General features: G+C 39.9%; 6 protein-coding genes across 11 annotated transcripts; 3 read left to right on the forward strand and 3 right to left on the reverse strand.

Moving 5' to 3' along the window:
* Window positions 1-261: 261 nt before the first annotated feature.
* lonrf4 (LON peptidase N-terminal domain and ring finger 4) lies at window positions 262-14309 on the reverse strand. 3 transcript variants are annotated; one of them, XM_088293113.1, is made up of 12 exons: window positions 14225-14309; window positions 9523-9641; window positions 7966-8088; window positions 7412-7594; window positions 7193-7319; window positions 6990-7065; window positions 5476-5590; window positions 5237-5358; window positions 4961-5119; window positions 3469-3631; window positions 3252-3401; window positions 262-2820 (listed from the first exon to the last, which is right to left on the reverse strand). In XM_088293113.1, exons 1-12 carry the CDS (start codon window positions 14238-14240, stop codon window positions 2671-2673), a joined length of 1503 nt encoding a protein of 500 aa, XP_088149239.1. In that variant the 5' UTR covers window positions 14241-14309; the 3' UTR covers window positions 262-2670. The 3 variants fall into 3 exon arrangements, with proteins under 3 accessions (XP_088149239.1, XP_088149236.1, XP_088149237.1); XM_088293110.1 differs by lacking the exon at window positions 14225-14309 and adding an exon at window positions 11458-12259; XM_088293111.1 differs by lacking the exon at window positions 14225-14309 and adding an exon at window positions 11458-12258 and having other exon boundaries at window positions 7484-7594.
* A 396-nt stretch (window positions 14310-14705) lies between these two features.
* med7 (mediator complex subunit 7) lies at window positions 14706-17866 on the reverse strand. 2 transcript variants are annotated; one of them, XM_088293115.1, is made up of 2 exons: window positions 17701-17866; window positions 14706-15726 (listed from the first exon to the last, which is right to left on the reverse strand). In XM_088293115.1, exon 2 carries the CDS (start codon window positions 15715-15717, stop codon window positions 14956-14958), a length of 762 nt encoding a protein of 253 aa, XP_088149241.1. In that variant the 5' UTR covers window positions 15718-15726; window positions 17701-17866; the 3' UTR covers window positions 14706-14955. The 2 variants fall into 2 exon arrangements, with proteins under 2 accessions (XP_088149241.1, XP_088149240.1); XM_088293114.1 differs by having other exon boundaries at window positions 17664-17866.
* Window positions 17867-19876: 2010 nt separating this feature from the next.
* itk (IL2 inducible T cell kinase) lies at window positions 19877-29721 on the forward strand. 2 transcript variants are annotated; one of them, XM_088293624.1, is made up of 17 exons: window positions 19877-20044; window positions 20161-20265; window positions 20359-20440; window positions 20544-20669; window positions 20940-20977; window positions 21265-21416; window positions 21512-21577; window positions 21977-22031; window positions 23673-23752; window positions 23865-24007; window positions 24198-24272; window positions 25233-25401; window positions 25478-25694; window positions 25761-25825; window positions 25899-26017; window positions 27198-27355; window positions 27437-29721. In XM_088293624.1, exons 1-17 carry the CDS (start codon window positions 19907-19909, stop codon window positions 27527-27529), a joined length of 1881 nt encoding a protein of 626 aa, XP_088149750.1. In that variant the 5' UTR covers window positions 19877-19906; the 3' UTR covers window positions 27530-29721. The 2 variants fall into 2 exon arrangements, 1 of the variants encoding a protein (XP_088149750.1); XR_015842856.1 differs by having other exon boundaries at window positions 19901-20044; window positions 25942-26017.
* A 1534-nt stretch (window positions 29722-31255) lies between these two features.
* cyfip2 (cytoplasmic FMR1 interacting protein 2) lies at window positions 31256-59585 on the forward strand. Of its 2 annotated transcripts, XM_088293292.1 has the most exons (30): window positions 31257-31429; window positions 41554-41703; window positions 41787-41876; window positions 44834-44911; window positions 45275-45376; window positions 45507-45688; window positions 45777-45873; window positions 46198-46326; window positions 46427-46531; window positions 46611-46699; window positions 46791-47028; window positions 47698-47850; window positions 48008-48147; window positions 48239-48386; window positions 48766-48919; window positions 49541-49697; window positions 49777-49873; window positions 49959-50035; window positions 50124-50232; window positions 50302-50421; window positions 50509-50708; window positions 50786-50873; window positions 50995-51138; window positions 51243-51333; window positions 53011-53141; window positions 54473-54545; window positions 54625-54719; window positions 54795-55033; window positions 57597-57744; window positions 57860-59585. In XM_088293292.1, the coding sequence occupies exons 2-30, from the start codon at window positions 41587-41589 to the stop codon at window positions 58025-58027; spliced, it is 3759 nt and encodes a 1252-aa protein (XP_088149418.1). In that variant the 5' UTR covers window positions 31257-31429; window positions 41554-41586; the 3' UTR covers window positions 58028-59585. The 2 variants fall into 2 exon arrangements, with proteins under 2 accessions (XP_088149419.1, XP_088149418.1); XM_088293293.1 differs by lacking the exons at window positions 54473-54545; window positions 54625-54719; window positions 54795-55033; window positions 57597-57744; window positions 57860-59585 and adding an exon at window positions 53384-54465 and having other exon boundaries at window positions 31256-31429.
* Window positions 59586-59882: 297 nt separating this feature from the next.
* hmmr (hyaluronan-mediated motility receptor (RHAMM)) lies at window positions 59883-76312 on the forward strand. The gene is given in 19 exon segments (XM_088294147.1): window positions 59883-60093; window positions 61540-61638; window positions 61718-61800; window positions 61896-61973; window positions 62132-62320; window positions 62631-62717; window positions 62883-62994; window positions 63080-63145; window positions 64939-65012; window positions 65080-65150; window positions 65236-65603; window positions 65686-65834; window positions 65960-66174; window positions 73181-73288; window positions 73367-74236; window positions 74315-74387; window positions 74629-74814; window positions 75750-75912; window positions 76013-76312. Coding segments are annotated over 19 exon segments (3066 nt in total). The 5' UTR covers window positions 59883-60047; the 3' UTR covers window positions 76042-76312.
* A 6-nt stretch (window positions 76313-76318) lies between these two features.
* On the reverse strand, window positions 76319-86200 carry LOC148337865 (insulin-like). The gene is made up of 4 exons (XM_088294146.1): window positions 86099-86200; window positions 81906-81966; window positions 78321-78521; window positions 76319-76754 (listed from the first exon to the last, which is right to left on the reverse strand). Exons 3-4 carry the CDS (start codon window positions 78508-78510, stop codon window positions 76609-76611), a joined length of 336 nt encoding a protein of 111 aa, XP_088150272.1. The 5' UTR covers window positions 78511-78521; window positions 81906-81966; window positions 86099-86200; the 3' UTR covers window positions 76319-76608.
* Between the last annotated feature and the right edge of the window lie 57979 nt (window positions 86201-144179).

Here is a 144179-nt window from a genome sequence, read left to right on the forward strand (position 1 = left end):
CTTCAGTACTTTTAACTCGTTTTGCATCAACGAGACCAATGTCATAGATGGCTTCAAAAAGAAAAGGGTACTATTGTTGCTATACCTGAAAGTCAGTTACGCAATTGTGTCATCCGCCCTATTCATTGTATTGGTCCTTCGTTTAGTGGAATATGCAATATTAGCGCGAATCAAGTCTTGCTTTGCGGCAAAACTACACACTTGCAGAATTGTTGCTATGTCAAGAGTGAGCCAGCAAGTGTGAGTCACTATACAAAAAGGCAGCATTTAAAGTCATTTTAATTTAAACTTGAATGTTACAAAACACACATGAACTCAGAAAGGTTCTAAACATCACACAATGTATGGCACACTTGAGGTTTAAAAAGTATAGTTAGAATAGTCATACCCAATTAACAACGTATAACATGCAGCTTTGGCAATCCATGGAATGTAGCACTTAATTCATACAAAATGATGACAGAAAACCACTGTATGTTGTTCTTATTTTACATCCAACTTGTAAGACTTGCAAAATGTTCACACTTCAAAGGCACTCAAAGCAATATGAATGACGGCAGATGGGCCACCGCTAAAGTGCTGGGACACCATTTGGACCAAAGTTAGATGTTATTGTAGATTACACATGTGGAGATTTCCCCCTATATAGAGCATGGCCATTCCATTTAGCAATTTTCCCTCAGTAAATGACGGTGAGCGACCGAGATGGAGCTGACATGTTGACCTCCAATGTGGCCATTCCATCATCGGGAAACAAAAAGATTTACAGACAATGAAAACATACAAACATGAATCCTTATTACAGACGACAGATGATGTTAACAATGCCACCTGTAGTTGATTACCCACTGGCAAAGCATGCACACAATTAAAGGTTGTCAAATTCAGCTGTTGAAACAATATCCTATTTGTCCACCATGAAGTGATCAACATCAGTCAGCAACCTGGTTGTTGGCTTTCATTAAAAAATATCCTTCAAATTGGTGCAAGTGTACACAGAACACACATTATTATTTCAACAATCACTAATACGAAACATGAGCATTTTTATATTCAAAAGTATGAAACCATCCATACCAAATGGGTGCAATGGATAACACAAAAAGAGCAAGAGATAAACTTGAGCATAGGACAATTAGTCAAGAAATTAAATATTTATTAATTTTTTAGATAGCTTTTTTTAATTTAAAGTTGTCCAAATGCTCACAATTTTAGCTTCTCAACATTAATTATGACCCAATTTCTGTAGTACTCCCAAATAAAACATTTCTTTTTAATTTGGAAAGCAACGATCAACAGTGCTTTTTTTTTTGTTCAATTCATCAATCGACAAAGTAATCAACAAATTAATCGGTTATTGAAATCAATGCTAGTTGCAGCCCTAAAGTGAGAATTGATTTTCTAAATGTCAATTTGCATAGTCCCAAAGAAATTTGTCATCATGCATATCTTTGCATTTTAATGTCACTTCAAGTGCAATTTGAAACTGTAATTCATGATTTTTTAACTTTCTCCGCTTGCTGCTGGAAGTCGTCCGTGTCAACACTTGAGAATAAACGACATCTAGTGTTCTCTTTCTCCAACTTTCTAACGTGTTACATGGTTAATTCAATTGGTGTCTACATTAGTTCAGTTTAAACCCGGGATTATTCACACCATGGACACCATTTTTGAGTTAGCATTCAATTTCATTTGTTGAATGGCTATTTTAGCTGTAAACGACTCAAGACTGTAGCAAATGACTCTACAGGACTACAAGTGTGTGTTGATATCTATGTATTAGAGCTGGGTTTAAAACATAAATATTAAAAAAATAATAATAATTTGAATAGATTTTCCTTTTCATAGCCCAACACCAATTCATAAATTCAAATATAATCGCCATTTTTAATAACGTCTGTTTTGCCACAAATTTACATAACTTCACGCGTGACGCAAAAGTAGCGTATCAAAACAAAATGGCGGAATCAGTGAAGTCAGCGTCAATGAGCATGAAGGCAGATGTATTTATTGTTTTGATCAGATCATGTGAAATAAAACATACATGATTAATGTAACTGCATTGGCTTCACTTCTTAATGTAAATATTAATGTTTACAAATGCACCTAGTCACAGCAAACAGTTTGTACCAATTGCAGCATTGGTTCTTCTGAGAATGCCTTCCATATGAAAGTAAAATTGGTACTGAGCGAAATCCTTGATTGAAACAAAAATCAATCGAAATGGATTGAAAATTGAATCAGGCCCTTGGGTATCAAATCTAATAGATTTTGGAAATTTGAATCCATACCCAGCCCTTATATATATATATATATATATATATATATATATATATATATATATATATATATATATATATATATATATATATATATAAATAAAAAGATTGACTCACGCACACCAACACATCTACAAAGATAAACAGAATTAGCAAAATTGAGCTTTAAATAACTTCTTAGGATTTTGTTAGAAATGAGTATTTATGTTTTTGATGATTTGGCCTTGTGACATATAACAGTCCCTTTGTATTTCGAGTAGTTTAGCCCAAAAACTGTGACGTAATTGAACTCAGTACTTTTGAGCTTCACTCAAGTATGATGTATCCATGTAATATATAAAAGGGTCAACCCTTAGCCTTTTATCTCAGAAATTCCACCAGGATGCTGCGTTTAGCTCTGAGAGAAGTACTCAAGGATGAGGCGTAGGTGACCGAGCCGGTCTTTAAGCGAAGATAGGGAGAGGACTGTGGTTTCATAAGCGGGGTCCAGCTGGAGGACAGACAGCAGCCACCAGCACCAAGCTGGACCATTGGATGATGCCTGGAAAAAAAGGAACAAATACATCAGCTGTCATTTAAGATAAATGCACAGAAAAGATACAAGCACTCCAACATCAACTACGATTTTGAATTTGTTTTTCCAAATTATTCATAGCCTACTTCCTTTAGGAAACATCGGCAGTGCTAATGCAAGCATGATATTTCAAGTGATATTGTAAATTGAGCATTGGTAGTTGAATAAATCCCACGTTTTGAAATCAATGAATAATCATGGTTATCACTTGTGATTTTGCCATCCATAAAAAAATAATCACACAGCCCCCAGCATACACATGAATTCAATAACAATAATTGTCAACACAATATTTGACCATGGGTATGAATAATTTGTTGAAGCAACTGATATTGGATGAATCGTACTTTAAGAAATGTTCAGTGAATGTAGATTTGCGTTGATGTCAAAAAGCCGACCTGAATGTTCTCCTCCATATTAGGCATGATGCCGTACTGCCGGTTGATCTGCTCTCTCATGCGGCTGCCAAGGCGCTGATACCAGTCCTGAGCCTGTTGATAGACACTGTCATGGAGACGCTGCAGGAGTTCCAATTCGCTCCCTTCGACCTGCACAAAAAAGGGGAAAGTCATTTAGTTGATCCAAATACACGGGAACTTCTTGAGCATGCCATACCTTGATGTCCTCCAGATATTCAACATCAGCAGTGTGGTAGCCATCCCGTAGGCCTCTTTTTAACACTCTGAACCGTTTGCTACCCACACTGTCCACATAGGACCGTCCATCGGGCAGTAGCTCCAGGCTCAGGATCTCTAGCATGCAGCCATAGTCTGCAAATCTTGGGAAAAGCAAATGGCGAATTGAGGAACTACACTGATTCCATTATACAGCACGAAAAAATGTGTCACCTTCCTGTGACAAAGTGTAACATCAACAAAATTGAGCGATGGAAAAAAAAAAAGAAAGGTTTGTAAACCACTTTTTAAACTTCTCAATACAAGCAACAGATACTATGTGATAAAATGACCAAAAAATGTATAAAAGGTATGATGATGATGTGGTGATGAGACGCTTTCAGGGAAAAAACTGTTTAATTCAAGTTCAACTATATAGCAGAAGGTTCTGGGTTGGAATCATGGTTCTCTTGCTCTTTTGCTACTAAGCTTATGCTGATGTTGGTTCAGAGGACAGCGAAAGCAAAAGTGCCAGACTAGCATCCGCTTTGAGCTGTTCCGGCGAGGAACCTTCTGTTACATCAGGGGCTAAAGAATGGGGACCACAGTTTCCCATCTCTCCTTATTCCAGCATTTCAGCATCTCTTTCAGTCTGCAGAAGCTGTCTGCAGGTGTGTTGCAGCAGGGAGAGATGGAAAAAGGCTGGACAGCGGACCTCGGGGAACAGGATTAAGGACCTTTGGCATACAATATGGACCAGAGTCAGCAACATGTATCAATCTGTGAGCTACTACTTTGGTACTGATGAATGCACATGGCTACCAGTTTCAGACACTTTTCTGTAAGACCAAATTTTCTAAAATGACCTTTAGTCATGTCCTTATTACTAACTAATTTTATTGATCTATATGTGAAGACACTGATCATGTTAATGATTTCTCACAATAGCGTTGCCCAACTTGAACCAAACCGAGCACCGGCACGTACACCCGTTCCAAAGCAGCAGCGGAATCAGATTAGTTGGAAAGGGGTAACTTGTGTGCTATGCATAGACACCTCTTGCTGGTGTTCGTTTCCTCCCACAATCTAAAATTAAACAGGTTTGAAATTGACTCTTTAATTGTCTGTAGGTGTGAATATATGTTTGTTTAAAAGGACCCAGTGAAATATTGGCAACCAGCACATTCGAGTTTCACACATATAAGGTTTCCTATTCCATTTTTGTGAACAAAGTGAAACATTTGTGGGGAATGCAAAAGCATGGCAGATCTCCTAGCAGACTGGTTAGCCTGCTGTTATTTTCCACCCCCTCAGGGTCACATATGACGGGTTTAAATGTTGCTTACTGCGCTGTCTGCTTGTATATGACTGCCAAGCATCAATTAAGCCTCTATCGCCAACTCTTGTGCTTTCATGTGAGGGAAAAGTAGACAGAAATTTTGCAGACTGTTATGCTTGCAAAATCTTGACGACAGAATATGTGTTTGGCATACCCTTTGCCGTGTTCGTAGCTGCACATGCCAAACTTCTTAGTTCCGGTCTCCATACAGCGACGCATCATCAGTCGGTATCGAGGTTCAAAGATGTGCAAAGGGCACGGCACACCGGGGTAGGCCACAGTGCAAACGAATATAGGGATGTCCTTTGTGAGGCTGCAGATGACAACAATAACGTCACAAGTGGGGGGAAATGTGTTAAGAATTGAAGTGGCATTTGCAGTCAATCCAAAATACATTTTTTAATGAGAGTTTTCATTCCATGGCACCCACTTTGACAGTTCTGCCATCTCTGCCTCATGGATTTGTTTCCTCTCAGCCAATTGTGATGGGAAAAGGCAGTCCATGATATCCAGAATCACAACTGTGACATTGTACTTCCTATTTTTCAAGTACTGCAAATATGCAAAGAAAAAAGAAGGATATTTGTACCCATGTTTAGGTCTGAAGTGCTATTAAAAATGAAAGTAAAGTCGTATGAAACAGGGACGTATGTGGCACACGTTGTTTACCTCTTGTAGCGGCTGCTTGCATAGTGGACAGCGAAGGTTGTGGTCCAGACTCCTCTCAATGCAATTTTTACAGAAAGTGTGACCACATGGAGTGGTAACTGGCTCATGAAACAACCTGTAAAAAGTAAATGTGAACACATCAAAACACATCGTTGTTGCCACAGTCCTTCTCAAAGGCATGCTTTTCAAATCTTTTCTGTAAAGATTAAAAATCGGTGTTATTTATTGTAAGTTGATCTATATTTCTCTCTTTTTCGTTTCTTTCATGTTAATACCTACTGTATGTTCCAATATAAATGTCATGCAGAGTTGTACTTAACAATCCTATACCCAAATGATACTGTTTGTAAGGTGTGTAACGGTAAACATTTCGGTATGGAATGTTCGGTTCGGTCCACTTGCGTACCGTCAATCAATCAATTTTTATAATGAATGGGAGCTTACGCGCCAGTCGGCGAGTTTTCACACGGAAGAGTGTCGTACCCGTACAAGAGTGAGGCAACACAAAAGAGGAGATGGTACTCCAGAAGCCGTGAGGAATAATAAAAGTTTGGAAAAATGCCTTTATTAAGACATGCAAACAAGCCATAGCTCAGTTCTTGAAAAGAACTAAAGGCGTTGAGTGTGTCTGCTGTGTCACTTGCCACGGATGGGTGGACATTGAGGGCTAGAGAGCTACAACAGTCACAGAATTCAGTGTTTCAATCGTTTACAAAATTCTAAAAAATCTTTATTTTTAGTGATTTTTTATTACAGTGAAATTAACCCAAAAGTGTAGCTATTATTCATTTATTTGAAAAAAAATTGTGAAAAAAATTTGTTTTTTCCGTTTTCTTTTTTTTTTTGTGTGTGCCGTAAATGTACCAAACCGAAGACTCCAAGAACCGAACTGAAATGTGAGTTTAGCATACCGTTACACACCAACTATTTAAAGCAGCGCTTCTCAAATAGTGGGGCGAGCCTCTTTTTTTTTTAGGGGGGGGGGTGATGCTGAGGGGGGGCGCGTGTGACCTTGGGGAACATGCTTTTTTTCCGCCGTACTACAATAAAGTGTAATTGCACACCCACTCCAGTAGATGGCAGTGTTGTTTTTTTTTCAGCAGCAAATGTCAAAAATGTTTACAGCATAAACAAAGATATATATATTTTTTTTAATTTCAAGCAAATAGATCAGCTTAAACTCTTCTTTTACAGACTAATAAACAATGTTAATAAGGTTATTCTTGTAAATTGAACAATATCTCTGTTTTTGTTTTGTTTGTTAACAAGGATACGATGTTATGCAGAGGTGTACCTATAACTATTTTATAGACAAATGCTATTATTTATAGTTGCAGCGGCGAGTCGGTGGTGGGGTGGGGGTGTGAATTGTTTACTTTTTGCTAGGGGGGCGTAACAGAAAATAATTGAGAAGCACTGATTTATAGTCACGTCGAAGAGTGGGGTGCGGGGTTCAGTTAGGAAGAGTATCCAACCATGGAGACATATACTGTTTGAGTGAACAGGATGCTGACCTGATGCAAAGAGGGCACTCGAAGTCTGACACAGTGAGTACGCTCAGAGTTTTGTCTCCGCAGTGTAAACTGGCACCTGAGATGAAAGCAAATTTAAGCATTAAGAAACATGACGTGTTTTGAGGTGAATTTGAGCCAAAAATGGACAATATCTGAATATTCGAGTGTCGTAAGAGAATGATTATTTTAATTTGTCACTGTACCCCGACCATTCACATCCTCCTTTCTTGTCATTATCTTCTCATCATCTTCACTGGCATGCAGGAAGGAGACAGCTTGGCAGAGGCTGAGGCAGCATTCAGCGCTAGTGTCGTGATTCACTTTGGAGCTCTAAAAGAACACAATTTTACAACTTCAGGATTTTAAGCAAACACCTCCCACCATGCAATAAATCTTCTCCTCAACCCATCCGGAGACCACACCTTGTATGCGTCTCTCCTCTCTTTGCCCTCTGCATCGTCATGTGGATATTTGAGGCTATCAGGGTGTGTTACCTGGGTGCCACTGTGGCCTGTAATGGGGTAGGATGACTTCAAGTAATCAGCCAACAAACGCATAATGCAGGAGACTTCCTCTGGCACTGAGATGCCCTCTGCCTCCAGGATCTGCAATTTGAACCCATGTACTATTAACAATACATGAATATTTGGGAACATGAAAATCCCCAAAAAAGGGTATGATAAGACACAAAATATTGTATGTCTATAACATTATGTATAACTGCAAAAAACTAATGTTTATGTACGTGCTTGGCTACAAACCAGAGAGTGGAAGATGTCAATTTAATACTTAGAATTGAATTTAATTATCAAACACTAAGTGAAATTTGGACTGAAATACTCTTCAAACAGGTGCATTTAGTAGTTTAAATATGAAAAGTTCAACGTTATGTATATTGTGAATTACCATTTGGCAAAGCAAATATTCTTATGTTTGTACTACTTTTCATTACATAGTCAGGGGTGATGTGAACAACCTTCTTGATTTGATTCTTAGCAGGAACAAAGTCCGCTTGAAGTTCGAGGCAATGGTGGAAGTGGATGAGGGATTCTGTCTGTTGCGCCATTTCCAACAGTATGTTCCCTTTACGAAAGAAGCCCTGCATACACAAAGGATCATGAAAATCACACCTGCCAAAATAACTAGTATCGTATCAAAGGTTCACTGCGGTGGTTGACGGAAAATAGTTTGGTATGTGATTGTAAGGAAGTTACAAAATACATCTAACAGGAAAAAAATGATTACACAAAACAATTATTTAAAGACTAAATATGTGGTGATTACATGAGGTACGAGTAGCTACTTGCATGCTGATAGCCAGTAGCAAATAACAGCATCAAAAGAAAAATGTGACTTGTGCAACCAGAGTTACTGTAAATAAGCGCGACAAAGAGCTCTATTTGGGTTGACTGGCGACCGTGCGCTCAACGTAAAAATGAGCATAAGTTAATTTTCTTGCCAGCGCATGTTTAGCGTGTTTGGGGCCTTGTTGCGCTCATTTGGGCGGGCTGGCGCACAAAGCAGCCCCGCTCCAAACGCACCAGATAATTTGATGAAAGAAAGTTTTCACCGCTTGGGTGTGAAAGCGGGCGCATTGTCATTTTCGTGCCGGGACAATGGTTTAGTTTGCGAATTTGCCTCACAGGGTAATTCTGCCTCTGCCCCCCAGCACGTCTGCAAGTTACAAAAGGTAGACTAGATTTTACTCTCGTAAAAAGCAGGCCTAATATGAGGCGCAGGTGGTCTAACGCAATTTTGGTGTATTTCATTGAGACATGGGAAGACAAATCGGCACTCCGTGGATGTGAGTGGTGGACGTCATGTATTTCATTCAGAAATATGATGCCAGCTGCGACAATCCCTTTCAAACATTAATTGAATGGATTATAATCATCATCTTCAAAAATATGGGCCAACTGTCAGTACGTCACGCTGTAAAAAGCGAAAATACACCGCAACTGACCATTAAAAACCTTCTGCACATGCATGAGATGTAATATCCCTCCATACCATCTACGACGGTAGTCACTATTCCTCATGGTTAGAAAACGCTAACCGGAAAGCTGTTTGCGGAGGTGTGTTAGTGATGTTCATTGTGAAGTTTGTTGAGTTCATGTCCACAATATGAGCAAATCTCAAGTCTGTGCTCAAAAGTTGAAACAAAATAAAAAAAAACATTTGCTGAATGGCTCTGATCTGCGAAACCGTGAGTTGAGTCAGTCATCAAATTTATATGGCACTGACTCATATCTCAAGACACCACTGGATACACATTTTTCATTCAATGTAACATTATTATTGAGGGGGCAGTTTTTGCAAATGTACTTCCTAATACTGAGAGGTTATATTTATTTGGATATTTCGGCTACCTCGAAATCTAGCGACAGGAACATTAACCTGTTGTAAAAGTAGGCGTCAAACAAAACTAAGCATTAACAATTTTGTTTTCGGAATTCTATTTTTCATCAAATTCCGCCAGACGGGTAACATCCGTGTCTGTAAAAGAACATTTTGACTGTTGCATCTACCTTACCTCAGTCCAGAAAGGCCGAAGACAGCAGAGGTAGTCAAGGTCTGCCAGTGCATCAGAAAAACGCAGCAGGCCACAGTTTGCTTCAGCTCGGTACAACTTCAGACTTGGGTCTTCTGGGACTAAAGATGAAACAAGAGAAAAATGAAAGCAAGGAAAAAAACTGTATGGGTACATCTCATTTTTTTTCCATAGAATATGATGAGCAAACCTGCAATAATGACATGGTTTGAGCCATAGTAAAGAGCTAAAGCCACGTAGTATTGCTTCATTCTTATCAGGTTACAATTTTTCTTTTAAACATGATACTGGATTGCTAACATTTTACACATGAACTAAAACGGGTATTTTCGCTTGATGTATTCACCACTCGGTTTGCACTATATGATTTTGTATTGAGTCCATAATGAGCTGGTGATATAACAAGCGCCCTTTAAAATGCCAAACAAGTGATGACCACTGTTATAAAAAAATAATAATTTACACAACAAGAAATGGTTATGCATCAACTGAAAACTCTAGTACGTCTGCCCCAGCAATATAAAACTAATAGAGCAGTACTGCATCACTGTTACTTAAGGGCTGCCATACCAGTCATATGAGTTTTATTTCACATAATATAGTTGCGAAGGTCCCACCCAGACTTTGAAATTATGCAAACAGGGAACGCTTGCTTATGAAAATGAAGTCAGCATTACAAAAGAAAAAAAATGCATTTCAGAGTCCAAACCTGTATTCATACCGGAGCAAAGAGGGCAATTATTATTTTTAACTAGACTTACAAAACTTTTCATTCAATCATTGGAATGCCGAGGCCTTAAGAGTAGGCATAAATAATGAGGGAAGTTGCCTGTAGATACTTCATCACTGGTGCATGAAATACATTGACTGTGAACATGAAGAAGTTGTGAAAGACTTTCCTCCACCCAAAATGTTGTCCGAAAGATGTCAGCTTGCGAAGTCCAGAAACTTTGACACAAGCCAATATTTTGGAATGGCGTGTTTCTGTTTTAGGTGAATTTATTTTGCACCTCCACTCTTTGACACTAATCTCACAATAATAATTTAAAAAAAAAAACTTTTCTGACAATTTCATAAAAAATGGTGCATTTTGTAAAATCTGAATTTTTGATGCAGCCTTCTAACCTGACACTTGTCCTGCTTAAACAGAAATCACAACAACATCTTGGTAGCAGTTACTGAATTTGGCTTTTATAGGGCCATTGATGCCATTGAAAGATTTGTGATGCATTGAGTTTCTTTTAAAAGTCCGTTTCTTGGACACGCAACACCACAGCAGTGGTAAAGAAGGTCCACCAGCGTCTGCACTTCCTGAGAGTCTTCAGGAAATTCAACCTGGACAGGAAGCTGCTGCTGACCTTTTACCACTCGTCCATCGAGAGCCTGATGACGTACTGTGTCTCCACCTGGTCAAAGACAATACCCACCCAAACTCACACCTGTTCGACCTGATGCCCTCTGGCAGGCGTTACAGGTGCATCAAATCAAGGACTAATAGACTGAGGAACAGTTTCTTTCCAAGAGCCATCTCCATTCTAAACTCTCACACACACACACGACCACCCTTACCTTGCAGAACAGCAACGTGATGTGTTTCTATAGATCCTATCCAGTATTATTTTCCATTGCACTAACTATTCTCTTATTTATCTAATTTATATATCTATCTGAATTATTGTTGTATTGCACTGGAGAGGGGAGCTCTCTAATCTCGTTGCACACTTGAGTACAATGACAAAGGGATTTCTGATTCTGATTCTAATTTCCATCAAAAAAGAAAAACACAATTGTTTAAATATTTGCAATGTTCTTTGCAGTCAGTATTAAGCCTTTGGAAAGCTCTACCTAGTTAAAGGCAGGTCATAATGAAAAAACGAACAAAGACCCAAAAGGTTACAGGTTTTAAATGTGCCTTACCTTGCTGTATTCCATCGTTGGCGACGCGTAAAGCTTCCAGATACTGTTTGGCGCGGAGCTTCTCTTGCAAGTTGCACTTAATCTTTGCGTCCTCGGGGCAGCACTTTTCAATGACACGGATGAGCAAAACATTGTTCTTCGCGTTTTTCGTGTCTCTCTGTTTTAACCTCTCTTTACAAGTCGGGCATTTAGACGGGAGGTAGGTCACCGCGCACCTCCTGCAGAAGGTGTGACCGCAGCATATCGTCACCGGCACCCACATCGGGAAGCGGCAAAGTTGGCATTCCAACAACTCCATGCTGCTGCTGGTGGTGTTGTGTCAGACTCAATACAGTTTCCCGCAACAAGAATAGGTGTGCTCCTGAAAGCCGAGCATACGAGAGGGGTTTCCTCCTCGACGGTGTGTCATTTACCGTACGAATAACACCACCAAAGGTGAATGCGTCCCCACTTAAACCCGTTAGCTGTCCTGCTAAATAGAGCCGCTGTTTATCTCCACTGCCCACATGTTCTTTGCTTATCTAATGTAAGCGCTCTGAAACAACTCCTCCACATTAAAAATGATACAAGTATTTAACAACCATTACGCGTTTCCCTCGCCACCAGGTAAAGTAAAAATAAAAAACCTCAGCCTCTTTAGAGTTGTCCGCTCCTCTCATCGATCCAAACGCGAGCAACGACTCGACAAACCCAACAAGAAAATGTTAAATAATATTTTCGTGGGCCCGCGGATTACCAGTTTCTGCTGCATACGACGCACACGGGTGCATTTCCAGGTTACTGTGTTACAACATTACGTTACATAAATAAAGACCACGTGACGTAAAAGCGAAGCTGCTGATTGGCTACGCTGCGTGCCGTCAGCCCTGTTGTGAAACCCACAGTCGGCCAGTTTCATAACATAATTCTTAGGTAGATTTTGGTGGAATACCGAGCTCCTGGAGCCGAATGTGATCACAGTCTGTTGCTCTCTGGTGAAATGTAATTAATTTTAAATTAATACATATAATGTGTGCAACAGGGTGGACGGGATTCCCAAATCAAGTTATCCGCGAGGGGGCGGAATGGCAGACTCAATATGAAAACCATATTACCAGATAGGTTTGACCTCCTGTTCACGCGGTGCGCCGTGAACTTCAATAACATCTACTTTAAGGTCAAGCTTGACGAAGTCGAGAATACTGCATTACTAAAACGATGAAGTTGTTGCGTATGAGGCAAAACTTGTTTCATTGACAAGCTGTGTGAATATTACTCGATCAACACTACATAATAGGTACACTTATATAAAAGGGGGGTGCTGTATCAAAAAAGATTTACACTGACTGATTACACATTACGCGACCTGACATTGTGATTGATTTGAGTAGGCTACTGTTCACATTCAATAGCATCTGGCACTTCAGAGAGGCGTTGTCTTCATTGATTAAACCCTGATGTTAACTGCACTAGGCAGATGTGTGTGTATAACGTCGCGTCATTTGACGACATCACTGTTACGCATCAAGTAGCCCATGTTATCCATGTGATTATAGTATGGGTAGGCCTGTTATGTCACAATGAGCACAGATATTTATATGACAGCATTTTATACACTCTGAGATGACAACCTGAGGTCCAATTATGTGCCATTCATCCACGAGCATCACCTCATGTTGGAACCCAATACGGTATGGCCCCACATTCCAATATGTGTACACAATTCCTAGATGAAAACCTGAAAATAAATTCAACTTTTATTGCAGAAGCTCATATGTAGGAATTGTTCACCAGGCACAGAATCACATTCCTTCCACAGCCATCTCAGTCCCCAACCTCAAACCCATTGAGAAACTGTGTGGTGAGCTAAACTGGAGAGTGCAGAGCAGAGGACCCAGGTTACCGGATTATAGTGATCGTGCAGAGGAATGGTCGGTTGTGAAACATAGATGAGGTGCCATTATGCAGGCAAAAGGAAGTTGTACAAAATATTTACATTAGGTGTGCCACTAGAGTTAGTGGTCAGATTTTGGTCCTAAATTATTTAGGAAAAAGAAAAAAAGAATTTATTAGACGCTAAAGAAAACATCTTAACCTCATGTGCCAATAATTATGGAGGGCAGTGTATACAGTATATGATGTAACTCATAGTTGTCTCAGCAGAATTAATTCTGAAGTCTACAAAACCATTTTGTCCGGTAATTTGCAGATAAAACGCATGCAAAGTTAGAGGTTTCATCATGCAACAATTACTCAAAACACACTGCCAATGCAAACAAGGATTTCATCAGGGGTGAAAAGTAGAACATCTTAAATTGGCCAAGTCAATAACCAGACCTTAACTAAAGAGAGCCTGCAATTTACCTCTCAAAGAGGAGAATTGAGAGAGAAACTCCTGAAAAAAAAAAAAAAAAGATCAGAGAGAGGCTGCAGTAAAAGCCCAGAAAACCATTTCAAACGAAGAATGCAACAGACTGGTGATTTCAATGGCTTGCAGGCCATAATTGCAAATATTAAATTAAAACTTTAAATTAGTAACATCCAGTCTAATAATTTTCACATTTGTAAAGTGGGTTTCTTCAAACAAAAGGTACTTTGTTCTGAGTTGCTTAACACATCTAGATGCAAATACCATGAAATAAAAGCTGGAATTCTGAATGTTTGTCTTTTTGATCTCAAACCCAAATGTCATCAGCGTACAACAAAAACAAATTGACCTTGCCGTTCCAGTACTTTTGGAGGGGACTGTGTATGCACTTTCAACTTGAAAAAGGAAATCAAGTCAAACCTTTTCTTTCCACCATCGAACTCCAGTCCTGGAGGGCCGCTTTCCAGGATACTTTAAATCCCTCCCAGCTGCAACACACCTGATTCAAATAATCAGCTCATCAGCAAGCTCGGAAGAAGCCTGATAAGTATCCTGCTCATTTGAAACAGGTGTGTTGCAGCCGGGAGAGATGGGAAACATGCAGGAAAGCGGCCCTCCAGGACCGGAGTTTTACACCTGTGCTTTACACTGTTTCCCGTGCACCCCCACAAGTCAAATCAACATTCTGATATCATTTGCTGCTTAATTCCTGTTCCACAAACACTATCTTAAATCAGAATACTTTTCAGAGACAAGTGGGGGCCCCATAGAACATAATATTGGAACAAACAGTTTTTTACTTGACTTCCCCATTAACCACAGTCAGTCAATGACTTTTCCATTACTGTAGACCGCAGTCTGCAAAAACATTACCGTATCATAATGACTGTTCAGACAACTGTTCTCTTTTAGCTGAAAATATCTTTATTCTTTTTTTTATTTTAAAGGAAGTAGACCACCCTACTCGTGTTTAATTTTCAGTTTACTTTCTCCACAGTCCCGCACACGATCACTTGCGAAACCAGGTAGGCATGGTCTTTCCTGAAGCCGTAAAAACAAAGATTTTTAAAAACTCAATTATTTTAAATAAACTCAACTTAAACCAAGTGGGTTTTTCAGCACAATGACAAGTACAGAAAAGTGAGCGAATACTAGGCAATTTTGTCAATGATACTGCACATGGCCGCATCTTTGTCCCACATTTTGTCCTTTTTTAAGGTAGGTGTAATTTTTTTCTGGTGACCTGCTGCCATGCAGCTCACTCCTGCTTCCTCAACATCCACGGGCTCCGTTTTGAGCCAAGGAGCCTGCCCGGAAGGCCCGACACTGCTCCCAGAAGGCAGAGTCCTTGTTCCATCACCAGCACTGTCAGTGCCCTCCAACTGCGGTAAGTCATCAGGAAGGGAGGCAAGGCATCCCTGGATCAACTCCACTACCCGCTCCAGATGCTTTTGGAACCTCTCCGCTGTATCTAGTCTTTGTCGTTTCTGAACCTCCATCATTACCCGCAATGTCTCCCGGGCTTGATGCGGCCTATACTCATTTATCAGGTGGTGCATGTGAACAAACAGTAGTTTCAAGTCCTCCAACTTTTCTTCTCGCTTTATACTGCCAGGGCTCTTGATGAGAATGTCTAGAAGGTCCAGAAAGTTTACCAGGATAGACATGTTAAGCTTCTTGAGCTCACGTTTATGGTCAAATTGCACAGGATGGAGCCTCTCGATGCCTTGGCTCTCCAGAGGCCGGATAATTAGGTCGTCACATTGGAACTGGTTGCCAAACATCATGTAGCTGTCTCGGATGGGTGGCGGTGGTTTGGGAGCAAAACCCTTGCTGATGTTTTCATCCGTGTACTCTTTGATGTACTGCATAGGTGGAGGAGGCAGGGCGCTAACCTGCTGTGGTTCACCCATGGTGGCGCTCTGAAATGATAAGAATGGCTCTTATTAGAGAAGAGGTGTTGTCATGTAGTTGAAAATGTACTATTAAGAGGAATAAATTAGCAGATCAACCTTGACAACATCACTATTCACAGATGTTTTTCATGAATATAACATTTGGATTTTCAATTAATAATGCAAATGTGTTCAACAATTGTGGATTTATTTTTGTATTTGTGACTAAGCACATGATTTCTCAGTAGGCCTGCCAAGATTAATCAACTAGGTTTGACTATGCCTTTGAACAAAACTGTCAACCGCAACGGGCATGGGTAGTGGAGCAGCTGATGCTACTCCACTGTAAATGTCAAACTTAGAAACAACTTCACCGATGCAAAACGACCAGAAGATGACATCAATGTCGCATTTTAGATATGAGATCAGTACAGTTTCTGAGTTCACTGGGAGAAATTGTTGCATTTCATGCATCTAACCTCCTTTCTACTGCTGATTATAACAAAAGGCAGAATCAACCTTTTTTTCCTGGTGAAGCGAGAGTCTATTACTTCCTAGTTTGGTGGAATCGTTGACCACAATATTGTGCGGGTCTTGGTCTTGGAAATGTCAAAATGCTCTAAAATGTCTGGCTTGAATTTATAGTCATCATCAATATCATTCATGCAGTTTTGTTTTTTTCCCCCTTGAAAATGCCTCTTCTCCCACTATTCCCGCTGGCCGTCCGCCTGTTTGTGAAGCACATGCGCAGTCGTGGTAAACCAGGTCTTCCATGATGTAAACATCATCGCTGTGGCAGTGTCATGGCTTTCTGGTTTTAGCAACAGAGTCATACAGTTAAGGTGTATTTCACAAAAAATACTCATGTGATGCAAACCTGCCTTTCGTGACAGTGAAAGAAAGGGAAAAGCACAGGACTGATCCCAGATTATTTTAGCACGAACAGGTCATTGTGTCTGTTTGATGTAACATTGTAACTCAATGTCATGTTTGGTATAGCTAATATATTGTGGTATCCGCTTTGGATCACGGAAGTACGTTAAACACCAAAACGGAACTATTTTAAGGCCGTTGTGACGCCAAAATGAACAATGCATACACTGGCGCGCTCCCTCTCTCATTCCCAAACATAGTGATAAATTTGAGAATACTGAAACAGAACCTGACAAGTTTGCCACACACCCTCAACGGCAACACGCAACAATAAAACCCAAAAACTCAATTAAATACAATTCACGACATTACAGTGCTCAAAAATATATTTCTCCTAATCTTTCTTTTTTTTTTTTTTACCCGCAATGCACACCTTACACCTATTAGGCTTTTCAGAGATGACTAGTGAAATAAAGGAGGGGGGTTCAAGGCAAACCAGGGACAAGTAAAACGAATAATAAAAAAAATAAAAAATCAGAAAGTACTTGTTTGAACCAATGGGGCGACGTGAGAGTTGGTGGAATTGATTGGATTGGATTTTGGAACAATGAGGATATTCGGGTGAATCATAGAGCATGAACACGAGAAAGTCGGGAATTGTGCATTATTGAATTCAGATAGAATATTTCTAAAAATGTATTATTGCTGTACTTTCACTGCAATTAAAACATCGGTAAATATCAATTCTAAACGTTAAGCTTTCTTAGGCATTCCCTTTACGTAATAAAACCATCGTGTAACTAGAGATAGTGTGAAGTCAGGTATGGACTTATACAGTATATTATTGAAGGTTTTTTTTTTTTTTTTAAAGGATAACTTGTAGTTGATTTTAAAAATGGTTGTACGATGCAATTATACTGTCAAGTGAGCAAGCAAGTTACGCCGAGCTAAGTCATCATCGCTTCCTATTATTTATCCAACCGCCACACTATTTGAACGTAACGAGTTACGCAAACGCAGCTACCTTTTAGCAGCCAGATGCACGCAATTGTTTGTACATAATATTGACCATACATTTAAGAATAACTTACAAAGTAGAAACGATGAGTTTGCGATTGCTGCACTTGCCTCCCAGGCTGCTCTTCGACTCCGACAACTGTTACGCTATGAAGGAAATTTAAAGACAGGATATACAAGATAGCACTTCCGCTACTCTACGCTATCACGGATATGTCGAAATGATTGCGTTACGATACAATTGGCTGACAATCTCACGTGATGCAGTTTTGGCGTTGGGATTGGTCAGCTTTTCCGGGACGTTCTGAAGACTTAATTTGTTGATGCCATTGACACGTGACCATGATTTTTTTTTCTAATCTTTATTTAATACATCTTAATTACGGTAACAAATAGAATATGTTTAACCAGTTTAGAACAAAAATAATTTAACGCTGGGGGGAAAAACACAGAAAATAGAGAGCATAGAAAATAAAACCATTAGACACATTTAAACAATATTTATAAAAAAAATATTAGATATCGGATTCAACAAAAGCATGAATAGTTGCAATTCCTTTCTGTTTCAAAGAATACCCCATTGTAGAACTATATTTGAACTTGTAAATGAAAACAGAAAAGATGAGATTTCTTCCCCTGAATTGACATTTGATAAACGTGAACTGTTGAGTTTCCAGTATGTTGACCTTGGATTTGTATAATTGGAGGAGGATCGATTTATTTTGAGGTCCGTAAGAGGAGTAGATAATATATCTACTTTAACATTAGCTGTGTCAAACTGCTCAGAAATCAACCAAAAGTTCATCCATGACTGACTTGGAACCCTTTTTATTAGTCCAAGTGAAAGATCTGCTATTAGGGTATTTCATTCTCCATAAATCCACAAAGCCTAAACCTATCCATAAAAGCTTTGGGATTGTCATTAGCTCTTTAAGTTGGCAAGGGAGGCCCTTTATCAATATTGGCATCCAGAAAACAGTTAAAATCTCCTCCTAAAATCAAGTAAGCATTTGGAAATTTGAGTGGCCATTTTGACAAGCTGCCCTTGGTCGTTCGTAAAAGGTTAATATTTTCTTGGTTCTAGAGTTATAGCCATAAATATTACCCATAAGGATAATAATGTCTATCCATCCATCCGTTATCTGTACCGCTTCTCCTCACAAGGGTGTGCTGGAGCCTATCCCAGCAGTTTTCAGGCAGTAGGTGGGGTAGACCCTGAATTCAGCTCTGTGGACGGAAGAAGTGAACTGCACAATGATTCCTCTCAAGCTACTCAGTTTCTTCACTCCAACGCGATGCACAGTATTGATGACTTTCGGGAGACGCTGAGCATCAGACGGCAGCACCATTTTGCAGCCACAAATCACTTAATCTCCTCACATCTTTATGCTTCACTTGCTTATTAACTCCGTGCAACTTCAGGATCCATTGTCTCAAGTACCTTTCCATGTCAATCATACGTGCCACTGACTTGTTGCTATGCTCCGTTTCGCCACTGAGGGTACTTTTCAGCTGGGACATTTTTAACTTCATTTCACTCATTTGCTTGCACGCAGCCTCCATTTCTCCTTTTAAACTTGCAATTTGAGTGGTATTATTCTGAGTCAAACCTTTCAGTTCATCTGACTTTACACTAATCAACACTGACAATGTAGCCATGATATCGTTATCAAGCCCTGCATTTTTACCTCTCTTTGCTGGAAGCTGCTTGTCAGGGGTGGTAGGCACAGATAGGGGCAGCGAAAGGAATTCTTGCTCGCTCATCAGTGAAATGTTCAATTTGTCTCCAACGTAGTCATGACACGAATCCACCAACATGTTAACCCGTTTTCACAGCACACTAGATGATCGCCAACAGCACAGGGGGTTGGAATCATGGCGTTACAGCATTTGTAAAAATGTTGTCATATAGGATGAGTGCTCCACATTTGATTTGATTTATTTATTGATCATATATACATATTGAACATATTACTCTACTATAAATGTATTTTAAGAAATATTTTTCAGCCAATGCCCCTATTTCAATTACTTCAAATAGCATGGCAACACAGCCACGAACAAGACAACTTAGTGTGGGTTAACATAAAGGTTTAAATTGAATGTTATGCAATGACCTATTAAAGTGTACGCAATAAACGTGACTGTGCCTGTATGTGATGATTTCATGTAGTTGAAGTCCACGTGGGTATGTGTAGTCTGCATCTTTTGGAGTCAGGATGTGGTTTACTAAACTCATCTACCGGAAACTTCATGCTATATTTTTTGGTGTGACACAGTCTCACTCAGTGTTTCTTAGATTGTTGTTAATAGTACCATGTTTTCCAGAGTGATTCTCGATGGTACCATGATCAAAAAATCGCAGCAAAAAAAAAGAACATCTCCATGCAACTACAAGGAGAGATTTTTTGTGCTGGATACCCAGGAACTGAAATATTCCGAGCGTAGTCCTGGTGTAAGTATTTATACGGAGTAACTATTTCTTTTCAATTGTACTTTTGATCAGTTGAGTCATTTCAAGCTTTATTTAATATTTTGACGGCATAGAGAGTAAAGTGATTTTTGTTTCAGAGAAAGCCCATACTGAAAGGTTGCATCAAGTTATGCAGCATTAAGTGTGTGGAGACAGTCTTTACAGATCTCCCCATTCCGTGTGACTACAAGTACCCCTTCCAGGTAAGTTTCGCATTTGTCAAAACACCACTTAAACAGCAGAATTCATTTAAAAGCAATGTATGACATTTCATTTCCAAACACAAACATCTACAGGTTTTTCATGGCAACCATTTCCTCTACATTTTTGCCCCAGACAATGATTGTCGCCTGAGGTGGGTGCAAGCTCTTAAAGAAGGTGAGCACGTTTTGAAATAGATTTTCAGCCTTCTAAATCAGACTTTTAGGCAATGCAAATCATATTGGTCTCTTTTAAACTATTTTGTTGGTTTGTGATATAGAGACAAAAAATAACAATTTGGTTGAAAAATATCACCCACAATTTTGGATGGATGGAAAATGGAAATGCTGCCAGCAGTCAAAGAAACTAGCAATGGGCTGTCATGTGTATGATCCAATGGCTTGCGGTAAGTATGACCCTTTTCTTTTATACTACAAGTTAATGGCTAATGTGGGGTTAATAGGTGTTTGATTATTATGGACGCATCTTTAAAGTTAATAAGCAATGCAAAATATTGTCAAAACCTTCGAATTGTCTGAATGCTGCTAATGTTTAAACATTAATTTCACAAACAGCTTGCCAAACGGACAATATTTTGGTATCTAGTATGTATTTGCAAAGTATCCTACAACTTGTTTTGCAAAAATTAAATGTCATGTTTCGGATTTTTCCACAGGTTCTAAAAAAACACTTCCTGACATCCCAGATTCTGAGGTGACTGTTTCTTCCAAATTTAATTATTTAATTATGAGGGTTGAAGTTTTTTGGGGGGGAATAGTGCAAAAAGAATGACAGCCCAAAAAACACTCATATTTTGTATTATCTTTGCATGTGTTGTTGATCCTTGTATACTAGTGACCTGCTCACCAGATTCACTTTAATTTTTTTTTGCAATTGTGTGCAACGGTTGCTGACCTGTATCAATAAAAAAAAAATACAGTGAGTTATAGAGTACCAAAATGAAGCTGAAAAAAAAATTGTGTGACAATTTCTTTCATTAGGTAGAAATGCCGGATACAGTGCATAGGGTGGTTGTTGCATTGCAGAACTACACCCCATTTGGAGACAGAGAATTGGCACTAAAGAAAGACAAAGAGTACACCCTGAAGGACAGCTCCCACCCTGTCTGGTGTTATGTTCAAGATGAAAGGGGGTAAACGCAACTTTTCCCATATTGTTTTGCGATTGAGCTTATGGCGTAAATTATTTCTACGGTAAAAAGAAACTTTTACCTTCTTGTCATCACAGGAACGACGGGTTTGTGCCAAGGACACACATAGCTGAAATATCAGAGAACAACTTTGAGAGATTTGAGTAAATTGGCATTTAATCCACTTAAATTATATCTCTTTATTTATTCATCTCAGCGTGTGTGTGTGGGGTGTGTGTGTGTGTGTGTGTATCAACTGTATTGTACACAGTAAATTTTGTAGAGTACACGTTACTCAAAAGAGACTACGTTTGGTCCCTGTAAAAAAAAAAAAGTCAAATTTGAGAGTAACGTATTCAAGCTTAAAATTCTATGTAAAATTTACTGACAATTTTGCGTTGAATATTTGACTTTGAAATTTTACTCTGTTTACTTTGACCAAATACAGTCTTTTTACAGTAAAAGGTACTCTACGAAATCTTGTGTGTGGCTGTGTGTTTCTGGACTGTATTTTACTAAATGCTTCTGCAAACGTATTTATCTTCATTTGTGTTCTCTCAAAGATGGTACAACAAGAACATTGCCAGAGGGGAAGCAGAGGATGTGTTGATCCAAGAGGTAAAAACATCAGCATTGCCATTTATTTACACTTGCATGGTTCACACATCTGCCTCACAGTTGAGTTTCTTTTTAAGACTACTCACAATCACACCAGCATCTCAAACTTGTCAAGAGGAATAGAGTCCATCATATTTGACTATAATTTAAGCCTACACACATAAAGCAGAAAGTGTAGGGATGGCGCTACAGCCCTGTCAGAAATACGTGTCGCCCCAGTTTAGCCCATCGTCATTTTATCTGATATTCTAAAGTACATTTTTTAACCAATTCAGCGCAGAGTTTTCCTTGATAAAGTGATATTGTTTAACCACGAAGACAATTGATTTGACTCACGCTAATCATGGCATGGCATCATATTTAGTCGTCATCTCCTTGAAATGACGTTCCTGAGGAAAATCCTCAAAATCCTCCCACACTCCTCTGTCATTTTTTTCGTCTTCATGATGGGATTCCTGGTGGGAGGTGTTAACATGTAACTAGAGGAATGAGGAGCAAGGAAGTTGCAAACAGAGAAATTAGAATAGCTTACTCTCGTCCCGCCATTGTTGTTGCCGCTTGGCTGAAAACGTGAGTTGGCTTATTTATGCAGCTTTACTCCCTGTCTTATGTTTCAGCATGTTTTAGTGCCGGGAAGCAGGGAGGTAAGACAGGAAGGCTATATGCATTAAAAAAAACAATATATTTATTCTCCAAAAATAATCCAAAAAGGCAAGTGAAGTGAGTGTAATCATGAATAATGAAAACAAGTCCAAAAGGGAAGCTACAAAGTGAAAAATCAAACATAGCAACGGACTAAACATGTAAGGCAACAAGAGGTGACAAAAACAAATCCGACGAAGACTCAACGGAAGCAGGGCATTAAATACAAAAAAAATTGACGAGACGACGAACACCTAGTTGGAAAACACAAGTGGCTGAGGGAGCTGATTGGAAGACACAGGGGACCAGGTTGACGAGCACAGGTGGAAACAGTAGACCGAACTAACAGGTCAAGATATGAACCAAAAGACAACGAGACTTAACATGAAACAAAACCAAATACAAACCGAAAAATAAACACACACATCATGAGAGCGAGGGACAAATCCCAGATCCCTGAGACCAGACGAAAACGAGGCGTAAGTGGAAAACAAATACAGTGGGTCTTTTTACGAGGGCAAATTACAAAATTAGTAAGGCACAGTTTAATGGATAAGTAAACTTTAATTTGATTACTGGTCCGGAAATAGTGTTTTTCAGGTTCTTTGCAAACACATGATCATATTTAAGTAACGCAATTCGAAGTAGCACGTTATTGACATGAATAAATAAATTATTATCAGGTTAGTGCTGTAAAAGTTAGATTTAGATGCAACACCTTCAGCAAGTGTTGCATGAGAAAAATGCACCTGCACCGTGAGAATTAGTCTTGTAAGTCAGCGGATAACGCTTTCACAACCACACTGCGGAATTTCCTGCTGTGAAGTTCCGTATGACTATGTATCTATTATTTGCTAATTGCTGGTTTAGACGATTATGAAGTAAAGACTGACATGGCATAACAATGCCTACCCGCAGTGTTTCCTGCCAAAGTATTTGGCTAGACCGGTATGATATAATTTGATTGTTTTTTTCTTTTTTTGTGTGGTAAATATTTAGGGAAAAGAAGGAGCATTCATGGTTCGAAACTCAAGACAGCCTGGCCTTTACACGGTGTCAGTATTCGCAAAAGCACCAGGGTAATTTCACCTTTAATGTAAAAAATTATTGTAATTGTTATTGTCACAACATCACTGCACTGTAATACTGTTTGGCTAAATTCAATTGATCTCTTGAACATATCACCTGCAGATCTAATGGCGAAAAACAACCATGTGTCAAACATTATCAAATCAGGCGGACAGAAACTGAAGAGCCTTCTTTTTACTTGGCAGAGAAGTATCTGTTTTGCACCATTCCAGAACTTATTCATTACCACCAACACAATGCTGCAGGTAAGTGTGCGGCTCATTTTTTTCCCCCACAAGCAACTGTATTAAAATGAATTGTTGGACAAGTTATGCAGAGAGGTGAATGCTGCAGTTTCATGCATTCAAACACATCAAATAGTATTGTGTGTGCATGCGTGTGCGTGTGTGTGGGGGTGTGGGGGTGTGTATGCGTGTGTGTGCATGTATTTGGCAGGTCTTATAACACGTCTTAGACACCCGGTCACCCAAACAGGCGGCTGCTCCCAAGAAATTGCTGGTCCGTCCAAAGGTAATTCGATACAGTTCAATAAATTCTCGGATAACATTATCTTCATCCAAGTTTTGCATTTGCTGCTTGTGCTGCTTGCAGCCTCCAACTGGGTCATGCAGATGTCGACGTTGACGCATCGGTGTGCAAAATACTCAGTGGCTCAAATACTATACACATCAAGACACATTTTACTTTTGAAAATTCCATCGGGGCTGCATTATCCTTCACAGAATCATAATCTTTGATATATATTGCTTACATATGAGCCATTGAGTGCATTAACATTAAATTATCGCTTGATATATTTAAACATCTCACAATATTAGAATCACTTTGAATAATCAAGCCTTTCTCCACTACATATCAAAACCACAATACTAAGTGTAATGTTAGATTAATTGCTGTGTAACAATTTGAATCGAGTTAAGCATTTATATCTTTGCAAGGGCAGGATGTTTGATATAGATCATTATTTATTGGATGTTATTAAATTACGCAGGCGTACCTAATGTTGTGGCTGGTTTGTATGGGAAAAAGAGAACTTTGGTTCTGAGGATGACACTCCATTGACTGCATATGACTCATGCTCTGCAAAGTGATGGTGCTTATTTGAAATCAATTGCCACTTGTGCAATGTCTAAATAGGTTTATTGTCTACACTCGTCTATGAAAACGGGATGAAGCCTATGTTATTATTTCTAAATGGATGACAAACCTGAGGTCAAATATTAGATTAGCGGTTACATCTTATAGCAGCATTTTCTAGGGGGCAAAACATAGAATGTGATTTTGATTTGAAACATTGGCTGAAGGAACATAGGTCAAAGTTTAAAGCGGTCATTTTTCTTTTTTGCCTTGCATCCTCGCTTATCAACCAAAATTTGCTCACATGTAATAAGCAAATTGCTTTGGGGACACTTTTCTAGTTTAGTAATATTAGAACTAACACCTCTATATTCTATACCTGCTGCTCAACAGATGAGTGGGAGGTGGACCCCGAAGAACTCACCTTTGGTCAAGAGTTAGGCAGTGGACAGTTCGGGATGGTGCTGGGGGGACAATGGAGGGGGAAGAAGGTGGCACTGAAAATAATAAAAGAAGATTGCATGTCAGATGAGGAATTTAAAGAAGAGGCAAGAGTCATGATGTAAGTGACCGCCTTAATTCATTCAGCTTTGGCAATCATTAACTGAGGCAATGTGCAATTATGTATGTGTCATTAGGAGATTATACCACTCAAAGCTAGTTCAGCTCTACGGTATATGCACCCAGTGTTCTCCGATGTGCTTGGTGTTGGAGTTCATGGAGAATGGCTGTCTATCAGATTACCTGCAAGCCAAAAAAGGGTGTTTATCCCAGGACACAATGTTGGCGATGTGTCGGGATGTCACTGAAGGGATGGCCTACCTGGAGATGTCTAACTTCATCCACAGAGATCTGGTAAAAAGAATTGACAAACATACATTTGAGTTGAATTTGCCTGATCTGTTGCCTTTTCAATTTTAGGCTGCCAGGAACTGCCTCGTTTCAAAGAACAATGTGGTCAAATTATCTGATTTTGGCATGACCAGGTATCACATTTTCCGTCCTATCGTGGCAATGTTATAAGAACCTCGCTGGTCATTTCTACTTTGTGCGTTCTAGATATGTTCTTGATGATCAGTATACAAGTTCTTTGTGCTCCAAGTTTCCCATCAAGTGGTCGGCACCAGAGGTTATCAATTACTGCAAGTTCAGCAGCAAATCTGACGTCTGGTCCTTCGGTATGATTCAGATCTGCATGAGTTTATTAATTTCACATTGTTATAGCAACATATTTATTCAACTTAAAGGGGAGGTCAACACCAAAATTTTCTTTACAAGAATATGTTCTATGCAGTCCTACTAGTCGAAACACGGCATCCTGATTAATATTGCATTTGCGGAATATGAGTTAAACACTACGTTTTTGCGCCATCTCTGCTATGTTTCGTGTCTGTTTGGACCCCGATGCACTAAGGGAGCATCCAAAAACATTTCAATGGTGTTTATTGTGGCACGCAAAAGTCACAAATGAAACTATAAAATACAAAAGAGCAAGAAACAGGGGAACATAAAGTTCTACCTAGCAGATCACAAAGGTAAGGCCAAAAAAAAAATAACAGTAAATTTCAAAGTACCAAAGTGACAGAATGGAACTAAAGTGCTACGAAAAGTACAAGGATGAATGAAAAAGTACAAACAAAAAATGATCAATTAAAAAGCAAGTCAATCAAGGATTATTACTGTAAAAAACAAAACTTGCTACCAGGAACAAGGAGACTAGACTTTAACGAGAAAGGAGCAAATGCAAAATGCACACAGAAGGCAAATGGATGATCCAGCAAAATGATGGTGTGCGCCGGGAACCCTTAAAATGGTTACAAATGGTGATGATTACAGTTGCAAACAGGTGTTCCTGCCTCTGCTAAACTCATACTTATGCCACCTACACTACAGAGAGTGAACATGACAATCTCAAGGGGTGGCCATTTTGTCACTTCTGTCAACTGAAAATGACATCACAGTTGCTCAGGGCTCCGCTAACGACCAATTTTGGCTCAGATTCAGAAAACAGATGAGCCATTTTTGTTCATTACCTGAGCCTTGAGCAACTATGATGTCATTTTCAGTCGACAGATGTGGCAAAATGGTTGCCCTCGAGAAGGCTAAAAACGGGTGGATTTTGCTGCTTAATTCATATTCCACAAATGCAACATTAATCAGAATCCCTTGTTCAGAGCAGTGATGGAGCAGAGAAAATTTTATTGCAAATAATAATTTTGGATTGACTTCCCCTTCAATGTAAAAGAAGGAGAGCTGGATTTTACTCATCATGTCAGACAATAGTTTTCAATATTTCCACAATGATATGAACATACATTATCGTCACATATTCAAACAGGAATCTGTTTACCCGTTCAGGTGTTCTCATGTGGGAGGTCTTCACAGAGGGCCGCCTTCCCTTTGAGAACCAATCCAATGCTCAGGTTGTAGAGTCCCTGAATGCTGGCATGAGGCTGCTTAAGCCACGACTGGCACCAGAGGCTGTGTATCTGCTTATGGAGTGGTGCTGGAAAGAGGTACGAAAAGGAATTTCACGGATATCTTAGAAAAACACACACAAATAATAATACTAATTTCATCCATGTTTTCATGTTTAGAAACCAGTGGACCGTCCATCTTTCACATTGCTGTTGCACGAGCTTTCTTTACTTTGTGACGTTGAATCACAAGATACAGGTTGTGGATTCTAAACATGAAGAAAAGCTATATTTATTCTATTTATTTTTTGTATAATTGGGGCAAGTTCATCCATCCATCCATTAACTGATACGTTTCCTCTCACGAGGGCATGCTGGAGCCTATCCCGGCTGTCTTTGGGCAGTAAGTGGGGTACACCCTGAACTAGTTGCCAGCCAATCTCAGGGCATACTTTGACAAACTACCAATCACACACTCACAATTTGGAGTGGTCAATTAAGCTACCATGCATGATTTTGGAACGTGGGAGGAAACCGGAGTAACCGTCGAAAACCCACGCAGGCACAGGGGGAACATAGAAACTCCACACGGCAATGACATACCCTGTATGCTGCCATATTAGACGCTTTTGACTGCTTCATGTAATCACTGTGACGTCCACCGTCCTGTAACACGTTACTGTTCATTTTTCATGCATATACGTTTACGACACGAATACCGCATGAATAAAAATATTGCGAGTTTTATTCCAATATTTTCAGACTATAATTATCACATGCCTAAGCAGATTGCATCAATTTTGTTGACAATCTGTCTCATTTTATGAGAAATAAGTGATTTTTTTTTCTCTATGAGGCATAGGAAACGTGATTAAAATACAAAATATCATGTTTTGTTCTAATATTTTGAGACTATGATCACTTTCAACACGTCAACATAGATTTTGATGAGGATCTACACAATTTTTGTATATTATGCAGCCGTAATGGTCCCCAGGTGGAGGACAGGCTGGAGGCATTTGCCCTGCAAAGGAAGGGAATGAAGATTAGCCGTAGCAAGACGGAGTATCTGTGTGTAAATTAGAGGGACCCAAGGGGAATAGTGATCTTACAGGAAGAAGAGACCAAGAAGGTTGAGGAGTTTTAGTATTTAGGGTCAACAGTCCTGAGCAATGGAGAGTGTGGAAAAGAAGTAAAGAAGCATGTGCAGGCTGGCTGGAACAGGTGGAGAAAAGTCTCAGGTGTGATGTGCGATAGAAGAGTTTCAGCTAAAATGAAACTCTGAGGTTCTCTTTGGGAGTGACCAAGATTGATAGGATCAGGGATGAGTACATCAGAGGGAGAGCACATGTTCGGGTCTTTGGAGATAAAGTCAGAGAGGCCAGACTGAGATGGTTTGGACATGTCCAGAGAAGAGGTAGTGAGTATATTGGCCGAAGGATGCTGAGTTTCCAAGTGCCAGGCAAGAGGTCGAGAGGAAGACCAAAGAAGATGCTTATGGATGTAGTTAAAGAGGACATGAAAGTAGTTGGGGTGAGAGCAGAGGATGCAGAGGACAGGGTTAGATAGAAGCAACTGATTTTTCTGGTGACCCATGAAAGGAAAAGCTGAAAGGAAAAGAAGAAGATGCGGCCGTAATGGACTGAATGCACACCATTATACAATATACAGATTGGCTGCGTAGCCATTCACTCCCACAATAAATTTCTCACAAAGCAAGAATATAAAACATGACGTGGTTAGAGAGCGATCCAAATGATAACATTACTTGATGACGCCATACAGTGTTTTATAACATAATAGACAAGGAAACAAGACCAAAACAAACTGCATCATATCACAGAACAGAAGACGTCACAGTTATTGCATGAATGGTTCAAAAATGTCCAATATGGCAATATACATAGTATGTCATTCTTAATACTTAATCAACTTGAACTTTTTTCATATGCCATTGATACTACTACTTTACTACTAATATGTTCAAACAACTTCTTAATGGAATAAAAGTACAGTGGAACCTCGGTTCTCGAACGACTCTGAGTTCAAACAAATCGGAGTCCGAACAAAAAAATAGAGAAATTCTTGCTTCGCAGTTCGAACAAACATCGGAGTTTGAACGCCGGTACGACGCGTGAGTGCGTACGCAAGGGTGGGATGCTGAGCGGCGTACGGGTGTAGATCGCTCTCTTGCTCTCTTTGTGACCAACTGTTGTCGCGTGCGGACGTGCTGCGTTTTGCTCTCGCGTTTTATATAGCTGTACGAAGTGTTTTAGCCCCTAATCATGCCTCCAAAGAAAGTCAGTGCAAGCAGCAAAGGAATGGTTTCGGTGTTCGAACAATTTGCTTTTCGAACAGGGTTCTGGAACGGATTATGGTCGAGAACCGAGGTTCCACTGTAAATGAATTTGGAGTCGTGTGTTGCTTTCAGGTTTCTGTAAATAATAAAAAATAGCTTGTTTTCAGTTAACGTGTATGATGTTCATAATTTGTATAATATTGTTTAGTGCTGTTTAAAAATATGTTGTTATCTACAGACAAAAAAAGACATACATTTTGAGATGTAAAGGAAACCGTGGATGAGATCTTGGGGGTGGAAAAAAAAACAAGAAGACAAGAGACATACGGGGGGAACCTCAACCAACTCTGGAGCAATAATGATGATGTGCAAAAAATTTGGAGAAGCAAGATCTTTATCCGTGGCCTGATTCAAGAAAATTGTTGCCAGCTACAAGAATAATTTGAGGCAAATGTGTTTTGTCCTGTGTCAGCCCCAAAAAACCCACAAGCTTCTGGAGTTCTAAAATTCTCTGTCGAATCCAAAAAACACATAGAAGTAAGATGTGTTTCTATTTCTTGTTATGAATGGTGTAATTTTTTATAATTTTGCATTTTAAGTTAGTCAGTTCACTGCATTAACTATTAGCAAAGCAAAGGGTACACATAGCATAGGAGAAGCCAAGCTAGCTCTTAAAGGGGCAGTCTTGTAGAATTTTGTGTCATTTAGTGGTGAACCAATAGAATGTAATGACCTAAGTTTGAAGCGTGTGCATTTTGAATGGCGTTGCTTCAAAGAGATCACACTTGGCAAACCTACCACCAATTCCTTCAGCAGAGGTGCAAGCAAAATGTCATCGCAAATGATTTCTAGAATTAGCTCAAATGACGAAGTAATGCATTGCATTTGTTACACATGCTGCAGTCACTGATCCAGGAAATTAGTGAACGCCGACTGTCTTCTTTGGGCCCAGCAGCAGTAGTAGAAAGCTGGCAGTGAGAGACGGAAGCTCTCCTGTACGGTGAACGCCACCTATGTAATATAATAATGGATTACGCAAAGCTACCATCTTATTTGAAAAAAAAAAATGTCCTTTGATGTGATAGAAAATCTTTTTTCTTTTCCCCAATATTGAAATAAATAGTGGGGTTTGAAAATGAACGAACTTTAAAAAATCTAAACATTCTATACACTGTCCCTTTAAACAACACGTGACATAACATAATTTTCTTCTCAGGGCGACCTCAATGGAAATTAACAAAAGAGTGAAACTATGTAGCCTGCAAAGACATGTTTTTTTTCATTGTGCCAAGTTATTAAACGTTATATTGTATAGTATAATGAAGACACACACACACACACACACACATGAATTTGCTTCTGTAAATTTTAGTCTCGTTTTTTTTTTTTAATAAAATAAAATAAAATACAAGCAACGACTAATATCCTTTGCCTTGTAACGTTTCCTCAAGTGTAACAAGTCGTGGGACTCACAGGTATTTTAAGTGTTTCACATTAGTGTGACACAATATATCGAGCATTTGATTAGTAAAATATTATGTATGTATATTTTAAACTCACGCATTTAAAACATCGGCTAATGGCGAAGATAAGCGGTATAAATGATGGATGGCTGTGCACAGGAAAGAAAAGCCGATAACGTTTGACTCGTTTTCACCGATCATGCCGACGCCGGTGTGACTGTCCCTTTAAGAAACCGCACTTGCAGCCATTTTCTGCTCTTTGTGTGGGGTGGATTAGAGCTGGGTAGGCACTGGAGCGAAACTAGAGCATCAGTCGACTCTCAAGACGTTCTCAAGGCGGACAAGAGGACGGAACGGCGTCGCACTGTCCGCCCGCCCTCCCGGATCGTCGGACGGACATGAGATTTGCAGGTAGGTGGCCCATTTGGCGATGGATGGAGCCTCGAAGATGAACGTGGTCTCGCTGGCGATGTGAGCTGTGTAGTGATGATGGCTTGAGCGAGAGCGAGCGCTCCGCTTTACGCCCCACTTCCTGCTCACACCGTGCATCATTCTCGGTATTTATTAGTGCTTACACATCGTGCACCAAAGGTCGTTGGGCACTGCTAAGAGTCTCCGGTTTCGGTGAGACGGTTCCCCTTGATCATCCCCACACAGGGATTCCCGTTAGCTTCCAGCGGCATCGTAACTGATGAGATGGGTGGGGTGAGGAGAGCGTAGCAAGTGCACCGTTGAGTGATGGAGGCCACACGATTTCACCCCCTCATCTCAAACGGAGGAAAAACTTCCAGCGTGGTATTTAAAAAGGGGGTCGTTCGATATTTGACTCCTCGTTTTGTGTAAGTAGCCTCAGCGTGGATGCGAGAGCGAGCGAGGTGTCAACATTGGAGAGGCTTCACTGCTCTAATGGTGACACGCCTGCGGGCCTGTGACTGATGCTCAAATGACATTCAGTATTCGCCTACTTCTGCTTGACGTCCAAATTAACATTTTCCAATGAACTCACGCGATCGCCGTGTACACTATATGTCTCCTGTGCCGTGTGTAGGCTAACTGTTTTGGGAAATGTGTAATTCAGCCCCTCACCGAAAGCTGTGATGTCATCATTTGGAGTTGACTGCATGTTTCACCATCCTTTTAGACTGAGAAATTTCCTCGAAAGCTTCATTCCACAACAGTATCAACAATTATAGTACCTTATAATTTGTTTACCCTTTGGACACGTCATTGACTACATCTGCATAATCTAATTACAAGCAGTAAAAGAGTAATTTCAAATAATGTCCTTTTCAACAAATATAAGGCTCAGTTTCGATTGCCATTGTCTGGGAAGTAATGGTTTCATACAATATTTATGGATACGTTTGTTGTAAAAGTTTGCAGTGGATTATGAGAACACAATATCATGCGATGTGTTTCTATTGTTTTGGTTTCTTAATATCACTGCGTAAAATGGAAAGAATAAACTTTACTGATATACAGCTTCTGATAAATCATACAGACTCCCCATTTAACCAGCTATACGGTTTCAAATGGCATGCCTATAGTTTTTTGACACATCAAACTTGGCATTGTATGATAGTCATAGGTGTTCATTAAAATCTAGAGCAAAAACACTCATTGATTGTGTTTAAAAAATCACATATCTATATTATTCCATTACAGAAAATTATTGATCAAATGAAACTGTTAACTAGAGCATGGCACTTGACCCTTTTTTTGCCAGTCAGTCCCCCGCCCTGCGGCGGCTATCTGGCTAGCCTGTCTCCTTCTTCTTCCTCTCATTCTTCTTGTTTCTTCTTCTCCACGAATGTGCCCAGTGTCTTGTTTTGTAAAGATAAAGTCAGCCATTCTCCCACACGTCGTGCTGCCAACTTTACTGTTTTATTCAACTTCTCTGTCGCATCTCACATAGAACAACATTTCACTCACCCCGTAACATGAGCCAGTCTACCTTCGTGTGCACTTCAGGGACCACACGGAAAACATGAATTCAAAGAATATTACCCAATGCAAGTAAGTACGCACAGTAGTGGCGCTTTTGTCGGGTTCAGAGGTGTTTTTGTCATTTGCCTATTTGGCCATGACCACATCACACACCCGAGGGCTGATTTCTGGGCCGGACTAAAATCCACCTGCGGCCGCGATTAATTAAGCTCCTTTTTAAAATTGGTCAACCACCCGCCCCAAAAATGGAGGTCCGGCCGGCCGGAGGTCCAACCAGGCCGGAGGGCAGGACCGTTGCGCACCTGGGATGGTCTTCCCAGCTCTGCTGTTAACTACTATTAACTATTAAATTGTAGCAGTTGCCATCGCACACAATACAACATCTAAATGCATTTGTAATATTTAGCACCAATCATGTAGTTAGAAATTGGGAAAAATACAACAAAAAAAGTCACTGTTATTTAGTACTGCAAAACATCAAAATTCTCAGTTTTTCAGTTTGTCATTCTGTTTATATTTATTGCCTTACGGACCATAATGCATGTGATTTGTTTTGCCCTCAATCTTTCTCTACTTGTGAATGTTGGTCATGTGAACTAGGCTTGTTTTCGCCCTACCCTGTCGTGTCTATTGTTACTGGCCTAATATAAATACATGTCATTGATGCGCTCAGGTGATACTGGCCAACGTGCGACACTGTACACTTCACAGACGTTGCTGGAACATGTGTTTTGAAATGTTCTAGGTTGGTTTTGTTTGGTGAGGATGAATCAATATAACAAAGGCAACCCCAGGGCAGGGGATTCCATTGAGTAGTGCGACCATACACTTGACACACTTTCACTCAGTGTGTGTGTGCCTCATCTTGAGGAGTGCCTGATAACAGACATCGGCCACAGTCCTTTGCAGCAGTATGTATAAGGAAAAGCTTTGCTTGCGGTAATCATCATTGGTTTTTATTTGCATTCTCGGGAAGGCTTTATTTGAACAATACAGTATGTTGATTAGTGTGTTTCAAGTACGTTGTCCATGCTATCTTCTCATTTGTTTCTCGCTGTTTCGTTTAGCTGGTTTTGTGTCTCGATCAAGGGTCACTTCCTCATACATGTTCACTGGCCTAAATTATAATACGATGAACAATTATGAGGTGGAACGGTGGACGACTGGTTAGCTCGATGGCCTCACAGTGCAGAGGTCGTGGGATCGATTCCGGCTCCGGCGTTCCAATGTGGAGTTTACTTGTTCTCCTCGTTTTTTTTCTCTCCGGGTACTTCGCTTTCCTCCCACGTTCCATAAACATGCATTGCAGGTTAATTGGACACACTAAATTGTCCCGAGGTGTGAGTGTGAGCACGGATGGTTATTGGTCTTTATCTGCCCTGCAATTGGCTGGCAACCAGTTCAGGGTGGACCCTGCCTACGGCCCGAAGACAGCTGGGATAGGCTCCAGCATGCCCACGACCCATGTGAGGAGAAGCGGAATAGATAATGGATGGTTGGATGACCAATTATATATTCACCCGTCATCTGTTATTCACCCCGGCTCTATTGTTCTCTATACATTAACAGTATTTGGACCTTTTTGCTGTTTGCCATTCATGCATTCACTTATGTATTTTTTCCATAGGAACTTAACTTATGCTATTCGCTGAAAAACTCGCCTATACTCTTTCTCCAATGCCCTAAAATGCCACAAGATGGCGGCAAATCCTTTGCTAAAAGTACACCTGTGGATTTTAAATGTTCTGTGTTTGAATACAGAGTTAGAAATTAAAACTTTTTTAAGCCAATTCATCAATTAACTGACAGATTAGTTGATTAAAAAATAATAATTACATGCAGCCCTGACTAAGTTGGAGTTTGCAAGTGAGTCAGTAAGTGGGCTGTAATAAGATTTGGACCAACAAATTGTGTTAACATTCATTTATGTCATCTCATCTTCCCCCTGTGTAGAACACTACCTTTGCAGCTCCCCGGCTGCGGCTGGCTGGCTATTGTGGTGGCTAAACAGCAGCCACTCCTCTAAAAGTCACTAACCGCCATCTCCATGGTGGCAAATAAACAACACTTCGGAGTCCTGACAAGTATCGTTAACATGGAAGGAAAACATGTTGTATTTCACTGGAGAGGAGATGCAAAGCCTAGCCCATGCTAAGCTATCGTTAAATAGACGTGAAAAACTAGTAAAAATTATTGATACCACAATTTACAAAATTCTTGCTACTTTTAACAAACAGAAGTTTGTCAAAGGTAGAGAGTAACCAACTATGAACAGCAAATTAATCAGTGCCGAGAGAGAAAAGATAATATACAGGCACACACAGTGCAGGCTCAATAAATATATAAATCCATACCTGAAAATCTGTCAATATTTTGTCTGTCAAAAACATTCAAACAAAGAAAGTACCGTGAACCAATATAGAAATACAAAGAAAATATGAGGGTTGTTTGGAGTCTTTTTTTATTTGAAAATCAAAATGTTCCTGACAAAATTTCCATTTTAGGTGATGATAGGGATTGGCATTTTTGCATGCTTGTTTTTGCTCTGCTGAATAGCTTTTAAAAAGCTCAAGCCAAAACAATGATGGAAGTCTCATAATTGCTTGACATTTGTTGACATGTATTGCAAAAAAGCAACATACACCCTGACATCCTCACAGTTTTATTTTTTTTAAATTATATCAAAGTGTTTCATGATCATAGTCTCTGTAGTTTCAACTGTTGATATTGGCAATTATCAATCAAATCAAGATGGCGTACGGTACGCTGGTGTGTTCGATCACCCTCTTAATGTCTCGGATTTTCTTCTTGTTTCTCACGGTGTTGGAGTTTCGGGTACTTTTCGAGCCTGGGTGGGGTAAGACGTTGCAGATCACAAGTGACACCGCGAATAACGCGGTGGCCTGCTGACGAACCTGAAAGGGAAGGTAAAACACGCTTCGTCATCGATTTTTAAAAACAATTTTGAATGTAAACAAATCATATTTGTCGCTTCGAGAGAACTCTCATCAAACACAGAGGAGCTCAGCTCTTGGTTCCACTCTTCATGTTGTAACATTTTGGATTCTGTGGATCTATTAAAAATTATGCGGCCAAAAGTAAAACCGAAGCCATGGTTTAATGAAAGAACTCGTGCAGCGAAAGAAGAATGCTGCAAAGCTGAACGCAAGTGGAAAAAAGACAGGCTGCAAGTATCAAAATCCTAAAAGACTGCTAGCGCTGTTACCAAAGCAAGGTGAACGAGTCCAAAAGGGAATACTTGTCAAGTCTTATTCAGGCAAACCACCAAAATCCGCGAACTCTATTTAAAACTATCGATTCTGCACTTAAACCATGTCAGCCGATTTGCACAGATTCACCCCCTGATATGTGAAATTGATTTTTGTAGTTTTTCATGGACAAGGCTGCTCCCGCTCAGGCTCTCGTTTCTAACGCTACATTGGACCCCTCTATCTACGTTCCTTGTTCCGCAATGTTGGATTCCTTTGAGGCGATCTCCTTGTCATCTTTGGAGGATGTGGTGTCCCTTATTAAGCCATCCGGCTCCCTGAATGACGCCGTCCCTCCTCTGTTCTTTAAGGAATTTCTCCCAAGTATTGGCCAATCGGTTTTGCAGTCTGTCTTCTGATGTAGTCCCCCAAACGTGCTTTGGGCTGCTGAAGAAACTTGGCCTCGATCAAGTTGTGCTGTCAAATTTTAGACTTAATTTCCCGAATGCCTTTTAGTTCTAAAATTCTGGAAAAGATGGTGCGCATTCAGTTAAGATCTTCCTTGGATGAACACAATGTCATGGAGGTTTTCTAGTCAGGGGTCAAGAAAATGCCTAGCACAGAGTCAGCCCTGCTATGAGTTTTGAATGATATCCTCCTGGCAAACGACATTGGAGACTTTGTGTTTTTTCTTGTTTGATCTTAACGACAGCGTTCGACACCGTGGACCACAGTATTCTTCTGGCAGGACCTTTTGTGTTCGCCTAGGTTGCCCTGAGTGCCGCTCTGCCCCTTCGTCGTATGGTGTTCCACAAGGTTCTGTTTTGGGGCCTTTGCTGTTTTTGTTGTACTTGATCCCCTTAGGTTCCATCTTACAAAAACATTGAATTTACTTCCATTGCTATGCGGATGACAGTCAGATCTATCTCCCGCTGAGCAAAAAAGACGCTTTCTCCTCGAGACCATTTCTGTCCAGTCTAGAGGCAATCAAAATCTGGATGTCACTTAATTTCTTGAATTTCAATAAAAAGAAGACAGAAGTTATGGTGTTCGGTCCCAGTGGTCCTTCTACTTTCCACCCTGTTGACCTTGCCCCCCTGACATTATCTCAAGCCAACAGTCCCAAATTGGGGTTTTGGACAGTGATTTTAAATTGGATCGGCAAATCAGCACTGCTGTTCGATGCAGCTTCTTTCATTTTAGGCAGCTGGCTAAAGTGAAGCCCTTTCTTTCAGAGCAGTAATCTATGCCTTTGTTACATCGAGGCTAGATTACTGTAATGAACTTTAGTTTGTAATCAGCCAGTCCTCGCTCAAGCACCTCCAACTGGTGCAAAGTGCTGCCGCTCGTCTTTTAACTGGTGCTCGGAAGACGGATCATCTAATCCAATCTTGGCCTCTCTTCACTGGCTCCCAGTGCACTTTAGAGTTGGCTTTAAGATACTTCGGTTCATCTTCAAGTCTTCAAATGGCCTCGCTCCAGTGTACCTCTCTGAGCTCCTCCACCCCTACGCACCTGCCCGCTGCCTCAGGTCTGCGGACCAAATGCAGCTGGGGGTGCTGAGGACTAAACGAAGCCTCAGTGGGGATCGCGTCTTTTCTGTTGCCGGCCCCTATGGAATGACCTTCCATTGAATGTTAGGCAGCCCCCTCGCTGTCCACTTTTAAAACTCGTCTATCGACACATTTTTATTCTTTAGCTTTCAACTCAACATGAGACTGTTGCTGTTCTTCTGGTATCTACCGGTAATTTACTGCTAATTTAAATTACACCATATGGAAATCACTTTGTTACAGCTCCAGCTCTTGTGAAATGCGCTACATAAATAAAAATGGTTTTGTATTGATATCTATTTAAGTAGTTTAAACTGGAAGAAATTTTTAGATTTTACGTTTATGAGTGTCAATTATGTGTTTTTTTTTTTTTTTTTTTGCTATTCGCAAGATGGCTCATATCACTCGTGAATAGTGTTTTTTTTTAGTTTTTTTTTTGGTTAAGATGTTACAAAAAATTCACAGTTAGTAAAATGTAACAGGGGAAAAAGGTAGGACAGAGTTTCCATCCCAATTGGAAAATATGCAGCCACGAATCATATATGGGTGTAAATTGGAAGTGGAATAAAGTAAAAAATCAGATGAAAAAATGTGAATTTACTCAATTTTATTTCATTAAGTGGTCGCACTATATATATATATATATATATATATATATATATATATATATATATATATATATACACATTATTAAAATGAGTAATATTTTTTTAGCATAGTCATAGCTATGGTTCTTCAAGTTTTTAATTTTTTTTTCAACAATAACAGTGAATGAGCATGATTACAGGGTTTTATTTGATGCAAAATGTTCAACTGTGTAAGTAACATTTTGTTCTAATAAAGTTGCATGTCATGCTGATTTGTACTGTTTCCTTCAATCGATAGCAAAAAACAATAAACAAGAAAAAAAAAGTAGGCCGATTGGTCTTATAAACTCAAATGAGAAGAAGGGGCCTTTTACTATTTAAAGGACACACACAAACGCACAGGCACACGCACACTTACACACGCTCACACACTAATTGTTGCAGAGACCAGTATAGGGTGGGAAAGTTTATTCAGCCAACTCCAGCTTTAAAGGCCTGTGTTCCTAAACATGAATAGGACGGAGTTCAGCAGCGCTGTTAAAGGGTAGCCCCCTCCAGCAAGTTGTACTTTTCTATAAGCAGAGTATTTGGATTTCTCTTGATTCAAGTCGTCATAATCTGAATTTAGTTGAAAAGCAAAATTGTTTTATTTTTAAGACATTTTTGTACATGCTACCAAATGGGAACGCTTAAAAAATTGTGGATTGTTAAGACACTCGTAGTTGCTGCAGTCCACATTCTGTTTTTGAACAATACAGCAGTTCTCAGAATTACCCTTTTCGTTTTTATGTATATGCACATTTGTATACGTGTATGTAATTCTGTGTTCACACCACACTGTCACTGTATTTTTGGAATAACTACATTACAACTTTAGGGTTCTTAGTACTAACACCAATTAATGCAAATATGAATAGCCCACATGTCATTAATAAATGTGAGTATATTAAAGTGATGAATGAATACCAGTTCAACACAGCACCATTGCTCAAGTGGAAACTAAGAGTCAGAGAAGAGTCACACATAATGGTTTATTCTGGCTCATTTCTTTTCCGCACTCATCTTCTCGCTTCTGGCTGTGCATATTAAGCCGATTATTGGCCGTGTCAACTTTGTCTGCTCAGTCAGATGTAAACACACATTTCCCAGAGACCCATGATGGGCATTAAGAGCTTATACATGCTGCTGCAGTTGTGCTGGTGATTGTCATAAGACAAAGAGGGCAAGGCCTGGCTGGAGGAACTAGGGCTGGGCGATATGACCTAAAATCCATATTGCGAGAAATTGAGCAATTTTACCTCGATAACGATAAATGCACGATAAATTTCCCCCGTGGACTAAAATCAAAATAAATGGATATTGACCGTTTTTTTTTTCATTGACCAACTGGTACACATGACTTTCAATGAAAAATAAAAGTACAAAAATCATTTGTATAAACATTCCAAATAGCTTGCTTTGCATGACTTGAACAATGTCACAAAGAAAAAGGGTACCTCTTGCAAAATCTTTTTCTGCAAATAGATTGTGCCAAGATGCTGTCATGGTGTAAATAATGCCAAACAAAAAAATGCTAAATAAAATGAAAGAAAATGTCAATGCAAGACAAATAAACAAGTGTGCATCATCGGGGAAAATGTGCCGTCTCGAGTACTCTGGTGCGCAATCGCCACTTGTCATCTATGTAATGCACAGTCAGGCTCAATCAGGGATCCATGTTGCGACCCGACCACAAGTCGGGTGGAGATGCAAAATGCTTGACATGTCTAAACTCCCGGCCCGATGAAGTCCATATCGGGAAATACGGCTTTCGTGAAGCATTTAAATCCTGTGCGCGCCACTGTAACTAGAGGAGCTTTATCTTTAGCTATGTGCTAGGCTATCACGTCCACCTCTGAGACGTTCTCTTGTATGGTGTCGCCTCCGTTAATGGGCTGTTGTCACTTGTCGAACCTTGCTTCTCACCTTGAACGTTCAGCACAGCATGGTTGTGTTGTGGGCGGTGAAAAAGCTTCTGGATATGAATCGCCAGCTACGACAGGGACGTCTGTTTTCTTCCTCGATCAGGTGGGTGGCGTCACGTGACTAGAGGCGCTGTAGCGGTCTTCAAGGGGCATTAACATTGCCGCAGACAGAAAAGGCTTTTCTTTTTTTTTTTAAACACCGAATTTACCGACATGGGCAAAATGATTTCGGTCATTATAAAATAAATTTCGGTAACGGTAAATTTTCGGTTTATCGCCCAGCCCTAGGAGGAACATTGCATTCCTATCGGCGAGCAAGATGGTGAACGACATACATTATATATATTGCTTCATGTATGATGTGATTACATGCATAACATAAGCAATGTGCAAAATAGCGACTCCACTTTCAGTGGACTCGTGTCACACTTTTTATCCATATTTCTCATTGAATTTCTCCGTGTTGGTTTTCAAACACAAATAGTTTATCGTTTAGTTTTGAAGGTTATTGCTGTGAATGTCTGTATTGAAAAGGCAGATGATACAGCAGGAGGGGCAAGGACATGGTGGGAGTCAGTCCTCAAACAAACAACAGATGGACGGGGGTCGCACTGCAGAGATGGCTGTAGTTATGAAATTCGTTCCTTATGCTCAAACTCAAATGAAGACGCTTATTTTTGTTTTGGGATATATCATATAGTCCCTCGTTCACCCCTCCACAGCCGCACACACACTTCTGCAATGCCGCAGCCTGCTCCGCCCTAATGCATGCGCACTCCACTGGCGAACTCTGGGAGCTTTTTATTGGTCCACTGTGACCTGTTCGGTAATATTATGACGATGGGTAAATCTATTGGTGGCTCGTAAGTTAAACAGAGTCACGTTAAATGCATGGGGGGGAAAAAAGGAGTGACTTATAGTCTGTAAAATATTGCACTTACTCTACTCATGCATAGATTCACACACTAATTCTGATAAATGCTAACTGACGCACTAGTGCTGCTTCCATGAGTGAAAATATTTCATTGTCTCCGTGGGCGCTCTTTCAATACTGTGGGCTCTGCTTCTCTAGTTGAAGCGGCTTGCCTCATTCCACTCCGTGGCCCCGTCTAGTTGTCATAGTAACAAAGGCCATATTCTGCATTGGTCGGTTGATGCTTGGGGTATTTTGGCAAAAGCATGTCACATATGGGAGGCAAAGTGCTTAGTGTATCTCCTTTAAGCCCCTCTCGTGGCATCATTCATCCGCGATCTTTTTCTTACTCCATCTTTCAGACTTGGGTGTGGAGTGAGTGAGTCTTTGTAACCATGACGACCCACGTGACCCTTGAAGATGCCCTGTCCAATGTGGACCTGCTGGAGGAGCTGCCCCTCCCGGACCAGCAGCCATGCATTGAACCTCCTCCCTCCTCCATTATGTACCAGGTACAAACCCACCTAGACTGTCACCTGTCCTGCGAGTATCAATTTATTTTTCTCTGCTCACTAATCTTTCTCTTCTTCCTCAGGCCAATTTTGATACCAACTTTGAAGATAGGAATGCCTTTGTGACTGGCATTGCTCGTTATATTGAGCAAGCAACAGTCCACTCCAGCATGGTGAGGCCCACTTTCTATTTTCAAATGGTTCAATATGACTGGCCTTTCATCATAAATAGTATGGCCATCTGTTTGGTTCTACATCCATCTGATAAAGTACCGTATTTTTACGGCCATAAGACGCGCTGCATCAAAGGGCGCAACACCAGTTGAGGGTGCTATTTCCGTATTTTATGCATATACTAGGCGCGCCGCACTACAAGGCGCTAGCTTAGCTGCTCGCGCTAGCTCAGCTGCTCGCGCTAGCTCAGCTGAGCTGCTCGCGCTAGCTCAGCTGCTCGCACTAGCTGATGCCAGCTCTAGCTCAGCTGCTCGCGCTAGCTGCTCGCGCTTGCTGATGCCAGCTCACCAGGACTCAATCCCCTAAAACAGAGGTATTCAATTAAAAGTCACAGAGGTCCACGACGAAATTTTCTTCCAATTAAAAGGTCCGAACCAAAGGCCAACTTCCCGAAATGTCTAGCCTATGTTCACATTTTTATATAATTTCAATATTTAGTCATTTTCAACAGAGCGCACTTATATACTAAATATTTAGCAATGTTCCCATGAAACACCTTTGCCAGTCAAACAAATATAAGGCGTTTATTTCACATTCAAGAAAATTTGGCTCCAAGAATTTAAGGGTGCCACTTCCAGAAAACAACAGTAAAATATCTCCCGTAGAACTATATCAAGTGCTACGCATTGAGTTAACATCTTTTACCTTTTTTTTTAAATCAAAGAGTTATCAGCCTAATAAAAACGGAAAGCCTAATTATTCAAGTAAAACAGGTCAACATGTTCAGTACACAATCAATAAAAATGGCTGTCCTCATGAAAAACTAATTCAAAATGAGCTTTGACACCACTTTTTCTTTTGAATATTTTTTTTAACTTCTCTTCATGAGAAAAATGAGTTTGTGACTGCCCTGCCAGTGACTAAAATCTGGGTTGGAACGAAGTCAGGGCCATTGGGATTTGGTAGATTATTTCACACATCTGGGCTTTGTGTTTTCCTTTAAATAATGTTTGTGCAACCACATTTAAGCACTCCTTCACAACTTCCCCATCACTTGAACGTTTCCCCAAAATCCATGATACTTTTACTGAATATTCGTTTGCATGCCGCTGGGATGTAAACGAAAATATACAAATTTGTTGTACTGCACTCGAAGTTCGATGTTTTTGCCTGCGCTCACCTCAAACTTAAGCGGATAACTGTGCACAAAAGGGCAGTGCTTTGTTTCGTTGTGGCGCGTCGCAATGTTGCGACGGTCTCGGAGCATATGTTGCACACTTGTTTTGAATTGGCTGCAGCCAGAACGAAACTAAATTTCTCCGTCCATTCATTTAAAACAAGATGCATCGACCACGCTCACTTTTTAGCAAGGCATACTGTCAGCAGCACTCTTTTCCGGTCTGCTGCGTAATTGGCAGTGGATCGCAAACAAAAGATTTGATTGGCTCAAATCAGTGACGCCTTATTTACTAGAATTGCAGCGCCAACGTTCGCGAATGCACCCTGCAAAAAAATCATCATAGATTGGCCATGGGTCCGGACTGGCATTTGGTGATGCCTAAGAGATCGCTGCCAGAGGTATCACCCCGTTTCAATGACTGATGTCCTGAAGCTATGAGGAATCACTGTCAATAACATGGACTCTAACCAATATACGGTGTCATCACAATAGTCTACTAGACAACGTCAGGGGAGGTACTTCACTGGTCACCACACTCCTTAGAGTCACGGTTTCAAATCAAAAACAAAAAAAAAACTCAGCATACAAGCAAACAAAGAAATAAGATTAACACAAAACATGTATCTCGCATGCTATCAATATACCCAAAAGAAATAAAAATAACACAAAAAGATTATAGCAATGGCTTCTTGGGAGCCACTCAGACTCAGCCAATCACATGGCTGTTTAGAGAGATGTGCTTTGGGCTTTTTGCAGTCTGTTGTCTAAACCTGGGACGTTTCTTGCTTGCAATAACATAAATGATAAGACAGACTACAACATTGTGGACAGCTGCCCTTTTGTCCAGCTTTCTCCTACACCATCACCCAAACACCATAGTCACATAATGTATAAGTCACGGTCAATTTGAAGCATAGATGACTCAGACTTTGACCAGCAGGGTGTGCTAACATGCACTCCGAACAGTCCAATGAGTAAAAGGGTTGATGGTCGAGAGTGATGCTCAGTCCATATAATGGGCTTTGTTTGTTTTGGGGAAGATTAGGGACTTTAAAGAGCGCCCTATGGCCCGGAAAATATGGTAATTACGACAGAGCCAATGGTGATGTGCAGCCTCTGCAATTTGACAATAGTTGAGATATCATCTTCCAACAAACATGGTCACACAACTTCAGCCGGGCAAAGTTCCGCTCAACTTCCGCTCAACTGAATGATGTTGTGAGGGTGACTAGTGTGACTCGACTTACAAATAGGGGAAGCTGTGCTTTATTCAAGTCCATTTCATCAGGAAGTCCCATTTAGGCTGAAGACAATCTCTTTGAGGAGAATAGAGCGAGTGGGATTGAGAAATCACCCTCGCATATTTGTGAATGGAGTAAATGTTTCCCGTCTTAAATATTAATAAAGTGCACATTCATCATGGAACAGGTTACTCATCTAAGAGAAATGTGATATTCTGTGTAGACGTAGCTTTAACGCAAACCTGCACAGAGTAAAATGTTCAACAGTATGTTGTGAAAATGGTCCTTTCAACTGACAAACTGCAAACAAAACAATTACTCAAATGTTCTCCTGGTTTGAAAAATTCATGCTGTTTTATCGAATACGCTTTTTAAAAATTGCATGTCTGGTACGTTGGAGAACTAGTACTGTTATCAATATTCAAGTTTACATTTTCATTGGATGAGTATCACAGTAGTGGATTTTTTTTTTGCTTTAGGAACACACTGTTCACATGGTTGAAATAACACATCATTGTATTTTCACCTTGTTCAGAATGAAATGTTGGAGGAAGGACATGAATATGCTGTGATGCTTTACACTTGGCGAAGCTGCTCTCGAGCTATTCCGCAGGTACCATTCAGACACACAAAGAAATGTTTATTGGCAGACTCATACTTTACTTTTAATTCACAGTACTGTAAAATCAAGTCCGGTGTCTTCTATTGTCATGTTCCACCCACAACTTCCTCTTTAGATTGGTGGTGGCGCAAAGTTCTCAAACATCAAGACACCAAAGAAAATTTAAAAATAACGAGAAAATATACTGTAGAATTTGTGTTCATATTTTATCGTACCACTGTAATTATCAGCATTCTTTCATTTATTGGTGCAATTTATCCCGTGGTGCCCTCAATTTTAAATGCTCACAATTCATTTCCAGTACTAAGAGCTAGACTGGCAAGATAGGAAATGGCGCCCTCTTGTGTTTGTTAGGTGAAATGCAACGAGCAGCCCAACAGAGTTGAGATCTACGAGAAAACAGTGGAGGTGTTGGAGCCAGAAGTCACCAAGCTCATGAAGTTTATGTACTTCCAAGTAAGATATTTTAACATGATAATTTTAGCACTCAGGGCAGAAGTGGCAAAATGATGTCCTGTTTAAAGTGTATTTATTACTTTACATACAAACAAGTAATTATGTGTTTCAATGTCTTTTTCTTCTATAGCGGAAAGCTATCGAACGTTTCTGTAGCGAAGTGAAGCGTCTCTGCCATGCTGAGAGAAGGAAAGACTTTGTTTCTGAGGCCTATCTGCTCACTCTGGGCAAATTTATCAACATGTTTGCTGTATTGGACGAACTGAAAAACATGAAATGTAGCGTGAAGAACGATCATTCTGCTTACAAAAGGTACTGTGCCATGCATCAATGCAGCCTTTCTCCATGCTGCTTTTGCTTTTCCAAAATGGTTAATGTGTTGGGCTCTCTTTGTCTTCAGGGCTGCTCAGTTCCTAAGGAAGATGGCTGACCCTCAGTCCATCCAGGAATCTCAAAATCTTTCAATGTTCTTAGCCAACCACAACAGGATCACTCAGGTGTGTTTATTGTTACCTGTTCATTTGTTTACTTTGTCTACTCCTTGATTATGCCCTCCAAATTATGTGACTTCCTTGCTACAGTGAAGAAAAAAACAACTCAGGCTAGTATGGTTTGTTGTTTTTGTGTTGGCCTTGCTGGTGTGAGCCGCTACTAGCAGGACAACAGCAGCATGCTGGTTTTGCTGGGAAGATGTGGCTCAGTTGGTTTAGAGCGGCTTGTCCGGTGACCAGTGACGCACCTACTGTGTATTCCAACAAACGTGTGACCATTTACACATTTTTAATGATTTCTCTTCTCTCTGTTGTCGTGTCTTTTTATAGTGCCTGCACCAACAGCTGGAAGTGATTCCAGGTTACGAGGAACTTTTGGCAGATATTGTCAACATCTGTGTAGATTATTATGAGAACAAGATGTATTTGACCCCCAGTGAGAAACACATGCTTCTCAAGGTACACACATTTCATGTTTTGTTGTGGGATTTTATATTGTAGTCATGTGCTTGAGCTTGACTGGTTCCACATTAAAACAACATGTATGTCCATGCGTCAGGTGATGGGGTTCGGTCTGTACCTGATGGATGGGAATGTGAGTAACATCTACAAACTTGATGCCAAAAAGAGGATCAACCTTAGCAAGATTGACAAGTTCTTTAAAGTAAGCAGTTGTCCTTTTCGGTATATCTTTGTCCAAAATCAAACATATCAGAAGAGACTTTCTTTCTTGTGCTTTTAAGCTTCAAGTGGTGCCACTGTTTGGCGACATGCAGATAGAGTTGTCCCGCTACATCGAGACAAGTGCTCACTACGAGGAAAACAAATCCAAGTAAGAAACCCGTGAATACACACTTTTCGATTAACAGCTTCCCTTCTTTTTTTAACCATATAAACCATCCCTTCTGCCCTTTTGCACGCAGGTGGACGTGCACCCAGAGTAGCATTTCACCTCAGTACAACCTATGTGAGCAGATGGTACAGATCAGAGAGGACCACATTCGCTTCATCTCTGAACTGGCGCGCTACAGCAACAGCGAAGTGGTGACAGGCTCGGGCCTGGACAGCCAGAAATCGGATGAGGAATACAGAGAGCTTTTTGACCTTTCACTGAGGGGTCTGCAGTTGTTGTCCAAATGGAGTACGCATGTCATGGAAGTTGTGAGTAGCACTTTTTGAATTGCTGAGGAAAGATTTGTGAATAGGAACACCTGCATAAACTTTTTATAAGATGGTACAAGAGCCGTGTCAGAAGGCCGACCTACAAAGATGATAATCCTCAAATAAAATATATAATCTTATTGTATCCTATTTTGGTCACTTAATTTCATTATGAGACATGATTTTTTTTCCCCCTCATGTGTAATTAAATTTTAAAAAATGCATTTCAGTTTGGGGCATTATGTGTAGTGAGCCTGCATCACATTTAAAGGGATTCAAATGGGTTGCAACTTTGGTTTGGATTTTTGCACGTTTGTTTATTTGCATGAATCTTCTCAGAGTACTCTAGCTTCCTCCTAAATTTATTTTTGAAAAAATTGTGATTGACTGACAATTAGTCCAAGTTGTACTTCAGTCAACTCGTGAAAATAGAAGCGCTGGTTTGATGCTGTGCACTACGGAAAACTACAAGCATAATTGTAAGAACATTAATTAACATGCCCATTTCAAATAAGCATCATTATCTTTATAAAGGCCTCTATTAATCAAACGTGTGTTATAGCTCATTAAGGTTGTGTGGGTGTCCCTGGTGTGTTGGAAGTCACTGGTGAGTGTTTGTGTATACCTAAAGGCACCAACAAAATAATCAAAACTTTCTGACTCTTTCAGTACTCATGGAAGCTGGTCCATCCCACTGATAAATTTTGTAACAAGGACTGTCCGGGCACAGCAGAGGAGTACGAACGAGCCACACGTTATAATTATACCAGTGAGGAGAAGTTTGCTCTGGTGGAAGTGATTGCCATGATTAAAGGGCTTCAGGTATGAAAGCCCCCTACAGGTTTTTTGTGGCCTTTTTGCCCTTTTGGATCGATTACGTATGGATACTCTCAAATTCGGACAAATAAAGCAGCATTGTTCTTTTACTGAATGTTTTCAAATTTTGCGGCACTCATTCCGATGTCGTTGTGCCTATTAGGTCCTGATGGGCCGAATGGAGTCCGTATTTAATCAGGCTATCAGGAATACAATCTACGCAGCACTGCAGGACTTTGCCCAGATGACCCTCAGGGAGCCGCTGCGCCAGGCTGTGCGCAAGAAGAAAAACGTCCTCATTAGGTACATACAGATCATTTGATCAAAAGTACAACCAACCTACTTTTCCATATAGTCTTTTGTGGTTCTAGCTTCCCATTTTCTTTCTGTTCAGTGTTCTTCAAGCAATTCGAAAAACCGTCTGTGACTGGGAAGGCGCGAGGGAACCGCCGAATGATCCGTGTCTGAGGGGGGAGAAGGACCCGAAAGGTGGCTTTGATATCAAGGTGCCTCGTAGAGCTGTGGGGCCTTCGAGCACTCAAGTAAGTTTCACTGAAGTTGTAATCATCAAAAGGAACAGAGAGGAATCCACAAATGTGCAACAAGTGAAAATGCTTTGCTGTGTAATTAGTCTCAAAGTACGTTTACACTCAGCAGCCACTTCATTAGTTATATCAATAGAATCCGATTAAATCCAACCCAAATTTAAATCTAATCGGTAATAATGCTTCGTTTTAATTTTCTAAATGTCTACGACTGGAGTTGTCGTCAGAATGCACAGAGCTGCATTCTTACAATTGTATTGAGTGTAGTTTAGTATCGCTATAGAGCTGCTCTTGTTTTCAGTCTTAATAAACTGTCTAGTGTGTAGTAAATTGTATATAGTTTCTTCTTCATGGTTGCTCTTTGTGTTGCCTGCAGCTGTACATGGTGCGCACTATGTTGGAATCATTGATTGCAGACAAGAGTGGTTCTAAAAAGACCCTGCGCAGCAGTCTGGATGGACCCATTGTGGTGGCCATAGAAGACTTCCACAAGCAATCCTTCTTCTTCACGCACTTGCTCAACTTCAGTGGTGAGGATAATCTCTCTACACACGTTATGAATTACCTCATTGACCCAGACAGTTGCAGTACTTGCTCTTGATCAATTCACCCATCAAGCAGGTCCCCCTGAATCTCGATTACTCATCTTACCAGGGAAGACATTTTGGACACTTGTATGTTTCCAACTCTGTCTGGTCAGTTTGAAATAGGTGCTTTTCTTTTTCCATCATGACTGTGCTTGAGTGCACAAAGTGATACCCATAAAGGCTTGGTCGTCTGATTTGATGACTTCAACCCTATTGAACACTTTTGGCATGAACTTGACCTGAGATTGAGAGTCAGAGTCGGTTCTCTGTGTCTTCAGACCTTGTGTCTTCTTTTGTGTGGATAGAAAATAATAATCCCCGACAGGCCCCAAAATGTTGCAGAAAGTCCCAGAAGAGTTGACGTTGCCCTGAATATCACATCTTTCATTTTAAGTTCCTTTTGCTAATGACTTTGTGTCTCAATATGTTGAGTGATTAAATTTTTATGGCTACAACTACATTATCTGACTACACATTATGAGAATAATAAAAAATGACTTGAATGTATGAGTCTATATCTATTTGAAAACAGAAATCTCTTTTTTATGTTCTTCCAATGTCCAGAGGCCCTGCAGCAGTGTTGTGATCTCTCCCAGCTCTGGTTTAGAGAGTTCTTTCTTGAGCTAACCATGGGTCGCAGAATCCAGTTCCCTATTGAGATGTCCATGCCGTGGATTCTCACCGACCACATCCTGGAGACCAAGGAGCCGTCAATGATGGAGTGAGTCCGATTTACTCAACGAGTCAGATTGGGTATTGAGCAAAACGGTTTTCATTTAGTGCTTTCTTCATTTGCCTAGGTATGTGCTGTATCCACTGGATTTGTACAATGACAGTGGCTACTATGCGCTTACTAAGTTCAAGAAGCAGTTCCTTTATGATGAAATTGAGGCTGAGGTAATGTCTGATGGTCACTTTAATTCAAATGTCATTATTTAATGACCTTTTTTTTTTAAATGAAAGTGTTACTCCTTGTTCGCAGGTAAACCTTTGCTTTGATCAGTTTGTCTACAAGTTGGCTGATCAGATATTTGCCTACTATAAAGCAATGGCCGGAAGGTAGGATGTGTGAATTATGAATGAGTTAATCAACTTGATGTTTTTGGCACAATATCTTGCACTCATTAAAATGTTTTTTTTCCCACAGTGTCTTGCTTGATAAGCGCTTCCGTGCAGAGTGTAAAAACTATGGGGTGATTATACCATACCCTCCTTCAAACCGCTATGAGACGTTGCTTAAACAGAGACATGTGCAGGTACTGAAAATAACTCTTGTATATAACTGTGCACTTCACTTTTTACTTAGTTCCTTCTGTGTGCTACAGCTTTTGGGTCGCTCCATTGACCTGAACCGTCTTATCACCCAGAGGATCTCTGCTGCCATGTACAAATCTCTGGACCATGCCATCAGCCGCTTTGAAAGCGAGGATCTAACATCTATTGTGGTAAAGATTACATACCGGAGTCCAGTGAAATTGCGCAGCTTTCTAAATCGATTTTAAATGCGGCACTTTTGCATCACACTTGGTCAGGAGTTGGAGTGGCTTCTGGAGATCAACAGACTCACCCACCGGCTTCTGTCCAAGCACATGACCTTGGACAGCTTTGATGCCATGTTCCGTGAGGCCAATCACAACGTCTCAGCACCCTACGGCCGAATTACGCTTCATGTCTTTTGGGAGCTCAATTTTGATTTCCTCCCGAATTATTGCTACAACGGATCCACAAACCGGTCTGCCTGTGCTCATTGGTGCGCCTTTTTTAAAATGGTGAAAACTCTTAACTGTTTTAAACGGGATTTATTTTCAGATTTGTACGCACGGCCATTCCCTTCACCCAGGAGCCCCAGAGAGACAAGCCAGCAAATGTACAGCCTTACTACCTGTATGGGTCCAAGGTGTGCCTTTAGTCTTACACACATTTAATTTAAAGATTGTTCAACTACTTAGTTTGAAACGGACTGTCTGTAATTTGCTGACAAACAATGATTATTTCTTTGTTTCCTCTTTTCCTCCTAGCCTCTGAACATTGCCTACTCTCACATATACAGCTCCTACAGGAATTTTGTTGGCCCCCCTCACTTCAAGACCATTTGTCGTCTTCTTGGTTACCAAGGCATTGCTGTTGTGATGGAAGAGCTTCTAAAGATTGTCAAGAGCTTGGTATTCATCATTATTTTCCGCTTAGCCTTCCTAAACGTGTGTCCCCTCCGCCTTTTTATGGATATCTCAACATGACTTTGTGATTCATCTTTGTGTGCCCTCAGTTACAAGGCACCATTCTGCAGTATGTAAAAACACTCATTGAAGTCATGCCCAAAATCTGCCGCCTACCCCGCCATGAATATGGCTCCCCAGGTGAGCATTTGTCCTTTCTGTGACCGTATCTGGACTTTACATCTTTATTACATTCTTTTTCTATTGAAGATGTTTAATCAAATGAGGCAGTGGAAACTCTAAAGTCAAAAGTCGTACAATTTGGAGTTTGACCACCACGCAGATGCTTGGCGGAGTTATAAACGCAGTTGTGGGCGTGAACACAGCCAGCGTGATTTGCCGTCAGTCAAAGCAAGAGACAGAGAGAGAGAGGCACTCCTTAACATGGCAGGGGGAAAAAATGATTTGCTGGAATCCACGCATCACCATAATTGCGCAATGTGCAAATCGTTACGTGTGGTTCCAGCAGGAATAAAGTTTTGATGACTTTCTACCTCCAAATTGTCAAGCGTGCGTGTCGAGCATCACAAAGGAAACTCCCTTGGTATGCCAGAATGCCCACCATAGCGCAAAGAGACAGACAAATTACCGTGTAGGCAAAATGAGGCCTGCAACGTGCACAAAAATCAAGATATACCAGTTTTTATGCTCAAGCGCAGCTGCGCCATCTGAGCCCTGGATGACAGCATCAGCATAATCAGACCTTTGAGCCCACTTAAGACATCAAGGGCCCCATTGGCTTAAGAGCTCAACTTGCATAGATCCCCGCTTACTTGGGATTCGGCACCCTGGTTTGCATTTTTTTTTTCGAGATTTAATTTTGTGTATTTTCCTTTTTTTTGGGGGGGGGGTGTTTTTTTCCCCATTTTCTTTGTGGAAAAACACATTGTGTTTAAGTTATTAAAAATCGATATTATTTTATTGCAACTCCAACTTTCTTTTCATATGCAGATTTGAGCAATTTGAGGCCAGACTGGTTCCTATCTGCCCTGTAGACACAATGATACCTACCAAGAAACATTTACTGATGCAAGAGGCGAAAACCTACAAAAACATATTTTGAAGATTCAATAACAAAAACACTAGCAGGTTAGAGTTGGGCATTTAAACCATAAACGGTGCACCACTTTGCATCCTATTCAGAATGGCCTAATTGCATATTGACAAATGCAAATTCACTTTTGATTTTTGGCAGCTTGGCTACCCCTATGAGAATGGTTGAGGAATCCTTAGATTACTAATGTTCTGACCTGATTTATTATCTTAAAATCTTACTACCGTCATTTATTCTCTCATCCTGTGCTATAAGGGCCTGATGGTTGGGCACAATGTGGGTCAACAAACCTGACAACATTTTGATTCATCCCAGTAGTATTCAATTATGAGTAGTATGTATTTTTATTTTATTTTTTTTATTTGCTTTTGTAATGCGATGGCCTCACAGTGCAGAAGTCGTGGGATCGATTCCGGCTCCGGCTTTCTGTGTGGAGTTTGCATGTTCTCCCCGTGCCTCCGTGGGTTTCCTCCGGGTACTCCGGTTTCCTCCCACATTCCCAAAACATGCATGGCAGGTTGATTGAAGACTCTAAATTGGCCCTAGGTATGAGTGGGAGCGCGAATGGTTGTTCGTCTATGTGTGCCCTGCGATTGGCTGGCAACCAGTCCAGGGTGTGCCCCGTCGACTGCCCTATGACAGCTGGGATAGGCTCCAGCACAGACCCGAGTGAGGAGAAGCGGTCCAGATAATAGATGGATGCTTTTGTAATATGTATCATATATAGACAGAATGGCGAGATTCCCACACTCTTTTTATTGCAGGGATCTTGGAGTTCTTCCACCATCAGCTGAAGGATATTATTGAGTACGCTGAGCTCAAGACAGATGTCTTTCAGAGCTTAAGGGAGGTGGGAAACGCCATCCTCTTCTGCCTGCTCATTGAGCAAGCTCTGGTAAGATCACGACTCTGCTGCTGACATGACAGTTTGAGCTGGTTTAATAAGATCCCCCAGCCTAGACTGCGAATGTGTTGTGTAGTTCGTCTGGGAGCCTGAAGTGTTCTGCACGATTGAAGATGTTGATTTCCTCTGAATCAACTGTCACAGAGTCTTTCAGGCCCCAGTCTGAGTGCTACAGTGAGTTTAATCTTGAAACTATGATTCTATTTCTCATTACACGCTGGCATCAACCACAGGTGGTAAGGACATGGGTTTTGTTCATTGCAATCTAAATAACATTGAGATGATTTCTATCTCTTTCTCTCATTTTGGCTTGACTTGCTGTGTTTCCTTTCTCTTTATATGTTTCTGTTTGCATGACATGGTTTTATATCCCAACAGCCCTAGAAAAACACTATGGGACACTAATATAAAGAAAGACAATTCATAAAACAATAACAAGCTACTATATAAGAATGCTGATGTGCTTTTCATCCATGGAGGAAATTGTCACATTGTTGGAGGGTTGCGATGGCACTCATGTGTTTCCATACATTTATTTGGATTCTACGTGCATGTCTTGTTTGCATAACATCTCCGTTTTCCATTAAACACTAACCTTTTTTTTTAACATGTGTGCATATACAGTATTTAATTTAACATGCGAACTCTACATAGATGCATGTGTCCTGCTTTTCTTATTGCATGGCTCTTCCTGTCATGAATGCACACACTATGTAATTATTTAACATTCTGTTTCACTTCATTTAAGATTGCGCACATTTAATAAATCCTATCACATACTTAAAGAACACTAACAGTTGGTACAATCTTAAAATCTGCGCAAATGTCATCACAACCCAATTAATAATTTATTCACACTTTTTGGGAACAGCTTTGGGAAGACCATTTTTCGCCTCAGTATTACTGTTTCAAAGTGCACAAAGCAAGGTGCATCACACCCTTTGTCATGGAAGAACTTGAAATCTGTGAGCTTTACCGCATCAAAAACCTTTTAGAATAAACTACAGTAGAACCCAGCTCAACCAATTCCATCATCTTTAATATTCTCTGCCAAGTCAGCAGTGATACTGACACCCTCAAAGGCATCTTTTACAAAAGCTCTTATTGTCGTTAGTGGACACACTTACACGTGGGGGACATTAAACTTCTCAGATGTACACATCTAACCGACACAGAATACATAAATTATGGATAGGGATGTATGATGAATGAATGAAAAATTAACATCCCTTCATGGCTGACCTGCATGCTGTAGAAGATTTTTTCTGAAGCATTACAGTGTATTCATATTATTTTTATCTTGTGTACTTTTTTAATATTAGTCACAGGAGGAAGTGTGTGACCTTCTTCATGCTGCCCCGTTCCAAAACATTCTTCCGAGAGTGTACATCAAAGGTATATTCGGTTCGAAATCATTCAAATTGAATCGGTGCTTAGTTTAGTTTAATTAAAAAAATGTTAATGTGATGTGTAGAGGGAGAGCGTCTGGAAGTGAGGATGAAAAGGCTGGAAGCAAAGTATGCCCCTCTCCACCTTGTGCCTCTAATTGAGAGGCTGGGAACCCCTCAGGTACCATTGTGCCAATCTGAACCCTGCTCGATTTTATATAAGTATGTTGTTTAATGTTTTTTTTCTTTCTGGTAGCAAATCGCCATTGCTCGTGAGGGGGATTTGCTGACCAAAGAACGCCTGTGCTGCGGCCTTTCCATGTTTGAGGTCATCCTGACGCGCATCCGCAGCTTCTTGCAAGATGGGGTGTGGCGCGGGCCTCCTCCTACCAACGGTGTCATGCATGTCGATGAGTGCATGGAGTTCCACCGCCTCTGGAGTGCAATGCAGTTTGTGTATTGCATTCCAGTCGGCACTCATGAGTTTACAGCAGAGTGAGTAACACCAGATTTATGTATGTCAATTTATGAAGAAGACACACTTGAATACCAGAGGTGGGCATTGTCAGCCCGTCAGCGAGCTGCTGTCAGTGTTTCAGGCCTGCCCATGTGGGCCCATTTGGCGTCGAGAATGTAATTTTCACGACCCACACAGGCGCAGCACAAGCAGGCACACAGCTAAATAAAGAAAATAATACAAATAAAAACGACTGACACACACACAGCGTGGTGATTGGTGAGTTAAAAACAATATGGTCATTGCGGTCTGTGGGACCGAAATGGCTATTGATATGATTTTAACGATACTAATACTCTTATCGATACTGCTTATGCGTCGCCTTAATAGTATTTTTATCTGTATCTTTTTTTCTTTACATAAACACCAAAACAAAAATAATTTAAATTACGTCAGCAAGCACTGCATGAGTGTACGGTAGCACATCCTAAATCCTTTGAGCCTTAAAAGCTAGTTCGCAGCCCATGCTTCCAAGCTGACAGCGTGGCTTCAAAACCCCAGGTAGGTGGGCCTGGGATATCGGCATTGCTGCCACGTTACACAAATACAGATTCCACGCTTCCAAATAGCAAAATCAAAACAATATTGTTTGGAACGATGGACATTTTTATATAATCTTGATTATAATTTCATATAATCTATCTCCCTGAGACCACTTCTGTCCTGTCTTGAGAAAATCAAAATCTGGATGTCATTTAATTTCTTGAATTTCAATTAAATTTGTCTTCTTTTGACAAATGTTATCGCGTTCGTTCCCACTGGCCCTTCTACTTTCAACCCTTTTGACCCCCCCCCCCCTCCATTCTCCCCCCAGTCTTAAACTTGGGTTTAAAACTGGACAGGGATTTTAAATTAGATTAGATAGAATCAGCGTTGTTGTTCGATCCAGCATCTTTCATTTTAGGCAGCTGACTAAAGTGAAGCCCTGTCTTTCCCAGCAGCACTTAGAAATAGTAATCCATGCCTTCGTTGCATCGAGGCTAGATTACAGCAATGCACTTTACTTTGGAGTCAGCTAGTCCCCGCTCAAGCGCCTCCAACTGGTGCAAAATGCTGCTGCTCGACTTTTAATTGGAGCTCGGAAGACGGATCATCTCAACCCAATCTTGGCCTCTCTTCAGTGGGTCCCAGTGCACTTTCGGGTTCGCTTTAAGATACTACTGTTCATCTTCAAGTCTTTGAATGGCCTCGCCCCAGCGTACCTCTCCGAGCACCTCCACCCCTACGCGCCTGCCCGCTGCCTCAGGCGGACCAAATGCAGCTCGGGGTGCTGAGGACTAAGCGGGGCCTCCGTGGGGATCGTACCTTTTCGGTTGCCGTCCTTCCTTATGGAATGACCTCCCATTGAATGATAGGCAAGCCCCCTCTCTGTCCACTTTTAAAACTCGTTTGAAGACACATTTTTATTCGTTAGCTTTCAACTCAACATGAGACTGTTGCTGTTCTTCGGGTATCTGTTGTTATGTCTTTTAATTTGTGTTCTAATTTCCCACTAATTTACATTACAGCATATGGAAAGCGCTTTGTTACAGCTCCAGCTGTTCTGAAATTTACTAAATAAATAAATTTGTATTGTATTGTATCATCTCGTAGTATGATCACACTGCACTAGAGTATATATTGGTAAAGAAAGGAGTCACAAATAAGTCTGTTCGCAATGTCGTTTGGCTGTTGTCAACAACTCTGACAAACGGGGCCAGCCTGATATGCTGATGGCAGCTCAATGACGAGTTAACGAATGCCCACCTCAGTTGGATACTAAACATGTTAGGCATTCCAGGTTATTATTTTGGTCACGGTTCACGTGTTAGCTACCAGTATAATGTAAAAAGTAAAAAAATGATTTCAATGAAACTTTGTTACACGTTTGGTCACAACGTTTTGTTTCTTTTTAATTACGTTCACCTAGCCAACTGCAGAATTGCAAATTATCTCGATTTAATACACCTCTAACTAGACAAGAATGCCAAAAGTTGTAAAAAAAAAAATGTAAACTAAAAAATAATTGAACAGTCCTACTGACTGAGTTGTGATACCTCTTTGAGAAATTGGAAAAATTAAATGGCTTCCTTAAAAAATACCATGAAAATTTACTTTTACCGTGGTTCCAGAAACGTAATTTTCATCAGACCATCTTAATTGGACTGATTTAAAATCTTATTCATCTGAAATTAGGTTACGTACACACTGAGTGGCATCATGACCTATAACAATACAAAGTTATAATGACTATCTATTTTATCTAACAATATATCAAGAGTGACTAAGAAGCCAGCCAATGATTGTGAATTCAGATATGCACAAAAGTAGGATTTTAAACAGCAACCTTCGTGGATAAACCTCTGTTGCGCTGGTCGTCTGGTTACCAAAAGAGTTCAATAGTTATGAGATTGTAACAGTAATGCTTTGCATTTCTGCCTCAACCTGCCGATAGCAATTATTAATTTTGTTACTTTCATAATACTTTACTCCCAACACACACATTGCAATTAATCAGAATAAATCAGAAGTGTAGCATGACTTGTCTGCTTTGACCTTTAGGCAGTGCTTTGGGGATGGTCTGAACTGGGCCGGCTGTGCCGTCATTGTTCTTTTGGGGCAGCAGCGTCGTTTCGATCTCTTTGACTTCTGCTACCACCTGCTCAAAGTCCAAAGACAAGATGGCAAGGATGAGATCATCAAAAATGTGGTGGGTATACTCTATTTCTAACAGAAATTAAGTACCAAACACATGTTTGGATCTCAAATGTTATCCTGTTGCTGAATAACTGCAATTCATATATTTACTGTTGTCTTCTTCACAGCCGCTGAAGAAGATGGCAGACCGCATCAGGAAGTACCAGATCCTTAACAATGAAATCTTTGCAATCCTAAACAAGTACATGAAGGCCGTGGAGACAGACAGTTCCACCGTGGAGCATGTTCGCTGCTTCCAGCCTCCTATACACCAATCCCTAGCTACCACTTGTTGAAAACCGATATAGGCATAGAGCACACACTGAAACACACACATTTCTCACGGGTGTGAGGCTGTTTCTTGCCAGTCTCTGGTCTCTTATAGTTGTGGGTGATGTTAATTTCTTCTGACACTGGCTAAAGAAATCTAAAATATGAATCATCTCATACTGTAAAATTCCCTGAAATTTCTGAGAATGTTTGCAAGAGTGGAGTCGATGAGACCGGAGGTGGAAGAATATCTTCACAACTTTTTTTGTTTATGTTAATATACACATGACTTCCCATCAGACTCATGCATGCATGCACCCCCTTATTCTTTCAGTTGCACACCAGATGAGAAAATGAGACGATGAGTCCTAGGATAAGCTAAACACGATTCCTCACTGATTAAATGGATTCATATTCTTATTATCAGAAATAAAGGGATTTCTGATTTCTGATTCTGATTATTCAAGTTGGGGGAAAAAAAGGCAGCAACAAAACCAGAAGCGCCACTATAGTATGAAATTATTTGGTCTGCCTATGATAGGCCTTTTGTCTATCTTCATACATTCAGCGATTTTTTTTTTTTAGGTTGGTTTATTCCATAGGTTTACTTTCAAGGAAACAATGTTACCTATCTGTTTGCGTTCGCTTTTAATGATCTTGCCCCCTCCAAATTCATCTGATTAGCTTGACACATTTTTATTCAATGCTAGTTTCAATGTAAATTTCACAGTCGAACTAAGTGAAGTGTTGGGTGTCGTAATTGTTCTTGTTTCAATTTGAATAGTTTTATTTACACATCCTTGGATTAACTTGTCGGCTACTGACTGAAAACCTCAGTTTTTTTTTCTTTCTTTTGCCTGTTGAAAAGATTTTTATATACTGCTCATGAATACAGCGATGGCATTCCTTATTTAGAAAGAAAACAAAATTATATGTGAATATGTCTTGCTTTTTTTGAGAATTTTAATCCGTTACAAAGTGAGTAAATACCTCTGGGTGTATGATGACAGTGCTGTACTAGATTAACCTGTTTGGAGTGTGTGAGGATTATGCTCAATCCAGTAGATGTGTGAAATGAAGAAAAACATGATACAAAAAGTCGCGTGTAATTAATTGAGCATTTCTTGAATATAGTTAATTATTGTTGGACTTTATTTTAGTTTTAGCAGCGTGATCAAGATATGCTAAATTAGCCCCTATTTTTTCACAAGAAGGATAACAAATGACTTATTCAACAACAACCCCTACCTGTGATCTTTTTCTGCATACTTTTTAATTAAGAAATGTTCTTTTGTAACTCTATCTTTTTATTATATTTATTCAAGTTTGATCTGTTGTTCATTCACAGGTTAATCTAGTACAAATAAAGGCACAGATGTATCATTGAGAAACTTTAGCATGGAAGTGTAACTTATTGTCATCAATGGCTCCATTTGTGACATGAGGCTTTGTTTATGTAATTGTACAAGTGACCATGTTTTGAAGTATTTGGAAATGGAGAAAAGATTATCAAATGTACAACAATGGTCCTGCATAGGATTAGAAATTATGTTGTATTTCCATGAAATAAAACATGTTTAACTGAAAAAATGTGTTATGCTTGAGTATTTGAGTTTAATTTGATGTGGGCGTTGTGTATCTACCAAAGACTATATTTGATCTTGTGCTCGCTGAAGATGTTTGACGTCGAAATTATGATTTAGTAGCCCCTAAAAACTCATCACAACTTCAGATCTGGGATTGCTGTAAGTGGTCAGTGTGTTATCTTTTTTGTTGTTGTTGTTATCATTGTTCTGCATAAAATGCAGGCTATATGTGAACAACATGCATTTGAATCGTGTACCGTAGTGACGTACCAAAATATCGTGCAACGCTTGCGTGACTCAACCAACGTTCATTGGTCACATACCCGGAAATGCATACATGACGTATATTTGAATTTTCAGCGATGAAACGTCAGTAGCTCTTTGCTGCTGGCGTTGTGAGCTTTGTTTTAGTATTTTTGGACAAGACCAAGGAAAAACAATCCAAAACTTTGGAATCGAAATGGCTTTTTCAAGAGCTCCTTTGAAAAGGTTCAATGACGCTGTTGGTGAGTAACATCGAGCGCTGCGTTTGAGATCCGACAAAGCACTGCATATATATTTTTTTACGGCGCAGGTTTGGAGCAGACTCATACTAGCAACAATGTGACTTATAGGTTATTTATTTAAAAATTGGAGGACAATTTAGACGGCAACTTTTCCCGTTTTCACAGTAAAACAATTAATAAACTAAATGAATTGTGTAAGACACGCATACATTATACATATTTTGAGATTGTGCACTTTTTATGCAATAGTTAAATATTTTGGGGTCTACACTTTGTGTACTGTTGCTTTTTTAATTCATTTGATAAATTGTTTGTTACTTTATCAACTTTAACTGACCCTTGTTTGTAAAACACACGATCACATACATTAAGTGAAAAGGTAGATCCAATTGTCAACAGGAAAAATGACATTTTATAACAAATGTATTATGTACTTGTGAAAAAATGATGAAAGCAGTGTTATGATTCATGTTGCACAACAACCGAAGGGCTCAGGTTGGTTAGTGCACAGCATCTAGTAACAACCTTGGTGAGGAAATTATGTCCTCACCTTGGCATTCTATGACTGAGGTTGAGCTTTAAAATTTGATGTGTACAGCTACACGGTGGAAGCATTTGCAAAGGATGCAGTCCTCTACCTGTCTGTGATACAATCCAGAACGGAACATCCATTAAAATGTCAATTTGCGGATGTCCAGTGTAGTACTTCACTTCAGACGTAGTACACAATTTGGCCTGGACACTTTGTGTGCACTTTGTTGACACCCCCTTTATGAACTCTTCATCCATTGTCTTCCTGTGAAGCCCGTGCTTCAGAGCTTCGTTCACCTCCAGCAGGCGGTTGATTTCAGCAAGCTGACACATACAAGTCACATTCCTGAGCTGCAACCTGAGGGTGCCGCCCTCTGCGTATGGTGGCATTGGTGCGTCTGTTGAACTGTTTTCCATTTCCTTTAGCCATCTTCTACTTTTTTACCTGGCATAGGGTGCAGTATCTGTCGACTTGATCTCACTATGACCAAGGTGTAGAGAAACTCTGTCCAGTTTGTATGTATCTGGTGTATTTCATATGCTGGTTTTCCTAGGCCAACGGAACCCTAGAGTATAAACTTGAACATCTTTATACAGATTGACAATATAAATCAAGGAACATCGTTTTTTTATATATCCATCCATCCATTATCCAAGCCGGTTCTCCTCTCAGGGGTCGCAGGGGGTCCTGGAGCCTATCCCATCTGTCTTCAGGCAGTAGGCAGGGTACAGTCTGAACTGGTTGCCAGCCAATCGCTGGGCACCATACACCATACACACTCATATTTTATGAGTACATTTGCGAGAAAAATGTCCTCCTGTTCTGGAATGAATCATATACAAAACGTAAACTGACACTACAACTCTCTATTACTATAACATGTTGTGGATAATGAAAATATACTTTTACCTAAGGTTGCACCCCTGCACCGGGCATTTATGACATCAAACCCGAAGAACCAAAGGGACCTGCATCCTTTGAGAAATCTGATCGGTTCAAAGATGCAAAGGCAGGTTGGTAACATGTTTTGCTGATACACGCATTACAGCACTGAACTAATGAAATAGTGCGTAACGTTGTTGTTTTCTTCAGCTGTGGGTTCAGTGCCCCCACCATCGCCCTCCAGAATTACACTCATGTCTCCTGTCAGAAGAACAATCTCAGTTGATGGAATGGTGAGTTAAAGTTGACATTAGAATATATATTATAAAATATGTATTACTGATTTGGGTCCATACAATTTCTTTGCCATTTTAAATGTATCTTGCAGGTTGAGGCTTCATGTACAAAAATGAGAGAACATTCCATGACCTTGCATATGAAACAATGTCGATTATTGGAGAAAGAGGTGCACCTTTTATTATATAATATTTGGGCAATTCAATAACTACCAGAATCACCAACTGCAATTAAAAACAACAGAAAAACAAGGCTGTTTTTCAATTGTCAGTAGCTGTGATTTATGTGTAGTATTTTATTTTATTTTATTTTTTTCCCCCCTTGCAGATCCGCTCACTGGTCCAGCAGAGGGGGGAGCAGGATCAGCGGTTGTTCTCCCTTGAAGAGGACCTAAAAAAGGTCGAGGCCAAGCTGTTGGCGGCAGTCAGGGAAAAGACCGGTCTCAGTGCTAATATCAAAACCCTTGAAAGACAGAACGCTGAACTCAACAAAGTCAATGAGTTCTTAAAAAACAAGGTTTGTTCTGCCTTGAGCCTCTGTACAGTGTACAGTAGGTCATGTTTTAGAGCTCATTTGTGCTGCTTTGACAATGTTGATGAATGAGTAGGGCTTAGCGATATTTTAGCAAAATGTAATGTTGCAATCTAAATATTATTATTTATGTACCATGATGTGGCATTTTTATTGTTATTTACATTTTTGTATGCAGAAATATATATATATATATATATAATATATATATATAGCATGGGCCATTACCGCAATGACATTTTTAAAAAATATATTTTGCAGCCCTTTTAGTGAGTACCATGTTGTTTCCTCCCAGGTTTCTGCTGATACAACAAAGAAGCGGATTAATTCACTTACAATGGAGCTGATGGAAGCCAGGAAAAAACTGGATAGTAAAAATGAGGTGAGGATTTGGTATACTCAATTCTGTTATTACAACAGTTTTTATTACCATTCTTTGGTACTCTAAACACAACAAAATGTTACATCAGCTATTCAAAGCTGATGACCATAGTTTCTCATTTGTCAGCCTAATGCTCAGATGTGTATACTGAATATGTCTGTGTAGGAGCTAAGTGTTCTACAGCTCAGCTCCAATGGTCACTTCAAGGTGTTAGAAACGGATCTCAGCACTAGCAAGGATACTGTCAAAGCTTTAACAGACAGGAATAATGACTTGGGTAAGGATGAGCGGCAACAGATCACCTTCTTTTCCTCAAGTGTTAACAATGTTAATTCAATGTTACTTTTGTCTTTCTGTCACAGAGGACCTCCGTCAAGTGATGAAGAATCAAAATGAGGAGTTGGAGCAGCAGAATGAGAGGTTACAATGTAAGTTGTTCCCTAATGTAGGGTCCAGGCTGGATAACATTTTGAAGCCTATTCACCCACCACTTCATCTGGGTATATAAAATAAATACATGTTTATCAAATACATTATGTGAGGGGTGCAACTGACATTTATTTTGATAACGGATTGATCAGTTGAATATTTTGTCGGTTAATCAGATTAATCTGGCTCTGTGGGCTCAAACATGTTGGGTTGGTAAATGACGTAGCATCCATTATTCAGTCCAAGGGTTTGACTTCAGCACATTTAGTGAACACGCCCACAATGTTTGAGAGCGGAGACATTTATATACAGTGGTGCCACTACCTTGTATGAGAAATGAGTGACCTGACTTAATGTTTCAAATGTTGCACAATTCAAAGAAGGTGTTTCAAGCCGCTCATGTGTCCAAACAGAACAGAACATTTTGTGCATTTAACACACTCAAATAGCTTTGACTTAGAAAAATCAATTTAGCTTAAAGCTAACAACCAATGCAAAACGCCACTAACATGCTAATGGTTAACATGAAAAGGATATTGGAACGCAAATGGTGAACTAACACATTTAGAAAGATGACAGATAATATGAAAATGCTAACAGACATGTATTCTTAATTCTCTGCAAAATAATTACTGATAACGTCTTGTGCATTTTCAGTCACTTGTTGCGGTAGTAGTAGAAGTACTATTCTACTTTTGTGTTTGCTTGGCTTTATTTTACTGCTTCCCTGCGGTCACCACAGGCACACCAGGATGTGCAGCATAGTTTTCTTTACATTCTAGTTTTTGTTAGTATGTCATGTTTTTGTAAAATGATAAATAGAGTGCACATTCCCTTTTACACAATACAGTGCCCAAAGCACTTTACCAAGTCTCACGTCCATGCACTCATTCATACCCCAATGGGCAGTTTCTGCTATGCAAGGCACTGCCAGGCCCACTGGGAGCAATTTACGGTTTAGTGTCTTGCCTGATTACACTTCAAAAGCGGGATTCGAACCGGCACTCCCTGGTGACTGGATCACCCACTGTACCAAGTGAGATTTGTGCAATATTGTAGTGTGTTATTTCTCCTTTGCGGTGGAGGGTGGAATAGATTCATGACATTTCATTCATATCCATGAGGGAAAAAGTGTAGACTGAAGAGAACTCACATCTCAAGGCACCACTGTACTTTTTTTAATTTTTCAAATTGGGGCTTGTATACAGTGGAATAGAGTACTCTCTCAAATGTGTATACATAACACCACTATTATTTTTTTCCTTTACTGGCAATATGATTTAGTCAGGAATAATTACACTGTGATAACTGAAAGATATTTTTAACACTTGTTACTTCTCATTGCATTTTTACATTTCTATCAATGAATACGGTAAATACAGTTGTCCCAGCATACTTGCAGATTTGCATATTCAGATTTTTCACGCAGATTTTTATTTAATTAAAAAAAGTTTTAATATCTTTTGATATTTTTTTTTTCACCGGCATATCCCTCCTTATCCCCGTTTTTCATGCAAAGCATATTATGAATGTATATCAGCATTTTTGGGGAAGAATGTTTTGGATTAAAAATATTTTCTTTGCTCCAATACATTTCAATGGTCGTCAATTACACTAAGATTTTTTTTCTATTCATGAGCGGGCGCGGCTCGTATACCCTGTGAATAGCAGGGGTTTATTATTAAATGAATACATTTAAAACCAAATCAAATCAAGCTCCTTTAAGGGTTCATATTTGATTGAACATACTTCTTCCTTGTGCCTCCTTTGCAACGCTGTATTATTTTTCCAGCTGAGATACGGGAGCTACAAGTGGAAATCAAGGTTGTGCAGGGCTATCTGGACGATTCCAATGATCAGATGCAGGTGGGCGTAAAAACAGAAAATTTGCACACTGCCCAATCGGCATTATTTAACAGATTCATTTTTGTAGGATCTCCGCTTAAAGCTTAAAGAGGCAACACAGCAGGACGCCATCTGTAACTCCGTGCAGCAGAACATGATGTGAGTAAAGGTGTAATAGTTCCCTAAAATGGCATCAGATTTCAATCAAAGAAAATATCGCAGACAACTGTTTCATGTTCTGTAGACATCTAGAGCAGGAGCTTGAGCAGTGCAGCAGAAAGCTTGAAATCACTGAAGTTGCTCTGAGGCAAAGAGAGGAGGATGTGCTGAAATATGAGCATGAGATGCAGGCTTCCAAAGAGACTTTATCAGAAACGGAGAGGAAGTTTCAGAGCCAAGAGTTAGACCTAAAGGCATCCCTAAAGTCAGTGAGTGACTTGGAGACGCAATTGAAGTGCATCAGCCGAGAAGTCCAGGATTCTCAAGCAACAGTTGATCAGCAGGAGGCTGAACTGGAATTGCTACGGGAGACGCTCCGGAGTACGGAGAGCAAGATGACTGAAGATTTGGCACATCTTGATCAGAAGTGTCTGCTTTTGGCAGAAGAGAAAAGTATGTATGCTCACTACCGATATCAGTAAAAACAACCAGAACAAAATTCAATAAAAAGCTTATCTTGTTGTTGTTGTTTCAGACAAAATTCGAGAAGAGGGCTTCAGGAAAGTAGAGGAGTTGACCACGGAGCTAAAACTGCTGAAGGACACAAACCAAAATGAAAATGAGAGACAGATTCAGCTTCAGCATGAGCATGCTTCTCTCATTGAAGAACTGACAAAAGAAAGGGTCAGTCACTATATTTACTTATGTGCATGTAATTTCCTTTCCCTTTTTCAAATCTCTTCCATGACTGAGCGATGTGATGACGTCATTTCCTTAAGCGCTTTCTTTTCCTGTTGGAACCCCCTCAGGCTCTGGTTGACTGTCTGATTGTGCTGCTGGAGCAAGAGAGGCAGGAGTCAGAGGACTGCCGGAATAAGCTGAATGAGGAGTTGGAGGAGGTTCTGGGAGAGATGGTTCTCATGGCAGAGCAGGTGCAAATACGAGGTGAAGCGAGGGAGCAGAGTCAGGAAGAAATTAATGCTTTGGAGAGACAACTGGGTGAAGCCAGACAACTTTTTGAGCGGTGAGTTCCATAAAATTTAAATGCACGGTCATTGAACACACAGTGGTACTTTGACTGGGTTTTGAGGGACAAATTTGCCATAGGGACACCACCCAACTGGGAGTGAAACTGCAACGTTTGTTTGATAGCTTTAGCGCTATTATGCTAGATTCAGACCTGGTCACAAAATATCGGATAGTGCTCCATGTCTTGCTTGCTGTTGTTTGCGGTGCAACTACTCAAAGCTTGTTTCGAACAGAAAAGCGACTCCGCTCTTTCGACAGAGGAAAAAAAAAAGGTTTGATCGATGCTGGTAAATCTGGTGACCGGTTGTTGTTTTAGTACTTGGCTAATACTAAATGCTATTTTGGTTGACAGTTCAATAACTGCAAACAAGACAACGTACTCACCGTTAGCCAACCATTTTTGCTCAGTCCCTTCATAAGGCTAATATGCCTACATTTCGATTGAACAAACACAGGAAGTAGTTCTAATTACAGTATGACAAAAGCATAGACACCTGCTAGCGGCTAGATGTGTTTGAGAATGAGAATGCAAACGTAATTGGAAGGAATTTGAAAAAGTAGAAGTTTTTCTAAAAATCCACCATAACTGAAATGCTTAGCTTTCACACATCCTTGTTTTGAAATTCAAAAATAGAGGAGTGCATACTCAAGCAGGAACTAGCCAGAAAAACAAACATCTCATCAACACGACTGTGGCTCCTCTCCTCTGCTTTTTGTGGGTTTTCTGTGTGATTCTTGTCTTTTGCTTATGCAACTGCCGTCTATGCCATACTGACTTTCTGCGGAAGCAGAAAAAGTGACAGTTTTTGCTCTGTTTCTTTGACTTTGCAGCACTCTGCCGTCAATTTTTGCACCGTGTACAGCACTTAGAATAGTGCAGTATTTGTTTTGAAGTGCTCGATAAATAAAGTTGAGTTTAGCTTTTGTTGAACTGTGAATTACACACACAGACATGCATACACTGGCACTCACTCATTTCTTACTTTTACCACGATTTTCCTCTCAGTATTATCATCAACTGTACTTATCTCTGGAGCCATGTCGTTCAAGTTGCAAATTACCTCTGCAATGTGACGATGGTGGAGTGATTAGAGGCAAGGCAAGCCTACTGTGGCAGGTAGAACTTCCCCTTGTGTTTATATGACATAAAAGGGCTCGTAATAATGTTACAAGGGGTTGTGAGTTGTAGTAGACTGACATTTATTAAAGCTTCAGCAAAGTCTGTCGCCTTACCATCCCCTGCTTGCGGGACCTCTCCCGTAGTGCGTGTGACTCGAGGTAATAAAGCAAACAGGCAGTTTACTGCTGATTGACTGCACAAGGAATAGTGATAGACCAATTATCAGCCGGGCCGAGTATCAGGGCCCATAGTTCGCATTTTGCCGATTATCGGCATCGCCTGTTTTTTAACTTTCAAGGCCAATAAATTAAAAGCTGGTTTATTCTGGCTAGCTGCAGCACACTTCCCTCTGTCTTTGCTGTGCTTATGGCCTTTCCTGCAGATGCAGATTGGCCCGCCGACAGCACCACCAGTTAGGTTCCTCTTGCGGTGGATAACAGCCTATCAGCACTAAGCTCCCGTGTGCTTTGTCACCTCAAGTCACACGCACTATGGGAGCGGTCCCGCGAGCAGCGGAAAGTAAGGAAACAGACTTTGCCGAAATTTTGATAAATGTCAGTCTACTACTCACAAAAAATAGACAACTATTTGCCCTGGAAAACTTTAGAGATGTTTCTTATCATTGAACTGTAAGACTTGCAGCTGAGCCTTGAGTGCACTTTTTGTTAGACTTTTAAAATTAAGTTGTCTATTTTCTGAGATCTAAAAAAAAGCCATAATGTTGCAAATATTTAAGTTGTTTAATAAACATGTGCTTAAAGGCACTCCATGTTTTGGAGTTTTTATCTTTCAAGATTTGACACAATTTTTTCACTTTTTCAACAAATATCGGTCATCGGCCTCCATTTTATCGGCCATGTGAGGAAGAGACAGGTAGGATGTTTTCAATGAAGAGCTAAGGGCCGAAAAGGAGGTTGGAAATGCCCGGCTGTGGTGCATTTTGTGTGGCCGAAGGCACCTCTGAAGCGTGGCACTTTGCCCAGGTGCATGAAATTTATTTATAGTGCACCATAGTTTCATGTAATATGTTGCATCACTTTTTAGCTGAAACGTAATATTTCTGTGAATTGCTATTTTATTCATACGTTGCAACCAACACTGCGAGTGAAATACGGATAGCCTGAAGAAAAGTCTTTTGGCCACGTAACCAACATGAGTGAAGCCATCTGAAGGCAGCTTCACATTCGGCAAATAAATGGGCAGTTTGACATGCCGCAAAAATATTTTAATTCAACACGGTGTGGAAAGGTTTAAAAATCGTAAATTGACACTGACCAGATTTCTTTTGTGTTGAATCGGCTGATCTCAGTGTTCTGTCGCCCCATTAGGTTCACGTTCCGCTCAATAGCGCATCATACTTGTTTGTCTGTTCCCTGCATTTCAAGATATTGGCAAAATAAATGCGTTCAATAAATTTTGGTCCATCTTTTGGAGCTTTCTTTTCTGTCAGGAAATTGTTAGGAATTAACCGAGGGTTACAACATTTTTTGTTTTTTTTTATTCCGCCAACTTTCAAGCCTATAAATTCCATTAGAGCAGTTCAGCATGGCACAAAGTGCACCTGTCAATTTGTCACTTAAGCCTTAAAGCCTTTTAAACAACTCCTGCAAGCTTTATAAGTCACAGGTAGGCGTTTGGTCTGCTTGTGAGGAATACTGGTCGGCAGTGGCACCAATGTTCTCTCTGATTTTTTTTCATTTTTCTGAACATGCACACAAACTCCCCGAGTATTCCTTGTTGCACGGTGAGAAACATGAAAACGGCGGCCAAAACAATATCACACCTGTACAAAACATGAGATTATAAAATGTTACATGATGTATGTGTATGTCAAACCATCTCTCAAAATGGAATCATATCATCGAAAAGAGATTTGTGCCAATTAAATCAGCCCTAATTTGTAAGAATTGGTTAAGTATTTATGACACTTTTTTTATGCTGTCAATCACCGCAAATTGACTAGTCCAGAAATCAAGGGTCCTGGTTTTCTAAGAAATGTGTTTTCGTACTCTGCGGAAAATCACCGTCAGATTCAGGACACACGGGTGCCAGCCCTTTTTGTTTGCTCAACTGTGCGCATGTTGATGAATCAGAATTCATCCCAAATTATCGCGCATGCACGTGCTGAAACCATTTGTATGACCCACGTCCATTCCTCCCTGAAAAAAGGGCATATATTTGGCAGATTACAGCCAATGTGCAGAGTTTTGAAACGAAAAATGAAGAAAAAAAGAGCTGCGAGAGACTTTCATAACTTTCTCTATCTTTATATATTAATAATGATGTTACAAACTTAAATTAGAGAATGAAAACAGCACGCAAAGAAAAATTGGGTAAAATGTGTGTTGTTTGGGTTTGTCAGAGGCTGATCCGTCGTTATTTGTGCATACGCACAGTCTGAGGAGTTTCTACATTTGTTCGCCGAATTCGCCCAAAATCAAGTACAAAGATATTGATGCATACAGTACATGCGTGCGCACATTTTGAGGGCCATTGTGAGTAAATTGAATTAAAAATAAAAGATACATTGAATTTATTCTGATTAAATTAGCCACCAGTGTTGAGACTGAGACACCACAGTTGGATAAAACTATGACTTCTGAACGAGATGACAAACTTGTGTTTGAAAGGGTTGGCAGACCGAAATATTAATTCAAGCGCTGTTTCATTATATATTTCTCTCTTTCAATTTTTCAATTCCAGCCATTTCGAAAAAGAGAACCTATAAGTGCCAGCCGAGTTAGATCATTCTTCCTGATCTTTCAAGACTTACAGACAATCTTTGTGACTATATAAACAGACTACTGAATGAAAGCTCACTCACAAAAGTTTGGTTCTACCTCATTAATTTCTTTTGTAATCAGCAGTGAAACATGGGTTGGTTTCATCCAAATGACCTATTTAAAAAAATTCTGAAAACAACCCTGTTGTGAAAAGATATTTTGCACAACAGTGACTTTGATGCCAATAATTGTAGTCTGACACCCCACTCCAGAGTGGCTGCACCATAACAATCCAATATGTTACATACTCTCCTAATATACAATATGTCTCTCGATCGATACCATTCCATTACTCTCGTCCCAAACAATAAATAAAATGGATCGAGTATGTAAAAGTAAATTAATCTCACTGGGGTGAAAAATGGTTAAGCAGGCCCAATTTGTACGTTGTCATTTAGGGGTGTTTTCACATTGCCAGTGGTATAGACATAAATTGCTGTGTATTGTTATTTTAAGGCGTCAGTTAAATTTACATTGTTTTGCAAGCTGTACACTGACTGTTTTATATTGTTGAAAAGAAAATTTATTCTGTTTTATCCAACGGAAAATATTATATTTACAATGTGGCAGTGTGTTAAAAAGTTCAAATTACATACTACACAAACGATATGTCAACTACATTTTTCAACTCAACATGGGTTTAAATTTCTGGAATTCAGCATATTTGACATTCACCGCTGGCGACACTGCTGTTTCGAGCTGAGCAGCGCATCTGTTACACAGGATAAATAACATTAGCGTCCCACAGGCTGGCCCATCTTTTCTCTCTCCTAATCTTCTTAATGAAGACAAATGCTCAGGAAATATTCTTGACACCGTGTAGCTGTACACATCCTGCAAAGCAAACTGATCATGAACAAAATGGGCATTTTATGTCAGTTAATAATACCTTTTCTTTGTTACAGAACCATTTGAAGGTCAGCTATTCATTAGCATTGAACATATTGTTTAGTTTGATTTTGGCTGGGCAATATGGCTGAAAAATTAATCATGATATAGTAAGGCTGGATGATTAATTGGAAATATAATCATGATTTCGATTTTGTCTGCTCTCAATCTTTAAAACGTTAAAATCCAAGAAAAATGATTCATGTGAAGAACGGCACAGTGTGTTTCCAGGTTTTCTTGACGTTGTGAAAGTACCCTGAATGCACCATGTTGCTTGCATAGCAAGTGTGTAGCATATGTGATTCTGCCGTCCCTAAGCACCCTTTAAGATGTTTAATGACACCCAAATGGAGTTTGATGTCAAAGTAAACAAAAACAATTCCACCCACTGTGTATTTAAATACAGGCTTCATTTTAAACCCATTGCTCGCACTAATCTTGAAGTCAACCATCAAATGCTAACAGGACTTTAGCATCGACTTTGGGAGTAATTTTCTTTTCATTAAAATGAAAATTTACTTAGAGGGCCTTTTTGTCATCCCAGCATACGTTTCCACATGACATGACACCCAATACAATCCAGAAAGTCACAGTTTAGTGCACTTTCTCCCTAGATTCGTGAAATTAACACAAGATAATATAAATATGGTAAATGATGAGGGATATTTGGTATAGTAAGACAAATTTTCACGTACTGTATCATAGCAGTAAATTCATATCATCAGGAGAGGGATTTAACTAGTCACCACACTCCTTCGAGTCACGGTTTTAAATCAAAACCAAATCTATCACTGAACAGCATACAGCAAACAATAAATAAAAATAACACAAAATGAGTTTTGCAAAGCATTCTGGGAGCCTATCAGCCTCAACCAATCAGCTGGCTGGTTAGAGAGAGACGTGTGCTTTGGGCAGAGGTTTCCCCCCCCCCCCTTTTGCAGAGTCTGTTTTATAAACCTGTGATGTTTCTTGCTTGCAAGAGCATGAATGATAAGACAGACTACGACATCGTGGATCTCCCGCACGTGCATACTAGTCTGTTCTAACTGACTCTCAAACTATCACCAAAAAATGTATTCAGATAATTTATTTCTCACAGAAAATTCTGTGCTCACTTATGATAGACTCTAACCAGCAGGGTGTGCTAACATGCTATCCAAGATACCCAACGGGACATTGGACCGTTGTGACTTTAAAGTGCGCCTTATGGTGGCGAAAATGTAGTACATTGTAGTGTGTGTGTATTGCAATGTGAAATGTTGTTTACATCCATGCTCCTCTATTTTTTTTTTCTTGCGGATGATGCAACCCGAAAGCAGTATCAGTAGTATAGTTACATTAGCCTTCGTTCATTGTCGAGTAGTTTAGTGAACAAATACTCTCTTTGAGTGTATGCATTACACTTGACCAAACATTGTAGGACTATTTTATCTTTTTAGTGGGCTAATTTTTGCATTGAAAATGTTATTTTTTATCTGATTGTGTGTTGTGCTGGCGAACACCAAACATAGCTCGTCAGACACGGAACTTCTTTACATCTGTACCATATATCCATCCAGACGTGTTTGATCATGTTTGTTTGCACAATATAATCTTATTCCAAGGGATGCACTCTGGTGACTGGTCCTATATTTGAGCTATGTTAAGCCACACTGGCGCTCGACATGAGTACGCCACACACATATGAAGTCCGTGCGTATGCCACACGCACACAAGCACTTCATTGGATCAGCGGCTTCTTTAGGTTGGTGCTCAAAGCACAAAACTTCCTCTTATGTGCTTGTAATTGTAGTGCTAATCTAACGCCATACTGCAGCCTCTGCCTAAATCCCACAGAATGTCTTGTAATTTTCGACCTTTTTTTTTTCCCAAGAGAATATTTAGTCAAACGTGTTTCCTATTACTTATTGATTAGGTCTATCAAACTAATTGGCTCTTTGTTGACAGGGCACTGATTGACATTTTTAATTCACAATTGTAAACCCAGAACGTTTTGTATGGCACAGAATAATTCATTTAGTCAGTTTTCATCAATGTTTTATTGAAAATGATGTTATTCAAATCGCATAATATCACAGCATTTTCAAAATTTTGAATAAGTGTATTTTTTTCCCAGGAGACAAACCAACAGGGCTCATAGCAGAATGTCTGGTGCATTGATGTGTGAACAGTCTAAACACTTGAGTAATCATAGCCTATCATTTGAGCAGTGACCTGTCATTGTTGAAAGAGGAGAATTCGACCGCCAGACGAGAACTACAAGAGGCGCACACAAGTACATTGAAGAGAATGGAAGAGATGTCTTTAGAGCTGGAATGGTGAGTTGTGAAATGTCTCGTCATGCGTTGTACATTACAATTTTGTGAGAGGTTTTAAGATTCTGTTGTCCGGTGAAGCACCAAAGAGGCTCTGAGGACTGCAGATGAGAGCTATAAAAATCTGGGAGAAGAAATGGACAGAGTGACACAGCAGATGAAAGAGGAGATGGACAAAATGATTCAACAAAAAGATGAGGAGCACCAAAGGTTTGCCTCCTCAATGCATTAGAAAAAAAATAGGGCCTCCTTGTTTCCCCTAATTTTTGTCTCATATCTTGATTTTAGAGTTTTGCAAGAGGTGCAAGCTCGCCTTGCTCAAAAAGCTCAGGAGATGCAGGCCTCGGAGGCCAGCCATGCTGTAAGAATGTCTCAGTTAGAGCAGGAGGTACAGCGACAGACAAACGACAAGGAAGAAGTGTTGAGGCAAGTTGATGAGCAGAAAGGGCAGGAAGTTGCTGAGCTTCACTATCAGCTTGGGGAAGTGCGCCAGGAAAAGGTGAACATATTGAGCGAACTGTCTGAAGAAAAAGAGGAGAAAATTAAATATCAAGCCGAGCTTGAGGCGAAAAGGGCACTACTGGAGGTTGAAACTAAAGACCACCAACAGCTCAGGTCAGAGGTTCTCCGACTACAGACTGAGCTCAATAGATTAGGTGAGGAAAGAAGTCGACTCGTGTCTCGAGTTGAACTCTCGGACCACTCATTGATGCTGGCAGATGAAGAGAAGAGGCAGCTTCAAGATCGCTTGGAAGAAATTCAGCTAGAGTGTGTGAACCTTCAGGCACAAACAGCCCTCAAAGAGGAGAAAATGGAAGACCAACAACAAGAGCGACATTCTCTGCAGGAGCAGGTCAAGGCTCTGACTCAAGAAAAGGTCACACTGCAGTGGGAGATGGACGGGCAGCAACGGGAACTCCAAAAGGAAATTATAGAAGCTCACGAAAAGAGGTGAGCAACTTTTTTTTTTTATTCATGAATGCATGCATTTATTTACACTATGAAAAGAAAAAATATCTTATTTCAAAGCTCTTCAAGTTCCGAGACGGAGCACTGGAAGTCACAGTATGAGGAGCTGTTTACCAAGGTTAAACCCTTCGAGGTCAGTCTCTTCCAAACTCTTTCACCAAACACAAAATTTACTGGAGCTGGCAGGAATCAGTCGCGCAAAATGCTGACTGATTTATGAAGAAATCCTCAAGTGTTATTGTTGTGTTGTGTAGTTGGTTGGTCGCATTGCTAATCCAACAACACAGTGGCACATTTTGTTGATACAAAGATACACTCCCAAATAATTAAACTTTTGATTTCATTATACCCCCTTAAATATTCTTATTTCACAGCACCTCCAGGAGCAGTTGAATGACTTTGCTGCTGAGCGAAATGCACTCATCAATGAAAATGGAGCCAACCAGGAGGAGATTAACAAACTGTCGGATGCTTATGCTCATCTGCTGGGCCACCAGAACCAGAAGCAGAAGATTAAGCATGTGATGAAGCTAAAAGATGAGAATTTTAAACTGAAACAGGTAATGCAAATGGGAAGCAATATTCAAACGCAACACTTCCACTGCGGTTGGCTTATTTTCCAGTCTTGGTGCATTGCTGCGAACACTAAGAACAATTTCAAATGTGCCTGTCAAAATAAGTTATAAAATACTGTACATACATTCCACAATAGAAGAGCAGTCACAACAATTGAACAGTCTTTAAAAAATGTAATTAATTGTAAATTGTTTGCATCCATCAACAAAATGACAACAAAAACCAGTTAAAACATTACAGAAAGTCGGAGGAAAGTGAGCTTTTAATGTCTGAAATGTAAAAGGACAACGCTATAACCTGAGAAAAAAAATTACGGAGACAGTGTGTAAAAATATGTTGATTTTTCAAGGTTCATTATTTCAACAACCCACAATTAATTTCAACAAATTATTTCTCAATAAAATGTCATGAAAACACATATGTTCCATCACAACAACATATTTTGTTTTTGTAATTGTAGGTTTGGTAATAGCTAATTAGATTCCATAGGATTCGGCTGCTATGTTTTGTCCAAATCGCTCTGCTACGGATACCCTAAGGAGACTAATTTAACCATCAAATTTATCTGTATGAATGACTGTGTGTAATTTACTTCGCTTGAGGGAATACTTCTCTTGGCTACTGGGTTAAAAAAAAAAAAAAAGTTTGTCACTGTAACATCGTTTGAGCATTCAATTCAGTGATTCTTGTCGTCTTCATGCCACGCTTTTGTGAATCACTGACCTATCCAATTGGATATAATAATAGATGAATTGATTATTAATTAAATATTGAATGTACTAGATATTACCATTTTAACATATTTCAGTTTGGCTAGTTGATGTTCATGCAATGACTTGTATGACCCACTCATTGAGTTCTCTTTCTTGCCTTTGCACTCTCTCTCTCTCTCTGTGGCTCAATGTGTGTGTCTTTGTAGGAGGTGGTGAAGCTTCGCTCCCATTTGAGCCGTCAGAAGAGTGATCTGAATCACGTCAAATCAAAGCATCCGCGTGAACTTCAGCGCAGGTTTGAACCCACTAAAGCATTCCAACACAATAAGGAGAACAGGCACACTGAGACTGCAGCGCCTCTCAAAGAAGGTGAGCAGACAATGGCGTTCACAAAGATTAATTGATAAAATGGGAAACAGATGAATGAGTACTGATTTTTTTTCTTTCTTTCTGAATTTTTCTCTTGTAGAAAATCACTCAGCAAAGAGATTCAACTAAACAAAAGCAGCAAACATTGTGCTACTTGAGTGTGTTTTTTTTTCAGGTATGATTCTCAAACGTTTCCGGTTGTCAAAAGGTCATGTTAGACAACTTTTCATTCTTTAAAAAGAAATGTTTAAAATTTCCTTTCATAGAAGCAAACGTCTGATGAGCATTTTTAAAAAAAAATCTTTTTATTCATTTAGATGAGCCGAGACACTTTAGTCTGTGGTATTGGGGTATACATATCTCGCTTTGGGAAATAAAGACATCTTTCAACACTTGCAAATGTGGTTTGGATTGAATTTATTTGACTTGTTTAAAACCTTTTGTCCATGTCTGTGTCTTGCCAGCAGAGAGCACTGTAGTATTGGTTGAAATGATGATCGAAAGCCATGTTTCTGGAACCTGCTGTCATTTCCTAACAAAGTCACATCTTTGCAGAGAGGAGCCTTTGGGTTATGGGTCATGAAGCTTTATTTCCTGTCGTTCAAATACAGACAGTACATCACCTAACATGGACTTCAGGAGCTTTTTTTTCTTTCTTTCTTTTTGACAGCTGGTTTTGTATGTGGCGTTAGTGGGTCAGTCGCAGTAGCCTTCCAGGTGGTAAATACTGCATGGCTTATGACAGCATTGTTCCACGATGCCTCTCTTCACCTTGGCATCATCGCCTCCAGAAAATTTCCTCCACAGCCGCTGTTCTTGTCTGGCCTTTTTAGACAGGGACCCTGAGAGATGAGAGAAAGTTTCCAAAAGCGAGTTAAATCCGTCTGCTTTGGACCTCAAATTTCTCATATGAGCATTTGGACTCATCACACTTTAATGGATCCTTAATGGCTTAGCTAGGTAATCTGATCACTTCAATCCATTTAGTCTTGTTAGGCCCTCTTTGAGGGAGTGCGGTGGAGCTCCAATAGATTCTATCAAAGCAGTCACAGCTAAACTTCAAAACATCACCGAGTTGTTTGAGGTCCAAACACTGTTTGTTTTGTGAATAAGTTAATGAGGATCTTCAGTGGACACTGCCTTGAATTGAGGCGAGAAAAGGACGCTTTGCTCATTAATGATAATCTGGGGGGGTGCATTCTTTTAATGTGGGGTGTTGTCGCTTGACTTGACTAAATCCTAATGCTTGATTGCAAAGCATCCACGCGCAATCTCAGCAAGCCCAACTATCATCGCTTCAAGATTTTGCTAATATTTTGAAATGATACAGCTGCAACTGTTATAAACTGCATTATGCAAATAAGGTTGTATTGTATTGTATTGCTGTGTGCCTTTGTGTAAGGCTACGAGTAAGCAGCGATGACTGGTCATTAGAGGGCGCTAAGATGCAGCTCCAACGACGTTGAATAATGAAAATAAAATTCAATTAACATCGTGTTGGATATAATTTTTTAAATAAAAAAAATAAATAGTATACAGTTAATGATGAGTCAGATTGGTTCAGTTATTTCTGTTGTCTCACACAACGTTTGATTTGGGCGCAAATATATTTCTCTATTGACTCTTGTTAAAAGTTTGACAAGTGTAGGCTCCTATGCAATTCAAAAGATTTCACCCAGGTAGTGAGTAGAATTCCCCCACCCATTGAAATAATTTTTTTATGTTTATGTCAAATTTTACAATCTTGAATGATTTTTTTCCCGCTGCTGTTATTTTAAAACTTAGTAGGTTGCATATAGTAGAACTAATTATTGCGATCTGTGCACTGCACGTGGCGAAAAACTTTTTCCCAGGTTGTAGACGTGTCTTGATGGCAAACTGCACGCTGTAGTGGTAGAAATAGGCCAATGTTTTATTAGAAACTTGCAACTGCGACGGATAAACATTGATGAAATGATGGCGTATAGTATACATATAATGACAGAGGGCTTACTTACACAAACAAAAGCACACCCCAGCTTGCTGGCATTTGTGGGCTCATTTTTAACCCACCCTAAAAAGCATATCAACTGACAAGCTGAAAAACACTAGTTTCACGTGCAGCTGAGCGCAACTGAATTGAAAAAGGAATGAATCACTTCATGAATTGACTATTCAGAGTACATTCACTTTGTTTCTACAAATCATCAAAAAAATGCAATATGGTCGGTGAGCAAATGTGCAGTGACATACTTGCGTTCCATGTGCTTTTAACAATTTCTGTGTGCACCTGCACCTCACTACATGCATGGATACAATTCACGATGGGCTGCTTATACAAACCCTGCAGAAGGATTCTCTACAAACCCCCAGATATTAAAGGAAGCAATCCACACTTAAAGAATCAAGATGATTTAGCGTGGCCTTACTGAGCAAGTGTTCCAACTCCCTCTTGTGACGTCGTCTGGGACTGTGGAAAAAGCCCCTCTCTCCACATACGAAGTACAGGGTGTCCACAAGGTGGGAGCCACACAGGTGGTGGGTTGGTGCAGGGCCAACCCATGGAGCAGGGAGCACCAGGAGAAACAGGATGGACAACAACCATGATGCCTTGGCCATAGAACGGAGACCTGATGAAGAAAGCACGACTTATGATCACTTCTGCATAATTGTGAGCTTTGTTAAAAAAAAAAAACCCTGTCTTTCCAATTGATTGGTCACCTGCATATTGTTTATTGACAAGAAATTCTCAAATTTTCCACACTGTCAACTGACCTATTGTTCATGCTACCACAGCGCTGCTATGTATTGTGGCGGTTTGTAACGCGTGGGGTGAGTGGCACGAAACTCTGATTTGGGTGTGCTTTGCTTTCGGTCAGCACGTCTACTGCTGCGACTTGTCTTCACGCCAGAGTTCACTGCTGAGAATGCAAGTTCTAAATGTCACTTTTGTTTTTGGAGCAGCGCACCGCTAGCGAAAGGAGCCTATATAATTTAAATTTTAAAAAAAAAGTGTGTTCTTTAAGTTGCTGCCAGAAGTAATGTGGACAGGAAATTAGGGAGTTTAAAGAGCAATAGACAAAAGAAATTGCATTTATTCTCCCTCACATCTGCACAAATATGCATGCTTGATTTGCCAGCAGACTGTAGCTGTGATTGTTTCCAATTTGAACGACTATCAGGAGACAAGTGCACGAATTTTGAAGAACAAAAATAATTGCGTTCAAGTCATACCAAGCTGCAAGCTGCATTTTTTGAATGGCATGCATTTTCATTTTGAGTGGCATGGATTTAGGTAAGCACCTTAAGCCAATCTCAGATGCAGAAATAATAAAAGGATCCATGATTGAAGTGATGGATGCTATGTGAGAAGGCAAACAAAAAGAGTAGATGACAGATCAACTTAAGTAAACCCCTCCTCTTGGTTTTATTTGAGTGCAATTGGTACCCTGAGATATAAGTTTTATTTATTCTTTGACCGCATTTAAAATTGAAAACAGCAGTAGAGTATCTCGAATCATCTTTGCCCATGAATAGAAAAATAGTTTGGGTCACTCGTGTATTCTAATATATGTTAAAATGGAATTGACGTTTTACTGTCGGTTGTGTTTTGGTTGTTTGGAATATTTCGGGGACATTTAACACTTTTTTTCCTGAATATTACAGTAGTATCACCTGTGATGTGACCAAATTGACCTTAAATGACTCTTCAAAAAAATATCTATTAGTTGCACTTGAAGATGAGCATCTTCTCTCTAGACTGCCAAATATTAATTGGCAAGATGTCTCCCTAAAATATGCGGCATTCAGCTGTGGTTCTCGTTGAAATTATATTACATGCTGCCATTAGCCAAAATTGACACTCCACGAAGATCCCTGCAACATTTGAAATTGTTAGCAGGATGTTCCCTTCACTTGCGGCCTTTTCTAAAGAACTTTTGCTGTGACCTGAACAGTCTTGTTAAGTTTCTCTGTTAACATGAATTTTAAGCCGCAATGCTATTGCCACGCTCCTAATTTAAAAAAAGAAGAAATTCTCCGCACAGAACTCCTTTCAGGCTCATACTGGAAATGTTACTGGTCACTGAGCGCGTCCAACATGCTTAAAATTCCTTCTATCCTAGTATGAACCTTGCAGACGGTTCAACCGGTTCAGGATTAGTGGCTCTTATCAGAGTTGAACTTAACATAGTGAACCTGCTCTCATAGGGAAAAAGGTCAGGAGATGAGACACTCCAATCTGAGTCGCATTTGGATCATTGTCTTTTATCTCATTCCGTTCTTTTGATTTGTCTGATTTCCATAACAGCAAATACGCTACAATATCACTTTCACTTTGTGTTCACCGGTATGCCTACTTGCCAGTACATTCTTGGAATTCACTGAGGCAAACATACCACAAGTTTTATGACATGAAACTGATGATGCTGATTGGATTTTAAAAGTAACAAATACATTTATTTATGAAACAAAATGAAGAAACTGCATGATCGACAAAAAGGTATACATGTTCGTCACGGACAATGCGTTCTATTTATAGGAACAATGATAAAAATTTGCTCAAGTAAATTAGAGAAAAAGAAAAACGTTATAATTATTTAGTTGTTGGGAAGGTTATTTTAGTCAACAAAAAGTAACGAAATAACTGAAACAAAAATAAAAAAAAAAAACATTTCCATTAACAAAATAGAACAAAAATCAAAATGTTTTTAAGAAAATGAAAAACTAACTAAAACAAAATTTTACAAAAATGCAAAAATGTCCTTTGTTTTCATTGTTGGCAATTAAACGATTGCACAAGCCTTAGGAGGTGATTTTAATTGTATTTATTTCAATATTACTGCACGGACGTTAGCCTGAAGATGACAAGGTCGAACAATCGTCTGGGAATTTTCGTCCTCCTAATGTGTGTCGCACAGAAGTGATGTCATCAAGCAGCAGCCAATAAAAAGAGCCAACAGATGACGTCGCTGCTAGGAGTCGAGTGCGCGTTTTTTTTTTTAAAAAGTACACTTTACAACTGGGTTTAATACTTCTCAACAAATATTTAAGCCACAAATCCACTTTTGAAGAAAGAGTCATTCTAGTTTTATTTAATTAGGGTGCATGCATGCATCTAACTTTTGAAGCGTCATTATGCACTCCACTTCTTGTATTATCAAATAATTTTTTTGTTGAATTTTTACTACCCAATACTTACCGTGGTGATTTTCGAATGCGACACATAAGTAAAACATGAAAAAAAAAAAAAAAATTATTTTGGAAAAAATAAACTAAAATTAAGAAACATTAACAATATTTAAAAAAAACAAAACTCAAAATGAAAAAAAAAAAAAAAACTATACTGAAAATTCCCAAAATATAACAACTCTGTTCAAGGGTTAGTAAGTTCAAGCTTCATTTCTGATTAAAATTTAATTGACATGGATCTGTGGTAGCAATCAATAAATTGAACTACTGATTTATTGTTTTTTTTTTTCTTTGTTCTTCATGCAATTCTTGAAGAAGCCTGACTAAATTCAGGAAAACTCCCGTGTTCCAATATGGTAATTGTATATTTTATCCTCAAGGTCAACTCCGACCTCTGTACTTTGCTGATCATTCCATTGTTGCAGAATTGTTATTAGTGTCATTAATTAAATCACATTTGTGATTAATTCTCCCGGTTTGAAGTTCAGCTTCTGTTTCAAGGTGAAAACATATTGAGCAGTCATTTGGAAACGACACAGAGGCTTTGTGGAGGTCCTATAATGTACTGCAAATTACTGGCTTGAAAATGAATCATTTTAACAGTAATCTTTAACAATGCACCAGCGCCAGGCATTACGACATTGGCAATGAGCTCTCTCTGGCCCGCCACTCCTCCATCCCTGCTGGCTGGATGCCAGGCTCTTGGCACAGTGGGCCGGCTGAATAATAGATTTGCCTGTGCTGCTCATTACTTTCATCCTGATTATTATACATGTGCATTTTCAAAGTTGAGATCTTGAGGGAATACAGAGAAACACGCTTACCTTTGTATGAGGCCTCGGTGCAGTGGAGCAGCTGATAGTTGCAGATGAAAGGGGAGCGGACCTATTGGGTTATACAGGAACAGAGAACATCTCCACTTGGCTACATTTCCAACACACGCGGCACCTCCTCACATGCACCTGTCAATTGTCAGCTTGGGTGTGACACTCTGGTACCCTTATTAACACGGTGACCCGTAGGTATGCTGATCTGCACCTGAGTAGCACTAAGTCATTTACTCCGTATCGGCATAAGAGCAGAGTTCAGATGAAGTTGAAGAGTGAGACAGCCTGAATGGCAGAGTTCCCCGGGTGACAGACAAACACCATATGTCACGTTCTGATCACGTTGGGTAATAGATTAAAGGATTTCCTGGCTGGGTAGAGACCACTCGTGGTAAAGATATAGTGCAGTTGTGCACCAGTCTAAACACACCAGGCTCAGCACCTACAAGATTAATTCTTCCTCTTCGGCATGCTTGTTTCAGATACATATATACATACATATGTATACACAAGATTGGGAGGATTACTTTAAAATGTATTCTGATACAGTTACGAATTACTGGTTACAAAATGAAGTTATTAAGTAATGCAAGTACCATCATATTAAAGCAAAGTAAATTGATTACTTTTAATTACTTTTAGGATTACTCCAATTTCAAAGATACTAATGAAGACAAAATAAATAATATACTGTTACAATATATTTTAGTCTGGTCTTTTAGGTCTTTGGAATGTTTAATAATATTCTTGGTTTTGCAACGAAGGAGGTAGCAAATGTACCCTGAATTCAAATCCCAAATGTAAGAACTGTTAGGCGAAAATGCTAAGCACTTGTTCAATATGCGATAGATATATAGATAGATGGATAGACAGATGGCCCGTGACCTTTGATCCCAAGTTCAAAAGACATGATGTGTGATGATTTCATTTCATTTCAGAGCGACATACACTGCCATACAAGCAATGTCATTTTCAGAGATATGACACTGCTTATTTCAAGACAATGCCAAGCCACATTCTGCATTCGTTACAACAATGGGTCTGACAACTAAACTGGGCTGCCAGCAGTCCAGACCTGTCTCTCATTGAAAATGTTTGGTGCATTATAAAGTGCAGAATATGAACCTAGACTGTTGCGTAACTAAAGTTATACATCAAGAATAGAAAATCATTCATCTACAGAGCTTCAACAATAAGTGTCCTCAGTTCCCAAATGTTTATTGAATGTAGTAAAAAGGAAAGTTGATGTAACACAGTGGTAAACATGACCCATGTCACATCTTTTCATGTTGCAGGCAATAAATTTGAAAGGAGTGAATATTTGAAGCGTATTCAATTGAGTAGAGGTTATAAAGGTTTTGCAAATCATAGTGTTCTGTTTTTTTTTTTTAGTTTTACACAATGTCCCAATTTCATTGGAATTGGTGTGCGCACATTACCCGGAAGGCTTAGTATGAGAGAACGCAATGGTAAGTGTGGTTACTCTTGGAAGTCGACAAGTGTGTGTAGAGCAATTGTGCTATTTAACAATAAAGAACTGTAAAGAAAAAAGTGTTGACTGGATAAAGTATCTGATCATCATTGAAAATGAAAACATTTGATAACATTTCGACCTTTGAAACGTACTATCGCCAAATTATGAAATATACAACATACATGACCAATTATCACACATTTAAGGATGCGGTTATTTGTTAGTCAGCGTGCAATTTAGTAGCTTGTAAGATATTGAGAGCGGAAACTCTTATGCCATCTCAGCTTTCCTTCAGAAATGGTTGAAATGTTACCATGCGTAAGGGCCATTGCATACCGCAAGGGTTGCGTCCAGGTGTTTGACGAACAAGAGAATGCCAAGGAACCAGACATATACATTGTAATATATTTTTAGTTATCCTTGTGTGTCAAAAACAGATGTTATGGCTCTTCCAGTTGAAATCTACTGGCATTATACAGAAGAGGTCTCTTTGCAGCCATAACGGTTTTGACTGGAAAGACTTTTGTAAAGACTGAGTATGTTTACAAAAGTGTGTAGAGATGTATTTCTTTTTGTTCATTCATCCAAAAAAAAAAAAAAGCTAACTCATCCAAGCATATATTTAGGGCCATGTTTTGTCCACTGAGGCCATGCTGAATAGGAACGGGACAATTACATATTCTAACTTGCTTTCATGTGGTAGTAGTAATATGTTTCTTTACAATATAACTTAGAGTATTGAGTTTAAGTTAGTGACTTTTAAGGTTTTTTTTTGTTTGTTCCTGCTTGTATTTTGAGTATATGGTTTGCATTTTATTTTATGAACCCATGACAGTGATTAGTGTAACAACCAATAACTTTTTAACCATGATAATCGTTGATTTTTGGTGACAAACAAATTAATCTCTTAGAGAATAAACAAAAAGTGCAATCCCTTCAGCTCTGTTGCCTTACGTTCCCAGTGAGTCAAAAATTATTATTGTGGTAAATGGATTAGTATCTAGCCTAACCTGTAAGTAAAGTAATAAACTGCTCTTCTCTTTAAATTGTGATGAAATGTGTGCCATGGTGCCAAATTTGCAATGCATTTCCAGACACAGTAAATGTAATTGTATGACCAAAACTTCAAGGGTAACTCATTATATTACGCCATTACTGCTTAAATGTAATATATTACTTTTGTAACGGATTAAAATGTACAATAACTTTACTACGTATGTATAATGATTTGCAGAAACATGACACTTATAAAAGTCATGTTTTCTGTCTGCCGTCACGTGTAGCAGCTGTTTTCTTTAATTTCAGAGTGCCTTTCTGCGGCTGGGCCACATTTAGATGAGAGGTCATGCATAATATAATTTCATATCAAAGGATGACTCAGTCTTCAAGTACACTGCTGGGAACAATCGCTTCTATCCATCTTTTAATTTGAGCATTTCTACCTGGTGTGCTCCTAACATGCTCTATAAAACAAAAGCGGCATTTGAATTTCATTAGATAAGATGGCAGTCATTAAAAAGTGGACAATGTCTAAGATTAGCTAACAATGGAATATCATTATTTTATGTTCTCATTAATTTGAGATATTGTAGTGTGTGAAACCCCAAATTAGATGTTGTTCTTGCATTGCTGTATTATCTACAAAGGGGTTCTTTCAGATTAAAGACAGTCTGTATCCAGGCAGACCCCCTTGAGTACATTCGTGGGACATCTGTGAGACAACACCATACCCCAATTTTCCAGATTGCACTCATGATGAAAGCTTAGTTTTTGTAGCGTAATAACAAGTTACATCTGTTAGACTCCACAGGAAACTGGAAAAAAAAAAAAAAATCTTAAAAAAGTTTTTGAATGCATTTCAGTGTGAATGTTAAATTGAACCAACTGCCTTCCATTCATATTCTCTGTACTATGCTTATCCTTACAAGCATCGCAGGTGTGCTGGAGCTTATCCTAGTTGATGTTGGAGGAGAGGCCAGGTAAATGTGAACCGGTCTTCAGAGCGCATGGAAGAACAACCATTCACATCACTGGACAATTTTGAGAGTTCAATGAACCTTGTTGTGTCTCTCTAGCCTTAGACTATGAACTTATTAAACCACATTCAGTAGAAAATATTTGAGTATTTTTAACTTGGTTACACCATCCTGAATGTTTTTGGAATGTGAGGAAAAACTGGAGTAGCTGGAGCAAATCTACCCACGCAGGCAGGGAGACATGCAAACTCTATACAGGATGGCCGGAGCCCAGGTTTGAACCGACGATCTGTGAAATTTGACTCGGTTGTGCCAACCCGTTGTCCACGGCATCACCCAAATGAACAGCAATTTACAATCTAACAATTTAAGGGATTTAATCTCCATATTCGGAAGGCATAAATGTCAAAGTACCAATACACCCGCATCAGATTAAAATCACATCTGTTCAATTATGCACTTGATGACAAATTTGACATTTTAATGTTTATCACATTTTGACCAGGCTTGTTTCAACAACCCAGCGAAAAGACAATTGTTATATTGCCTCTGTATTTACTGTCGTTCCAATAAAACAAGGGATGCATAAAGGACCATTGGAGGCTATTTTTTGCTTGCTCGAGTCTGATTGGGTAAATTCACTATTAATTAGGAATGACATGTCAATGTGAACTATAATGACACAAGTTGATAACGTAATATGGACTTTATACATGCAAACTTACAGAAAATGTCATTACTAGCAAAAGCAGATCCCACCTCAAGTGGAGGAGCTTAAGGATTTTGGGGTCTTGTTTGCGAGTGAGGAAAGAATGGAACCGGGAGAGCAACAGGCGGATTGTTGCAGCTTCTGCAGTGATGCGGACTCTGTATCCGTCTGTCGCTGTGAAGACAGAGTGTGAGCGTTGCCAAAGCCAATCAGAATCCAGCCTGTCCTATTCAGTAATTGAAGACAAGCTGCTCATCTGTGGGCACCCTGAGCTTTTCGATACGCTCTGTTCCTCATAATGAGACCGTAAAAGGATCAGGCATCGCAAATGGTCAATGCAGCAGTTGGTGTATCTGCTGAGTATATTCATGTATGTTATTTAATTACAGCTGTCGGTTGTAATTTATTGTGAAACAAGGTTGACATTGTGCAGCGCACAATCACTGACCACAGGTGATACCAACTCACTGATTGTTTGATATGAATTGTGTTTTTTTTTCTTGTGTTAGAGGGAATGGAAGGCAAATGAAAGGTTCTGCAGGACATCATTTTGACAGGGCACCCATCCATCCCTCCATTATCTGAATTGCTTATCCTCGTGAGAGTCGTGGGCATGTTGGAGCCTATCCCAGCTGTCTCTGGGCAGTGGGTGGTGTACACCCATCATGCAAAACCTATGCCGATAAAGGTGGAAAAAAATAAAGAGTGGTTTGGCAGAAGGGCCAAATAAAATGTGGACGTATCCTACAGCGCTGTCATTTCTCGACCCCCTCTGATTTGTAGATGAAACATTCACATACACTTATTTACTTATCTATCGAATTGTTAAGTTCAGCAAGACAACACTGGTGCCTACCTGCAGCTGTTTTAACTCCTAAAACATTCAGAAAAATTGTCGCCCCAACCCGGTAGAGAGACCCCCCTCATCCCTCGCGGGAGAGATGCAAACGGTAGAGGTTTATTTAAAGAACGTTAGCTGCCTAATTTAAAATTCGCATTCGCTTACCTTATTATGGTAATATTTGTCGCCTTTGTCTTCGTCTAATTCTTCTTCTGCCAACTGTACTACTTTATTCAACTTCTCTGTCGCAACTACTCCGCATCACACATGGAACAACACTTCACTAACCCCATAATATGAGCCAATCACTTTCGTGTGATCTTCAGGCACCAAAGATATTACCCAATGCAAGTAAGTACGCACAGATGGTAGTGGCGCTTTTGACGCAATTTTTGTTGTTTGCCCATTTGGCCGCAACCATATCACACACCCAAGGGCTGATTCGTGGAATTCGTAAAATCCACATTAGACCATAATTATTTGAAGCCTTTTTTTAAATTTGCCCCAAAAATGGACGTCCCCCGGGACGGACTGCCCAGCTCTGGATAAGACCTTACACATCTGTAATAAAAGAGCTTCACAGCTGTCTCGATCTTTCTGGCGTTCATCACTGGGAATATACAGTCTTCTGGTGGTTATTGTTCATAAAATATTGCATGCATTAATGATAAAAAGACCAGGTGAATGTGAACTTTTCAGTAGTTTGTGAGACTCCTACACAAGGTATAAAGCCGCAGTTGTTGCTAAGTCATCCAAGGTTGTTCACCAAATGAAGAAACACGGCTCTTCGTCTGTTCTTTCTGCCTCCAACAGGTGAAGGCCCTCCTCCACTCTGGTATATGTGGCGTGAGCGGCAGAAAGTGAGCAAATGAACACCAGTGATTGAACTCTGTCTGGCAAAGGCCAAGTGGCACTTTGATCAAGTGTACTGAACGAAACAGTAAAAAAACATTAAAAAGTTTTTAGGTCCAACAAAAAGTACCTGAGTTTAACTGACAATAGGCTCTAACTGTATAGAAAATGGATGGATGGAATTTACATGATGGAACAAATCAAGCATATTGCACATGATGAGAAGCAGGTAATTGTAATTACCATCACATGACACTAGTTTGCTGACCATCTGTTGAAAGAATGCAGGTGTGTCATATTCTTACCAATAAACGTTCGGTCCTATACACATTAGTAAAAGTAAAAGCTATGGGGGGGAGCTATCTGGCACTTTGGCACTGCACTTTAAGAAGGTGTTAAATGTGGAACCAGGAAAGGTCAAACTCTGCCACACTTTGAAGTTGCTTCCTCAGGGGAGCGCAGCAGAGCATCGTGAGCTGTGAACAACAGCCGCATCCTCTTTGCCCCAGTCATAGCGGCGGCTTCAAACACGCACATCAAAAAGCTGCGTTTTCTCCCTCAGACGGCCCAGACACGAGTCAGTGGCAAAGTTGGGCAGAAAGTCGGCTGGGTCCCTTAGGTGGAAGTTGCATAACTTGTCTTCTCTTCTTGTGCATTTAAAGGGAGTGAAGAGTTCAGCTTTGTGGGATGTTTTAATCAGCTTTTACAGTGCTTCCTTATTTTTGCCGTAATTATCCATGACACTCTGAGGAAGGAAACTGAAAAGACTTTGAACACGAGAAAAAAAAGAATCATTGACTGACGTGGCACCCAAAAGGAACAGCTTGGATCACTACTTTTTTATTGAAGTGATTGAACTATAAGAGGGCAGAAGTAATTAGAGATTTCAGCTCTAAGAACTGGATCGGCTCCATAAAGATTCAACCTCAATCAACGTCATTAAAATAAGTTAATCAAAAAACTGGGCTAAAATGAAAAACTTGTGTTAAAAGGCAAGGGCAAAGAGTTTGGGATTGTGGCAGGTCAAATGTCCCGTCTTATGCAAACATTGTCCCATGCATGTGTGGGTGTGCAAGCAAAAGACAGCTTGGATGCGTCCGTCTGTTCCAGACATTGCCCTTTGTGTGAGTCATGGCCTGCTGGCTTCTATCCATGACAGAACGTCACAAAGTTTCACAAAGCACCTGTGTGTGATTGTGAATGAGTTGGAGAGGGCAGCCAAGGCTTTGTACTCTCCTGTCCTGCCAGTGACAGTCACTAATGCAGCACTAACCTCTGCCATGACCCACTTTGTACACCACCTCTGACAGGACCCTTGCAGAGCACATGCACAAATACACATACGTTCACACTCACACAACTATTAGTAATGAGCAGCAGGAAATTTAAAGTATCGTTCTTGCCACAAGATTTTACCCATTTTTCACTAACAAGCTCAGTTTATATATTTTTTTTATCAGGAAACTGAATATTTTTTTTAATCTATTAATTTTGGAGAAATAAGGAAATAAGTGACTTCAAAAAGGCCTCATTTTAATGAGGAATATGGCCACGCCCCCGTCCGCCATCTGCCTCTTGAGAGCTGACATAACTTTAGTGTAGCTAAATGTCTGAAATATAACAGCCGAGGTTTGTGTGCACATTCATGCTCTTTTCCGCTTCTGCCTGTTCCAGTGGAGAAGATCTTGGCATGGTATTTTTGATTTTGTGGAGGTGATCACATGATCTCACGTTTGATGTCAATAAATCCAAACAGTGTGACTGTGGAGAATTCTTTTCTACTTTCACGGGTTGCAGTGGACAAGAGCAATAATTTGCATTTGCATTTTGGTAGTGATCAGTCGACGTTCTAGACAACAGAACTGACAATTCGAGCACTATTACCTCACTTGCCTCCCTGCAGTGACGTAGACGCTGAAACCAGAAAAAAAAAAAAAGCTGATCTCCAAAGGGGGGCGTGCCAGTTTGTTGTAAATCTCACCACAACAACAACAACAAAAAAAAAGTTAAATCACTACTGAGACTTTTAGGGGGGAGCATTTTAGTACTGCTGTCATTTTTACATGCAAAACTATTATACAAGTGCCAATGTTAACGTCAATCATCCCTTTAATGAAATAATATTTTCAAAGAAATTGTGCACACAATTGGATGATGTTTGTAAAGACAAGAATTTAACAGGTTAGGTCGCAGAGCAGAGCTTGGCGAGAGCACACTATGACAGTTGAGAAAATAACTAAAAGCTAAAAATGTGACCAGATCGCAGGGGAAACGAGGGACATGACTGAATGAAGGTGAATTAAGGCCTGAAAATAGGACTGCTACAAAACAACAAAATGAAGCCCTGTTTCAGGCCTTCCCTTTGACTTAGCGTGTTCTTTGTTTGAGTTGTGGGAAGTGTACCCTGTCTTTCACCGATAGACAGACGGGTTTACGCTCGAACATGGTATTATGTTACATACAAAAAATCGATGGTGAATAAAACTGCAATTCTCCAAAAACTTTTACATTTGAAAGCTGCACTTTTGTCTGTGTCTGTACCAAAAGGCAGCTGTTTCTCATTTAGCCCATTTCCCACCCTGTTGCAAAATGTGGTGTCAACACTACAACTACCAGAATTCTAAAATTACTGGACTCCCGAGAGCTGTCATTTTGACGCCTTGCGCTCTGGCAAGTGACTAACTGCTCCTTCTGCATGGACTCACTGTGTGAATCAGCTGAGCTTTCCAGCGACCACTCATCCACTGACTCCCCATGAGCTCCAGACTGACCTCATCATTATTTTGAGTCTCCTCGTCTAGGCACGCTGCATATTACATGTGTGGCGTGAAGTTCAACCTTTGGAGGAGGCGGCCTTCGAATTTGGACACAGCGCGTGTGTCAGGTCGGTAAATGTTGCATTAAAATTAAACAAACACAAAATGTGTCACTACCAAGAGGGTGGAGTGTGTACAACTTGTCATCTAGGGAGGACTGGGTCTGTCTTTAGACTCTAGGGTCATACGCCCCTTTGTCTCTGAACCTAATGTAACGAGTCTATCAATAGTGCATCTACACTATCTTGCTTCTGGATCAGTTCTAGGCTCTAATTGAGTGGGGTAACATATGGAGTTGAACCAGAGACCAGAGAGTTTAAGTATAAGAAAATGCTTTACTTAAGTAAGGAGAAAGAACACAAAACAATTGTAACAATTTTACAAACAGCCTACAGATAACAACAATATTTTGACTATTTTACTCTCATCTCCACTCATTTCCAAATCAGAGGTAATTTATCCTATGTAATTCACCCTAGTTAGATGATTTATTCAATTTAGATGGTTTAGTTATGTTGGAGCGGTCTTTAAATATCCAAATCAAAGTTTAATTTGATTGTTGTTCGATTTTCTTCCGAAATTTACTCTTTGTTTTTCTTTTCTTTCAAATGAGAAAATTGGTCATATCATTGAAAACCCAAAATACAGAAAAACACATGTCCAAACCACAACAAAGTATGATAACAAAATGCAAATATGTCACTTCTATTCAGAGTTCAATACATTCCAACACGTGTGTTTTGCGTTCAGTATCTTCCAACGATCCTACCACACTGGCAGAAAGTTCATCAATGAGTCCTGAATCCTTGTGCAGCGGGTGCTCCAGCAGCACGATGAAGAGGAAATTTGTCTTTAGAAAGTTCGCGGGTCTGGCTCGCCATCTTGAATCCCGAGTATGTGCACAGCTCCTTCGTGCACACACAAAGTCCTCCTCAATCCAAACTTCCAACGGGACGGATAATGAGCAAAAAAAAAAAAAAAAAAAACTGACCTGTACAACAGGTCATAAGAAAAATAAATCAATTTGTCCATATAAATCAAATTAACAAAACTGTGCGCTTAATATAGATCAGCCCCACACGGCTACAATGGTAACGTCTAGCTAACATTCTCACATGTAGCATTACAACCAATGTATGGTAAGAGAACTTCAAACTTACCAAAACGGCTATAGATTGATTAAATAAGTCTTTTGTTAATCATCGACCAAATAGAATGTTTCCAAGTTTCCAAAGTGTTTTAAGTATTTGTTCCTATCTCTCTCTGTTTGTCTTCTCTGCTCTCTGCTCCGTGCGTGTATAACTGACACAGTGCCACTGTCATCGCATCAGATCTTAAAGGGACAGTACTATCTTTTGAATAGGTGATTTAACGGATGTTTAAATAGTCTTTTTATAGTACTATTTTAATTAATCAATTAAACAAATGTTAGATTTCAACGATTTTAACTTGCGCATTTTAATAACTTTTAGAATTTATCTTTATCATTTCTTGTGGGTTACATCAAACTTAAAATTTACGAAGAATAGGGACTGTTTTTTGTTCTCGTGAACGCGCAAATCTCAGTCAATGGGACAAGACAGGACATAAAGGGCCTAACTCTCAGCTCTGGCTTTCCTGTGTGTTCTCCCCCTGTGCATGCATGGATTTTCCTCCATATTCCAAAAATACGCATGTTCGGTTCACTAAAGACTCTAAATTGTTTACAGAAGGTTTAGGTAAGTGTGAGTGGTTGTTTGTCTGTGTTGTTTGTGATTGGTGGGAAACCAGTCCAGGGTTTTGCCCAAAGTCATCGAGGACAGACTCCAGCTCATCCAAGACCTGACTGAGGTTAAAGAAATTTGAGCATGGACAAATGAATGTTTTTGTTTTACAAAAACTTTGATTCTGCCAAATTTGATCTAATTTACTCTAACTTCTCAGCACGTCGTCCTCTCAGTTCAGAGGTGCAGGGTTTGATTCCGGCTCCAGCCTTCCTGTGTGGAGTTTTCTTGTTCTCTCCATGTCCGTACTCTGATTACTCTGGTTTTCTCCCACATACCAAAAACATGCATGGTAGGTTGATTGAACACCCGAGGTGTGATTGTGAACGTGAATGGTTGTTTGCCTTTGTGTGCGCTGCAATTGGCTGGTAACCAGTTCAGCGTGTACCCCGCCTACTTTACGAAGACAGCTGGGATAGGCTCCAGCACGCCCGTGACTCTAGTGAGGAGAAGCGGTACAGATAATGAATGTATGGATGGATATAACATGGAAAATACAATTAAAAATCCATTCAGAACTGAATATCACCAGATCATATCGGAATTTGCTTTACATATTGTTTGTCAGAGCATTTCACATTGTATTCAATTGGTTCTGAGGAAATTGTGGATCTTCAAACTTTACTTTAACTAGCACGCTCTTTTTGTAGTTGTGAATTAGGGATTTGAAAGGAGAACAAATGTTTAGGCCTCAGTGGAATTTTACATTCTCTCTCTGCTCTTGTCATGGTTTGTCCTACTCCGATATTAGAACATGAGATTGTAAATCACTGTTTGTTTTAGAAGAGAGAGAATGAAGGATTTGTGCCTGGGGAGCGCTGTACCGCGTTGTTCGTTGATAAATTAAATTAATTCCTTCACCAATTCCATCTTAAACCTTTCAAGGGCAATGCTGGAACCCGAGATTACAAATTTAAAGAGAAGACTTGAAATCATAGTAAGTGTTTTTCATTAAGAATACTCCAATTTATCATTGCCGTGCCTCCGAACAACCTAGTTTGTACTCCCCTGAACATCAAAGTGTTGGTGACGCTTGATCAGGAGCCGTGTTAACCATTAATGCCTGGAGATGCGTTTTGGGCACTGCTGAAGCAAATGAAAGGAGGCATCAATTCTTTTGATGACTTTCCTTTAAATCATCGCATGAAAAGAAAAAGAAGCAAGTTTGAATAAACCAGGGATTAAATGTGTTTGAAACAAAATAATAAACTAATTTATCAGGGTAGGACTTAATAAAAAAATTCAATACTACAACTAAATTAATTTATCCACTCACTTAAAATTTAATGATATGAACGAGAAGGCGGGCTGGTAATTTGCTCGGAATGCACTTTGTGTTTTCTTCTGATATTCCAAGATGCAGATATCGAAAGTCCATTCATCCGTTATCTTTACAGCCTATCCTCATCACGTCACAGGTCAGCTGGAGTCTACAATTTACAATTAAATGCAGCTGGTTGTCCATCTCTTCATGTGCCCTACAACTGACTGGCAAGCAGTTGAGGTTGTAGTCCGCCTTTTGCCCGAAGGCAGCTGGGCTCCAGCAACCCACCACCCTGAATAGGAAACGCATTATTGAAAATGGATTGGCGAATGGAAGTTGAGACATGTTCCACGTAAGCCAGGTATTTACCGTATTCCACGACTGCATTTCCAAGAAGACAGTTTATTACTGTGAGCAGGTAACGCGCTCAGAGCGATGGGAAGGATTGGGTGGATCGAATCAATTTTGAGGCAATTGTATTGTGTTTTTCTTTTCAAAATATTCCATTTCAACCAAGAAGTGCATGGATATGCACTTTTTTAGCTGGTTTATAAAGGACTTGAACACTTGTCTCAAGTCCTCATGATGCGGCCCGCTGCTGCCCTTTTTGTGGCCCCCGAACAAAGCCCTTTTCAAGGCCTTTTCACCCTGCAATTGGAGGAGTGCAATGCACTCTTAACAAGCCCATTCTTGTGTATTGTGTTGTTGCTGCGGAGCAACGATCCTATGCCCTGTCAACCGACATGACGCAGTGCGCAAGGTGGGCGGCAACACAACCCAATTAGAAAATTGTTCAAGTCAGTCAAGTCAACCAGAGGTGGCAAACTGGGAGGAAAAATGGGAAGCATTTCCCACCATTCCTGTGATGTCAGATGGCGCATCCAGTGGAAGAGGTGCTGAAAGAGTTTTACAGTAAGCATGGAGAAAACGCAGGGAAAGGTTTGAAATAGTGTCCCGGTGTCCCAAAATCTACGTAGAACACAAGACAAAGGTTGGGTGACTTGGTAAAGATAACATTAATGGAGAAAACCCCGATGTGTAACATAACAGGTTGGTTGAAAGTGGTTGAAATGTGATTTTAGAATGTTTTTTGTTGAAACAGTGTCCAATACACTGTTGCCATCCGGTGTCGTATCCTGCAGTGCACGAGTAACGTGTTCTTATTATTTATTATACATGTAATATGTGTATGTTAATCAGTAAAAGTTTTGCAAACTACAAGTTAGCATCAAACCGTCACCGGATGTAGTGTGGACATACAGCGACTGGTCTTCACGTATCTCGAATTAAGCGAAACTCAAGCTGCTTATTTTGGCTCTCAATTGCTTTTTCACACATTCTCACATTTTGAGAGAGAGAGTGGGAGCGAGTCAGTACATTACAAAATTTCTTCTTCTCCGAGTGCAAACTTCCGGCCTTGCTTAGTCCGTCCTTTTTTCAAAATTTGTCGTCCTCAGTCCCCCCCCCCCCAAAAAAAAGGAAAGGGCTGTTCCGACCTAGGGTCGAAATGCCCATTACTGAGAGAAAGCATTACATCTGTTTCAAAATATTGAGGAAGCTGACACGAATAATGATTGAGACATCAAGTCGGAGCAACTTCAGCTTCCCACTAATGAAGAAGAGCTGTCCGGTGACACAGTTAGAGGTATTAATAGCTTATAGCAAATTATTGGCTGTTAGATGTGATAGAGAGGCCAACAGACTCTGTTTGAATCTCCGCAACCTAACCCATCTAACTAGCACCTGTCTGCTGCAGAGGGGGACGGACGGTACTGGGTGAACTCTGGTGGTTCCCAGAGAGGAGCTGCAGTACATAATTTAAATTAAAAGATAGTGAAAACAGAGTTTTAATAAACAACATAACTTTAGGCGATGAGGTCCTTGCCAGAGTGCAAACAGTCAGAATGACGGCTCTAGGAGATCTAATAGTAGTAATTTTAGAATTCGGGTAGTCCGCGTGTTCAAGAAAGGGGTGGTCCCTGTTGTTGCGCTAGTTAACCATGGTGCATTAACTTTTGAAATTAAATTGTAACTTAGGGCGGACTTTTCCAATTGGTCATATTACCCAATATAATAATGATTCTTTTTACATATAGGTACTAATTGGAAAGTGAAGCTTCAAGGAACCAGTTGTAGTATTTTTTGGCTCCTCTGTATGACACTGTTGGTTTAAATTAAGTTATTTTAGAAATGGCAAGGGAGCACTTTCAACCCAATGTTGAAAAGAGAGTGCCATCTGGAGGAGTCGAACGAAACAGCAATTGGTTCATGAAGCAAATTTGAATCTTTATTTTCCCATCGCTAGCTTTTCAGGGCATTTCAGCGCAAACATAATTTAATGAAAACAAGCTGTACAATACAATTAACAAAATGTATGAAAACAATAATAAGCACAGAAATCCAAAAGTGAAAGAATTGCAGCACATGGCATTAGTTGTTACTTGAGACACAAACTAAAGCGGAAAAACTGCCCAAAAGCATTCACATTGAAAAATATCTCAGCTTTATATATGCAAAAACAAACTATGATGATGCAAACAGTGAGTATGATTTAATGCAGCCAAGCTGAGCGTTCGCCGGGGCAAGCCCTCGGATAGAGCTAACTGATTTATCATTTTGACTGTCCACAATAGAGACTATAATGGGCTTTATTCATATTTTTATTTTATGAAACATAGTGAAAGAGGTCATGGTGGCCATTAAGGGGATTAATGGTACGTGTTGGGTAAAGAAGATGCAATAAAGTCTGAAAAGTTAATGCTGCCATATGAGAACTGCTATCCTGATTAAGTGGGAGGGGCCACTGGCAACTAATAGACATAATTCAGCCAGGTAATGTTGTCTCACTGGGAACAAGATAGATAACACTTGGCAGCGTTATTGGGTGTGTCGCGGCGTGCCGGCACATTTACGCAGGTTATTTATGCTCCTTAATGAAGGGCATAATGAAAATTGGACACAACGATAAATATGAGAAGGGAAAGCGTAATGTGGAGAGATAATCATTGATGCAATTAACGTGTCGTACACATGCAGTGTGAGCCTGGCCCCGCTGACTTCCTCCCTTTCTTTTCACGAAGGCTGTATTTTATTCCAAAGCAGCACATTTATAAGCCCAGGGGGTGTCAGTGTAAATCCACACGTGTTGCACAAAGAGTTGGGCATTTTGAATATGTTAATCTCAAAGAAATGAAGTCTCTGGCTAAGCTATCACTGTGGGTATTGACTGCTATTGTTATTATAGATTGTAGCGGTATTTCTTTGAAGTCAGTGGTTTTGATGTGAAAGCATGAGAAATGTTGGCTGCATTTACAGCAGTATTCCCATATCAATTGTATTAAAGCAACACTTGTAACAATGGGTTTGGCGTTTTAAACTGCATTTTTCATTTGTCTGGATAAGGTCATTTTTGTAGTAGGCGCCAACATTTCTAATTTGTGAAAAAAAAGGACACATGAGTAAACAGAGGATGGGGAAAACCACTACTTAAATCTGTTTCATCACATTTGTTGATTTGAGAAAATACCCAAGACAACATGTTAATTACAAAATAAAATAGCAGTTTTTCACAGAATAGAGCTGGGGTGGGGAAACTTTCTGATTGGCGGGCCACAATGGGTTCTAAAATTTGACAGAGGGGCGGGACCAGGAGGCGATGGATGGAGTGTTTTGGTAACCTCACCTCATGGGAGAAAAAAAACAAAACATTTAATTTTAAATGAAAGTGAACAAAAGCATTACAACAATATCGCATGGTTTATTCATTTAATTTTTTTCAAGTTCGGCGGGCCGGGTTAAAAAGCGACAATAGCGATTAAAAAATATGTCACTGTGTTGTTAGCCATTAGCTCTGTTAGCCAGCCGGTGCGCCAGCTTCCTCTCAATCTGTATGCTTTCCTCCTTACTGTGTCCGTCTACTACTGCTATTAGTTCTACTTCTTAATACAATTAAGGCTCTATTTTCGTAGACAAGCACACCTGCTTGGACTCAACTTTAGACCAGCTAAAACAAGTCTAAATTCTGGTGCAAATGGACCAACGTGATGGTGTGTAACGCTGATATGTGTCGAGGATGTCATCATATTTCATTCATAAATATGTCAACAGTATGCAATGAACCCTCCCAATCCTTTTTTTGATGAAAATTATCTTTGTCATCATCTTTATTATATATATATTTTTTAAAAATCACTAAAGTACAGCTTTTGAAAGCAAGTCTATTTCTGTTTCTTCAATGTCAAAGATTGGTTGCATGCCACTCCTACGTTGAATTTAAAGGGAATGAGTCAGAGTACACCGAGCTTGACATTGCAGAAACATAAATCGGACTCGCTGGAGTCAGTGCATGTCAATGGTACGTAAACTGCAATATATTAGTCTTCGGATAATATATATAGCCTGCCATTTGTGTGATTTGGACAATTGGACACTGCCTACACCTCCAAATCGTGTGTTCTCATGCGACCTCGGCTAGCGTAATTTACCATAGATGGGCTAACGAATTGCATCAAAGGTGCAGGTGTTATAATCTTTAAGCAATGGATATTTGAACACAAACAGAAAAATATTCTACTTGATACACTAAGCTTTAATGGAAATGTGGTGAGCAAGCCACTGCTTCCATATTAACAGCCACAAGCCGGCATGCACATGTGTTGACTGTATTTGGGATAAGTGTCATGCCATGATTGAAGGAGAGAAGAGAAAGCTGGATAAGGATGTGAGATTAAAAGGAAGAATGGAGACAGATGAACAAGCGAGTCTAGGGACTGGAAATGACCCTGTGGACCCACTTGTGACAGACTGCCATTGTTGAGATTTCTGTCACCGTCTGCAACCATCATCTCCTCCTCTTATTCTTGGACTATTTTCTTTCTTTCCTTTTTTTTAAAGCCACTTCACTCCTTGCATCTGGTAGCTGTAATGGAAAATGTCAATATGTGGTCGAAGGAGGAGTCAAAGAAAATGAAAGGCGGAATGATAAACATCTTTTATTTTTTTTTAAGCCTGTCAAAGTGAGTATGACGTGAATGACAAGAAAATCTATTAGTGAGTTCTCAGATTGAAACAATATGACACATTCTTTAGTCCACCGTTTTATATAAAAAATTCAGTCTACAAATAAACCTCAGCTTTGATTGGCACTCAGATGAACGCACGTTTTTTAGGAAACACCTCCCAGTAGGCTTCAACTGCAACCACACCAAAATGCATTTTGTTAAATCAATAATATGCGCATATGCGGCAGTCAATTTGATGGCAAACTACTCTGAAAGGTGAAACAATGAATATTGTACATGTCAGATGTTATGGTCATGAAGCTCACTATCTGACATTGACGCTCACGAAGCGGCCACGATTAAAAGCCCATGTCGCTCCGTGATGCAGAACGTTAAAAAAAGACCACCTCCAGGCTTCGTTGATGAGGTGTTTATCCCAAAACAATGCCAACTCTAACCACAATGCCAACAGTTTCATGAATAGGCTACAAGCAGCGGCAGACGCAAACGGACTCCACTGCTTGAGTGACAACAGGCATACACAGCACTAACACAGGACTAAGAAGCTAATTTTGTTGTGCTACTCTTGCCTGTTTAGCGACCAAAAGCTAATTGCTTCCCTGATCAGTGCTGTTAATTTACCAATAACCCATTGGGGGAAGGGTGAATTTTAGTATTGCAAACCAATTATATAAGTGGCAATGGTCAGCCCAATCAAGTGTCCCTTTAGCCTTGGCACTTATGTAATAGGCTTGCATGTAAAAATGACATCAGTACTATAATCCACCTCCTGTAGTAATTTAAGTTGTTTTTTTTGTGATGAGATTTATGACAAATCGGGACATCCCCTTCTGGAGCTCGGCTTGTATTTGATTCTGGTCTTAGCGTCTATGTCACAGCAGGGAGGCAAGCGAGGTAATATTGCTCCCTTTGTCTAAAACACGGACCAATTGCCACCAAAATGCAAATGCACATTACTACTCTTTTCCACTTCAACCTGTGAATGTATAAAAGCGTTCTGCAAAATAGTGTGAATTTATTGACATCAAACATGAGCTCATGTGATCACCTCCACAAAATAAAAGATGGCGAGCTGATCGCTTCTCCACTGACACAGGCTGAAGCAGACAAGAGGAAGAATGTGCACACGAACCGCGACTGGTTATATTTCGGACCCTTAGTTATGCTAAAGTTGTGTCAAGTCTCAGCAGGCAGACGGCGGCTGGCAGCAGGCAGCAACACAGCCTGCAGGCGGGCATGCATATTTTAAACTCCTTAGTATTGTTTTCTCCAAAACAAATTGATAAAATGGGAAAATACAAGTTAATATAATTTTCCTGAAAAAAAAGCAGACATAAATTGAGCTTGTTATTGCAAAATGGACCATCTTCGCTGGATGAGCCTGTTAAGGATTAATCAAATTTATTTCAAGCATAGACTAAAACAGAATAATAGATAGTCTTCCTAAAAAAGGATATTCAATGAATGCACTTGCATAAAGCTCAAGACAAGTGTAGTATGAAAGTATGAATTGAGATCTCTGCATTGGCATGAGAGTGACAAACGTTGAAAACGTTTAGGATTATAAAAAAGTGTTCAGTAGGGTTTGGATAGGGGCTGTTCAGATAAGACAAATAATTTTTGCAAAGCCAGTTTTGGATGTTTTTAGCTTTGTTTTGGGGCCATCTTCCTTATGGAAAACCCCATGACCTGCAGATGAAACCATGCTTTCCTAAAATGGCTAACACGATTTGCAGAATGGCTAATAGAGATTTCATTGTATCCTGTACAGCAGGGGTCAACACACCTGATTCAAATGATCAGGATCGTTATCTGGCTTCTGCACACCTTGCTGATTATCTGAACATTTGACTCAAGTGTGTTGCAGCAGGGAGTGATGGAAAACAGGTAGGCCAACGTCCCTTGAGGAACAGATTGAGGACCGGGGCTGTACGGATTTGAAACAACCTGTGCCGGATGCAATTGCAAAACATAATTGAGCCTGTTCCAAGTTTTAGAGTTCCAGTTTGTTTCGTGTCTGTGTTAGTATTCAACCAATTCTCCAATGCAAATAATTGGAAATCTCAAGAAAACATCAGTTTCTGGTCAAGTCAATGCCTTATTAAGTGCACTAGTTACATTCATACCGTGATCAGACTGCTGATGGAGAATTCTCAAACAGAATGAAGTAATTCAGGCTTCAGAACAAAAGGTAGATTACAAAATCATGAGCAACACGTTTGGCGATAGCTTGATGGTAAAATGACCAACATGACATTAGTATAAGCAATGTTCAACCTGGAGTTGACGTTTTTTCATTAATTACCATATCCTGTAAGCTGAGTGAGCAAACCAATCAGCCCCCTGTTGCTCTCCTCTTATTGTGTCAATGTCCTTGACTCAAAAGCTAAAATCTTCTCCTCGCTCAGCTATAGAGATTGGAGAAAAATCCAACCAGTTTATCGCTATGGTAGTTTACTCCGAGTGCAAAAAAAAAAAAATGGAATCAACATTTCTGTGACGAGCATCTGTTTTACACCTGTTATATTGTCTTGAGTGCGCTTCTAACATTTTCGTTTATTCACTGGCATTTTGATTGCTATTCAATGTCAGCCCTTATGCTCATACACAAAGTGTCACAAAATGGTATCCAATTTGTTATATGGCTCACACTATCAGACAGAGAAACACACTTTATTCAAACACGCAGCTGCATCACAAAGAGTTTTAAAATGAAAAAAAAAAAAAAGAATTGAGGTGCCTATGCCTGCTCTATATTAATAGTGCAATGTTCTTAGATGTTAAAAGCTGCTCCATGCAGTGATGCCAATTCACAGAAACAATTCGGACCTACCTAGTGACAATTAATAAAATATATCTTGCGTTAAATGGTATTAATGTTATTTAACAATCTCTAAAATGTTAGAGGCCCCTCAATGACAATTGCACTGTGTCTTTATTGTAGTTTAGTGGTACAAAACAAGGGAACACACAATTAAAAACACATCGTATAAGAGGGAACTCAAATAAAAATGCTGCACCCTTGGCATGTCTCGCCCATTTTTAGGAGTGCTGAAACACCCCGAAACTAAATCCAAGCACCCACAAAGTTTGAGAAATCTTGAGCTTGTATTTACTGTATTTTTTTTTACCAAGCTAGAAAAGTGTTAATAACACATGCCACTTGGTAGAAACAGTTTATCAACAAAAATACACTTCCCTCCCTTCCTTTTTTTATGCCTCAAAAATGGTTTGTTCCAGCTGATCCCTCCTAGCTCTTCTCGGCTGAGATGGAGTCTTGCACGAGTGTGCAGTCTTTCTGTCACACGCATATGTGCTAAATGTCTTAACGTACACCTCCCAATATCAATACATGACAGTATTATCATTACCAGGCCTCACTTGTGCTGCATTTAACTGTAGGCCACTTTATTTTGTGAGCAGAGCTGGGCACTTGACCCTTTTTTTTTTTTTTTTTTTTAATCAATCCCCATCTCGGCATCCTCTGGCCTTTGTTAATCGAACCCTTTTTAAAATGTGTCACCCCCCCAGCACCAAAAATGGGCATCTGAGTGGCCCGGAAGGTCGGACCATTCCACCCCCGGAACGGACTGCCCAGCTCGGGTTGTTTGGTAGGAGTTTGCTGGCATTTGTGTGGTGATCTGTGTTTATGGGTTGCTTTTTGGAGCCTCTGTTTCTCCCTACAGGGCTTGGGCGGATCCCACTGGTCATGCCCCTGCAACTTCAGGGTCCTGATTTGGCACACTTGCAGCTCATCACTCACAATCAAACCCCCAAATAAAAGCTCAGTGCAGCCAGGAGTCATGCGCCAGATTATCCTGCTTCAACAGTGGTACGCTGCCTCACACCTATGTTTGTCTGAGCATCCTCTGCTTGAACTTTGCTGGGCTAACTGCTTTCCTTGTGTCTCTTGTGTGCAGTCTCCAAGCGTCCTACCTGTCTGCCCAAGCCCCGCGTTATCACCTTGGACCCCCTGATGCTGCATTGGCCTCTCTGCGTCTCCTCACCTTGCCTGCCTTCCTCTGGACCCAAGTTGTCAATACCTTCTCCACAATAAACCCCTCGTTCATGCTACTTCTGACTCCGCTCGCTCTTTGGTCCACTTTTCACCACCACGGTTTCAACACGACCGTAACAATTTGGTCAAGGTAGGAGACCGTACCACTTTCCTTTTGAACAGTTATGAGACAAGCCATGCGCACGCTAGTCTATTAAAGCCGATGTGCTACTGACTAGCTAACTGACTGTGCGTGCGTATGTTTTTCGAGCTGCACAAAATGACGGAATGGTGACCAAATTCCCCTCTATCGGATGTGCTTTGGCGACAAAACTGGCAGCTCCTCTAAACTTCTTGTCCTCGCATCACCCTGGCTTTTTACCACCTGCTTCAGTCCTTCAGCCTAACAAATGAAACATGTCAGCTGATAGTGTAGCCTGACATTTTTGGGTCGTCATGGAACAGAAAAAAATAATCATTTATTATTAAATCATCAAAAAGTCAGCTTTATGCTGTGTTTTCATTTCCGTGTGAATAATCCACATTAAGACGGTTTGCCTTGGGCATTGGTCTGCTCAGCAACATTCTTGTTTGTGTCCTTTTGGTGTTTGCTTTTTCAGTCTGGCCCGTGATGCTCAGCTCTGGTGCTGAATGATAAATAGAATATCAAAAGTACATTTGAAGAAGATGCTGGTACTGATGTCCAATGTGACTCTGGTCGACAGTGATGCCAGACATGCACTAAGCACAGCTCTCGGGGATCCATTAAAGCCATTTTCTCCAGTGAACTTCAGACAGTGTCTACAAAACTCAGTTTGGACATTTCTTCGAATAGCTGTTGCACACAGTTGCACACAGAGGGAGTCTGTCAGATGCTGTCTCATCTAAATTAACAATTGTGTGAAGAGTGGCTTGGATGGGTGGCAGAATATGACACAAAAGATACAGTACGTTGTCGTCACTCACATAATTATACCCTTTAATTGTCGACAAGAGACAAAGAGTGTCAGTGAGGACAATAACAGACATTCATACAGATTTCAACTAGTAATTAGTCGCAGATATGTTCTAATAGGTCCATAAGTATGCAACAATTGCATCACATCTCTGTATTAGGTATAAAATATAGTCCTCCGAATGCATATTCATCCTGGACAGGGCTAACACTGCAGTATCTCTCCTTCCTTTGCACATCTAATAACAGCCCGTTGTTTTCACTACCTATCAACTTGAGCTATGGACGTCTAGGCCAGACTGTATCAGACGTTGAAAAGAAACTGTGTTCCTTTTGTGCAGGTAGTGACTCATCTGGTTAAACAAACAACGAGGGCAGACTCTTTGAACTTGTCAATGAGAAAAGGACTCCACAATATACAGTAGTGAAGTGAAACAGACCGCTCGATCAGGAAATAGCCCAAGTAATGGAAAGCAGTTCATCCTAATTCTGCAAAGCACAGGTTAAAAAGAATATTTTACTGGGACAAGCTGAAACAACATTAAAGTCATGACATAGTAATACAGTGCAGGGTCAGAGAAATGATGACAGTTTTAATATTTAGTCTTTTTCATCACCATAATTTGGATTTGGAATGAATTATTGTGCTTGTCATTTAGGATATTCAGAATTGCATCATAACTATATTTTCAGGGTCCTAAAGAGATCTGGCCGGAATGGTCTATTTTTCACTAGCAGGCTCAATATATTTATTTTTTTTTAATCAAGAAAATTATATTAGCTTGCATTTTCAGTAATATCAATTTGTTTTGGAGAAACAAAAGCCTTTTCGAAATGAGCAAAATGGAAAAGCCCCTCTGCCCTCCCTCTATGTCTTCATGGGAGTGACGGGAGGGACTGAAAACTGTTTGTCCATTCAAAATCATTGTAAATATATCGCTAATATTATCAAAATAACGGGGATGAATCGGCCCCAAATTGGATATGGAAATTTCTACTCCAACCTCTGAGGACAGCACAAAACAATTAGGCTTTCCATAGCTGACTTAAAAGCGCAAAAATTAGCCGCCTTTGTACAGCTTAGGTGCAGTTTCCATCGCGTCTGTCTGTTTTGTGTCATAAGATACTCAAACACCATGCGTTACGAGAGGCTTTTGTTCCTAAGTCGTTAGATATTACATTTAAATCTGTGCGGCGCATCCGAGACACAGAGCCCCATGTCTGGACAGTAAGAAGTTCATCTCGTTGTACTAAGCTTGTCTTTTTAGACATCGGAAGCTAATTCTGCCTTGACAAGCCACGGGAGCTATTGAGACTTAACAGCCATGGTTGCCTACCTGTCTGCCTATGGAGCGTTGCAAAATGCCAGAAAATTACAATAAATGGCCACAAAAAATTCCTTTGGACAGGCCTACAATTGTCCACTTCAACCTGTAAAAAAAAACAAATGAAAAAAACAAAAACAATCTGTATAATATTTTTGATTCTGTGGAGGTACTAGTATCGTCCTTGTAGCTAAATCCAAAATATTGTGTGCTTGCCTGCGCCAGCAGCATGCAATATTAAGGTTGGCATGAAGTCAGTATGACGTTAAAAATTATGGTTGGTCCACTTTGCCGAATTGGGATTGTTGTTTGTTTTGTTTTTTTGTTTTTTTTGGAAGAAATCACTTATTAGAAGGGATTTCTGACATCCCTGACTACCGCTTATAAAAACAATGACCATGTAAAATTTGCAGCCACAGCTGGTAAAGTAAACTTGTCATGAGGTTCTTTAGTGTGGGGTGTCGGTTAAATGTCATGATTCGATGGTGGAAGAGCAAAAGTACATCTTGTTATTGACATTATTATCAAACGCTTCAGCAAAATCCCGCCTCCCAGCCTACCATACAATACCTTAGTTTACATGCATGCACACTAAAACAAAAGATAGCATGGCTAGCTGTTTTTAAAAAGGCAACAGGAGCAAAATTGAGTATGGTTGTATTTTATTGAACTATTTAACAATGTACTCACATTATTATTAATCAGTCATCATCCACAAATCCATCAAAATCATCTTCTGTATCAGAAATAAACAGCTGGGCAAGTTCTCCCACAAACACGCCAGGTTCCCTCTTGTCATTGTCAGATTCCCCTTGTCGCTGCTGCTTGCGGCTCCTCATGATGCCGGCTTTTGCTGCCGGCTTTTGCGAAAGCCCGAACAACAGAGCGAGCAGACACGTTTGCCCATATAAGGGCATTGGGGGCTGCTTTGCACTGGGGGCGTGCCTTTGCGTTGTCATTCACGCCCATCTCCCCTCTCACGTCCGCCTGCTGTCTTAGCCACGCCCACCTTCTCTCTCTATATAAGCAGTTAATGTTCGCAGTCAGCCCAGCAGTGCACTCGGTGTACTTGGTCCACATAATGGGTGCTCCGCCTCAAAAGGCGCCCTGGCTTTTTTGGATGAGTTTCAGGACTTTAAAGTGCGCCTTATGTCTGCGAAAATACGGTACCTGAATGTGAGTCCTTAAGTGTGCTGGACATTTTGGGGTTGCACGGTAGACACCAGAACCGATGAGTGCCCCGGGGATTGAGAGGGCTTGATAAATCCAGGCCCTGCTTTTAAACTGCTCTCTCGCGACCATGCACATTCAGAGATGTGCTACTCTTTAACACCCAAGGAGTGTGATACAATTTTTGCTCAGCAACATCTGAAACTTCTTCGATGATAGCCAGTAGAAAAGTTGAAGGAAAGTGGTAAGACGCAATGAGCATTTTGGTCACCTCTGGGCAACAAAATGAGACAGGACATTTATACACCCCTTACTTACCAGAGCCTCAAGTCAGAGGAAATGGAGGGTACACACTTGCCATCATTCACGGGAGAAGGTTGTGTCACCCCTACAGGGAAGTGAGACGATTATTACTAGAAGTTTACGACAAGAAGAATGTGCTGAAAGTTTATCTATTCTCACAGCAGGCAGGGCTGAAAAGTCATTGGCGGCTAGTCAGTCCTTGACTTTGGGGGGGGGGGGGAAGCCACATCGTCTGTCTTCGTTATATAGAACGTTTATATCGCTTGAGCCCATACCTTAAAGTCAAATAACACTGGTCAACGGGAAATTTTTATCAGAGATGTCCTTATGTGTCCCTAAACGTGTTTTTGATAGCAAGTTTATGAGATATTTTCATATTTAGTTTTTTTAAAGTCTGACCTTTTAAAAGGGTAATGTGATCTATAGCTAAGACGTTTTTGGGAAAAAAAAACTGTTGCTGAACCTTAATTCATAAGTATGACTAAATATATTATTAGATTATATAGTTCTTATTATTATTACGAAAACCTGATGTGTGAGAGAACGATTCAAAATCAGTGACTGAAAATTGTTCTAGAAAAGTTAACTTGCATGTCTAATTTGAAAAATCTCGTTAAAATGTTGATCAGTGTAATTACCTCTATTAAGTTTTTCCATTTTCTAACCACTTGTCATATGTTCCAGAATTGCTCACCACGTATTCGCCGAGATACACTGTTGAAGGTATGAAATGAAGTGGAATAAAAATGGAATACAATAATAGCATCAGCTGTCATCACGTGCAGGTATTTAAATATAAATAGCACTGGAGGACAAAGTTGAAGTAAGCTTCAGAATGGAATCTAAAAATGTATATTGTGTATGATTAAGGAGGTTGTTCTCTTCAACCCTGTCATATGGGCAACCTGTCAGAGTGATGGAAGAGTAGTATAAGCTGAAAGATGTTGAAATGTGGGTCATGATAATATGACCTTACACTTGTGTCTTTGCTCATTAGGTTCACCTGACGGGGCACTTCATCTCCTGGGTCATGTACCTCCCAAAACAAACGGGCAAAAATAGAAAATGAGAGTTTGCAAGCCAGTATGTAGTGTATAATGATTTCATACAGCCGATTCTTAACATACGTTGTATCATAAAACATTTAAGTAAGGTGCTCAACTTTGCAGTTAATCACTGCTTACAACATTAACTGCTTTCATTAAGTATTAAGATAGCGCTGAATGAACAGATGCCAAGATTGGGGATAAGCTCAATATATCTTTCTGGTGTGAGTGTATTATGATGACACAGCCATGTAAACAGCCAAAAGGCTCTGAGGATTTGGAGGTAATCACATTATTGTTGTTAAAAAAGATGCATGATGTGTTGTTGAAGTTTTCCCTCAACCAGCTTCAAGTAAATACATAATGTTTGTCTTTTTTAAAATAAATTCATCCTACAAATACGTAAGAGATATAGCGGTGGGGCCGCATTTAATCAATGTCTTTTTACTCCGGAAAATCTTTTCAATATTAGACAGATTTTCTTTGGAAATTAATCTTGGCTGATGTAGTCATGAATGCACATAACTTTGTTGGACTGGTCTTCAGAGGAAAACCTGTGGTTGTTGTTTCATCTTGGTCCTTTTTTAAAAATATTTTTTTTTCTTTATGCAGCCTGCAGGATGGACGAAGGGAAGGAATACATGTATAACTTTCAACAAGAAATACAGTAAACCTTTCCTCTTATGTGTTGCTGTAATAACGCGAGTCCTGTAGTACTGAACTACGCAAGTGCGGAACTGTTGGACCTTGTATAGTTCAGAATGATTCACACTTTTATGGACGATGGAGACAATGACATTAAAACAGAATTTGTGAATTTGTAATCATAATTGTCTGACAGAGAACAATGAATTTCACCGTTGAGGGTGAGCTGCTCTTAAAAAAGCAAGAATTCCACACGTCATTTGAGCATAAGCAGTCAGGCAGGGACAGAATACAGGACCGAGGTACAATAAGAACAGCACTAGAAAAAAGGTGAACTCTGAAATATGCAATTTAGTTCAAAGAAATATTTTCTTCAATTTGCCAGCAGATTGCTTGTATAACTTGCTGCCGATTAATTAAACATTCTCAACAACAGGATGTATGCCACATAAATCATACACTCACCTTGAGAGCTGCTTCAGGGGAAAAAAATCCATCTCTATTAAATCTATGAATTACACTTATCATGGGCAGCTTGCAGAGAAATCCTGCAGTAGTTACAGTGAACATATGCTCGTCTCCCAGAGTGGCACAACAGCTGAATTAGTGGTCGTCTCTTTTAAGAGGAAAACAGAATTTGGCAAGGCCTGTTGTCGTCTCCTAATAACACAGATGATGTCGAAACCTGTCAATGGGTCAGAGCACACCTGCAAGTAGGTGGCACTGTTGCTCTTCTGCAACCTTTTTGCTCTCTTCCCCGTTCCTTCCACCACAGATTCATTAGTTTAGAAAATGTCGGGCAGACTTTGGCGTGTTGGCTCGCCACCCTTTTTCCCCCCCAGACAGATTACCGGATAAATGGATAACCATAGTTTATATTAACGTGTGGGGCAGCGGGAATCGATATGTCTTGTTCAATAATGGCATAAAAGGATGTTTCTTTACTTATTTTGTGGATTATGGTCCCAAACAGTGAAAAAAACAAGCAACCACAGATAAAGTAAATGGTAAATGGCTTTTCACTTGTAGAGCGCTTTTCCTCCTATGAAGGCACTGAAACGCGCTTCTCACTGACTTTTGCATCTACCTGCTGACACCTCATCAGGATCGATTGGGGCTTCAGTATCTTAAGTGGTAATCTTAAGTAATGATTTATAAATGGCATTCCCTGAAAGAATTACACATTCAATGAAGGTTTCTTTGCTGTCTGTGATGATAATCATTGAAAATTGGGCACAATTTTCGGTACCTCTGCATACAATAATGGGGCAGATAAACACAATACGATACAATTTTCTTTATATTGCGCATTTCACAACAGCTGGAGCTGTAACAAAGCGCTTTCCATATGGTGTAATATAAATTTGCGTGAAATTAGCACACAAATTAAAAGACAAACAATAGATACCAGAGGAACAGCATAGTGTCATTATTTCATTTTTTTTTCATTTTGGAAAGCGAAATTGTCCAGCAACGCATTCAAACATATTTTGTGGAATTAAATGTTAAAAGAATTCTCAGTTTTCAGTTTTGAGTTCACAATGTATTGTTAAATGATTACAAAATATTCATGTGTATTATTTCCGCAATATTGGCATCCATTTAGTAAAACATCAATCGCTGACTGATGTTGAGGGTTACCTTTTGACGTTTGGTCTAAATATTTATGATTTTTTTTAATTTTTTTTTTTTTAATGAATTGCATTCATACATGATGCTGTGATAAAGTTATTAATACTTAACATGAAACATGAAATAGTGATCAAACTGGGGAAAAGCCATCCAGCGGCTTTCCAAAGTTAGTTTTTTTGCTTTTTTTTTTTTTTATAAAAAAAACAAAGTTATTGATTATGTTATTGAATATCATTACCAAAATATTTACAACCCCCCAAAAAACCAAAACAACTGGATGTGCCAAGCCCAAACCAAGCATTTGACTAAATTAAAATAATATGAATTATTCCAATTTAGTTAGGTGAACTAACTTTGAATACCTAACCTATTCCAATTTGTTCTGGGTGGGATTGGACTCGAATGAATAGTTTTCGTGCTTAAAATAGACCAGTGCACTACTACTGGGAAAAGGACAAGGAAAATCTCAGTTTTCTTAATGAATCAATTGTGTTTCCAGTAAAAGAAATTCATTACTTAACTAAATAGCTCTAATTAAAAAGACAAATAAGTAATACACTAGGTAATTTTCCGGGTTTGAACGTGAATGGAAAAACTCAATGAAACGTTCATTAATTAGTGAGAACAATTGGGAGTATTAAAATACTGCAATGAAGGATCTGTGCAAGAGATTATAACTCGAGGTTACACAAAGTTTTCTTTCTCATGTCACATTGTAAATCTTAAATACATTATATTAATAATAGATGTAAATATTGCTAATTTTATTCATCAGGAGGATCTGGACAAAAATGTAATCAATGAGAAAAAAAATACTTTCTTTAAATCTTGTGTTAGGAGCTCAAAGGCCTTTTTAAATAATCACTTTTACTATTCTATTGGATTTAAAATGAGTCTTGCCACATTGGTTATCCCTAATTTAGCACATTTCTTTAAATCCCAAAAAAACAAAAAAAAACAAGTGAGTGTAGCTGCAATAACATCAAGTCACTTTTAATCTTTCTGTGGGACTCTGTTGTCATTGTTTGAATTTTAATCCTAATTTAGAAATGAGAGATCAGAGAAAACAATTTAAATTGGTTGTCTGGTAATCCTGAGAGGCTTTGGGACAAGAAAACGTGGGATGTTAAACATCCCACGGGAACAGCTTGATCACTTTCGACCAGAGTCATTTTTAAAATCTGTGATTTTTATTTTTCATATTTTCCCCATCACGAGTTAAATATGCACCACGCTAGGAGAACGACTTGGGTCTTTATAAGTTGCTGAACAAGTAGCAGAACATGCTGCTCACACAGTTTGGTTTTTGGATGAGATCTGTTCTGCTGATTGGATCGAAAGGTTGCTGGGGTTGGAGTCACCCAGGAATTTGAATCAGGTTTTGCTGCAACTCTAATTAATTACAGCTAGGAGGGCAAGACATTATCGCAAGAACCTGCACACACACTGAATCTCTCACACGAACAAAGGAATATTACAGTGTATCTTTAAGATGCGCTGAAATGACATTGTGTGATTGTGCATGGAGATATTATTAGATCTTTTTTGACTGTTTGCGCCCAACAAACAAGAGTATTTTCCCCCCAAAATGTTAGGAAAAGTCACTTTTTCCACCAAGCAAAGGCCCTCTTATTATTTTTGTGCAGATTTAAAGGGGAAGTCAACACAAACATTTTCATTACATTAATACCCCGCTACTTCGCGGTTCACCTTTCGCGGGTCTAAAAAATATTCGGGGGCATTGTAGTTTTGCCGAGCGGCACGAGGGGGCGCTGGAGCGGTTAGACGGCCGCCGTGCGCCGAAGAGGAGAGTGGACGAAGAAGAGAGTGGACGAAGAAGAGCACGTTCCCCCGAACACGAATAGTGGCGACGTTTCGCGCGGTTCGGACCGTACCAGAGTTCCGGCCGGCATGCGTGGCAGTTAAGCCGTAGAGGAGCACCTTCCCGGGCACGGGTGGTGCCAAGCGGCCCCTAAGTTTAACCGAATGGAAGCTCCGGAGGAGGAGCGCATGCTTGCGTCACAGTAAGCCGAAGAGGAGCACCTCTTCCGCCCGGGCACGAGCGGAGCGTGAGGCTGTCAGTTATGAATGAATAAATAAATAAATGAAGAATGCCACCTTTCATTTCACTGTCATGATCCGTGCCTGTCATGCCGCGTGTGTTTTTGTTTTTTCAGCTGTGTGGGCGTTCCTCCAGCGATCGTCTCGCGCCATGCCGTCAGCTTCTGCGAGACGCGCTGATTACACTGACTATATTGTGATTATAATAAATATCTTTGTATCACCACCTTTTTTCCCGTGTCTGCGTTTGGAGAGTCCTGCTCAATCCTCCAGCTCTGCTGGAGGATCATAACATTCACAGGGCACACCGGACGGCGTACCAGCAGGTAAAAGTCGAAGTAATTAAATAAATACAAAAAGAAGTAATTGAATAAATACGAAAATAATGGCTGGGGAATAAAAAAACAAGTTTTAATAATAATTTTTTTTTTTTTTTGTTATAACATGAATTTCACTCTCTCTCTCTCTACCCATATATATATATATATATATATATATGAATATATATATATATATATATATTTTTTAAGCATTTTTGAAGGTGCGCGGCTACTTCGCGGATTTTCAGTTTTCGCGGGTGGTCTCGTAACCGCGATAACCGGGGTATTACTGTATAATAAAATGTTATATGCTCCTTCACTTGTCAAAACATTCTTATTCATATTGCATTTGCGGAAAATGAGATAAGCAGCAAATTCCACCTGTTTTTAGTTTTGTCACTTCGGCTGAGCCATGTTTGGTTTTTACCTGAACTGAGCAACTGTGATTTACATTTACATTGGACAGAAGTGACAAAATGGCCACCCAAGAAGGTTTTTTTTTTATTTGACTTCCTCTTTAAATACACTATTTACTGATATACAATAGTGATAAATGTTCAAATTATAATAAATGTTCAATTAGACCTATTGAGTCATGGCCAATTGTGATAACGTATATGGATCTTATTCTTAGGGTCCATGAGCCTTTGTGTGAATTATGGGTGCAACTTCCGGTATGAACCAAAATCTGTGTTTTGTTAACATGCTAACTGTTCATGCTAGTCCAGTATGAGAGTTACGGACCTAAACCGTGTGGGAATACCAGTTGTCGCTCGCATCTTAAAAAGAGATGTCATAAATTTTCTTTCGCTTCCTGGTAGTGGAATGGAAGAATGACATTAAAGAAACTGACCAGAGATATCTAACAGTAGCATGTTTAGATGCTTTTGCTACACTGTCTCTAAATATGGTGAGGCAATGAACAATCTTCAAAGCTCTGAGGTGTAATTACACAGTAATAAGGTTGGTCGCGTTTTGTTAAAAGAGGTGAGATGCAACCTTATTTACCTTAAATAAGAAATGGAACCCTGCTAAAATCTTTAAAGGTTTTGCTGATGAAATACAAACAGCAGGGTGTTCGTGTGAGGCAAGTCAAGGCAGATCGTGCTGCCATCCCAAGGATGGTAAATGTTGATTGTTTTGGTAGTTTTAATGATCCTTTTCATTTCATTTAATGATGTGCAGAGGTGGGAAGACTAGCGCTCCCCAAAAATTCCTATAAAGAGTATTAAGAGCAATATTACTCCAAAAAGTTAGAAAGTAAAAGCAAAAGGTGCTTTGCATGGAAATTACTCTTAAAAGTCAAATTGATCAAATGAGTTACTGGTTTTTCACAAGTGATGGCTGACCAGTGCGTTTGGGCATCACATGATGACTTGGATGCTGCACACAGTTCCTTAATATCATCTGTGCATCTGAGGAGATCAAATGATCAAAACATGATGCATTAAAAGTTTTCCCTCCCATTACAGACAGACACCAACACACACACGCACGCACCATCTACACAATCTATCTCTAAATCGATTTCTATGTTTTTCAGGAATAAGGCTTAACTACCTCACTGTTAGTCTGGTCACCTACTCTCTAAACCAACTGTATTTCACCATAACAGCCTAAAAGTTAGGGAGGTCACGTGTGCCCAGGATTGTATTTTAGACACCTCCCAAACGTCCACTATTCACTCAATTTATACTGCTTTAACTTCAATAGAAGCTCATCTCTAAAGAACGGGGCACAATGCTGAGACAACTCGTGAAAGAGAACATTTTCAGGGCTGATCGCAATCTTTTACTTTCAGACAAAGAAACAACTTTAATTGTCCCACGAGGGCAGAAAAAAAAAAAAAAAAGGCTGCTGTGTGCATATTTTAAATTGGGCTCTGGTGTTTTAGAAAGGCCAATATGGGAGCTGTGATTGGCTGCAGAGAGGGCATCCAGAAGCTCGCAGGGCAGTGTTTGCAAACAGTTGGAGACGCACGAGTAAGCCAAATGAGGAACTTGCAAGTTTCAGTGTATGCATACATAATAGCATGACTGTCAATTAGACAATGATGAGTAAAACTCTGCTGACCTAAATATGAAAGTCAGAGTCTTAGATCATCATTTGGTGTAAAATATCACGATCTTTGACAACCCCCAGATCAAGACAGACTGACAAACAATATCTGATTATAAATGATTGACTAACAAAAGCGGAGACCAATATGAATATGTTAACCTTGAGTTGAACATTTTGCCCAATGTGCTGAGCAGGCGAAAAAGATCTACTTGACTTCAATAATGCGAAGTTCTCAAACTCATACTGATGCAGAGTACATATTTTCCTAATCGATTTGGGTGCAAATCCTCCACTGAAGGCAAACAGGACTTAAGTATTCATGCGGGCATACGAGCGTCTCTCTATGTTAATAATGCTGTCTTCAGACAAGCTCAGACTATAATGAGGATTCACCGATTCAAATCACAATCTACATATTTCAAAGCCATCAATATCCCGCAGCTTGAGCGCTACACTTTCCACTTCATCTCGGACACGGGTCACCCTTTTGACCCCAAACACCTCAACAGCAAAGCTTTTGAAGTTATCATTGCTCCCATCACATAATGACAAGACATTGACTGACCTTTGGCCTCCGTATGATTGACACCATGGTTTACAGGAGAGATGCTGGATAGAACAATATCATGTCAAACGCTACAATTACTGTACATATTGTTAACATAGGAGATGGGGAAGAAATTGCACAAGCTATGATGCACTGCATGTCTAGTGTTCATGTCCAAATCACTGTGGTGATTTTTTTTTAAATAAGAATTCATGCAAATGAGAATATAATGGATTTAGTAGAAAAACGTTTTTAATTTTTAGTCACGCAAAATATTTGTTGACGCCACCACGTTAGGAATCAAAATTGTTATATAATATATACTATGACTAAAAATGAAATGTAACAACCCCTGATAGGAAGAGGTGAAAGTTCCAACGACTACTATACTAATAATATGTAATTTGAGCTGCAAGAAGCTATGGATGACCTAGCTAGCCCCTCCCCCAAAAAACATTTGCAATTGAGTGTCTCTGCGTCGTAAACGTCATTCTGATCGGGGCAATTTTGACTCACTCTGAGTTTAGTACCAATTCACCTAAATTTGACTGCGTTAAACCAAAATGTCTGATTTCCTTTTCTAGTTTGGAATTGGGTTCATTTTAGCTACAAGATTTAATGTGGACCATTCAGAGATGTGTCAAGTGCTCATTTGTTTTCTAACCTTTCAGGGTGTGTTTGCTACAGATTGTGTTTTGGGGGCACAGTATTTTTTCACCCATGTTCAGGACTCCATAAAAGGCGGTTCATTTGTCCGATAAATGTTTCAGACCTGGGGCACGCTGGCACCAATCCCAGCGGTCTTCAGGTGGCAGGCAGGGTATAATCCCAACTGGTTGTCAGCTAATCGCAGGGCACACGTAGAAGAACAATCGTACACACTCACAATCACACTTATTTGGTGTTCAATTAACCTACTGTGCATTTTTCAAGAATGTGGTAGGAAACCGGAGTACCCAGAGAAAGGCTAGCAAATTCTCCCTGTGGTCTGATCCCAGCAAAAAAAATAAAAAATTCAACACCCCCAAAAGGAAGCAAAAGACTGATAATTGCTCTTATAAATTGCAATATGCAAACATGGATCTGGGATATTATGCTAAAATGCATCGATGGATGTTTACACACCTTGGAGACACATTATCACCTGCTTGCACTTATTGGTAATAAAAGTCCAAACTGCACTCTCTCTTTTTTTCTTAACATGTTTTTTGCTCTATTTCGGGGTTTTCAATACTCTCTGCATTTACCTTAAAAATTTACTTTTATGTTTTAACACCCAGCGCACAGAGTAAACAAGGTTTCGGTCAACGCTTGTTATTCAGTTGTTCATTTAAAACAAAACAAAATACAGATTCTTAGGTTGAGCAGACCTTCCAAAAGGTGTTAGATCTTGTTTAAAGCAGCAGTTTGTGCTGAATAATTGGTTTGTGGCTTTGAGGGTGCATTTGTTTAAATGTTTGGATCGAATAGTGCCTGGGGTGTGTTTACCTGTGAAAGCCTACCTCCCCCCAGTCCCCTCCTTTTCTTCCTCTCATCATCCACTACTTCCCTCCTTCTCTGTAATCAGTCCAATGAAGGATATCCTCTGCAGTCCCAAGCCAGCGCTTTGCAACAAAGGATTAAACCGTCTGCACATGCACGCGCTCACATTGTCTGCTGCGAGAGATGGTGGCTGGTGGGAAATAGCCAAAGACACCCGCTCAATTATGGAAGGTTCAAACAGCAGATTGCAGATGTAAATGGGCCTATAGAAACATTCCTACCCGTATAAAAACTTGCAGCACTTTTTCAGGTGCCTTGTAATGCGCTTTGGCATGGGTTAACCAAATCCCAGACTGAATTCTGCTTGCCGACAAATGTGGATGGCAGGTGAGAAATGTTTTGCGTGGATGAACCAGCAAGTATTGGCTGACGACGCTTGGAGTAATGACCACTTCTTGGTGTGCACATGCAGTTCATGTGCAGCTGTGTTTCAGTCTGAGAAAAAGTGGTGGATTAGGGGATAATGCGTTTGTGTACATGTGCAGAATCCTCCTTTTTTTTTCAACACCTGATTGATATTATACCAAAAACATTGAGGAAGAGCCGGTTCAACTGCATTTACTATTCTAGTGGTGTTGCATGGAGACTGTTTGCTCATCTGCAAATGGCAACCGGGGTGCCGAGTCAGAAACATTAGTGGTTCGTGTTGTCGATGTCAGGCATGTTTTATTCACGCTGAACAGGAAATTACACCACTCAAGCTGTTTGCCAAACAAGAAAGCTTCTGATTTTGTTACCTCTTAGAAGCACTTAGAGGTCTCCAAAAACAATGGACCAGAAAAATACACATTGGAACGTCACAGTATCTCAAACCAAAACACAATCATGCATTACATGCACAATTCTTTGAGGAGTTTGTGCCGCCAATATTGCTTGACAAAATGCAACCGAAAATGCATTGTGAATGAATGCGCCAATGGTTTACTAAGAAAACCAGATGACTTGGAGAACCTGCAAGCAAGGGACGGACTCGGGAAGGACTGAGCCAGCAATGAAACTAGAAACTTTTACTGTGAGGCAGGTCACATGCGCTACCCGTTTCACTGTCGCATTTTCAAACCATTACAGTAATTAAAAATGCATAATGTACCACCTTCAATAGCTTGTTGACAAACCTTGTCTCTTTAACTGGCATTAGCAAGAATTAAATTTAGTATGCATGAGAAATTGGATTAAATGAACAATTCCTAATCCCTCCTAACCTCAGGTGTACAAAAAATATGCTATAAGACTAATTTTGAACTGATATTACTATTCATCAGGTCATAATTGATATTGGGGAAAAGCAATGATATATAAGTTTTGATGATGTTAATTTTAGTGTAAATTTCACAAGAGTCACTTTCAGAACCGTATTGTGAATTATGTGCCACTCCTTTGCTTCCCTCATGCTTCTGAATGTAAAACAGTTACAACCCACCTTTCTCGCAACCTTGACAGCCATGGCATGTCTGTTTAAATCAGACTGTTTTATGACTTGGCACCGCATCCAGACATGAGACTGAATAAAATGAAGTGATGTTTCATGAGATGGAGAAGAGAATAGCGCCATCGTGCAGCATGTTGTCCAGTGGCTGATTCTAGATTAACAGTTGATGGAGTTATTAAAACAAAAGTTACTAACCTGTCACGTGCGCTGGCTGTTACATCTCCTTGACACCGATGACAAAGCACAGCGCCACTGCACTGGAATGGTCACACCTTTCCTTGGAGGCTGCCATAAAAGCTGTAAAAAGCCAACACTTCATCAACCCTAATTTCTTTTATAGTGGAACCTCGGTTTACTAACGACTAGTTTGGCCAACAATTCGGTTAAGTTTTTTTTTCCGACAAATGACGCACTGCTTTCAGTTCATGGCCGCAAAGGGCGCAGTCGTGCTTTTTTTGCGCAGCGTAAACTTCATTGGCTCTGCATGTGCATCACACTTTGTTTGATGATCACTCTGCATGATAAGCAGATTACACTGCACAACAGTACATTTTAAACAGAGATGGCTTTATGAGTATTTTTAACAATTTCCCCCCAAAAATTTTCCTAGTACATCAGGCTTTTGAGATTTATTTTTTTTTTGGTTTTAAATTTGACTTATAAAAGCTTGTGCAGTATGGATTTTACGATGCAGAGTAATTTATAGGTATGACATTTGGTGTGCTATATAGCAATGCTGTGATGAAGGGGAGCACAGCATGTAATTAAAATTGCAACAGATGGTGAACTTGTTAGGACAGCTCACGTGGTGATGCAATAGTAAAAATGGAGATGATGGTCACAATCGGCAGGTTAGCGGACAACATCCGTGTTACGGTGAATAAAACAATAGATATGGTAAAGCTGTTGACCAAAGGATATATAGAGAATAACTAATTGTCACAATGTGTTCGTATCACATGTTCGAAGTTCAAGCAGACACATACTGACTGTGAAAGCTTGTGTCAAGTCAACTACTTCGTCTCAAAGGTGTCACCTTTGTCTTATTCATCTACTTATCAGACTAACACGGCTACCCCATTACTCATGTATTTTCTGTTTGTGTTGGACAGGTATTTTCCCATGTTTATTAGAAGCCAATTGAATCTAGTTTGCATGGCAATTTAAATTCCCTCCATTAAAAGTGCTCAAAGTTAGTCACAAATGTCAAAAAATGCCCCGAGTTTTCTTTTTGTCAAAAAGAGTAGGTGCCTCGCAATTACAAATTGGGGAGGGAGGTTTTATTCGCCCAATAACCATTTGGTAACAAAAATGTGGAAGATGCATCTAACCCACACCATCATTCTGGCTCAGGATATTTTTTTATTCATGCAAGTGTACCTCACATCGTGCATGACTTGTTTCAAATAACCTCAACATCATCAAGACACACTCCAAGGTGCCATTCGCTGTACCCACAGAGAACACGCTGAGTCTCACTTCCAGCTGGGATTAAGGAACAAAGTAAATCATAGGATTAGTCTTGTAAGGTAAACGGGCCAGTGTTTTGAAGGCAACCATTTTGTTTTTCCTTTTGTCTTGATTCTGTCTTTCCATTTTCTTTATGTTCTTTCTTGACACCCTGTTGGGAGCGGCCAGAAAGTGATATCTTGTTTGGCTTCTGACAGCACCACTTGGAGAGGAAAATGAAAAGCGATGGTGATAACATGGAGACTCACACATTCACATACACCTCCTGCCGGCCTGTCCACCCCACACTGTTTGTGGGCAATTCAGGTCTGGCAATTTAGGGTCAAATTAAAGAAGAAGGAAAAGCCTGAAATTGGACCATGAGGCAAAAAAGGGAGAGGAAAAAAAAAACATCCTCTGGAGTGATTGGTGGAATGGTGGGGGGCAGATGTAATTTTCACAGAACGATAGGGAAGTGATGTCATTTTCAGCGTGCAATTTGTATGCCCGAGTGTTTTCTCTGCGTGAACAATGGAAATGCCAAAGCTGTATTCAATGCAGGATGGTTTAGTCATCACTTTAGCAACATATGACTCTGAAATTTATGCGACAAATTTTGATGCAAATATGTAAAGCATCAAAATAAAAGCAGTTTGGCCTTTAAGTCATGCAGAGTTAAAAAAAAAACATTTTCTCTGTCTATACTCCTTGAGACTTCATTTGAAGTGTGTTGCATTTTTACAGCCTGGTGATAAAACACAGTCCTAATATGTCGGATCTTAAGCGAGTGACCTTCTAAAAGTAGTTGTTGAACTAGACAACCTGATATGTGAGGCCGGACAACATTGGTGATGCATTACGGTCTGTCAGGGCTGTCTTGCTAGACAATTAGTGTCGACAGATAAATTAAATAATACGAGGCCATATTCTGCTGGAGATGGATTCCTCCTGCCTAAGCTTATATCAATTTATGAGGTGTGGTGGGACTTTTCAGATCAGAATAAGGAGATTCATTAAACGTTTATGTCTTGATAATTGAAAGTTTTAATGGCGGTTTTCTCAAAGTGAAACAAGGTCTTTTTGTTTTTAATTGAAGTTTGATTACAAACTTTGTTACCAATGTTACAGACGAAAAGTCACAATGACAAACTGGTTTTGTAAACCAAAAACAGCCTTTGCAAGGTGCTTCCTACGGTGGCCATGAAGTGCAAAACAAAAATACATTAAAAAAAAAGCTGAATGGCTGTACACACCCACCGTTTGTCATAATTATTTGTCTTGGACAAAGCACATTGACAATAGTTTAAAAAATAATAATACATCACTATGATGAGTGCATGCCTTCCTTATGTTGTTGAAAACATTGTGGGTCAAGTAGTTAAAATTTTAAGTCACGCCTTTGGCTTTCTGCATCAAAAGATCTGCAATACAAATTCCGAGCACAGAAAGTATGCAGAAGTTACTCCCGCATTTGAAAATCCTGATTTAAACGGCGATGCACGGACAATGCCGTGACGCAAATAGATGTCATTTCCGCTTATTTTCTCATGTCAATAAATCACATTATATTCATGTTACTTTCTCGAAGAATAAAGCAGTTGGATTCTTCTCTCCCAAAAAGTGCTGCGTTCTTTGAGTTTCCCTATGATTGTTTACCTCTGCTTGTGTACTTCGGGTGAGTTTATTTTCACTGTAGAGACAGAAAATAATGCCAAAATGCCGCAAAGAAATCACTGTATTAAAGTGAGGCTTGTTAAGTCACCATAAGATTACCTCCAACTCCTCCAAGTACTTCCTTTCGAATAGAGCATGCGCAGAATACACCCAATGCCGAGTTCAAAGGAGGTAACCCAATCGCATTTATTTGAGCAAAGATTCACGCTAAAAAGAATTAGAATTAGAAATCCCTTTGTCATTGTAACGTAAGTTCTGTGAATCATCACTGACGGATGCCTGTTTTGCTGTCTGTCTGACGAGGTAGGTGTGCAGCATATCGTAAATAATCAGCCACTGCATGCGACTGTGACACGGGTGAGCTTACGTCCTTTTCGTTTAAATAAAAAAAAACATCCGAGTCTGGATGCCTCATTTAGAGAAAAAAAAATGACAATATAGATTCACATCCATCGATCAGCAATTTGGCATGGTTGGTGCAAGGACAGTCAACGGACGACATGACGTCACATCCGTTCCTAACATGGCGCCTTGCATTAAAATCAACCAGAGGGATTGTTTTGGCTAGCCTGTCAAGCCAAGCCCACATTCTTCCTGCACTGAACAAATGAGTCTGGACAGCCCGCTTGACTGCAACTCGGTCCCACTTCAAAACCAACCGTGCAATCAAATGTGTTTATTTGCTGCAACGTCATCTTCAAGCGCACTCTAAAGCGACAGTCCATACTCAAAGCAAGGACATTCAAAATGACGCTCTGGACTGATGAAAGTGTGTTTCATTCAGCATTAAACCGGTTTTAAATGACCAAAAATACAAAGCCATGAATACGACAGCAGCGGATGGCACTGGAAATATCTCACGACAACCACGTCACTTCTGACATCACGTCCGATCTTTGCTGATTGGTTCATTCTTCTGTCTGATCGCTCAGGTTTTCCTCGCCTCCAAAATGTGCTTGTTCAACTTGAGTGTGGATTTCCAGGCTATGTTTTAGCAAATATAATACAAGACACTAAGATGGGAACAGCAGATATTTATCAAACGTGACAACCATTTTCCCATCAATACCTCAAAATGGGCCACACCGGAGGTACAATTTAAGGCCACTGGGGCAGTTTGCAGATGGAGTGAACCAAAATACCTGTCGACAGGGGCACAAGTCTCACTGGGTGTTGCACAAATTAATTTCAGTAATTGATGCAAAAGCTTTGTGCAACAAATGGGTGACTGTAAAATATTTATGTTGGACCGACCACAAGAAATGCTTCATTTGCTTTTATGTTTTCGAGTATTTTCCATTCCATAATTAAACTTTTCGGTCATAATTTCATCTGATTCAAGTTATTTCAGTTGTGGATAGCCTTCATGTCAATCTGACACGGTGGAAGACTGACTGGATAGAAACTGAAAAAAGTTATATCATGCACCAAATTTGGAGACGCTTTTATTTTAATTTTTTTTGTGATTTACAATGCTGGATTTTGCACTGAGCTTACCATTCAACATTGATGTTTTGACCCTAAACTGTGTGTTTTCAAAGATACTAATGAGGAAAGAATTATTATTTTTATTTTTTTGTCTCGCATGTGAGACAATAACTGGTTGGTTGGTGTTTGCCTTTTATCTTGCTTGCTTAAATAACACAGAGGGAGAGAATTGTTCCACAGGAACTTTCAGGAAAAAAAATCCACCTTGAAGGCCACAGCTGAACTAAAATTGATCACAAATATTAATGCTTTAAATTAAAGTTTTTCAGTGGAGGATCTTAGTTATTTGTTATATGCCATTTCGTCTGTTTATTTTAAAATGTCAGTCCGTATAAGAGCTTCCTTGCCCTTTTCAACTCCATCATTGTCCAACTTTTAATCAAAGTCAGAAACACAGGCGAATGTCACATTTAATTGCTTCATCTACAGTAAAAATGAGAGCTGGTGCTGAATTAATTCAAGTAAAGCCAATTATGTCGTGTGTTGACAACAAACACAGCAGGGTAGGTGCTCATTTTTAAACTCAATATTTTTTCCCATTCTCTGCTCTATACACACATTGAATGGGTTTGATATGGTTTATAGCAGCGAACCTCAAGTGAAAAGTTTAATAGGTCCGATTCTGGGCAATTTCTTCTTCTCGAGGTAGTGAACATGTTTGTAACATGCATTCTAATTGTGTTCAAAATAATTCAAAATAACATTATACACACTGATAGTCAGATGCAATCCTACAATACAACAAACATATTATTATTTAATATTTAGTCTTAATCATTAGATTGAAGTTGAAGGACAAAAACATTTGTCGAATACAGTTTGAATTGGGCAGCAAAGTAACAGAATTGGCCGCCTTGCAGCCGTTCACATTTTTGAGATTTCTCCGGTTACTCCGACTTCCACATTGCAAAAAAAGTAACTTTATTGAAGACTTTAAATTGTCCATCGATCGAATGTGAGCGTAATTGCTTGTTTGTCTATAATATGTGCATTGCAATTGGCCTCGCTACCAGCCCACAGGGTACGCAGCTTCCCACTCAACATCGGACAGATAAGCAGAATAGAAAATGAACGGCTGGAAGTTTGAATTAAAAAATTGAGGGCGTTGAACATGGAATCCCAAATTAAAAAAACAACACTGCACCCCAAATAATTAAAAAACGATAACAATAGGTGTGTGTGTGTGAATTTTTGAGTTTGCAACATTCTTTATTCACAAATGCTGTGTCCGTTCAATGAAAATCCTTCACTTTTACATTTTTCATGGTCTCCGGCATGCGCAGTAAGCAAACAGCCTATAAAATAATGTTATGTTCAGAACACTTCATTACTTGCAATTTCAATATATAATAAAACTACAACGTACAAAGTGACGTTTGGATTAGTTACGGCCAAGGTTTCATTAATTACTTAAATGATATTTATGAATTACAATTATCGGTAAATAAATTAATCTATCAAACCATTATCCAAGCCGCTTATCCTCAAATTAATTAGATTATTTACAATTATGTAAATTAATATACATGTTCACTATGTCGATTTCACACACTACACATGAATATAGCCAAACAGTTGCGCTAGTGAAGTGTACGCTCTGTAACCAATTTGATTGGTTGTTTGGATAACCAATAAAATTGGTAGTCCCATAACCAACCAAATTGGTCAAATTCTGACCAATCTATTGCTGTTGACCACATAGAGGTAGTTTATTTCTATGTAGTGTAGATTTAGCGATTCTCCCGCCTCCTAATTGATTTTTGACACATCCAGTACACAAGTCTAAAAATTAGAGCTGGTCTTAATTAGTACACTGTCAACTAAGTAATTCTTTGTCATTTTGAGTTTATTTTAGGTGTTTGTATATTTACCAGCACGATATTACCAGAAAAAAGGGCTACGCATCTGCCATATGGTTCTGAGTTTCAGGGTTCCAATCTTGGCTCTGACCTTCCTCTGTGGCGTTTGCGTGGTCTCCCATGCTCCTCCTGCATCCCTAAAACATCCATGGAAGGTTAACTGAGGACTCCAAATTCTTCACAGGTGTGAATGTGAATGAGTGTTCATATGCACGCTGCAATGGGCCAAGATGTACCCCAGCTCTCAGATGGATTAGGCTCCCCTCTAAGAAGTGCGACAGAAAATGGACAAATGGATGACCTATAAAGCTTTGCATTTCAAATTACAAGCGTTTTTCAAAATGATTTCTTGGTCTGCACAGCATGTTCTGTTCTAATATGACTGGGAAGGGAGATACTTGAAGGAGATTATTATGATTAGTTCAGACAATCAGGTATTCTGAAGCGCTAGCGGCTAATCAACGATATGATCTAATTGTCCAACGTTTAAGCGCATACTGTAGGTCAAGCCCATATTAAATCAGTCACTGTCACCTCACTAAATTTATTTGTGTATTGGCTCCAAGTATTCATCACACATTGGTTGACTCCTCAGTTGACCTGTTTGCCCTTGTGAATCCCAGCAGGGCTTTTAATTTCTTGATGGAAGGTTACCTCCAAGAACAAAACACAACAACTTTATAGAACACCTGTGCGAGAGACACTCTACAAAATGATTGGCTGTGTGAGATTTTATAGATTATTTATTTGCAAGAGTCACATGCCAGAACAAACAACATATTTAAGGCATCCAAACCTGTTTAGGGGCTTTCATTACAGTGAATGCTTAGTTTTAGGTTTAACCGAATGTTTTGATTTTCTGTATATTTTTTAGTATTTTTTTTACGCATCGATGTTTTTTTTTGTGTATATAGAATTGAAAAAAAAAAAAAGGTCAGTATCTATTGTTAAACTTAAATTTCCAAATAGCATACCTTCTTCAGCGCGGCCACAAAGTAATACTAAAATAAATACATTTCAAATGAACCCCAAAAACTCAGAAATTGACTGATGATTGAAACAGATTTTTGCAATTATTACAGTTAGTTTTTGTTTATTGTAGGAACCTAAAATGTCGTTTTAGTTAATTATCATTTCTTTAAAATTATTTTAAAATTAATTTGCTATGTTAATGAAAGTGATTTTTCAATTTCAATTTTAGTTATTTTCAGAGTTTTCTTTTCGTATAATCTTGCCCTAGACACCCAATAAAACGATGAGAACTTGCATGCAAGTGGCAGTGGACATATTTGTGATGCTGAAATAAATGCACAAGTAGCTAAGTATTGAGGTTTAAAAACACACACACACACAAGATAAAAAACCCACGTCGTGAGTTACTTTAATGGCACATTATGTTCAGCCATAATTGTTGTCATACATATGTGATGACTCTGCAGTGTTTCCAAAGGTGCCATTAGATTTGGCCATAATTAGTTGATGAAAAGATGAGTCAACAACAGTTGTCCAGTGTTACTACTCAATTAACACTTAGTTTTACGAGTCTACTGCAACTTTGCCCATTTGCATGCATTTTGCATAGCCAGACTGTTTAGACCCTGACTTAAAGAAGTAGTGATAAATCTCTTTGTAAGGGAGGGCTTTTATTATTTTGGGGGCTGTTGGAATTCTGCAGACACCCAATTTTCATTCTCTTGACTGTTTTCTCAAGTACGTATGCCTTTAAAATAGACTAGACACTTTAACTAATGCAGGAATAGCTCAAATACAATCAAGTGTTGCAAGCATATGTGTGCGTCATTTAAGACTTGTATCCTGTCGACTTGGCTTCTTGTGTTGTTCTCGCGCATCTGCTGAGGATGCGCTTTCATCAGAGGGTTGCACGAGGTCATTGTCTGACAGTGCCCACACACAAGCACACACTTTCTCGCAGACTCACAAGCGCACGGTTGTACCTGACCTGACATCTGACTCAAATATAGATTTTGTTGCTGCTGAAGGGAGGCCATCTCCCTGGTGACAGTTACCTGAGGTCACCAGAAATTGGTGGTTATGGTCAGTTTCTTAACTTCATCACTTTGTCTTTCTTTATTCAGTATTTACTGTGTTGTGGGTATCTTGATTAAGAATAGTCACTTGACAAATTGCGGCCGCGGTAAATGTCTAAACGTCGCGCTAATATCCCCTAATTGAGCTGTGACAGCACTGCTATTAAAGTATTGGATTTTGTTTACCGTATTTTTACGGCCATAAGACGAGCTGCATCAAAGGGCGCAACACCAGTTGAGGGTGCTATTTCCGTATTTTATGCATATACTAGGCTGCGCGCCGCACTACAAGGCGCTAGCTCAGCTGCTCGCTCAGCTGCTCACGCTAGCTCAGCTGCTCGTGCTAGCTACTCGCACTAGCTGATGCCAGCTCACCATGACTCAATCCCCTAAATGATCACTGTCAGAGGTATCACCCCGTTTCAGTGACAGATGTCCTGAAACTATAAGGAATCACTATCAATAACATAAAAGGTGTCATGGGAATAGTCTACTAGACAACGTCAGGGGAGGTACTTCACTGGTCACCATACTCCTTAGTCACGGTTTCAAATCAAAACCAAAAAAAAAAAAACTCAGCATACAAGCAAACAATGAAACAAAGAAATAAGATTAACGCAAAACATGTATCTCTCATGCCATCTATATACCCAAAAGAAATAAAAATAATACAAAAAGATTATAGCAATGGCTTCTTGGGACCCACTCAGACTCAGCCAATCACATGGCTGTTTAGAGAGATGTGCTGTTGTGCTTTGGGCTTTTTGCAGTCTGTTGTCTAAACCTGGGACGTTTCTTGCTTGCAATGACATAAATGATAAGACAGACTACAACATTGTGGGCAGCTGCCCTTTAGTCCAGCTTTCTCCTACAAAAAAAACACCATCACCCAAACTCCATAGTCACATAATGTATAAGTCACGGTCAATTTGAAGCATAGATGACTCAGACTTTGACCAGCAGGGTGTGCTAACATGCACTTCGTACAGCCCAATGAGTAAAAGAGTTGATGGTTGAGGGTGATGCTTAGTCCACATAATGGGCACGTCGCTTTACAAGGCGCTTTGTTTGTTTTGGGGAAGATTAGGGACTTTAAAGAGCGCCCTATGGCCCGGAAAATATGGTACTTGCACCCATGGTACTGATGTTATCTTCATCGTCGCACTTAGCCTTGAACTGCTTTATTTTGGGGGCTTTTTGACGACTTTTGAGACCCCCTGAGATTCTGGCACCACTTTCTCTTAAAAAGTAACACTCCAGAATAATAGGGAAAATCAATATGCTAGCTGTGCAATTGCAAAATACACACAAGGACACGCTGTATATGCTTGTGTTGGGTCTCGATAGACTGCAGAGTTTTAGTGAGTGGTAACACTTGGGAGGATTTAAAGCAGGCGGCTATACAGAGGCTTCACCTTCAATTTCGCATATTAATTTCTTATATTCTCTGTAGACAGAAAAAACACTTAATTCCTATTTGACTCTCTTCACTAAACTAACAATAGAATTACGCACAGCAACCATTAGCTGGAGAATCTATGTAGTTGAAATGAAGTAAATGGATGAATAAGAAAAAAACTTGCAAAATAGGAAAGCAACACAGTGTCCCATTAGAAATTAGCTCTAGAGGACAGACATTCATTACCTCCTCAATTTTTTCGAGTGACCAGAATTTAAACTAAACTAAACTAAAGCCCATCTAAAGTGTCAATTGAGGCTGTTCAAGGTCCCCAGTTATTTGATGACACTACTGTGATTTTACAGCATCAATCACCTCTGCAGCATAGTCAAGATGGAAGAGAAACTGCAGAGTATATGCTATTCAATTAATAAATGAGAAGCAAATTCTATAGTCTGTGACATGTTTTTAATAACTCGTCACACATATAGCTATAAATGCGCATGTTTACAAAGACCCTAGAAAATGGATTGGGAAGGTTTGTACAATTTTAACTGAAACAATGACTTTAAACAATCATTTTTGCTGATTAAAATGATGGTTGATGAATTGGATAACTGATTAGTTGTCGATTAATCGATGCATTTTGGTGCAGTTCCTTAGTTATAATTACTTGATCCATTTCTACACTTGCAGTAGGCTAGCAAACTATGCCTACACGCTAAAATGCATCTTTCTTAGATGCCACACTTTATTTAATTTCCCAAATATTGGTATTTTGAGTAAATTAGGCTTCCGTAATGTGATAGAATGCAAAGCATTGTGGATATAGTGAGCCACAGGTTGAATAAGGTGAGCTGATTGTGTTTAGTGAACAGTTAACAGTGACAAAACAAAATGACTCGTTGGGATATACTCAAGCCACCCTAGGTTTTAAGAGGTTATATTTTTGCATCTCAAACAGGAATGCTTGTAATGTTTAATTATAACGAAGATGCTGGTGGACAAGGAAGCATCCATTTTTCAGTCACAAGTGGTTTCATGAATTCAGCAGGCACCCTCTCAATTTGAGAGTGGAGGGAGACATCTATCCACCGCTTCTCCTCACGAGGGTCGCGGGCGTGAGCTTATACCAGGAGTAGTAGGCGGGGCACACCCTGATCTGGTTGCCAGCCAATCGCAGGGCAAACAAAAATGAACAACCATCCGCTCACCCTCACACGAAGGAGCAATTCAGAGTGTTTAATTCACCTACAATGCATGTTTTTGGAATGTGGGAGGAAACCGGAGTACCCGGAGGAAACCCATGCAGGCACGGGGAGAACATGCAAACTCCACACATGAAAGCCAGAGCTGGTATCTATCCCACGACCTCTGTAGTCTGAGGCCATCGTGCTAACCAGTTGCCCACCGTGCCGCCAGCGTGGAGAAAATAGATTTTATTTATTGCGTTAATCATTCCAATTTTTCAGGGTTGTTAATACTTTTTTTCTGTGGCGTGTCAAATTTAGAAAATGTATTTATTTTGGTCTTACTAAGAAAATGTTGTGAATTTAAAGGAGACAAAGCATATATTCCTCAGCTATGATATTTACGTGTCAGAGGAATGCTGGTGTTAAAAATATTTTGAGGAAAAAGAATTATAGCAAACTTTATTCCTCCCCTTACTGAAACCCACCATTTTTTAGGGGCAAGCCTTGCCTTATGCAGTGAACATGCTTGCATTCGACCCATAAAATGCTGGGTCAATCCTGAGTTGGGCTTTCATCTCCTTCAGGACCTGGGTTGCAGCCTGAGCTTTGCAACTATAGAGGGTGTGGGCTAATGTCTCGTGATCTTGCCAGCAAGTGGATGCGTCACCTCAAGCTGCATCTTGGCAAATTTGTACATTGCGACTGGCGTTTGGCAGTCTTCTTCGGCTGTCTTCAGTGGGCTGGCTCCTTTCACTGACGAGTGGGCGCCACAGCGGACTGCTCATTTCTAATTGCATAAGCAGAAAGTAAAGGAGACATTAAAGGACATTTTAGGTGTGTGGCAAGAATTACAGAAAATAATAAAATCTGCAAGTCACACAACATTTCCTCGCTCCCCGTATAGCTCAACAATGTGCACAGCAGCAAATCCTCAAGCTTGCTTTCCATAACACTCGCTGCCTCTAAAATAAAGAAGTCATTCTGAATTACTACATCATGGATACTAACTTGAACCTCTTCTGTATCATTGAAACCTGGCACAGTTATCAAGATTCTTTTTGCCTCAACCAAGCCGCCCCTTCTGAATACAAATAGATGGCCCGCCCCATCCCCACTGGTAAAAGTGGTGGTGTTGCCTCCACCTTTACCAATTCATTGACCATCAGGGCCCACTTCACTCGCTCAAACTGCATTTATGATATTAGCTCCTGGATGCATCGGAATATTTTCAAACTTTCTTACCTGTACCAAATATGACATTATCATAATAGGTCCCAAATCCCTCATCTGACCCACCCCTGACTTTTGTCTCTCCTTTGAAAAGTGCACCCTCACCCCACCATGCAGTCATCATGGACACCAACTCACCTTCTCCCAATGCATTAAAAATGTGACAAAAACTGTGTTTTAATCACTTGAAGAATATCACTCGCCTTTGCACCTGTCTCTTTCTTGTCTCTTCTGATACAGTCAAAACGCTTCTTGTCCCCGTGACCACATGACCCATGTTCGCCAGAACCTTCAAAGCCCTCCATAACCAGTTCCCCACCTACCTCAATGACTTGTTGCACCAATACACCCTTTTTAGAGTATGCTCCATTCCTCTGAGAATAACCTCCTGACTGTCCCAAGGACCAGATACCAAACCAGGGGAGACAGAGCATTCGCTGTTACCACAGCCCAACCTTTGGAATTCCCTCCCAAAAGACATACTGAAAACTAATAAGCTATCCAATTTGTCAATGGGTTATGTATGTGTCATCTTCAACATTGCTTGGACACTCGAAATTGCCCCTTGGAATGAGTGTGAGTGCGGATGGTTGTTCATCTCTGTGTGCCCTGCAATTGGCTGGCAACCAGTTCAGGGTGTCCCCCGCCTACTGCCCGAAGATAGCTGGGATAGGCTCCAGCACCCCCCGTGACCCTAGTGTGGAGAAGCGGTACAGATGATGGATGGATGGATGTTGTTGTTGTTATTATAATTATTAATATTATCTTGACTCTAGCTATGTTTCTTAGCTGTACTTAAATGTTCAGTCACATATATATTTTGTGGTCCCAAACCAGTCTTTGAATTGCTAGCTAAAATGTGATGTTAGCTTACCTGTCTGTGGATTTTGTATGGACAAATAGTTGTTGTTGTTGCATAATCATTCCTTGACGAGCAAACCATGCGTTTTGCCATCCTATCTTTGCCAACGCCATCGACAGATCCAATAATTCAAATCCTCTGAGCTGCTTGTATTGCTGTTTAGGTCACCACTTCAGACCAGCAAGTCACGCTGACTGACTTGCCAGGATGGCATGATTGAAACAAAAACCCTACCCATCCAACCATCCATCCTTTTTTTTAAGTGGGCTTTTTAAAAACACATTTGGTATAGGAGTAGTCCAAAAGCAATAAAGCATAGAGTTACATTCATTTATTATTATGGTGTTTGGATTACATTACTAACTGCAATTTTTACGGCATACATTTGAAAGTAACCCTCCCAACCCTGGTTTTATGGTAGAAGAGGCTTTCCAAGGAATAAAGGGAAGCTTTACAAACACAAATATTGAGGCAACCCATGATGTTGAGCTCATAGGCAGCATCATTGGAGGAAGCAAAGCTGAGGGTGCAGATATGAAGATATTAAGGTTCTTTTTTAGAGTGACGAGGACGGATAGAAATGATCTCAACTAAGGTGAGACGTTTTGGAGAGAGAGTTAGACAGGTCAGATTTAGATGGTTCATGCATTCAGCGAGGCAGAGAGAGGAGCGACAGGAAATATACTGTACTGGTAGAAGGATGATAAGGATGATGCTGCCAGGAAAGAGAGCTAGAAGAAGTCCTTAGAGAAGATCGATGGATGTGACGACAGAAAAGACGTGACGGCAGCTGGTGTTAGGGAGGAGCATGTTGGATGAAATAAGCCGAAAGGAGGAGGTGGAGATGAAGAAATGTAGAAGAATCAAATAAGGGCTATTAAAGGCACAGTTGAACATAATTGTTTCTCTAATTTTCATGGACTAACAAAACATTTTAGTCTCGATTAATTGGAAATCAAACGTGAATAAAATAAAGCAATTATGACTTCAAATGTTCCTGTTTGATACGAGCATTTAAGATTGCTAGATTTCACAGATATTCCACCACTTTCAAGAGTTATGTTTTTCTTTTATTAATGTACTTTAAAATGAAAAATCCAATCAGGCACACCACATTCTTCTTCTCATTGAGAAACATGTGAAATTTCGGTTCGGCCATCGTTTAGCCCCGACGACAACTCGTATTTTTGATCGATGGACGTGTACATGCGACAGCAATTTGTTTTTCATTCGAATGGTTTGGGGGTTGATTGTCTAACTTTACATGCCCTATCTGTTTTTGTATTTTCAATTGATTATGAAAAATCAAGTTGGGTTAAATTTTTAATCTAACTAATAAGTAACTGTTTTTTAACTGTTCAAAATGAATCTGTTATTAATCTTATGTCCACTTGGTTGTATTTTGTTGATCCACTCTCAAGTGTAATTTCCACTGTAGTGTTTTGTGAGATGTCTGAGACATTCTATTTTCAAGTATGTGCTGTGTGGATCCTCATCGTGCTCAGCAGAACAAGTCTGGATTAGAATGGACTAGATTACCCCAATTTTCATCCCTGTGACTCCAAATGAGTTGCTTTGGTTAAGAAATGGATTCAGGCAGGTAATGCACGCTTGAGGCTGTGCAGGGAGGCTTCATCAATGTCTTCTCTACTCAGCAGTTCCAAAGCCTCATGCAAAAACGTTATTCTGGTCCAACAGAGAGAGAGAGAAATCCTCTCTGTCAGCACCATTCACAGTTTTGCCAGGTCTGAAAATAACCCTTCAGCAGATACAAAAAGTTATTGGATTTAACTGCTGTTGTTAAATGTGGCTTTTTTTTCCATTTTAGGCAGATGGGTAACGAAAAATATCTCCATTCTCGACAGCACTTTGAAACAGTAATTCACGCCTTTTTCACATCTCAGCTGAATTACTGTAAGGCACTTGATTTTGGAGTCAGCCAATCCTCCATCAAGCGTCTCCAGTTGGTCCAAAATGCTACTGCTTGCCTCTTTACCGGCACTCCGAAGAGGGAGTGCATAACTCCTACTCTCGCGTCCCTTCACATTATAGTGTTCTTTTTAAGATTCTATTATTTGTTTTTCAAATCTTTAAAATGGGCTCGTTAGGCAACTGCCCAGTACCTCATGTCTGCGAGGGGATCGAGTCTTTTCCATTGCTAGTCCCTCTCTGTGGAATGAGCTCCCGGTAAACTTTATGCAACCCCCACGCTTCCCATCTTTTGTTTGGCATTCATATAAAAGGTATGCTTGCAAAAATTACATCAGCACTTTCATGCCCCGAAAAGAAAATGTGGTGATTTTTTCCATCTCAGCTATCTGTCATAGCGGGGAGGTAAGAATTGCAATGGTCCTTGGTTTGTCACGTTCTGTTGTCTGAAATGGAGACAAATAGCCACTAAAATTCAAAAGGCCTTTACTATTCTTGTCCGCGTCAACTTGTGAAACTATAAAAGCGGTCTGCACAATATTTTGGCTCAAACATGAGAGCATAATATAATAAAAAAGATAAAGATCTAATGCATTATCTTTATTTATACAGCGCTTTTCTGGTCACTTAAAGATGCTTTGCAATTATTCACGCGCTCACATATTCACACTGGTGGAAAACTACCGTACATATGTGGCCACAGCTGCCCTGGGGTAGACTGACGCAAGCGTGGCTGCCAGTCTTCGCCTAAGGCCTCTCCGTGGCCGTATTCCTCAATTATTTTGGGTGGTTTTAAGTGATTTAGTTTTGCATTGATTTTTCCAAAACAAATTGATAAAATTGAAAATGCAAGCTCGTATAATTTTCCTGATAAAAAAGACCCAACATATATTTCCTAGTTATTGAAAAATGGACTGTCTTGGCTGTCAATAAAAACATGCACTGGGTGTATTTAACAGTGGTATGCCGTGAGGGTTAGGGGTGGGACTGTGGGGGTGTTTAATGAAGGCATTCATCTGAAAAGCACCGCCCGGCTCTGCTATTTTAATAGGTTATTTCTACTTTGCAGATATTGTTTATTAAGGTGAGAAGCCCAGTCATCCGGGAGGGACTCCTAGTTGAGCTGCTGTCCCTTCACATTGAGATGAACCAGATGATGTGGCTCGGGCATCTTGTCAGAATGCCTCCTGGACGCCTCCCTTGGTGTGGTGTTCCGGGTTTGTCCCACTGGGAGGAGGCCCCGAGGACGACCCATGACACGCTGGAGAGTCCATGTCTCCCAGCTGCCTTGGAAACACTTCGGTATCCCCGAAGAGGCGCTGGACAATGTGGCTTGGGAGAGGGAAGTCTGGGGTCCCTACTTAGGCTGCTGCCCTGGCGACCCTACATTGGATAAGCGGAAGGGAATGGATAAATGGACAATGTCTTTCTTTCATGTCTGTTACAAAATCAAAGCTGCTTAACCATAAATATTTTGATGAGCGTCGTGAGAGAAGAAAATGGAAATTCCGAATTTAATACAATGCCATTAGATGCTATTGACGTAAGCTTCTTTTGTAAAATATGTAAATTTATCGTGCTACAATTTATATTCATAGTTTTATTCATTTAATTCAGACTGGAGTGCTTGTATTTCATTCAGAACAACTGTGAAAAAGTAATAAGTCAGAAAAATGTCAGAAGCATGAAGCATGCATCTGTCAATTTTGATGTTAATGTGTCCCCCTCTCCTGCATTAAATGTCAGGTCTCCTTATTTAGATACAATGAGTGTGAAACAGATGCAATGAACTGGAGGGGACAGTAATTGAATCACAGAGTTATTGATTTAGCCCGGGTAATGTATCACAGTGGAAGACATTCGGACAAAAAAGTTGTTGTAAAACTTTTATTTGTACTTACTATGCTAATAGAAGTCATGGTGCCATTATGTTTCTCTTGCAGAGGTCTGTCGTTTTTACTGCGCAAATACCCAAGCGGCCTGCGTAATGACTCCTTTCCACACACAAACAAGTATTCACTTCAACTGTCGCACCTTTCATCATGTCTTCTCTTTAAACTTTGTCTCATTGTCCTGGAGCCATCGTCCCGCAGAGCCTCCCCACCCACCCACTCGGCGTTTCTAGTAATTCCTTCAATACTATTGAGAGCATATAAAAAAACAGTGCACGCTTGCATGAGGGCTGACAACTTTGGCAGCAGTTAAGTCAGGTATCTTTCCTGGACTTTGGGCCAAAGGCCACAGCAGGTGTTTCGTAAACGATCCACTGCGAGTGTAGAGAAGTGCAACGATGGCGTTTTCCTCCATCAGTCCCCGGTCTCCTCAGCACTCCCCCTCAGCCCCAATGCCTCAAGGGATCTGCGTAGATAAGGATATGAACATCTCCGGATGCCACTTTGCATAAATGTTTAATAGCAGAGAAAACATTAGCATCAGTAATTAAAGCAGTAATTTAAGCTTAGACGCCATCAACGAGCCAGCTCCTTCCACGCTGGAATAACACCAGCGCAAGACTGTAATTAGCTTTGCTTTGATTGGACTGCATTCAGAGACCGTATTTGTGTGTGCGCGTGATTCTGTGTGTGTGTGTCTATGTGTTTTCAGTTTAACATTTGCCTGCACATTACAGAACTTTGTGTTTGCCAACCTTCTGTGTGGGGCACTTGGCAAATAGCTCGTGCTTGTTCTTGTTCAAAATTGATCCAACGCTCCCTCGATGGCTGAACCCAAGATTGATTGGGTGCAAGGATGTTTACTCACACCTAGTGTACAGCATGCATGTAAGGCAAATGGCATAAACGTTGCTTTGGACAGTGTCAAATATTGCCTAAAGAAGATCAAATATTGTCTGTGACTTCTCTCAGGACGCATGATGTAGTCGTATGTCATCATCCAAGTATTGTGAATTCTGCTTCACCGATTATTTTCACCTGGATTCAACATCCTAACCTTTCTAACTGCCTGAGACCTCTGAGACATTGCCCTGCAATTGTTTTCATTAAAGCGCCATGGTAGCAGCACAGGGGCTGACCTTTGAGGAGGAGTGATCTGTTTTTGTTTTTTTTCTACTGTCATCAAAAATCGTTTGGAGTGCAAGGAGGTCAGCCAGGGTCGTATCTTGCGTTTAATGGCTCCTTAAAGCTAAGCCCCCGGGATGAGTAGACACACACCCAGACACGCACAGAATGCGACGGTGTCTGTAACTTATCCAATACTTTGCTCTTGTCACTCCTATTGCTTGTATTTTGTTACCCCCTTTTTCCTTTTCTCCCTTGGAAAACGGCAACACAATTTCATGCATTACAAAGTGTAACTAGTCCAGCATGAATCTTGAGCCTCTTTTTCGCAGCGAGCCCACACTTGCTTTTTACATTATCACGCGGTTGTGGTTACACAACAAACTGGCATCATGGGCTCTTCTTGGATTCAGGATCCGTCCATTTTCTATACCGCCTATACTCATTAGGGCTGCGGATGAGCTGAAGCCAACTAATCACAGGGCACAAACATCCATTCGCACTCATAAAGTGAAAGTTGGAGTACCCAAAGAACCACACAAGGACAGGGAAAACATAAGAACTCCACAAAGGAAGCCTGGAGGCAAGATTCAAACCCCGAACCTGAGAAATCTAAGGCCCAAGTACTACCTTCTTACCCACCCTATTGCTATTGCCAGCGAGAGCGCACAGTCACATTTTTAGCTACTTTCTGTTTGTCAATTTAGACGTGCGGCAATGAGCAATCTCAAACGTCTGAGGTGTGTCACAACCTAAACTATAATAAAGTTGGTCGCATTTTGTTAAAAGAGGCTGGGTACAGACTTATTAACCCTAAAGCGGATGTAGTATCCTCCCAGCCGTTAATGTTACATAAACCAAACTACTTCCCGCGAGGTGTGTCACTAGGTTTCATGGACATGAGGGGCTTGGCCCCCAGCAGTTGCACAGATGTTCAAATGTAAAAACTAGACAATATTTTGTAAAACTCACCATTAAATTTTAAGTGTCATATGTTATCACACCGCTTACCCTTTACAGCAGGGGTCTTCAATCCTGTTCCTCGAGGGCCGGTGTCCTGGCCGTTTTCCACCTCTCCCTGGTGCAACACACCTGAGCGATCGTTATCTAGCTTCTGCAGACCTTGCTGATTATCTGATCATTTGAATCAGCTGTGTGGCAGCAGGGAGAGATGGAAAACCTACAAGACACCGGCCCTCGAGGAACAGGATTGGGGATCCCTGCTACAGGGTCGTGGCGGGTGCTGGAGTCAATACCAGATAACGAGTGAAAGGCGCACGACACCCTAAACTGGTCGCCAGCCAGTCGCAGGGCACACACAGACAACATCACTGAGGGGGAACCGATTCCATGCAGCCCGCATACAAGGCAGGCAAGTGTACCACAATACCATCAGTGACTAAGTGTCATATTGTTGAGTCTACTGTTAATACGATACACAAACATAGGAAGTATGTTTCAAAATCAACCACAAAAAAAAACAAACAAACTAAATATAAACACATTATATACAGTGTACACAAAACTGTTTGCAAAAAAGGCTCACTGCCTAACCCGCGGACCGGTATGAGGTTATTCTCTGTCACATCTGTTTATGATTGCCACTTGAAACATGTGAAGATGCTAATTGTCTTGTAATGCAAATATTTAAAAAAACCTAGCAAAAAAAAAAAAAAAACTGAAATAAAATGTACGCATTTGGAATTTTCTTTTGAATGGAGAAAAGGTCCAGAGGCCCTGTGAGGATTCAACATAAGAACCAATGCAGAAGAAGAAAAAGAAATGTGCAGTACACATACCAAGAGACCGACTTGAAATATGGATTCATCACGACAGGCAACAAGTCATTCAGTATTGGTAAAAATAAAGTCGCATTTTCGCTTATTGTCGTATTGCACCCTCATAATTGTACTTTTTAATTATGCAAAGTAAATTGAGTTACCTTGTATGAAACTGTCATGTCACGTGTTTTTTGCTTCTTGCTAATGTGTTCTCTCCACCCACAGTGTATCCTGGTTGAGTGGTGGGCGGAGTCACAAAGCAGCAGCACTTGCAATCAGTCAGATCCACCTGTGTCTAATCAGTAGTGTAAAGTATTTATTTCCAGCTCCAAACAAAGGAATGTGCTGGAGTATTGCTTTGCAAGCTGTTCTACTGCTTACCAGTCCCACATTGCTCCTGGTGTGACCATAGTGTTCGGTTCCAGTAGAACTTAAGGTTTGTAAATTAACTTCTACTGTTGATTTTGTGTTAATGTTTTACGACTCGTTCGCATACCAGATGTATTGAAGGTGTTTGTTTCTTTTCAGTACTCTTGGTGACTTTCTGTTTCTTTTTTGTAATTGGCCTTTTTGGGCCGCACTTTTATTACTTTCCTTCCTCACGTTACCACTTCTTTTGTTCTTGCTCGGACGTTTTGTGTTACTGTTCTTTTGGGCTCAAATTAATTGGTTAGAATAAAGCCTATGTCACTGCTCTCAAACACTTTTGTCTGTGTGGTGATCCATTCTCTGGCTGTAAGGCCAGCCATAACAGAAACATGCTCTAGAGCTGCCTTAAGTTAGTCTTAAATATCTTGTGACTGCTATATTTAATATTTGTAATTGTAAGTGCATATTGAGTTTATATGGACTGTCTGCATCACAAAATGTTTTTTCCCCACTTTGAACAGAACTGTGCGTTTCAATTCAAGTCAACTAATGTCTTACTTCATAGTGTGAATTCAGGCATAAAGTTCACTATCCAACACGAAGCTGCTCTGCAAGCAGCCAGGACCCTCACATGCATTGGAGACTAATTGACAAGCTTTTATTAATAGGATGCTATTAGCTGGGCCAGGGCCGCGGCTATCTATAATTGTGACATGCAGCAGTGATGAATACTTTGTTTTGAAACAAAAACATTCTTTCGTCCATGTTTCTTTACGTTCTTTCCTCAGATGCTAACTGAGGCATGTACCACTGCAAGCACAGTTGCAGTGAAAACTTTGAACAGTGAAACGGTTGTCTGGAGTGCAGTTGCACCGGTGCTGCTCACACTCACGTTTGTTGTTGTGCGGTGCAGCCAATACTCCATTACATCACAAAATAGTAAAACAGACGTGACTGGATAGAAGCTTGTCCTTGGTTAGATGGCGTGAGTGTAGAACATTACTGTATAAAGTTAATTGTGTGTTTTCCGTCCGTCATGGTGGGCTGTTTTGACATCACACAGAATGCATCCGGAGAGGATCATGGGAGACGGATAACACAGAAGAACCAGCAGTGTGTCACAGTGTTTCTTGATTCAATCATCTCATGAGGCTGGGGCAGTATGACACGTGATAATTGATTTTGTTTCCTATCTGGTTGTGCTTTTATCACAATAAGATGTGAGTGATGTCCTCAAGACCCTGAAATGAGATAAAGACCTCCAAATTCTCCATAAAGACTGATGCATCAAATAAAGGAAAAAGGAAGAGGTTTTTCCTTGAAGTTCAATACTTAAAGGGGATGTGAACCCCCCAAAAATACTCACAATAAAATGTTCCATTACATTGATGATCAGTATTTATGGAATTTGTGTTAAACAAAAGCAAAATCAATCCATGTTTAGCCATCTCAGAGGGCAACCATTTTGTCCCTTCCGTCAACTGGAAATATCATCACAGTTGCTCATGGCTCAATGAACGAACAATCACGGTTCAAATGTTTTCTGACGCTGAGCCGTGATTTGTCGTTACCTGAGCAACTGTGATGTAATTTTCAGTTGAAATGGCTGCCCCCTGAAATGTCTTAAAGCAGGTGTATTTTAATAATCAGAATGCCGTGTTTAGACTAGTGGGCCTGCATAGAACTTAATCTTCTAAAGAAAATCTTAGGTTCATCTTCCCCTTTAAGTCACAAATGCAGGGTCACAAACAAAATGCTTGATTTCACTGAGAATGCGGATGAGTCCGCTGCTGGGATTGTGGTTCACATAGAGCAGCCACTGTACAAAATTTAGTTAATGTAATTTTTTGATTCAATCACAGTATTTAGTGCAGGCAATACAGATGTGAATTGTGGAATTCACATCTCTGTCTTCAGTAATTTCAAGAAGAAACAGAAAGCTTGCCAAGGAAACTGCACATTGTCCACAACACAGTGACTCAAGGCTCTTGACTCTCTATAGAAAATATTATGCACAAGGTCTTCTTATCCACATCTGCAAAAGGAGCGCAAGAAAAAACCTTTTGTAGGCTTTGAAATAGTGATTAAAGATATTGATACAAGTTCCCTGAGATGTTGTGGTGGGTGTTCTTATTTTCATTTTTGAGGTTGCTGATAACGTTGGCGCCATAACTGTAGCTAACTGGCCTCTGACCTTACTCAATGGGTCACCTTTCACTTGTTGCCGCACCATGCTGCTGCTTCTCCGAATGCAGATAGTTTCTGTGAAGTTTAATTAAGCGTATTGAGCTAGATTCACCAACATGGTGTTTTATGGCCAGTTGGAGTTGTACGCGCACACATTGCTCTGCTACCTTGCACACTCCTATCCATCCCAGCTGACGGGTTGTTAATTGCAAAGGAGTTAACTGGAAGTGCTCGTGTGATTGCATAAGAGTTTTAATTTATCCTGGTCTCCTATTTATTTATTTATTGTTAAACACCATTAATTGTTTGTCTGCGTTCGGACAAAGTGAAGAACAGGCTTGACGTCTGTTTTACCTGGTTCCAGGGGGCCTCTGACAACCTGTTAGTCAATCAGTTTGACATTACAAGGCAACTTGGACTATGTTTCAGCTCATCACGTTGATATATATTGCACGTTTTGAGTCATTTCACTGTCGTTGATAGTTGGTGATGACGGTTTCCGGCCAACTCAGCAGATTTGCGCTAACATGCGGAGTGGGGCACATCGGGCCCACCCTGAGCAAAAAGTAGTTTATTCAAGTATACTAAAAGTAAACTTGTTTTATACTAAAACGAAGGCAGTATACTCAAAGTGTACTTTTCAAATTCTGGGATTTATAAACTCCACAGAAGTATGCTTAAGTGTACTAGGTTTGTACTTTAAAGTAATTAGAAAAGTCCAAGATAAACTTGTATTTATATGAACGCTTAAAGCTTGGACGCTTACTTGTTCCTTCTGTAACATACAGAAAAATGCAAGGCTATGGAATTGAAGCGCTGATCACAAAGGACTACAGTCACTGGCCATGAGTTAGTTTCTGTATTTGATGTGATCTCCTAAGTGCTCAGTTATGAACATGGCATTCCGATTAAATTGCTTTTTATTTTATTTGTTTAGAAATGGCAAAAGCACACGCTCCTACAAAATACCTTGATGAGACGTGCGCATGCCACTCAGCGAAGGTCGGTACTTACAGATTCACAGTTAATTTCATGTTTTAAGTATGTCATTTTCCAAACATGGAATTTACGTCTCATGAAAACTCCACAGTCTAGAAATTTGAGCCAACCTCTGGCTTAATCCAATCATGCCTCTTTAGTGGTTGCGCACAAATGTCCAAGTTACGCTTGAGGACGAGAGAATCAAGATGCTTAAGGAAATGACTTATGCGTGAATGGGAGAATATGCCCCTAAATACACTGTTTTGTAATGAGATACATTTTGAGATATGATAGTTTGATGTATTCACTGTTGAGCACTTGATCACCAACCTTACAGTGCGGCTTCAGCTCTTACTTTATCCTACTCCAAACAAAGACACATTTTATTTATTTTTTTTCTCACTGGCCGCCTGTGAGGATTCACAAGTCCGACAGTATCAACTGTCAGCACCTGCTTGGCTAACTTTCGTCCTTTTAGTCACGCCTTGGCTAGGACAAAGGAAACGGTACGAACAAAGATTTAACAGCAAATTCTTTATTTCAAAACTGATGATTAGAGTCAGCCATAGTCAGACCAAAACTGTCAGGGTGTCGGGGAGGTTGAGGAAGAGGAGGAGCCAAAAATGCAGGGAAGTGAGGCAGGGGAAACTTAAATGGTATTTAATGAAAAAATAAATAAAAATACAAAAGTACAAAACAACTGGGACCAACAAAACACAAGGATTGACTTAACGGGAAAAAAAGCAAGACAGGTTGGAGGACAATTTGTCGTGGACACTGACAGGGACATCTGACAAGGGCAATGCAGCAACAAGAACTCAAAGTAAACAAGGAACTAAATACAAACAAATTGACGAGACGAGGAGCACCTGGACAAGACACAAAGGGTTGGAAGGACTTGATTGGTTAACACTGGGGCTTGGGTAGATGAACACAGGTGGACACAATGAACATGACGAGACACACCAAACACAAGGAAAAAACATGAAACTAAATACTATACCAAAAACCACAAATACAGATCATGACAAAAACATTAAAACTGCTCGTTCTGGAAGTCCGAGGCTAAACATTGTTTTCAATGCATCTCGGGTTGCTTATCTTAATGTGTCGACACATTTATTCAACGTGTACATCAGCACAATCCTGTTTGATTGCTCGCAAGGCTGTGAAATAGGATACATTCTCCAAAGTAATCCAAATGTTCATCTTAATGCTGCTTTTATCGAACCACTCCTTGCTGACACATCCAGATTCTTTCACACAAACACTCACTCATCTAAGTTCATCCATTCATCAATCACTTTGATGTGATTTGTTCCTCTTGTTATTTTATGTCCTTATCAATCAGTTATGAGGAAAAAGGTAATTATATTCAGGTGTTGATGCAGCTTGCAGACAGAATTATGGCATGGTGCATTACTGCAAATTGCTCTTAATGTTTTCCTTTTCCTCTAGCACAGGGAGCAAGTGGGCCATAATGGATAGTAAAGTGCATCATCAGAATGGTTCACATCATCTCATTGTTTTTAATACTAGACTGGATATTTGCTTTATACCATTGCTTTGATGACAGGCTTGAAGTGTAATGGAATGCATGTGCCTGCATTTCATATTCGGGATACAAAAATAATATACCTGGATTTTTTAAAATTTATTATTATTTTTTTTTACAGTTACCCCCCGCCAAAATATATAAATAAATAAAATTAATAAACGTGATCCGATTACAGGTGCATTTGTTTAAAATGTGGATTATTTTCCAGGATCATTTTTTTATTGCTTGGAAATACAGTTGAGTCCTTGCTGCTCGAAACTTGTTGGCCAAACAAAATTTACCAAGTTGAGAGGATAACTGGTCACAATGAAGCTCAATGGACTGCTGTTTGTTGCCCGATGTAAGATCTTTGTTTACCTGCCGTTAAATAAGACAAGTCACCGGTTTGACGTGTTTTTTGGTCTATTGTAGTTTGTGCGGGTGGGCGATTTTGTGTAAGGGACAGGTTTGGAGCGGTCAGACGTGAGGAAACGCACCAAAAATCTGTCCATTCGCCAAAGTAAAAAAAAAAAAATAATAAAAATTGAACTTTCTTCACACATCGCCTCCCTCACAGCCCCCAATTGGCTTGGGTAATGTATGTTTGAATTTAAAAAAAAAAATATTTCGTATTGGAGTTATTACATTACTAACTACATTATTTAACAGGTAACTAGTAACTGTATCTGAATACATTTTTAGAGAAGCCACCCAACCCTGGCCATCATTCAGCAATGGCCGCAGTTTGTATTTATGAAATGAAGTGCCTCTAGTAGCAGACTGACATTCAGCAAAAACTGTTCCAAATACAAATACTTAATGAGCAAAAGGACACGTTTATTCTATTTTGTGATGAAGGTAAAAGACGAAATACGATCCAAGGAGAATAACAGAGGACAGATGAGGGAATAGCGCCGCGATTTGCAGTGCCCTGTGATCCAGCACTTGTGAAGATAAATGGCATGCATGTGTGTGGGTTGGGTTGTCCTTGGTGTGAAGCTAGTTGTGTGTGAGTTGGTGCTCAACAGGACAGATGGTGATAGTGGGCAGACGAGTGAATAATGATGTTTCACCACAGCACAATAATTACCTGTCCCCAAGTCCTCTCGTTGGCCCACTTGGCCACATGCACGCATTGCTACTTAAGGAGGATCTCAGTAATGCAGTTATGCTGCAATTTGACAAATGACATACAGTACTACATTCATTATATACACTGACTACAACCTTTCCTCACTTCCAGGGCTTATTAAGAAAAATCCTGCACAAAAAACTACAATAATTACACCATTAGGCAGCCCTGTGACCACAGAGTACAAGTGATGCTCTCGCAACAACTAATATTTGTAAAACCAACATAAAGCATATAGTAAAACCATACTGATTGATTTGACTCAGTGGCTCAGGCTCAGGCTTTCATCGTTGACTTGAGCTGTGTGCACAGTCATGCAGAAGCATTACAGTGACAAAGCAACCATGTAGGGAGGCCAGGTGCAGTTGCGCCCAGGGATATTTGTGA

Source organism: Idiotropiscis lumnitzeri, chromosome 4, assembly GCF_059441095.1.
Source record: "Idiotropiscis lumnitzeri isolate Australia: NSW breed Sydney's pygmy pipehorse chromosome 4, RoL_Ilum_1.0, whole genome shotgun sequence".
Lineage (NCBI taxonomy): Eukaryota > Metazoa > Chordata > Actinopteri > Syngnathiformes > Syngnathidae > Idiotropiscis > Idiotropiscis lumnitzeri.

Bases quoted from the DNA above. Each gene is read 5' to 3' on its own strand.
- lonrf4 (XM_088293110.1), bottom strand. From the start codon at position 11,755: ATGGAGTTGTTGGAATGCCAACTTTGCCGCTTCCCGATGTGGGTGCCG. The intron at 5,359-5,475 runs GTAAACAACGTG...GCATATTTGCAG, and splicing joins GCAAGCAGCCGCTACAAGAG to TACTTGAAAAATAGGAAGTA. The intron at 2,821-3,251 runs GTCGGCTTTTTG...CTTTTTTTCCAG, and splicing joins ATATGGAGGAGAACATTCAG to GCATCATCCAATGGTCCAGC.
- med7 (XM_088293115.1), bottom strand. From the start codon at position 15,717: ATGGGTGAACCACAGCAGGTTAGCGCCCTGCCTCCTCCACCTATGCAG.
- itk (XM_088293624.1), top strand. From the start codon at position 19,907: ATGTTTTCCAGAGTGATTCTCGATGGTACCATGATCAAAAAATCGCAG. The intron at 20,441-20,543 runs GTGAGCACGTTT...TTTGTGATATAG, and splicing joins GGTGCAAGCTCTTAAAGAAG to AGACAAAAAATAACAATTTG. The intron at 25,695-25,760 runs GTAAAAAGAATT...TTTCAATTTTAG, and splicing joins ACTTCATCCACAGAGATCTG to GCTGCCAGGAACTGCCTCGT.
- cyfip2 (XM_088293292.1), top strand. From the start codon at position 41,587: ATGACGACCCACGTGACCCTTGAAGATGCCCTGTCCAATGTGGACCTG. The intron at 47,029-47,697 runs GTGAGTAGCACT...TGACTCTTTCAG, and splicing joins GTACGCATGTCATGGAAGTT to TACTCATGGAAGCTGGTCCA. The intron at 48,387-48,765 runs GTAAGTTTCACT...TGTTGCCTGCAG, and splicing joins TGGGGCCTTCGAGCACTCAA to CTGTACATGGTGCGCACTAT.
- LOC148337865 (XM_088294146.1), bottom strand. From the start codon at position 78,510: ATGGCCAAGGCATCATGGTTGTTGTCCATCCTGTTTCTCCTGGTGCTC. The intron at 76,755-78,320 runs GTAAGGCCACGC...CTCATCTCTCAG, and splicing joins GGAGTTGGAACACTTGCTCA to GGTCCCTGTCTAAAAAGGCC.